The sequence below is a fragment of the Pseudoliparis swirei genome, chromosome 4 (assembly GCF_029220125.1).
Source record: "Pseudoliparis swirei isolate HS2019 ecotype Mariana Trench chromosome 4, NWPU_hadal_v1, whole genome shotgun sequence".
Lineage (NCBI taxonomy): Eukaryota > Metazoa > Chordata > Actinopteri > Perciformes > Liparidae > Pseudoliparis > Pseudoliparis swirei.
In genome coordinates, this window is record NC_079391.1 from 14,450,066 (window position 1) to 14,590,676 (window position 140,611).

The window sequence follows — 140,611 nt, forward strand, 5'->3', positions numbered from 1 at the left end:
CCCTTCAACGACATCGTCGGCAAATGTTCTTGAGGCATGTTGTTTTTGACATTTAAGAAGTCGACCCAATCTTTAAGTTCTCGCATTCTTTAAAATAGACATGGGAACTGCGCTTCTGACATGCAAATTTAGCTGTCAGATAACAAAAAAAACATGATTATTATCTGCACTGAGTCATCCTTGTTTGACTTGAGCAATACAAAAAGAAAGAGGAACTTGGTTGTTTGGTGGGATGGGGACCCAGCGCCTTTTATGGGTGTCCATGGGTACATTTGTGTGTTTATGTGTATGTTGTTTGTGAATAAAGATATTCGAAAACTCAAATGTTATTAAAATAGATTGAGACAACAAATTAGGGCTACTACTGTGCTGCTTTTGTGTGTGTGTTGCTGTGCATGTGTGTGTGTGTCTGTGTGCGTGTGTCCATGTGCCTTGTGATTCACCCTAATAATACCCACAGCCTTGTCTGATAGTTGAATCTTGTAGAGTCCAGAGAAAATGAGGAATCAGGAATAAGAAGTGAGAGGCTGGATGTCCCCTTGCAGGCATGTCAAGCGACCATGACTCGTCATTGTGAAACACAGTACGGCCACTGAAACCTCTGGTGACTATCAGCCAGGAAGCATGGGCCCACTCTGTGGACAGCCCATGCACAAAATTGAAATATTCAACGTAAATGTCTCGCATGTTCGTAAACTTCATAAGAATCGGACATCAAACAGAATGCATTTACCGGTAGTTAAAAGCCCAGTTGTGGATCCAACTTCTGCCTGATACAACCCTGTGGATGTTTGTTGGATTGCTTGTCAGGCTCACTGATGATGTTGTGCCTGTTGATGGCTCAGATCATGCGGTGCAAAATTGCATTGCGTATTCAAATGATAATTTATTCCGTCTTCTGGTAATTTAAGGCTCACACTGCAGTGAGGCCATGCAGAAGTGCCAATATACAATAATTCATCTGACTCGTGTGTTTCTAATTTTTTAATTAGATTACATTTGCATTTCTTTCTATACTGGATTTCAGCTGTTTTCATTATTAGCTGGGCAATTTCACATTAATATACGGCAAGCCGTATCACATTGACAAAAGAGAATGTTTACCAAGCTCACTTTAGTTCTTAACAGTTTATTTTTCAGTCATTTTAATGAACAAAACAAACCTATAACATCCACATTTAAATTGTTTTAAAGCTTATTTGTTTACATGATTTGTTATAATGATGAGTTGTAGTGTATTCTTCTAAAACCTTGTTGCAATGCATTTTGTTTGAGCAAACATTTCAGGAGCTTTAATAACATACTGTATATTTAAGTTGAAGTCTATTTGCATATTGTCCCCCTGCAGCTCCTGCAGATGAAAGGTGGTTTTCATTTTGTAGAAGCTGCTCTGGACACTAAATAGTACCGTGGTACTGAAGCGGCATTCAGTGACATCCAATGAAAAGGAACAAGTGGATCTAAATGCATGTTATTTATTTCTAGCTTTGTATAGCACAAGGGGGCCACATCTGCTGTGACACTTCTCATGATAAAATTATCAAAATAGAATCTGTTAGTCACACCCAAATGCATATCTCAGTTCACAATTCTGTAAATACGTGATGAAATATATTATGTACGATCACATTGTTTTTGTCAATAAAATTAATAAATTATAGCAAGCACCTTCTGTTGATATACGTGAGATAAAAGGGATACATGGGGCTGTTTGGCTGAAAGAAGTTCAAGTAGCCATGAATTCAAAGTGCGGCGAAACTTCTGTTGAAATATGTTTACTTGCAATCACTTAGAATTTTGAATATATTTTAGGCACCCGGCATTGCAAGTTGTTGCAAAAAGCATGATACAGTATACTCTTTCACAAAATTAAGACAGTATTGTAACACATTCTATGATGTCCATGTCTAAAATACATTATACACATACTTACAATGCATTGTATTATGCTTTTTTCCACTGTATAATTATAAGGACTCAAATATTCATAATTCTTTATAACAACAAGCACAACGCGTTATAAGACATTATATAATGACTTATACGGTAATTATATTAATACTTAATGATTTCTGGTCACTCACTGACATTTTAGATGTAATGATGTTGTTTACAATTGTACTTAGACAAACAATGACTACATTGTAGAGACTTTAAAAGCTCGTAATGCATTATAATCTGCATAATCCACGCATACCTTTATGTCACCTAAAGCGCTCAATGCATAATGCTGTCTAACAGTGGTTGTACAATATTACAATGTCTAGTAACATGAATGTCTGTGAAGTGTTATGCTACTTGCTAGCTTACACGTCACAATAAAATGTGTTAAAATGTGTGATGGTTATTGTTGTAAAGCATATTATTCACTGAAGATGTCAAGATGTGACTAAATGCACTGAACTCATCGGCATCAGGAGATCACAGCCTTAAAAACTCGGTTTGTCGGAAACGTTTGTCACCTTCTTCTTTTAATAAGGAAGAAGGAGAAGAAGAAGAAGAAGCTCATGGTACCAACCTAAATTGGTAGAATTAAGGAAGTTTTTAGTTCCCCTGCTAATTCACAGATATATAGAAAGCCTGGATTTTTCAACCACCTTTGGCAATTTGCTTCCAGTAGTTCAACAACTCCCCCGTGGACATCTTTACTGCTCATCGCTGGACGTTGTACAGGCGACGACGGTAAGACCTTGTTGATGGAGATTGTGGGCGTTTCCTTTTACAAGCACACGGTAACGAGATGGTGTTTTAGTGTTACTTTGTGTATTGTAGGTATACAGTGTCGAGCGTTTGTGCTGATAAATCCGGGAAACAGTTTCCTTGAAGTATTTACTTGAATTTATTTCCAAAAATGTTTTTGTTTGTTTGCTATTGTTAATTTTTTTTTAAAAGAATTCAGGCAAGTCTTAAATTAGTTCATTAATAATATCATGTCTCACTCAAATATATATATATATATATATATATATATATATATATATATTAATAAATATATAGATAGACATATAGTATACATATATATATATACATGAGTTCAGTGTATTTGGTCAGATATATATAAAGTATATATATATGTTTATATATATATATATATACATATATACATATAGATAGATAGATAGATGGATGGATAGATAGATAGATAGATAGATGGATGGATGGATAGATAGATAGAGCTTATGCAGATCTAAATTTGGTTCTCAAATCTTACATAAAGATTTATCTTACAGTTTAAATCTTTGAATTTGTTTCCATATGCATGCAAGCCAGGCTGAAACATCTTGTGTTTACTTGAAATGCACAGACAACACTTAATGTTTGTTTCTGTTATTTTTTGTTTGGTGATTGATGTTTTAAAAATGATATAAACTTCATAGTCTTGAATGGTTCAATGTTGATTATTTTTTGCTATGCACAATTAAATTAAGTAATCATCTATAGCTCTGCATCTAATATTAATATTGTAGTACCTCCTACATGTGTTTCTTTCAGACATAACCTTTATTTTATAACTGAATTACTCTACTAACTCAGAAGAAATGGTGAGCGAAGACGATTACAAAATGTTGATACTGCCAAAGGAGTTACAGAGTGTGGACATCAACCTGCAGTCATTCTGGTCAAACTGATGTTCTGCCGAGGAGGAGTGCAACACATCCTGTTGCGACGTAGCCTGTATCCTGTTTTCCACAGTCAGTGGTCATGCGCGTCATTCCCCTCTGCGGGGCTGTGCTGGCACAATCTCGTGACCCTGCGCTGTGAATCTTATGATACTGAATCTAAGGAGACTCCACATGTCTGAGAAAAAGTCTGAATGTCAGCAGAAAAATATGTATAACAGCACAATAAATGTATCCAGGACTGTTGAGAAATGACTCAGACGTTGGTCTGTCTTGCTCACAGTTAACAAGAAAGACCTCAGTAAAAGTCATTTTTAATTTTATAATCCCTTTGTTTTTGAAATGTAAGTAAGCTGCAACAGTACTTCCTTCAGAATATTAGTAGCCTCTTAAAATAAGTGCACACAAAGATAGTGATGAGAACATTGATAGTGATGAGAACATTGACACCTCCACACAGCAGGCCCACAGACTTGAGGGGCCACGGTATGTGACAGTGCAGTAAGAGGGGCCAATCTAACTGTTGATGGCTTCTCGTGAGTGCACTCAGAGGGAGAAACTGTGAAGCGCTCAGTTACAGCCTGAGATGCTACCGAAGCAGAAAGCCACACTCGGCCAGCGCTAATGCAGGACACATGTATGTAACTTCACAGTGTGTCACAATTAAAAACAAATATAACAACCCTGCCTCATGTAATTCTACTGCGTATCTCGTGAGATGTTGTTTTTGAGTGTGATCCATACAGTAACTGCTCGTGGACATAATAACATGGACACCTGCTCAGCGTGAGGGAATCCATTGTCTGAGACTTTTTATAGTTTTTCCAACCATAGCTAGGTTTTTTTTGTTTTGTATTGGTATTTGGTTAGCTTAGCTTAGCACACACATTGGAAATAGGGGAAACAGCTAACTTTGCTCTGTTCAAATGTGTCTTCAAAAACCTTTAAAGCTCACAAACAGGCTTTACATTATTTGATACAGGCCAAGACATCGCCCACAACATGCTGTTTACAATTTGATTATTTTACAAATGATGACCCATTTAGATGTTTGTAAGTTAGCTTTATAGGTTCTGATTGACATATTTTGGTAACTTTTAACTTTAACTTTAAACAGAGCCAAACAAAATGGAAGTGTACAGAGGCCTCACATGGAAATACCCAAATAAAGTACCTAAACCGTACAGTACTAGAATAAATATACAAAGTTAGACTCCACCACCGTCGGTGTAAAATCCTATGCACGTGACCAAAGGAAACATTTTGGAAAATAATTATCTGCATGTGATCTGTCTGGGATTACGTTTTTATATTATGTTGTAATCTATTTACAGAAAGTGAAAGAGAGCAGTTAAAGGCGTGTCAAAACATACTCTGAGCGTAACATGGATCACTTACTTTTAATTGTTAGAAATAAATTTTAAAAGTCAGTTTGTGACAGTACTTGTTGTCGAATTTTTTAAATTTGGATGTAATAAAGTAAAACGTGTTATCCTCCTTCTTCTGTTTCCTGTAGTTTCTAATGTTTTCCACAATAACGTCAAATATGTTACAAATATTCAGTCATCAATTATGTCAGATACATGCAACAGTGTTTTAAACTGACACTGACGATCTTTAACAATGTCTCTTTATCTTCTTCTTGTCACCATTCAGTGACACATTTAACACTTTAATTAAAACCAGTTGCTCTTCCTACAAAAGAGACAAGGCAACCGGCCGTATGGAGGTCTGGAGAATCCTGACCATGTGATACATAAATGGATGCATTTAAAGGCAACATTCAAGGAACTGAATCTGAAAGACAAGTTTCCAGTTCCTCTTTTAATAATATGTCATTGCGTACCACATCTCTCAGGCCACAAGGAAGACAAACACACTGCAACTAGTTTAGATCTGTGTTTAAAACCTGACCTGAAACAAAGAAGAGGACACAACCAGAAATACTATTTCAAAAATACCTTTTTTAGATTAAAATATGAATGTTTAGGCAATGTCTAGGAGATAACGTTAATACTAAACTACATCTGAACTTTACATCTCTTGAATTAAATACAGTTTAATTACAAGCCAACAAATGCATCAATGAATAAATCAATATTTTATTCTGACCATCTCTTTAGTCAATACCTCGATCATCTGTACACATGACATCTATTGTTTCTGTCCATCCTGGGAGAGGGATTCTACTCTGTTGCTCGCCTGATGGTTTGTTCCCTTTTTTACCTGTAAAAGTTTTTTTCTATTTATTTCTGGGAGTTTTTCCTGATCCGATGTGAGGTCCTGGGACAGGGATGTCGTATGTGTACAGATTGTTAAGCCATCTGAGGCAAATTTGTCATTTAAGATTTTGGGCTATACAGTTTTGAAGTACTTGTACGTAACTTGAGTTTTTCAGTTCTATGCAACTTTATATTTCTCCACCATGTTTAACTCCACTACATGTATAATGTATATACAATGCTTTAGTTTTAAATTTCAATCAATGTTAAAACATAACTTATTATTATAAACTTGAATTAGTATTTTCTGTAATTAAGGTGGATTTTACTCACTAAAACTTGAACATAACTTAGGTTGTGTTTAAACTAGATGCCATTTTCTTGCACGACATGAACAAAAAGTCACTAGAAAAAGAATTATCCTTTGGTCTTACTGAAAATAGCTGTGATGGAAATAGTGCGTGGCGTGCTTCAGCTCACTCTGTGTATTAATACTCTCGGAAAATGCTACTGTAGCTACATGTCATCAGTTTTGCTCAGCCAGCTGTGATTAAATGGGGCCTGTCGAGGTTGCCCACAGTCTGTGTGGTTTCAACAGCTCCTCAAACTGCGACTCTTCCATGAAGGTCTTCCATCAGTCAACCAGGAAAACACAACCGACAAGAAGACAGAAATATCTAAAGCAATTGTTTTACAGTTTTTTCAAACTGCATGTACTATTGAATGTGCATAAAAAGATTAATGTAGTCAATAGATCTGCACGCGGTTCAACTATTGTGAATATTATGACCAATGACAATCACTATCTTTTGTTGCTTTTGATATGTCCTTCCTGTGTGATTAATGCACCTGACTAAGTATGAAAGCAGTATTTGAAAGACCATTTGACCGTGTTTTTAATGTGTAGTGGAGATCGCCGTACTCATGGGGATAAATACACTGACCTCGGTAAGAAGATAAACATAAGCTCAGTATTTTAATTTCAGAGAATGTTCAATTTTCAGCGCATTGCCTTATCACAAGGCTGCAGTCTTCCTCTTAACCCTTGTGTTGCCTTCGGGTCATTTTGACCCGATTCAATATTTAAACAGGCAGCGCAAACAATATAAACACAGATTTGTGCTGCACTGTTTCTGTTCTCTTTAACTGTCATTCTCTGCATCTTGGGTATAAGCAGTATCTATAGATTTTACAGTTTTATTTTAATTTTGGCCTTGTGAACATTTTGACCAAATGGGGACAGACACCCCGAACAAAACATTGTTTTTCAATCACTGGTCAATTTTAAGATTTTGTGCTATATTTCTTTCTTTTTACACACAAGTGGAAAGAAAACATAAAAAAATATACAATTAGTTGTGTTTAATTATTTACACTTCTTACCAAAAGTAACTGTAATTTGTAAAGTAGTTTGCATATTTAAACAGTAAAGTTTCAGAAAATCGTTTCCATTTTATTACTTTTTTTATTTAAATGTTATGGCTGAGACAGTATTTTCTCATTTTTGGAAGTGCCTTCTGTAAATATGTCAACAAATGAAATTTATTTCAGATTTCTGTTCTGGAAATGTTTTCAGCTTTGTAATTATTTGATCAGATAATGCGCCATTGACATACTTTAACATACATTTTCAGAGTAATACAAAAAAGAATTGCCTTAGTGTGAGTAATATACTTGGAAAGTTCAATGGCGGTATTTATTATTACATTTCTTTATCCAATTCACCTGGAGGTTCTCACCTTAAACATGATATAATGCAGACCAATGTATCTCTGAACCCAACCAACAGACTTCTGCAGATTAGGAGCAGAGGGACTCAGTTCCCACCCCGAGTTGTTGCAGTATCTCCTCTGTCATAATGATAATCTCCATTTACCTCCATTGTGGTTACAACACAGATACTGTACCTTCATCTTATCTTCCAGCTGTGTGTGTAGGTGTGTGAGTGTGTGTGTGTGTGTGTGTGTGTGTGTGTCGACATTCTCCCTCAACAAACTCCTGTTTACATCACTATACAACATGTTTTGGTCCTTTCGCGACACGATAAACTTTCTGTCCGTCGGTTTCAGGTCTGCAGTCAGAACATATGACTGTTAGTGTGACACTTTCAACTAAAAATAATATCCATTGTCATAGAAAGCCTGTCTCTGTTGTGCATGTGAGCTGTACATTCTAGCATATCTTTCAAATTATTTTATTTTTTTTAATAAGATTTTCTAGAATCATCTTATTGCTTGATGGTGTTTTCATTGACACTGTTTGAAAGTAAGTTGAAAGCTATTGCACATCACAGACAGTGTTCAGCTTAAAGCTTAATAGTGATTAATTCTACTTCAATGTACAGTGAAGTATAAGGGTTAACATAATAAGTTTGAATAGTCTTGAATTTAGTAACACTTTTCTTGAAATTCCCCAATTCAACATTTTTGAGCCAGTAATGTAATTTTTCACAATTACAAGTACATATATGTTTTTATTAATGTACAGTACTGGTCAAAATATATGATAACTTCCTCCAACAAAGACATATTTATACTATTACATATACTATCATTATCTGCATCATCATATCAATAAACACGTGTCCTTATATCGGCGTATAACTATATAAGTGTACAATAACCCGCTATTAAAGTACGACTCCACTGCTGTTGACACCAATGTGTGCCGCAAATTAAATGAAAACAAATAAAGTCAAGCAAACTTAAAATGTTGAGAGACTCACTGTCAGGAGAAATTGACAGTGAGGAAAACACTTGATGATGATTGGCTGCTGAGGGAGGGGACAGCATGTGGACCCTGATAAATGAGAAGTTTCATGGTTTCTCCTGACAAATCATCAATGGCCAGGAACCTTCAACAGACACACACTAGTGCTCCCACCCACACACATTTTGCAGAAGTCAAATATTCCTTTTTCAATTTACAGTCAAACAGCGGGCCATTTGACAAAGCTGAAGGCCTTCCAGAGTAGCCCAGGTTATACGTTCAGAGAGAGGGAGAGACATTTTTAGGTTTTTCGTTGAGTGAGAGGAAATTTTGAAACATTGTGCAATGACACCGCAAAAGTTTTGAAAGGTTGTGAGAGCTTTTTATCCCGCAAAGCATTTCAGACTCGGTCCGTTGAAGAAGAGGTCTCCATGTTGCATCCATACAGAATGGAGAGCTACCTCATCCCGCCTGTAAGTATCTTTAAAACATTTTTTTTAAAGACATCATCTAAACTCTGAGGAGATTTTAAAGCTCTGAGAAGTTTTTTTAAATGCTGCATTAAATAGAAAGACAATTGATAGTGAGGAGGATGGACAACATGTGTTATTTTAAATTAATGACTTTATGTGAGTCTACTTCAATTTGAATACAGCACACAAACTGTGAGAGTCTTTTATGCCATGGGCGACATGAAAATGAAACTCAACACTTCTTCTGAGTTTCAGAACAGTGGTGGCAAGAAAAAAAGTCATAATGATAACACGGCTATTACAAATGCTTCATCTGACTTACAAATGAAAATTTAGATATAAAATGAATGTTTTATAAAAGACATATAGTGTGTATTATTATTGAATGTGTGTTATATGCGTCAACATCCAGTTAAATACTTTACTTTCATGAGTTCTTGTGTCTGAATATGTTTTGTTTTGCTCTCGCAGCACTCAGAAGAAATGTACGATCCTGAGATCTACAGACATCAAATTGCAGAATATTATAATCCATATGTCCTAGATCCAGATATCCAGGCAGGTGAGTTTTACTCCATGTGTTTTTTTGTCTCATACAAACACAGTTTGAATTGAAACTTTTTTAAATGAAAAATAAATGATGATGATGATGATGATGATGATGATGATGATGGTGAAGATGATGGTGGAGGGAAACATAAAACAACATGAATGTTCTTTACATCTTTTATCAAAATGCTGTAATTTTAGTCTGCTAATCTTCAAACTTCTCACCATAACTTTGTTGTGGTAACACTGGCTTTTTCTGGTGCACTGTACGTAAAGCGCCTGCTGTGTGCAGCTGGAGCGCACCACATCAGGGTGTATGGAACACAGGAAACAGATGCCATTTCTTTCGGCCGCTACAATTTACAGACATAGAACAAACTTTCGCCCCAGGGGGTTTTGTTGATCCAAGAGAGGCGCTTTACTTTCTCTTGTAATCAACAGTTTTGCATATTGCACCAAAACAATCTAATTTGGGGGGTGGGGGGACTTTTCCAGAACGTATTGGAAAATACGCCCCAACCGACAAAGAGAAAGTTGTCATTGTGATGTAAATATTTCATATTTTCACCTCAAATACTTATGAATAATAATACTATAGAAAAGAGTAATCTGACAGTGGATGTGTGATATGGCTTTATTGTCTTGCTTGATTCACTAGTATAGTGGTGGTAGTTGCAATAGTTTGCATGCAAATAAATACATTCTCTCCTCTATTTCAGTAGTTATACTTGAACTTCAAATCTTTAATTCCCTCATTGTTGAATCCATTCTGAAAAAGAGGAAAAATTAAAAAGAGTGCACATTCAACGACTGTGGCAAAAAACAGGAAAGGGCTTCATGCTGAATTATCTATTATTCCCCTCATTTCATTTGATTCATGCAAACTCAAGTTTAATGAGTGAGTAGCTCGCCATCAATATCTAAAACTTTGTGTTTTTAGAAAGATTGATTTTCTTAGACATGCAGTCTGAGTCATCTCAAACAGTTTAAACATGTATTTCTGCTTCAATTTAAATGCATGTTTAGGACTTTCATATTAAGCCGTGTCTTCCAGTTCATTGCTGTCTCGTTCATACAGTCCTTTGTTGAAACAAAATAAAATGCTGTGGCCATTATGCTGTTTCTCTCTCTCTCCTCAGATCACTGGGACTACCACCCTCACTCTCACGTACACCCTGTAGAGTTTGAGAACCTCCAGGAGGCTAACTTCACTGAGCTGCAGAGTGTGCAGACTCTGCACGCGCCCAGCCTGTTACGTCACGACGTCGTACGCTACGACGCCGACAACCTGCTAGATCCAAATCTCGGGGCACATCCTCACGTGTTACAGCAACCAGTAAGTCCATCAGCAGCAAAACCATACATTGAAGGGATGAACGGCACATCAACACATGGGCGCATGTTGCACACAATAAAAATACATTTTAATCTTATTTAAATGAAGAAAACTAAAAATGGCTGTTTTGTGATGTTCCGTGTAAAAGCTGTGATCTGATGGTTTGAAGGGATGAGAGTAATAATGGCAGAGGCTTTCCTTAATACTAATGCCAATAAAATATGATTCCAAGGAACAGACAACTGTTAATTGTTCGGAAAAGACTTTATGAGGCCCGATGACCTTCACACACACCTCTAAATCTTAAAATATCCTTCTAGCTCACTCCGTCTTTAAACTCAACATAATCCACAGTTGGGATTAAAATCAAAGACAACATGCAGGGAGCTGGAGGCCTTTTAGAGTCCGGTGACGAAAATCAGGAAGTGAATCTTTAAATTCCAAGAAAAACTTAAATTCTGGGGGTTTTCTTTTTTTTTTTTCAGTTTAAAAAGAAGGATTTCTTCAGTGTCTAAACGCTTAGTTAAACTCAGTCAGTATCACAACAACACACTCCAGTTGTGAACCAGTGGACCAGAACAGAGGTAGCAGCTTAAACCTCCAGTAGCACTGACTCGTCACTTCCACAGACCATTGGTTGGGTTCATCATGAACCTTGTTGTGCAGAAATAAAAGTTTTAAAATGTATTTATATGGCACGATTAAGCAAAACATATCGCACATACAACTGTTCTACTTGAGGTCACTGTGAGGGCCAAAGATGGCACAGATTGAAATATGTCCCACTGTTTGGTGAAGCTCAATAACTCAGTAAAAAATTAAAATAGAAAGTTTTTTCCATAAGACAAAAAAACCTGCTCATAGGTGAACCTGAATTTGATTGAATGGATAGGATTATACTGATAAATAATACATCATATATTTATAACAAGTGAAAGGTACTCACAATCAAATAGGATAATGAAAACACTGGAAGTATTTTTATTCCAGTTGCCAGTATTTCTTAAATTAAGCACATGGGGCACAGATATATAACATACAGACCCAAACACAACACATGTTTATTTCAGCTACACAATTTGTGTTGTTGCTGTTTGTATTCATTACAAAGAAGCCTCAAAGCATGTGTAGGCCACGTGATGGTCATGCAGAGAGATCCCAACTCAGTTAAAGTGTCCGACATGGTTGTTTTGGGATAATCTCAATAAAAATATATTTATTTTTGGCCAACACCCACTGGAAACATGTGTGACTCTGTGCCGAGGAAACGGACAAAGATATCACTTTGAAATGAATTGAAACATATCCATTCAGTCCCAGACTTACCTGTGCACCCATACTCACAAGTGTATATTTTAAACTTTTAAATATTTTAAAATAAAAATATTACTTGTTTATTCTTGAGTATGAGTGTGTGTTTTATTCAGTCAATCATTACAGGCAAAACATCTCTCAAATCATATTCACACTCATGTCTTGAAAACAACTTTTGTACAGTGACTTTGCTTTAGCGCTGTACATTGTTTGCATTATTTTATACTCTATAAAATCATTCCATTTCATAACCTGAGATCAAAATTAAGCCAGTTAGCATATGATCAATAAGTTAATTTAAGACTAATTCACTTTGACCCCTGTGTTGTAGGTGGCGTTCTTCCCTCGGGCAGTGTACCCACCACCACTTGTGTCCCAGCGCAGCTCCGATGACGAGGAGCACGGAGCACGGAGTCCCCCACTGGAGGTGTCTGATGAGGAGTGTCTGCGAGAGCGCGTCCCTTATGTCACAACAGGAGAACTGGGTTAGTGGATTGATTTACGATCTCTTTCATGTGAGCAGTTCGTGAGCACTCCGGCTCTCTGCTGAGCTGTTTACACAGATACTTTACGATGAACCATGTAAAGATTCTCAACCATCCAGGTCATGATATATCTAGAAGTGCTAAGTCACTTGACATGCTTCAGATCAGGGGTGTCAAACATACGGCCCGAGGGCCAGAACCGACATGCCATAGGGTTCAATCCAGCTCACTGGATGACTTTGCAAAGTGTGGAAATTGCTGATACGATATTATAGATCCCGCGTGCTTACGTAAGAAAGGCTACGTGACACAACAGAGTGTCATGGTTTGCACAAGTTGCTTTTTCTTTTAGGACAACGAAGAGCAGAGGAGATGAATGACTTGTGTTCAGATCTGGGGAAACACTCGTCTACTTTAGTGGTAGCCAAGAGATCCGTGAAACATCGGAGGCTGTTCATCATCTGTTTAGTAAATGGATTGATCATTAATGGTGAACATTTTCAGAATGTGCTTGTACTTCTCTACACCTAAAGAGAGGGATGTTGTAATGTATAGGTTAGTATGCGATGGTTTGGCCTATGAACTAAAATGAGACTCCTGCTTCAGATTCTTCAGTCTCAAGAATCTAAATCGGTGTTGCAGCCGGCCAGTGTTGTGTTCCTCACATTGTGATGGTGGAGGTCTGGCAGTCATGTCAGCTCTGTATTCTGCTAACAATTTCAGATGCACTTTTAGGATGAGCTACATGTTGCATAACGGCTTTTTACATTGCTGGTCATGCATCTTTAACGGAAGTTAGCTCCAAAAAGGACATGTGGTTGTTGGTTTGTTATAAACTTGAATGTTATTGGTCTCCAAGGCTGGATTTGTATCATGGATTGTATAAATAATCCTTCAGGTGTACTGCTGGACTTGGCCTTCTGGTGAGGAACCCCCTTGTCAGATGTTCTTTTGGTCCTTCTGCAGAAATGTGCACATGAACATAAAGCACTAACATCTCATCAGTTGCTGGTCTGGGACATGAGTCTGTGTCTGTACCAGCTCCAGTTTGTATATAAATATGCGCACGATAAACGTGAGTCATCCCTCTGTTTCACTGACAAACACCCGCATGTGTTCATCAACAAGAGCAGTAAAAAGTACTGGTTTGTATTGAGCATGTTTTACTTGTGTAGTGAGAGTAATCAGCTGTGCATCTTCATGAGCACAGCTGTTGTGTTCAATATTTCAGTTTGTCATGAACAGGAACATGAAGCAGGAGGAGTTCAGTGAGCATCCAGTGTGTGTCTGAAGATTGAGGGTGGAAAATGAGCTTCCTTTTAGTTTTTGGAGGCACTTGATGACTGCTCATTACAAATATGGGGGGGGGGGGGGGGGGGCAGTTTCCATTTGTCAGAAATCGGAGGGGATGTGTCCCTCTCAAATGACATGCTTGTTCTCCACTTCCTCTTTTGGCCAGTTTATGACCAGCTGAGCGCTGGTCATGTCTGGCAGTATCTGCACTGCCTGTAGCTGAAAGGGTTTTGGGAAATGAGGTTTGTTTTTATTCAAGTACCCTGGTGAGCACTTTGGCCACAGTGATATTATGTCATCAGCTCCAGGGTTAATTATTGTACCTTGGCCACATGAAGGCAGCCCTTTGTATTGGTGTCGATGCAGTGCTATGTTAGATCTAACCACGGCCTCACAGATTCCCTGTAGATAAATGAACATGGTTCTCAGAGTGTAGAGAGCGTCTGTCCACCACACACATGGAACAATTAGCATGGACAGTTTCCTTACTCAGAGCGGTCGTTGAGTGTTTGACTGTCAAGGAACTTTTCTGATAACTGGAATCAGACATTGTCATATAGCCTCTTTACAAACTGGAGACAGGATTGTATTTAAAGAGGACAGTTAGATAATAGTTGATTATTTCTTCCTGAAAAGAAATCTGTAAGTGCCAACATTAAAATAATAAATATACAAATACGATTATATGTTATGGGAAACATACAGTGGCATTCATTTTGTTCCAGGGTTTCATTTTGAAGTTCAGTACCCAAACATTGAGTTTTATGATTTCTTATGTTCTGGTTCTACACTACAACATGTTTTATCTTAATATCTAACCAATTTAAAAAAAACATAATATTTCATCAACGAGGTTTTTCACGCAGCACCATGACAATGCGGACAATACTAAAACAGTCAATCAAGGAGGATTACATTTGTCAGTATGCAGTTATTGTTGTCTTGTTAAGTTAGTTTGTATTAAAGATTAAGAAATAGACATATAGTCTGTGTGTGCTCCGCTTCCTCTTTGTTATGTTAGCCCAATGTCCCAGTTAACTTATGTTGACAACTCACCCATCTACGGTGTCACTATGCCACAGCAACAACATTGGGCTTCATGTTGTTTTTAAGAATCTCATGGTTGATTTTTTATTTTCTTCTTCAGTAAATATGAGTTAGTAACGGTGCAACACTAATGTTTCCAACAGGCAATAAAAAGAAGATCCGACTGTACCAGTTCCTGTTGGACCTTTTAAGGAACAGCGATATGAAAGACAGTATCTGGTGGGTGGACAGAGACAAAGGGTCATTCCAGTTTTCATCCAAACACAAGGAGGCTCTCGCACACCGCTGGGGAATCCAGAAGGGAAACCGCAAAAAAATGACCTATCAGAAGATGGCTCGTGCCTTACGCAACTATGGCAAAACTGGAGAGGTGAAAAAAATAAAGAAGAAGCTGACGTACCAGTTCAGTGATGAGGTGCTGGGGAAGACTCATCTGGAGAGAAAATACATGTAGGCAGGAGGAATCCTGAAATGTCAAAATGCACGCATTAAAAGTTAGATGCTTAGATGCTTAATCAAACTTGCCGTTTTGTAAATGTAATAGTGTGAATAGCACCGTTACTGCTGTGGACCAATAACTGATAGTGTACAGTCAAAAGGCAAAAAGTGGAAAGAGAGAGGAGGGCGTTACAGTTTCACTTCATGCATCCAGACCCACAAGTCACTTTGACGCTCGGTATGCATTTTTAAATGTGATGCTGACGTTTCTGTGATATTTTTCTTTGGTAACTTCTGTTTGTAAAATACGGGATACATCTTTTGTTTGACAACTAGTGAGAGTTACATATCCCAGTAGGCTTGAGCCTTCTTTCTAATGTGTTTGACTCTTTGTGTGTTGAACAGGCTTGATTTCTCTTGTGTGTATATTGTGTGTATTATTCCATGTATATATAATTGCAAATTAATATTTAAAACAAGAAGACACAAATAAGGCATTAATGGGATCGAACAACCTTAAGGTTAAGACCATTAGAACAATTATAAGACCTTGTTATACTTATATGACAACAGTTTTGTACATACAACTTTGTATGCTCTAATATGGAAGTGCTTGTAAAAAAATAAATTCTTCATGAACATGTGTCTGGTGGTTTTACTGTAAGTGATAAGGTAAAACACAAAGAAGAAGAAGATGAGCTCTCACGTTTCACTACAGCTACAGATCACTGGTGACTGTGAGGTTAATGGATTGCATCAGTATGCGATGCAGCTGTGCGTCCAGTTGTTTCCCCCTGCATTGAATGTTGTAGTCTTTCTTGAATGCCATGGAATAATATCTTGTTTATTGTGGTTATTAAAGTTTCAGTCAAAGCAGTTTTTAGCAAACTGTCTAAAGTTTCGTGTTCAGACTCTAAATACTACAGCGATGCTTATCAAAGCCACAACCCCACACCTCCCGTTGAACAGAAAAATAGGAACGTAACTATATTTATTCACCACATTTGCAAACCACTTTTGAAGATTATATTTAGTTCAATAAAGAATAATATAACAGCTCTATAAACATCAAAGAAAAAAATTAACAATATATAACACAAGACAAACACAGTGAAATACAAAGGAGTAATTTTCTAAAATGTAATGTGCAGCATGTACATATAAAAGTACTCCAGCACCTGGTGTCCCAAGGGCCAACAGCTCCCCTCAATGGTCAAGTTGTAATTGAAGTCATAGGTGAAGATGAAAAGAGATAGAATAGAATAGAAAACAATACAATGCAGTGCAAGATAACTCAACCAGTGGTGGATAATCAGTGTTATTGTGGCAGGATCAGATGAATTCTGAGTGTGTTTGGAAACTAAGTCAGAAAAGAAAAACACATTAACAGAAGTAAGGGTCTCCAGGATGAACCAACTTAAGCAACAGCTCTCAGTTGAAATACAGCACTGATCATTTCTGTGGTCAACTTAAAACACATCTCACGTGAATGACCAGCTGCCATCTGCAGGGTTCAGTTGCCACACAGTCCTTCAGATTAAGATTGGAAAGAGTCTGCAACACTGAAAGACCTCTTCTTCCCCATGCCTCATTTATGGTCATTTAAGTGTTTATATTATATTTACATATCTATGTTTATAGTAGATTTATATACTGTCGGTATACTGCATACTGTATTGTATTTCTTAACAAAATATAGCATTAAATTGTCAAACAATATAGTCAAGTATAAATATGTTATATTGTGTTATCGTGAAGTGCTGTATATAATATTACACAACAATACAGTAAAACACCATGTAAGATAGTACAGTACAGTACAGGGCAATAAAACATAGTGTAATGTATAGTATAACAAACACTAGTATGACATAGAACAGGAAAGCATATGAAATTAATTATCAGCAATACTTTTTCTAGCTGTGTCACATTTCTTGTATTTTGTGTTCTCGGCAGCTGAATATTCTTCAAATGGACAAAACAAAAAGTCCCACTTGTTCCTGAGATTGTCTGAAAAAGAGTATAAATGTTGTGTGTAAAGGTGCTCACCAAAGACTCAAATTCATGCAAATAAAACCTAAATTAATCTGGACTCTGCATCTGTGAGACTTAAAGGGATGCACACTCATCTCTGCCAACAGATCAAACAAACCTATAGATCACATATTCTCAAGCACCCTCTCATATTCACAGGGTGACTTGGTGCATCACAGATGTGGGTAAACTTTTTGTGGATACAAGGCTCTAAATTTAACCACTGACATACATCCCTCCCCCTCCCTCTCAAGCCCTATCACTCAGCCGAGGTGTTGGAGGAAAGGATGGTTGAAATATATCCCGAGGTCAGACGTGAGCGGGGGATGGGCTGGGAGCCAGGTTGCTGCTGCGATGGGATGGGGAGTACGGGGGGGGGGGGGGGGGTTGTTCCTTTGGGCATTGTGTTGGGCCTCGGAGAAAAAACATGGCAGAAGAGGTGGGATGGTTCATGAAAGTAGAATGGGGGTTTTTTTTTGTGAGCGGCACCACTATTAAAGGCACAGGGTCGAGATAGACGGCCGACTTTAGGAACAGGGAGTCACACTCGAGAGGAGAGAAGATCATTCAGGATGCCTGAGCCAGTCAAAAAAACAGGTAAATGTGCTCATTCAGCTACATTTGAAAGTGTTGTCATAATGTTTCCGTTAGAAATGGAAACCACTTACAGTACATTGTTAAGTATTAGGATAATCCTGTTGTCTAAGAACGTCTACAATACATATGAACTGTTTTAAAAAACTGTGAATTTATCAACATGCTGCAACTGAATGTCTAGTTGTATGTTTTACTTCCTCTGTGCAATATTCTCCTGAAACACACACTTCTTCTAAGAAGCTAACTATGTGATATGACATTATGGGTGAGAACATATTGTGCTGTGTTGGGCCTCTATTAAGCAACTGTAAACCACAAGCAAACTCAAGATCACTTGAGATCTGCACATTGTTTTCATGAGAAACGGAGATATACTGGTTGACTGTTCACGGAATAATGAGATTATTACATTTCACACAAACAATATCCTGTTTTTATCAAGGTTTTTAATTGTATTACACTATTTGTGCCATTTTGTCACAATTAAAAAGCTATTTGCTGCCACTTACAAGTATATATTATACATTGGTGTAAACACAGACAATACAACCTCTAAAAAAGAGGAATTAAAATTACATTTTTATTACAAGATAGAATAAAAGTAACTTATTTGACTCCCTCTGGAGTAACAGTAGCAGACAATAGATTAAGTAATGCATTTGTTTATATGTAACTTTAAAACACTGCGAAATGAGGCATGAGCCTATGTGTATTGTGACAACAATGAAATAAGGTGGTTGTTCAAATGTCCTGCAGATAGTCGTGAATGTAACACCTGTAGAGTAGATCCGGTCAAGAAACTGTCAACACCTCCAACACATAATACCACGGCTTAGTAAAGTAGCTTAGTACGAATAATAATGTAGCCAGTAGATAAAATCCTAACATACTATGCACCATTAAGTATCCATGCGTAGTTCAAAGTGTTTGCCAGTGGCATGATACTCTCAGTCCCGTTTGGGCGTGTCAGGATCTCAGGCATCAATCCAGGTGGAAACATTGTGTCACGTGAAATCGACACCGTCACATTTGTGTCGCATCATTGCGTTCACAAGAATGTCCAACAAGATTCCAACTTGAGTTTCCACAGTTTTTTCCACCACTTGTCGTTTGTTGAGTGACGACATATCAGATGACACTTTGTTCCTAGTTTCCAAAAGGCCAGCTTGTGTGTGCTAAGACTTTTAGTGTCGTGGATTTGTTGAAAATAACCGTTAGGATCGTCTTGCGCCTTTGACATTATTAACAAGCATTATCAACATGCAATCATATTCACACGGAAATAAACAGGATGCTTTTCAGTGTTTTGAACTCAGAGTTTTGAATTATTTGAATAAACATGGTTTGCTTTGTCAACTTTAAAGTACAACAACATGTATGTTGTACCATCTATAATTCATATTTCTAAAATAACAGTGTATTAAATGACAATGTGACAATGAAAAAGGGGTTACTTGTAATGATGAAGCTAGAGATGATTATCACCTGTATCATAGTTCATCTAGCAGCTAAAGAGGCAGGTGCTTCCCTCCGGAGCCCAAAGGAGGACCTCGAAGAGAGAGACTCCAGGTTCAAGATAATGTTGCTCTTTAATTGCTGACTGTACTGTAATTAAAAAACAAGCAACTAATTAAGCAATCCCACTAATACATTATTTTACACAGATAAAACTTGTGACAAATAATACATACAGTACATGAATAAATAATACAATCAAATAAATGGAAATAAAAACATGATTTCACAAAATAAACTCTTGAAAACGGTAAATCTTTCTTTTCTTTTGCAGGTATTAGTGCCAACCAATCTAAAAGTCATCCCTAAATTGGTCATAATATGTTTAACCTCGCTAGTTATTAACATAACACTTTTGATTGTAAATGAATAAAGAGCTTAGATAGAGCTCTGTACAACAGTATCTTGTATTTAGACAAACAGACTTAAATCATCAGACTTCAGATATTATGCTCACCTAATGGCTACAATCAACTCTTATTTTAACTAAACAAAATGTTTTTTCTCGAAACAAAGTGTTTAAAGTATACCCCACTAAATATGTCTGAACCGTAAGTTACCATTTCATATTACCATTTTTATATTGATGCAATTAGGAGATTCCTTTTTCTTTAAATGGTAAGAATGTGTGAAAGGTACCGCGGCCAGCGTGAGTGACTGACGGCGTGACAAGAGGTCGCTGGCTGCAGACAGACGCCGTTCATTCTGGCACTAAAATAGAGTCCAGTTAATCCCGCGACTTTGATACCTGCGCCGCTGTTGCCAGCCTAATTTATTAGTCCAGTACATATGTATCCTATATATAAACGCATAAGGTCACCATGTAACACATGTTTTTTGTTCTGTATATCTGAATTAAACCGACATACTTTCATGATTCCAAACACCTGGCGTCACTGTTAGACACATGTCCATTCTCAGGGATGGCAGTCACTATTTTTATGTCCTTTTTAAAGATGACAATTGTTGAAAAATGACGTTGCTAAGCATGTTTGAAAACGTTTCAAAAGATAGAAAAGAGCTCCCTACACCCAGGAAAGGCAACAGCTGGTGTTTTACACAATGAGTGTGTAACTTACTATTAATAGATTGACCCTAGACACCATTTCCCCTCATTAAGGATCACGACCCATGCCTGTTACTGATAAGTACAGGTCTTTTTAAAATTGTGTACATTTACTGACGCCTTATACAAAGGTATTCTACAATTTTAAGGTGATTGTACTTAACTTTGTTTTATGCAAATTCTACTACATTGTATGGGAAGAAATTGTATTTTTTTTTCTGACAGCTGTAGTTACTTTGCAGATTAATATTTGACCTACTAAACTCATGAGTACAACATCAGTTGATATGGTATTGATTAAACTACCATCAAATATAAAGATTACTTAAAATGAGTTCCACACTGGTCACAAAAATGCTGCTCAAGTATCAGCAGTACAAATATATTTTAAACACAATAAAAAAATACTTTATTGTTGCAACTTAAAGTACTTCTAGCTGATGACACTCTTAAACTTACTAATGTAAAATTATAAATGAAAGACTTTTACTTTGAACATTTTTTAAAAAACTTTTAAATATGAATATACAATAACAATGTGAATGGGCTCCTGAGGTCACATTACAAACACAAGGACACTCGACAAGGACAACACTTCTGAGTTGGCATTCGAGGAACCACCTTTACATTTTCAGCAACCTGATTTATTGGTATGCTGAATAACCTTGGAGGTTTTCCGCCCTTTTAATAACTGTTCTTTTGCACTTTTTGCTCGTCCTCCTTCCTTCTCTCTCTTACCTGTTCACTCTCTGGTTTATAGCAATTTGTTGTATGTGTTGTTCTTTTTTCAGTGATGACGTTTGTTCATCGATGGAAATAACAAAACCTTTTATTTTATTGACAATTTATTCAAGGTGCAAAGAGTATCATCACTCCTATCAAATAATGTTCAATGTTTCAATGTTTCTCATCAATTATTGTATGTGTGTTTTATCCTTACATTATTCGATTACACCCGTATAGCAGATATATTAAAACAAAGTCACACTTAAAAAGGCACACCATTCATTTTGAACCCACATTCCCTCGTCAGTTTCAGCTTTTGCCAAGAAACCAAAGACTCAGGAGGCGCAGGAGGGGTCCTCTGTGCTCTTTGAAGCAGAGACCGAGAAGCCTGATGCTAAAGTGAAATGGCAGTGCAACTCAAACGACATTGCCAGTAGCGAAAAATATTCGATCACAGCTGACGGAAAGAAGCACTCTCTCGCTCTAAAAGCTATTACCAAGGAAGATGCCAACGTCTATGCAGTGATCGCCGGGGGGTCAAAGGTCAAGTTTGACCTGAAGGTCATATCAAAGCCAGGTGGGAGTCTTTGATGCTGCAGCTGTGTGTTTGAGGTCCTCGCTCGCTCACCTGCAGGTTGTGTCGTCACAGAGCACAAAGAAAACTACAGCACTCAATGCACAAAAGCACTGAGGCCGTAAATACTTGACGCACTGCATGCACTTAATGTTTCGGCATACAAACTCACATTGTAATCACATTTTAATCACAATCATTTTGCCCAGCACTGTATCCCATCTACGTGGCACTGTGTAGTGACTGTGTGCTAAGTGTGTCAAACATCAACGTGTGTGCCATTAGTCTGTCATTGCGACCCGCTGAGGTCGTTTGTTTGGATTTGATAAGGTGGAAACAAATCTTGAAGAAAGGCAGCAGACTAATGGGCCAGACGTCCCACTGCTGTCCGTGGCCCACATCATAGCCGCCCTGACTCTGTCTGCACGGAGACCTTGACCCTCACACCAGCACATTATTTCCTCATGAGTAACCACTACTTGACTGGTGCTCAGGATAGGCACAAGAGGCGGCTGATAACACATGGAAAATCGTTCAGCCATTCAAAGATGATAAGACAGCAGAAATATTTCGCCGATAGATGTTCACCAGAGAGTTTTTTTCACACGTCATAAAAGAGTTTACAAGTATCAACTAGATTCAAGTGTAGACTGATCAGTGGCCTTGGTACAACAAATATTGTCATATTAAGTGATTCTCAAAGTGAAAATAAAGAGAAGTTCTGCTGGTTCCACACGTTTTCTAGGATTATAAATTAAGTTTGACATTCTAGTGTTTTTGGAGCTGACTACTTGTTGATAGGGTTGCAATGTGTTTGGTTGTACCTCTTACATGTGACCTCTGCTCTCTGTGGTAACACAGACGCTCCCGTTGAGGCCCCTGCTGATGCTCCTGCTCCGCCTGCAGCAGCACCCCCTGAGGACCAGACCGCCACCCCAGCACATGATGCTCCTCCAGCTGACGGTGGTGACTTAACCCTTTTCCCTCTTTCAGTCACTGATGGATACCATACTGCTCATCATAATATCATAATCACTGACTTAAGCGTTTCCTGGAATTGTTAAACATGACAAACAATTTCAGTCTAAATACATTAAAGGCCATGTTTACTTTGGCATTGTGCTTAGCTGCCATCAAGTGTATGTCTCGTATTCTATGTTTGGACACATGTCCATACAGTACCAGACATTTGCTTGGTTTTTTTTAATAGAGTCTCATGAGCATGTGTAAGCCTGAGAACCCTTGTGTGTTGAAGGAAAGTATTTAAACCCTGTACTTATTAATACTTTTATTCAAGTGTCATACACACAATGTTTTTACCCTGAATAATATAGAAAAATAATGCAAATTAAAAGGAAAGTAATTTCATGCAACACATTTGTGCATTTTAATTTTACATTGTTTGATTTTAATCCCATAACTCATGTTGTGGTATTCTGCTCTGACCTTGTTATTGGTCTTTATTTAGAGGGACAGCCTCCGGACACCAGACAGGACCTGACTGGACTTTTCACAGAGAAACCCCAGAGTGGGGAGGTCACTGTAGGTGAGTGGCTTCAAATACAGGATACAATATGTTTGTAAGTATGTGTCAAATGTTGTTGAATAAACTGTCTTAACAAGGTTTAACATGAGTTTGTACACCTTCATTATTACATTGTTTGTGGAATGTGAAAAGAAGGAAACTTGATGGAAAGAAAGTTAATGTGCTATCAATGTTAATTCTGATTTTTATTCAAAACTACCATTTGTCTCAAATTGTTGATTTCCTAAACACATACAGTGTGTACATCTTAGATTCAAGTGAGAGCATTTAGAGGAATTTTTGTGCATAGAGATAACATGACATGCTGCATTGGACATATGAATCAGAAGGATTCTACGCCACATGGTAAACGTATCTTTTGTGCAGGTGGAAACATCACGTTTGTGGCCAAAGTGAATTCTGACTCGTTGCTGAAGAAGCCCACCATTAAATGGTTCAAAGGGAAGTGGATGGACCTCGCCAGCAAGTGTGGAAAACACCTGCAGCTTAAGGAGACGTATGACCGCAGCAGTAAGGTACTGTAGACCAATACTGCAGACACTAAAACAGGAACATAGATATCGTATCTTGAGACACATAGTAGATGTCCTATGATATGCCATTGAAGAAATATCTATTATGATACGTATTTCAACAATGTGTAAAGTTTTTCTTTCAGGCAACAAAGCTGTTTTGCAAGTATTGCCCTCGTCACCCTCGGTGTTGCAATGCTCTTGCCTCAGTCACTCATCCTCACGATGAACAGCACGCACGTTACCTCAGATCTTATGGGGCAACTGTAAGACGTGGTAACCCTCCACATTTTGTTTTAGAATTTTAGAACAAGACGCCACAACAAACTTTTGCAAGGAAAGTCAGCAGGGAAAATAAGTGGCTTACGCTATAAAAATTCTAAATCTGAAACTCATTGATGTTATTACACATGAAGCATACGTACAGCAAGCTTTTGAACCAAAGATGGTCGGGTAATCCTTCTCACGTGTCTCCTCATGCATGTCGTTGCAGTTCTACACCTTTGAGATGCAAGTCATCGAGGCCAAGCCCAACTTTGCTGGAGCTTACAGATGTGAGGTTGCAACCAGGGACAAGTTTGACAGCTGTAATTTTGACTTGACTGTACATGGTGAGCGGGCCTGCTGTTACTCATCAGTATTGTCTCTCATAGCAATGCAGTCACTAACATAGTTATCTTGTGTTTCAGACGCTTGTGCTACTGAAGATTTTGACATCAGAACAGCTTTTAGACGCACGTAAGTTTGATATGTTTGGTCACATTGAAATTGATTATATGTGGATTGATTCGTTTACTTTTTTGGCCGCTGGACAACATTCATTAATAGGGTCAACCAGATTATTTCTTGACCATACAGGTCTTAATAAAACCATTGTATTGGTACTAAAAAATGATCAGTTCAATATAAAAGTTCAATGTATTTATTTTTTATAAAAAATAAAAAAGGTCATATTGAGTCATATTTAATGTTTTAAGATCCAACTTGTTTTCTTAGGATAAAAGGCATTCATATCACAAACTCTGATGAATCTATCACAATATATGAAGATTATAAAATGTGACCTTATTCTGCTCCAGTGCTCAATTAATATCTGGTGATCTGAAATTGATTTAATATGAACTATATTTTTCAAATGAATGAGTGATCATGTGATAAAAAACAACCCAAATGAATGTCCTGTAAAACAGAGCAGCAACATTTTCTATTATACCTAATACTGTACGAGACTAATAGAATTGCCAAACTTCAGTTCAGTGACCCTCGGTGAAATATTACCATGTTTTGTGTGAGTAACTGTGGAAATGCTAACCAATTAGGAACGAAGCCGGTAAGAAGAGAAGTGGACCACAATCAAGGTAGTAAAGGGGATTTCTTGCAACAATGTTGGCTCGTATTCAAACCCTGAGGATTCTGATTGTCAAAGCCAGAGAAAGCAGGACCAGGATGAGAGGCTCTCTCTCTCTTCTGTGGCCTGTTTCTTCTCTGAATCAAGTCAAACAGAACCAGTGTTGTGGATGGTGCAGCCTCCAATCGGCTGCATTTTGAGAGATGGACCACAGAGTACAGACCGGAGAGAGCTGAGAGGACTGAAACGAAAAAAATATTTGATGTAGTCGCCAACTATAGTAGCTGTCATTGTGTTAGCCTTGGACTGAGTCAGATCTTGATACCGTACGTTGGGATTTGGTTATTAGACCAGCGAGTTGCACTGGTTGCAGCCATCAGCTCTCTCTGATCTACTCCTGGGCCTCGATCAAAACAGCTGCAAAAACAGCGACCCGGAAGAGTGAGCTTTGACGGTGGTGTGATCGTCCTGAAAGGGCAGGATGTGCTAAGACACACAGGCTGTTCAGTAAATGAGCTCTTCCACAGGGTTGCCACATAGAGGAAGTGCAGCTCTGGTGTGTTGTAACTTCACCACATGAACCAGAGACTCGGCTTCTAATCCTGCCGTCGGATCAGAGACAAGAGACAGGCACACAGACGATGCACTCGTCTTTATCTTTCATCCCGCTGATTAGAGTCGAGCAGATCCTATGGAGGCCGTTGTTTTCTTTAACCTGGAGTGTTTGTAATGTTCTTGCTTGGATGGCTGCTGCTGCTCATGGCTTAAGGGAATGATCGGACATTTTGGGAAATGTGAATTTGCTTGCCAATATTTTCTCTGTGAGAGTTCGATCAGAAAATTGAGACCAATGTCAAACGTGTTTGTTAAGTTTGAAGCTTGAGCCAGGAGGTGATTCATTTAAGGCATCAGAGGCTGGGGTGAACAACTAGCCTGGCTCGGTAACGGTAACCCATGGTAACGGTTGCAAAGGTGCAAAGCACATAACCACATCATCCCCCTTTCTATCTCTTCCCCCTTGTTTCTGGTCTGCCTCTTCAATGTAAAGTAAATAAAATGAGCTTAGTGGCCAACGGAAATCACATTTAGTCACCCTTAAGTCAAAATAATATATTTCTTACATTTATTGTATTATTATTATTGAAAGCAAGAAGAATAATCATAAATGCTTCTTTTCCACTTAGCGACTGGAAGGGCCTGTTGGTGACATTTAAATAGACAGGCTGTTCGTAGATATACGAAAGGAAATGCACTATAATTCATATGTGACCCATTTAATCAATTCTTAAGTAATCCTCATGTGTAATCCTTAAATCACAACGGGTGCCACAAAGTCTATGTAGTGGGGGGTCAGAGTGGATGGGTTGGTCTAGAAACACCAGACTTTCACCAAAGAGAGCGCTGTTTGTGTGTTATGCAAAAACCCAAATTCAACGCTGACTTATTTGTAGTGTAATTTTCATACTTTATAAACGTCACTTCAGTTCCTATTTCAGCCCAAACCACCTAAACCTACCCAAGTATTTTGTTTTGCGTAAATACAGCAGGGGCTTGCACAGGCACACTGCTTGCTCGTGATTTTGAACATTTGTAATAAGATTTGCATAAAAATATCAAAATAACATTCGTACAACATCATACTATCGCTGCTATTTAGCCTGAAGTGACGTTAGCGATGGGAGTGTAAAGCTGCCACAGAGGAAGGCCAAGCTGGCTGTTTCACCCTCTTCCAGTCTGTATGTGAGTTTCTCTCTCAGCTCTGGTTCGATAGTTAACAAACAAGCATAAGAGTGTCAGAAATAAATGTGTATTTCCCAAAGTGCCTAATGCAGTTCCTTTAAACATGGCAACAGGTTGTCTCTGCTGCAAAACATCTGCCTGGTTTTATCCTTCAATGCACTGATTTTTCTTTTCAGACCACTGAATGACCAATCCAAATTGTCTTTTTTAATCCAAGCTTATTTTCTGTATGTGAATATTTACATTGTACAGTATTGTTCTGTATCTCTTTTACATATTGGAGCATGAGTAACAGGAAACTATTCATATTGTATAAAAGTCTAGAAATGTGGTTTTGTTGTATTCTGTGCTGTTGATATTTTGCTGCCGGTGGCTGATATGTTTGCAGTAGTCATGATGGAAATCAAGACTCGGGAGAGCTGGACTTCAGTACCTTATTAAAAAAGAGGTAAACAATAACAAAATGGTGACAGCATTTTGCCGACTTTCAGAAAAAGGTACCAATATTTATTCATCTTTTTATGATCTGTTTCTGTCTCATTCTTTCTGGATCGTTCTGCATCTTCAGAGAGTAAGATACTTCTGTATTGATACTAAAAGTTTGAATAATAACCTGATAAATTACCTGCATGCAGAAATGCCTGAGGACAATGATATAAGTTAGGGAGAATTGAAATGTAATTTAATTTGAAGTTGCAAAAGCTTCTTGAAATACTTTAAATGATCTGCAGTGAAAATAATAACCAAACATACACATGCATCAATATAAATCCACCATCAGATTATCTAGTCCCTCCTCTCACTCTTATTATCGCACTCATCCCATTCTAGATTAATCCTGATCGCTAATATTGCGCTCTTCATCTTTTCCTTTCTTACTCATACTTCAATAACTCAACACTTTGTACAGATCCGACAGCGTTTCCACACTTGTTTCTCTTTCCTGTATATGTTGTGATGTGTTTTTCTGACATAATGAGAACTCGTTTTCTCACAATTTGAGTCTTCACTCAGAAACACAAGTCACCTTCCCAACATGTCAAAAATCTCAAAACACTCATTGTCCTTTGTGCACAAAAACATTGGACATCGTATCAAACCCCAAGCACACAAGTAGTTAGTCCTCATTTATCCGTGCATGCTTCCCTGCAGTTTAACAACTCATATGATATGACATTATTGAATGCATGTTTCTAATATGCTGATAGTGTTACTTTTGATGTGCTGTGTTTTAACGTGTCTGGTTTGTTTTGCCATCTTGGGTTCGTCCTTTGAATGAGCAGCAGTTTCTTAAAACCTTCATATCGGTAAGAAACTCCTGAGTATCGTTGTTTTGCATACATCTGTCAGGATTCAGTTATTTAAAGTTATGTATTTATTTACTAATGTATAGCCTGAATGTTGATTAAATAGTACACATCATTTTTTTAACCATATTTGTAATCTTTGATCATGAGGTGCAACAAAGTCCTCACAATAGTTATAAACAGCATTTTACTTACTTGGCCAATCAGGACAAAAGCCAGCAAGCTAAATATCAGCAATAGATACACAACAACAACAACAACAACAACAACAACAACAACATATATACAGAAAGAAACACACACAGCTTGAACATGAGGAAGGACAGAAGCTGCAGGCACATGGATACTCACAAAGGCTGTCCGGTGATTGGTTGAGCTAAAAAAGTTGCTGAGGGCATCTAGTGGACAGGTGAGGTAAAGACACACAGACTAAGGAGAGGTCATGAGGAGAGGGAGGAAGGGCAGGACAGCACAGGTTATATTCCTGCTTTCATTAGTTATTCTTTCTTTCTGAACATATTTTAAACTAAATGGAGATTTACTTGTGATTCACATTTAAACACCTTATCGTTTTGCAAATGTATCACAAGTATTAGCAGTGCTACTCTCATGAAGGAGGAAGATAGGCAGCTTTCATCTGGGCCACTCAGAAATCATTAATAGAAAATTGCTCTAATTTATTATCAGGAGGGTTTTAAATATCTTAAACCTGAATCCAAGCATATTACAATTGCATGGATTTGATATTAGTTTTTTATTTTGTGTGCAGTAATGTATTTGGCAATACAATAATGTATCATTTGTATCTAGAAAACATGTTATCTTTATTTTATATTGTATGAGGAAGTAAACAATTTCTGAAGTTGACTAATCGTCAGTTATTTGTAAGTTTCTCATCAATAGTTTATAGTGAATTAATCATGAATAAGGTATGATATCGTGAGTCTGTTGCTGAGGTATTGCCATCATGTCAGTATTACTTTGCCTCTGTTGCCTATTTCAGTCATTATATTAAGATTAAACTGTGGTTGGTGTACGTGTATTAGAGCCGTGCAGGTGAACGCAGAGCCGGACAAGGATGTCTGGGATGTTCTCAGCCAAGCTCCTCCTTCAGAATATGAGAAGATTGCTTTTCAGCACGGCCTTACCGACCTGAGAGGGATGCTCAAGAGATTGAAGAAGATGAAGAAGGAAGAGAAGAAAAGTGAAGGTTTGTGCAGAGGTCTTATATACTGTACTTATCACACTGCAAAGTTAGGACCTAATTGTAACTTTAGAATTGTATGTTTATCTTCTCTGAAACTTAGCATTCCTCAAAAAGTTGGATCCAGCTTACCAAGTAGCTAAGGGAAATAAAATAAAACTGGCCATTGAGGTCACCAATGCAGATGCTCAGGTGAAATGGCTGAAGAACGGACAAGAAATTCAACCATCTGCAAGGTTAATATTTAGAGAGACTAGTCACCTTAAATCAAAATCACATAATGAAACATTCAGTAGAAAACCTTTTTTTAAATTGAATAATCTCTTTCTCTCTTTTGCTTCTGCTTTCCTCAATACTTGGATGAACTCCTCCTTCATGATATCCATAGCAAGTAAGTGTCAAAGGGCAAAAGGAAATGTTACAATGTTCTTTTGGATTAAAAACAACAACAACTGCACATGAGCTCTTTCTGCCAACATGTTTGCCATTACATCGAGTTCTTGTTTCAAGTTACAGCTTTAAAGTAATGTTTAAATGTCTTCCTGGTCTTTATAAAGGTACATCTTTGAGAGTGTGGGCAACATGCGCTACCTCACCATCAACCACTGCTCCTTGGCAGATGACGCTGCATATTGCTGCGTGGTGGGAGAGGAGAAAAGCACCACTGAGCTCTTTGTTAAAGGTATTCAAGGTTTAGGGGAACTTTACAACACAATGAATCCATAACATGTTTGGGATTTGCAGTTGAACCTCTCATTCTTCTCTGTTTCCTGCAGAGCCTCCCATTGAGATTGTGAAGAATCTGGAGGATCAGATGGTCATGAAGGGTGGGAGGGTGGAGTTAGAGTGTGAAGTCTCAGAGGAAGGAGCCAATGTTAAATGGTCAGATATTCTACGTCACACACACAAATCAGCTGTCATTTTTGAGTCACATGTGCACGCCGTTGGATCATAAATTCTATAAAGGTCAACCTGTTGCTGCTGACAGACAGATATGGACTCCGTGAGTCGTGGTTTGATTGATAAATGGATGTTGCCACGTTAACTGTCACCATATCAAAATAAGTAGAATGTCTTATTGTATGGGCAAGAGATGAGATGTGGTTGAAAACAAAAACAATATTAAAAGTGTCAGTTCATAAAGATAAGTTTTGTTATCTTTAACGATACTTCTGATACTTTCAGACACGACGAATAATTACGATGTTTTGTTGCCGCGAATTCCCATGCAGGGAGAAAGACGGTGTGGAATTGACAAGAGACGAGTCTTTCAAATATCGCTTCAAGAAAGACGGCTGCAAACACGTCCTGATCATTAACGAGGCCACGAAAGAAGACTGCGGTCACTACAGTGTCAAAACCAACGGAGGCATGTCTATGGCTGAACTCCTGGTGCAGGGTGAGTGTCAGTCATGTGAGCTGCGTACAGTGGGAGCCACTTTAGTCAGTGATGAGCGCTCCGAGTGGACATTCTCATACCCTACCTTCAGGCACGCCACTCCTGGCATGCCGTCTATCTTTGGGGTGTCAGTGGCTCTCGCCATTTGCACACAATATTCTGCCAAGGTTGCTACCAGGAAGTCCACATGCAAGCTAAAGTTAGATGACATAAATCACTTGTCCTGGTTTCTCTCTCCGGTCTTTGTTTTTTGGTGGGGGGGAGGGGGGGGATTTAATGTCCCACTTCAACAGCAAAAATACTCAAAATATATGTTGAACTTTGTAATGCAACACTTTTAAAGTTTCTCAGTTGCAGCAACGTCATCTTTCATTTGCTTAACAAAATCTTCAGTATCACGGTGGGAAATATGTATCGTGTTTATTGTATATCACAATTAAGTATATTTTATTGCTAGATGATAGATTTTCCTCTAGTAGCAAGTTATCACCGCCTGGCGATGCTGATGAAAGATCTTCACGTGGCCCCTCAGATGTCTGATTCTCAGCACCATTTTGATGGTTTAAAAAACAAAAACATGATTACTTTTAGTGTGTCTAAGACATTGTGTGTTTTGCAGGTAAAGGTTTAAGGTGGATAAATCTGCTTAATTTCCAATCAACAGATGATCTAAAAATGATGGATGGGGACGGTTCAAACTCATCCGTACACGGACGGAGGCAAAATATAAACCCCGACTAGTTCCTCCTTTTTTATAATCACCCGGTAACCAATCTTAGTATCATTAACACACAGTACAGAAGGTACATTCATACCACCCCCCCCCTCCCAAAACCATCATGTGACAGCCATCAACATTTCACTACAATTTGACCTTTTCTTGTAGAAGCTATAATGTATATCTCACTTGCATATGTATTCATGTGTGATATATATGTGTGTGTGTGTGTATGTGTGTGTAGGTGTGTTTGTGTGTAGATGTGTGTGCGTGTGTGGGTGTGTGTGTAGGTGTGTGTGTGCGCGCTCAATACCTCAGTCCTCGGCAGAACTCCCATTAAATAACGACCTTATTTACAAGGAGCGTGGTGTGCGTTATCTCGCCCAGATAACAATTTCTTCTTGATACCCTCAGGATACCATCACTTCCATGTACATTATTTCTTGTGGTAAATAGCCTGAAGCTCCTTCATCTGGTCTTCATATCCCCACACTTCATTGTGTGCCCGAAATCCAATTAACTATTCTCCTTGTGCCTGTTGCTAAGATACAACACACAAAGGCTGCACACATAACGAACAGGCCACGCTTGAACACATTATTATCCTACTATACTATCCTCACGTAGAATAGCTGCATCTATTTGTTTTCTCATCATCATCTTATTGTATCTTATGTCATTGTCTCGTACAGTAGCACCTCCTCTAGACTCTGAAGGCCTCGACAGTTTTCATCATCTGAACTGAGTTTTTGTGTTCTCCGATTGGGCAGAAAAAGACCTGGAGGTCTACCAGAGCATTGCCGACCTCACAGTGAAGGCGAAGGACCAGGCGGTGTTCAAGTGTGAGGTGTCGGACGAGACTGTGAGAGGAACCTGGTACAAGAACGGTGCAGAAGTCAAGCAGGACGCCAGAATCAACATCACACATATTGGCAGGTGAGGACGCTTTTGCACATGCGTTAAATATGCTGCACGTATCACATGCATGAACTGAAATTAATCCTTTTTTTACCATTGAAGGAACCACAAACTGACCATAGATGAAGTCAAACCAGAGGATGAGGGAGATTACACTTTTGTGCCAGATGGCCATGCTTTCAACCTCTCGGCTAAACTCAATTTCATTGGTAATATTGATGCTTTTATTTCCGTTACACTTGAACTATTAACATTATTCATAGTTTCACAAGCTCAATTTTACTCCAACCCATTCTAACACCCTTTTTTCCTTTGTGTCCTAGAGGTGAAGATTGATTACGTGCCACGCCAAGGTACCACAAACGTATTGTCTAGTTGAAAACCAGATGAAATATATGGGTTTGTTTATTTTAATCGTTACCCTCTCCCTCTACAAGATCCTCCGAAGATCCACCTGGACTGTACGGGTCGCACCGCTGAGTCAACCATCGTGGTGGTGGCTGGCAACAAGCTGCGTTTGGATGTCCCCATCACTGGAGACCCTGCTCCCACAGTGATCTGGACCAAAGGAGAGAAGGTACAAAAGACTTGTGTTATTAATCATCACTCTGACATCTCATGTCTGTCCAGAGCACCGTAGGTACGATCTAAAATCTGAGGATTGCTGTGTAAGCAAAGCCTCATTTTACAATTGATATTAAACTTGGAAGCGTTACTAATGCTGCAATATGAATATCAGATGAAATGTCGGCATTTAAACAACATGCAGTGGAGTTTACTCTCTTTTTACTATTCTGAGTCGCACAGGTTAGCTCTAGATTAGCGATGCACTATTCTCACCGATACCTGAGGCTCTGGGCATCGACGGATACTGAGTACCGGTTTAATTCCAGTGATTGATTCATAAGCTTTATGCCTCACTGGGTGGAAGAAATGCACCTTTTATGTGACAGGCAACAACATGTTTCACTGAAACACTACATTCCTAGCTTAAAACCAAATGGAAGAAATAAAGTGTGTATCCACTGAATTATTATTTGTCATTAAAATAATAAATCGTACACTAGAGAGTAAAACATATTCAGAATGTAGAGGAATTGCAAATCAATTGTAACATTGTTAATGCATTGTTAAGGAGATTTAAATGAAAACTCCAGTATATAATGTTTATCGTAGATAACAAAGAATTGAATGAAACGTATTGGCCCCATTTTCACCGATACCCGATCCAGGTATTGAATCAGTCTCACTGAGTCTCTCATTCCTCACTGCTAATACATGTGTCTGGACTACTGAGCTGTTTTAACCAGGCTGAAGTAGAGCAACGCTAATACAAGCTTAGTTTAATGATGACACCCTGCTTGCTGTTTCATTGAGTTGAGGAGAAAGAGAGGCGAACATGCCCTCTCTGTTCTCTTCGACTTGTGCTTTGCTCAAATGTAGACTAGTTCTCTAAAACCCGATGGAGAAGAGAAAGAAGGGCCGCCATCCTCTTGGACCATGAAGGATGGGGAAGTAAGCATGCATGCCCGGCCAGGATACGACTGTTTGGAGTAGATTGAAGCCCAAGTTTGTCGATAGCGTCTTTAACCCATGTGTGGCTCGATAATACGCTTACAACCTTTGTCCTTGCCTCTAAAGAAAACAATAGCTCACCTGTCGTGTACTGGATGTACAAATACAGCCTGAAGGGAAGTTGCAGTCTAGACATTTTACTCGATGTAAATAGCATGTAAATAAATGACCACTCCCAATTCAAGATGACAAGATATTGATTGTGCTGCTACGTGAGCACGTTGCATTGTTATTGATTTACTGCTTTACAACCCTGGATACTGAAACGGCTGCAGCAGTAACAATCAGTCAGATGTAGACAAATACATGAAAAACAGCTTCTCCAGTTGCTATTGATGTGTGTTTCACTTTTATGTCTCACTTTGCATTAAGAGCATGGTAAAAATAAAGACTGCATGTGGTCAGCATCAGTCCACGTCAATCAGGTAAGAGCACGTCCAGAATCTTCCTAAAGACAGACACAGGTCGGCTGAAACTGGGCAGTAAGTATGGGTTTGTATGGCAACTTGATAAAGTAACTTTGTGAAATAATCCCCAGATTATATACTGAATTACATATATATAATTAAATAAAGTGAAATTGAAAAAGTCCACTTCTAACATTCCTTACTGACTCAATGAAAGCCCGGAAGAGGACATTGAGTCAACAATATTTAGTTTAAATTACAAGAAATCAGTATATAGAGACAACTTCCCTTTTGAGCAACTCATTGATTTCTTTTCAGAAGCTGGTCCTGCATGGTGACGTCTGGAATTGTGTGTTCCTGTCATGTTGTTGGCTTTTAAAAGCATGGCTTAGCCAAATACTTCAATGAACTTTGAGATGGAAAGTGTTTACATTTTGACATGCTGTTTGTGTACATGCATCGTGCGATGCTGCATCTTTTGTTCTCAATCGGTTTAGAGTGAGACTCTATCCAGTTCTGCTCTGGTTCTCATTGTGTCCTGAAGGTTGTCACAGAGGGAGACAGCAGGGTCCATGTTGAAACCACCAAGGGCCACTGTATTTTCACCATCGAGGGGGCTGAGCGGCAGGACGAGGGGATGTATTCTGTTGTGGTTCGAAACCCCGCTGGGGAGGACACTGCAGATATCAACGTGAAAGTTGTTGGTAAGACTGAGCTCCCACATGCATTTAAAAAAAAAAACATTTCATTATCATCACAGTGTCGACAAATAAACTCTAAATGACTTTGAACAATCTGTTGTCACCTGTCTGTGTAAATATACTGAACATAAGTCATGTTTCCCACAGATGTTCCAGATCCTCCCCAGGCTCCCAGAATCCTCAGCGTGGGAGAGGACTCCTGTGTGGTCCAGTGGGACCCCCCTCTGTTTGATGGTGGACAGCCAGTTATTGGTAAGAACATATCAAAATGCTTCATTTGTGAAAATGATTTGGAAGTATTCTCCTCCGTTATGGTTCTGACTCGCCGAGTTGATGACAACATTTAATTCTCAGGCTACGTGATGGAGAGAAAGAAGAAGAAGAGCTACAGGTGGATGAGACTGAACTTTGACACTTATTCCGAAACAACCTATGAAGCCAAGCGGATGATTGAAGGAATGGAGTACGAGATGCGAGTCTATGCTGTCAACGCCATCGGCATGTCTCGTCACAGTCCAGCCTCACAGCCTTTTGTGCCTGTCGGTGAGTCTTTACCGACATGTTTATACCAGCTGCTATCCCAATTAGTGCATTAAATGAATACTTTCTCCACTGTTTATCAAACAAAAATAACTTTTAATTGTTGAACCTTAATTATACTGGAGGTCATACATTTATAGATCAAATTACAACAAAACAAATGTACATTTTGGTAGACCTGCCACACCACAGTAACATGAGGGTGATGAAAAGTGATGGTAGAGGGAGATGAAGGTGTCAGTCGTTTGATGAGTGAGGGGTTGTTTCATGCATGATTTGCTCAGACTCAGGCATGATAGGTGGTCAAGACAGGACGAGGTCGTGTGTGTAAAGCAAGGACCCCACAGGTCCTTTCTGAGTAATGTCATGACGGTGTGTATGTCTGTTACATCACCACACGGACAAGATGAGGAGGACATATTACATCCGAGTCTTACAGTGTCGCTTGTTTTAAGGGCTGGCGTGGCTCAGTTGGGCCGGGTTGAAGATTTGATCCTTGGCTCCTGCAAAGTGTCCTTGAGCTAGATACTGATCCTCTATCAGTTCTAATGGTTAAAAGACCAACAATGTATGCACCATTGCACTTAAACAGCATAACATTGTTGGACTCTCAAATAACAGTTTTTAAAAAGGAAATCGATGCAGCATAACTAAAAATATTGTTGTTTTTTAATTCAATGCATCATTCTTTGTTATCGAAACCTACATTATCCAAGATGACACTTCTAGAGTTGAGACAGAGATGCAGGTTTGTTTCAGTAGTGGCAGCTCATGCAGAGATGAAGAGCAGAGCGACAGAGGGAGATAACTGTGTGCATAACGCAGCGCAAGCAGCTAAAAGAACATTTCCTCTCCACCACGGCATCCACTGCATTACATCCATGTAAAGGCTGAACCTCCCGGAATAAGTATAGTTTTACCCATATCACATGACCATTTGCAAATAATTATTCTGAAAGGTGATCAAATTCTTAATGAAATCAAAGCACAGCCGCAGTCTTGAAGAAGCAGATTACCTGAGTTCTGAGGAAATGGCGTTCTTGTTTATGCTTCTCTCATGTATTTAGCTTGTGTGAATCCAAAACACGATGCTGTGCAGCAGGCAACAGTAACCTACAACAACGTGGACATTTGTCATGTTGATACTAAACATACAAACACAAGGTAAACAAAGTAGGCTGCAAAAGTCCGACTGGCGGTTTTACTTCCTTGGATATCAATTGTCAAATAAATCATAGACGAGTGTAATGATCCAGAGGTCTGAAAAGAGTCTAATAAGATTTACTTCCTGACTATTCTGACAGTATCTTGTCATGCGGAGGCTCAGCTTTCAATCGTCTCCCAGTCTTCCACTGATTCTTTAACTACCAAATGCTTATTTAATTTAATTTAAGTTTAACATTATCCAAATTCAAACAGTTACGTGTCATATCCTTTCGCAACATCTCAAACATTAATCTAGCTGACCTCACAACAGGCATTGACAGTTTCCCCATCATCACCCCCCCACACACCTCGGACCATCTGGTTAATCTTTACAATGATAGTCTCCATACTCTGCTGAACTCACTTGCTCCCCTCAAAACCCGGACTGTCTCGTTCCCCCACTCAGCCCCCTGGTTCTCCCCTCACCTCCGCCAGTTGAAAGCCAAAGGACGTCAGTTAGAGAGGCTTTCCACCAAAACCGGACTCACTATTCATAAACAGATGCACCATGCCCACATCCTCCTATACAAGATGCCCTCTCCTCAGCCAAATCACAATACCTTACAAACAAAATCACTGCTGGTGCTGGGAACACCAGGACCCTTTTCTCTGTGGTCAATTCATTCCGCCCCCCTGATTCCCTTCCCCCTCACTTCTACTCCACTAAACACTGTAACTCCCTAATGTCATTTTTTAACACTAAAATAGCTGCCATCCATCAGCAACTGACCCCTCATACGTCCTGTTGTCCTTCGAATTTTATTCCCCCCCCCCTCTCTGTACCTCTATCCTGCTTCCAACTCCCCTCTGCCATCGTTATATCAAAACTCATTCAGACTTCCAAGCCATCAACCTGCCAACTCGACCCCCTCCCGTCCTCCCTGGTCATAACCTCCCTCCCCTCTCTGCTCCCCCTGATAACAGCCATCATCCACTCCTCCCTCACCTCTGGTTCTGTCCAATCACCTCTCAAATCTGCTGCTGTTACTCCAATACTCAAGAAACCTGGTTTAGACCCCAACATTTTCAATAACCTCCATCCCATTTCCAACCTACCATTTCTCTCTAAAATCCTAGAAAAAACAGTGGCATCTCAGATTCAGACTCACCTCTCCAACAATAACCTCTATGAACAGTTCCAGTCCGGTTTTCGCCCCCGTCACAGCACAGAAACAGCCCTCATCAAAATCTCAAATGACCTCCTCATGGCAGCGGACTCTGGTCTATTATCAATCCTCATCCTCCTCGATCTGAGCGCCGCCTTCGACACCATCTCCCACTCCATCCTCCTTGATCGACTAGCCTCCATTGGAATTTCAGACACACCCCTTTCATGGTTTCACTCATATCTCTCTGGCCGTACTCAGTTCATTCAGATAAAATCATTCACATCACATCCCTCCCCCCTCTCCTCCGGTGTTCCCCAGGGCTCTGTCCTTGGTCCTATCCTGTTTATCATCTACCTCCTCCCACTTGGACTCATTTTCCGCAAACATAACATTCAATTCCACTGTTACGCGGACGACACCCAACTCTATGTTTCCTCCAAACCCTCTTCCACTTTCCTGCCCCCCTCCCTCTGTGCCTGTTTACAGGAAATCAAAGACTGGTTCACCTCAAACTTCCTCAAATTGAACAGCAATAAAACCGAGGTTGTCCTCATTGGCTCCAAGTCCACTCTCACCAAGCATCCCAGTTTCACACTTACAATAGACAACTCCTCGGTCTCCCCCTCCCCTCAGGCTAAGAGTCTGGGTGTCGTCCTCGACAGCACACTGTCATTCCACACTCACATCAACACCACCATCCGGTCTGCCTACTTCCACCTCCGAAATATCAACCGCCTCCGCCCTTCACTCACACCCAACAGCGCCGCAATCCTGGTCCACTCTCTTGTTACCTCCCGCTTGGATTATTGCAATTCCCTCCTCTTTGGTCTCCCCCAGAAACTCCTCCATAAGCTCCAACTGGTCCAGAACGCTGCTGCCCGCATCATCACCAAAACCCCCTCGATCTGTCACATCACCCCTGTTCTACAACAACTCCACTGGCTTCCCATCAAACACTGCATTGACTTTAAGATCCTCCTCCATGCATTCAAGGCCATCCACAACCTCGCCCCTCCATACCTGTCTCACCTCCTCCAAATCAACATCCCCACCCGGTCTCTCAGGTCTGCCTCCTCCATCAACCTGACTGTCCCCCCAGCTCGTCTGTCCACCATGGGGTCAAGAGCCTTCAGCCGCTCTGCCCCTTGCCTCTGGAACGCCCTCCCCCCTGACATCAGAAACATTGACTCTCTCAATTTATTCAAAACTCACCTCAAAACTCACCTTTTCAGGCAGGCCTATGCCTGACCTGTTCCCCTCTTGGTTGCTCTGCTGCAGACTGTTCTGTTTCTTTTAACTGTTTTGCTTTTTAACTGTTCAGCTTTTTAATTGTGTCCATTTTTTAAATATGTTGTACGGCGACCTTGAGTGCCTTGAAAGGCACCTTATAAATTGAATGTATTATTATTATTATTATTATCTAGTTCTCCACTTGTTGATTTAAGAGGGAACACCATTGTATCCAGATGGCCACTTGTGTGTAAGACAAACGATTAGGAAACTATCCATGGCATTCCTCTCTATAAATAATGGCCAGGCAGTGAGTGTCTCTCCCTGGACCAGCTGCTTAACACTGAGGGGTCCACGCTACTGTGGAGGCTGCTGCTCCAGAGAAAGCATTGTTGTCACTACAGCGAAGAGAATGGGAACACAGATTGGAGCAGGGCATCTGGCAGAGGAGGCGGACACGCACCACCATCAGCTTGAAGCGGCTGCAGGACGACTAAACACTGAGAAAGGATGAACAAAACTAAACTCCCAAAGACAGCTGAGAAGAAGCCAGTGAAACAAGAGAAACCTGTAGAAGAAGAAATACATGCTCCAGTGGAGGCACCAGAAGAGGTGGAAGACAACACACCTGAGACAGAGAAACCTCCACCTGATGTGGTAGCACAGGAACCAGAAGGCAGCAGCGAACCACCACCACCACCACCACCACCAGTCTCCCCTGCAGAGGCAGCCCCCAGTAGGGAAGATGCAGCTCCGGCTGAGAATGAGACAGCACCAGCAGAGGGTGTAACCCCAACAGAAAGTAGTCCTCCGGCAGAGGTGACCCCCGTGGAGCTCGTTCCTGCTGCTGAACCAGAGCCAGAGCCGCAACCTGTTGGTAGTGGGCATTATTTATTTTATGCAGGTGTCATGCACTGTTTTTAGGACTAGAAATTAAACTTAATTGTGTTTAAATGTGTATGACAGCAGGGGGAGAATGTGTTGAATATTCCAGCAGCTCTATGTTTTTTTTATTGGAGTACATGTGTTAAAGTGTGAAACACAGTTTAAGACATCATGCTGTTGATGATTTGCTTTAAAAACACATCTGAATGAGATACTCCGCACACCTTTTGACCAGACAACCCTGAGCTACTTTTCAAACAATGGCTGCTGCTGTGACTTTCTATACACAAGGAAGCCCTTGACATCTGAGGCTGCCATCATTCTAGTGCTGAATACTCAGCCTCTGCCCTTTGACATGGAGTCCTGGCCCGAGTGACGACGAGACCACAAATAACATTCATCACCTTTCAGTCAAATCAAGTTGTCAACAAGATGTTGCAACAACATCGAAATACATGGTGGACTAAATATGACCTCTGAACGATAAAAAACAAGTCCAGTTATTTGGAGGATTTTTTACTCATTACTCAATATAAGTTGCTGATATTGCATATTTAGTATGTCTTGAAAGTGTGTGAGTCTACCTGTCGGTGGAGGTCACTGCACCAGATGACTTGAAGAATCAGTAGTCATAAATTCGGGGTTTCAGGCTTGTAATTAAATTTTTTCTGGTTTAGTTTCACTTCAGTCTCACACAAAAATTAAATGGGGATTTATTATTCGATGATCATTATTTATCTCTATGAGGAGTCAATTATTCATCCTTATTGCCATTCCGTAAATCCTCCTGACCTCTACAGTTCAACAAAAGACAAAAGTATTCTTGTAGATGAGAGACTAGACCCTACAACTCACTGTACAAACAATATTGCTCCGTCTTTTTTTTCTTGAAAACAAAAGAGCGATTTAATGTCAGCATCTAAAACATGTTGTGGCTCTTTTGTGGCGAAAGCAATGCGTGGGATGTATCTGATGAACCAAAGTCTTTTAATGCAAATTGCAATTATCATTTCATCCCTGCGGGACATAAAGTGCAGCAGGCACTCAGACTTCAGCCCTGCTGTGAACTCCAGGTCAGCCAGACGGCTCATCTTTCCCGCACTGACGTACAAAAGCTTCCAGGCTTATAGATTTTGGTAACTGACAACATAACCACAAGTATCTAATATTGAAATGGATATTGTTTTAGCTGTTATATGAATTCGGATCATTGCCGGGAGCAGGCAGTCTGTTGTTAGATTACAATTGCACTCATGGTAAATTTTACTAAATTAAATACATCCATCTATTTTCTTTTGTTTATCTGTGGACAGGTTCCAATGGTAGTGAATTAAATGTTTAGATGTTTTAGTCTGAGCATAACATATACTTTAACTATGCCAAAGATTTCCATCATGATATATGACAAACAGCTACAGTACATTTATTGCAAATGTAAGAATACAGGGAAAGAAACATTTGACAACTCATTCCTCTTTAAGTAACTCAAAGATCAAACATATCAATGAACGTAACGTGCTCCCTTGGTATCATTCTGCTGCCCAAAGGTAAGTCAAAGTTTTATTTAAATTGGGGATCCACCAAAAATGTACGTTCATGCTTCATTCCCCCTTGAAACCACTTTCTGATTCTGATTCATCCACTTGTTCAGTAATTAATGCTGTATTTATTTCTTTAATGCGCTAACTGACTAACAGAGCCCTTGTTCTGCCCTCTTCCTCACTCTCAGCCCCCACAAGTCAGCCCATCGGACTCTGCCTCGACGACGTCAGTGACACTTCCATCTCGCTGAAGTGGCGGCCGCCTGAGAGGATTGGCTCAGCTGAACTCGAGGGTTACGGGGTGGAGTACTGCAAGGAGGGCAGTAAGTGCTGAACTTAACCGCCGGCATGCTTTTGATGAGGAGCGTTTTTAATAGCATATATCAACAGAGTTTATATCATCAATCAGTTAATCACAGTGAAATGCGATGAAATTGCAACATTCTCAGTTGTATAGATCATTCCTCTCTCTCAGTTTGTGTCATAGTATAAATTACATTTATATCTGTTACTTGCTGTCATGAACTGTTGTTTCCCTTCTTGGGTGTTTCCTGGTTGCAGCGGATGAATGGATACCAGCCCCTCAGGGTCTGACTGACCGGACATCAATGGTCATCAAAAATCTCACCACCGGAGACAAGCTGCAGTTCCGTGTGCGGGCCTACAACATGGCAGGACCCAGTGCTCCCACCACCCTGGCTCAACCTGTCACCATCAGAGAGATAATGCGTGAGTATTTATAGATATGATTACTTTTGTGGACTCTCTGCTTCTTTAGTTTCAACCAATACATCTAATATACCAAAATATGTCCTTTGGTTTCACCCTTAATTCTCGAGTTTCCCTTCATTCCTCTTGTTGTGCTTTTTCTTTCATAGAACGCCCTAAAATTTGGATCCCTAGAAATCTCCGCCAGACTCTCATCAAGACAGTTGGAGAAAGTGTCAACCTTGTGATCAAATTCCAGGTGCAATATGTTTACCTTCTTAAATCAGCATTCAAACACCAGGGGTTGTTACTCATGTCTTTATAGAATGAAACATAAACGAGGCACAAAGACTGAATTACTATTCAGGTACACATCTAAATTAACCAGTAATTTGATTAACATGATAAGTCATCATGATAAAACATTTGTGATCATAGCTAAGTGTTTCATTAATATATGAACTGAAATGATGCTGATTAATGTGTGACGTGTGTATTTAAATTGGCTTTGCATGTAAATGTTCAAAAGAAGACGGTAAGATTGTCTTCGCCATGTGACGTGTTTTACGCTGTTGAAGAGAGATGCAGCGTGAGTACCTGTTGGGGTTGTAGATTCGGATAACATGTTTCATTTTTATTTTATTTTGCTTAATCAACTGGCTGACAGGTTTCTACACAATCAAAAGGCACCTTCAGTGTTGTTAGATCCTTCCCAGAAGTGGGAAATGTACAGTTTGTTCTGAAGGTGACAGAAAAGGCCATGTTTTTACCACGCATGCTAACATGCTAACATAGTCAGGCTTCCTTTCATATCGATATATATCTGTCAATGATTAATTGGAGTGTGGCCAAGTGAAATTCTGACCTGTTGGTGGCACAATATGGAAGGTAAGTCATTATGTTTGTACCAGTTTTCATGGCCAATATGTCCCAAAGTGTCGAGGTCTCACTGAGGACCAATAGAGCCAACACCAACACTACAGCTGTGTTTCTTAGAAAAATCACATCTGAAATCTTCTGTAATTTTTGACCTGACACATATTATCTTAAAGTGAAACCTTTCCATTGTCTTTTTTATGGTGCAGGGTAAGCCCAGGCCGAAGATCACATGGCTCAAAGACGGGGAGCCTCTGAGCCAGACATTCGCTAGTGTGAGGAACAGCGATGTGGATACCATTTTCTTCATTCGCAACACAGAGAGAAAACACTCGGGGAAGTATGATCTCCAATTGCAGATTGAGAATATCGAAGACAAAGCAACTATCACACTGCAGGTTGTTGGTAAGCAGGACTGAACACACAGCTGGTTGAGGGTATGATAACTAGAGTATTACCATTAGGAATACATACAATGTCTGTTGTGGGCAGTTACTCACAATCCATATCTCTCCTCTGTAGATCTCCCAGGGCCCCCTGAAACACTGAAGATCATGGAAATCTGGGGCTTTAATGTGGCGCTTGAGTGGAAGGCCCCAAAGGACGACGGTAACTGTGAAATAACTGGTTACACCATTCAGAAAGCGGAGAAAAAGACCATGGTGAGACTCTACCCCTTTAGGTACTAGCAGCAGCGCTTACATGTATATAACATTTAATGAAACTGAATACAAGCTTCTGATGTTGATGGTAGGCAGTAATTCTGCTCATTAAAAGACAGAATAAACCCTCAAGAATATATGTGCATATGGTTTTAGAAATCTTCACGAGTGGAAAAGGTTGGAAAGAAAACTTGAACCCAATTCATCTTTTTTTGTTTTTCTATTTTTTTAAAGAAACAACAATCAACTGTTGTTGCTGTCAAGTTGCGCTCGAAATAATCAGCAGCTTCAGTCAAAATAGGTAGCAATACATACATTTTTTTCAAAATGCAAATGTTTAACAATGTGATCCATTTGGGTATTACACATATTGACAATAATTGACCCAATTATTGAAAGTAATTTGGATCTGGCCTCACTCAGGTCACTAGCAAACAAGTGGAAAAACATAACAACTGAAGCTCTTCTCAGAGGACACCAATGGTTGTCTTTCTTGCTCACTAAAACAGGTACATTGAAGGCCTTTAGTTTCACCTGCCACATTTGGCCTTTCTATTGACATGCATGAGTGTGCATGTACGTGTGAGGATGAATGCTGCATGGACACAGAGGGATATTTTAGCCTCCCCTCATGACTCATAAACTGTAATCAGCAAATGCTGAGCCTCTGTGGGCTAGGAGTGATGCATTATGGGCCTGTTGGCAAGACCTCCAACTAGCACCGTCCTCCACCTCGAGCTGCCAGGAACGATGTCGGCCAGGAATGTCCTAATCTTATCCTAGTAGCCTTGACCTGCTCCGGATTGTCTGTATGTGATGCAGGGCCCTTGTTCTCCTGCATGGCTGGGCTGATGGTTCATGTTTCACTGTAGTCATTATTAGATCAATTGAATTACACTTGGTTGTAGGTGCTGCTTATCATGTTATTAGTAACAATGAACTGTGGACATATTGGATGTAATTTAAATTTATATCAATTTAAATCTGCCCATATCCTCTTTCATTCGTGTAGCTACACACATACATCTAAACTGTACCCAGTTACACAACTCTTTAAGTTTCATGTAGATTATGAAGGTATTTTATTCTTGAAAATTATTGTCTGATATTATTTACTATATTTCAATTGGCAAATATTATCAGTCACAGAAAACAAACTACATTTATTGAAGTCCTTGTGACTAAAATGTATGCAACATAAGGAAATCTGATGTTTTTTTAACAATATATAATTGAGAAATATTTGTTTGCATATACAACACCACACTCAGTTTACCATAAATCTCATTCCATTTGTATGTGTCATTGTACTGCAAACTTTATTTGCTTGAAGATTTGGATTTAAAGTGACTGCCGTAAAAGTGATATTTTAGTTTTACAGTTTTCACATTTTAGTTACATCATCAGGTGTATATTTAGGGGTGTTAATCCAGCCCTAAAGCTACATAGATGCCTAAAGGTGCTGTAAAATGTTGTTGTATAGATGACTAATGCACAGAGAGACGGTGTTGTAAAGGGCTGCGAACGCCCGTGTTTCGAACATGCAGTGTTTCCTTGGGTTGAGATCTGGTGACTGTAGAGGCAAAAGCATATGAATAAACAGAAACACTCTGAATAGGAAAATACTGATTTTTGAACCATGTTTTTGTGATTTATGTGCAGGAGTGGTTTACAGTCTATGACCACTACAGACGAACCAACTGCATCGCATCTGACCTCATCATGGGGAATGACTATGTCTTTCGAGTCTTCGCCATCAACCAGGTGGGCCCCAGCCAAGAGCCCTGCACCTCAGCAGACAGCGCTTACATCCAGAAAATAGGTGGGCTGTGCACATAAATAGCTGGTAGCCTACAAGGTGGTTATGGTTCTGTTTTTATGTCATAAAGAGAACAATACCCAATTACCCAATTGTCTGTCTGTCTCTCTTCCCAGGTATGGAGTACAAGCCGCCCACCTATAAGGACCATGACTTCTCACAGGCTCCCAAGTTCACACATCCGTTGGTGAACCGCTCTATCGTAGCCGGATACACCACAACCCTCAGCTGCTCAGTCAGCGGCATACCAAAGGTCAGTGGGGCCATCACATGTTATGTAAAAGATGCTTGAGGTCTATTATTGTATTGAAAAAGGAAGACAATTTAAATTGAATTCTGGCAAAACAATTCCTATCGATGGTCCACTTTCTAGCTCTTTCCAAAGCGTTCAACCCGAACACTGAAGCTGTTAGAAGCACTTTTTGGAAAGCTAAATACAAATATTTAAGCATGAAACACTTGAAACTGTTGTTCCACTCACCAGTTTTTACCAAAATAACTGAGTAACTTACATCTGGAATAAAAGCAAGAGAAAACTACTCCTGAACTGACAGAGAATGACCTGTCTCCTTGATTGTTTCATTCCCTTCACCTGCCCTCAGCCACTCTCCTCTCGTTAGTGTCTCATGCCGTACACCTGTTTCCCCCTCATATATTATGCCAGTCTTTCCCTTGTCTTCTGCTGGTTTGTTTTCTGTAGTTCTGTCTTCCTTGTTCTCCGTGTGCCTTGTCGCTGTACCTAACCTGTCTTTGTAACTATTGCCGACCTGAGTTTTTGTTTGGAACCTTTTGCCTCAGTAAAGAGTTTTTATTATTCACCTTGACTCCTGTCCTTTTCCTCTGTGCATGAGCTCTTGCCCCTCGCTACCCGTGACACCTATATTGCTCTGACACTAATACTTGTGCAGTATCGCAGATTGTAAAAAGTAGCACTTGACAGTTTAACACTTTGTCCTACCTTGTAAGCCCAAAGTGACCTGGTACAAAAACAAGATGGACATCTCAAGTGAAGCCAAGTATCGGATGCTCAGTAAACAAGGGGTTCTGACACTGGAGATCCGTAAGCCGTGTACTTTTGATGGAGGAATGTATATGTGCAAAGCAGTCAACAACAACGGGGAAGACATCGTGGAGTGTAAACTGGAGGTCCGCCGTAAGTATCCTGCTGGGAGCGACAAAGACAGCAACGCATCGATCAACTTTATGGACTGACTTCACACTCGCATCTCATCCCTTTCTTTTTCTTACAAAACCCCCCCCCCCCAAAAACATGTTTAGTGTTAATCTGATAGCTCAGAAAAATTATCAACATGATATATTATAGCCTAAGTAGATTCTAGAAATTTCCCCAAAATAACTGAAGAATATACAGCAAATCCAAACAAATAAAAAAACTAAAAATATTCCCTTTTACAGCCATAAATTAGCGGGAGAAAGATGAAATTAAAAGTCAACATTCTAGTCCGTCAATTAGGCACAATATTCGGGTAACTACATAACTTTCGTTGAGAAGTAATAATAATACGAGAAAATAAAGTAGCTTGTTTCAAGTCAGATGTGCATGTTGAAGCATTTCCTAGTTATGTTGACTCTTTAATTAGATAGTTTGGGTTGTTGACCGGAATCTTTGTATCACTTTATGTGCTTCCCACTGAAACCCTTGGAAAAGTGTCTGTGAGCTGTTATTTATTATTTCATTAAAAAAAAGTTAAGTAAACCACTGTTCTTTCCGTTACAACTACAAGTTTTTTTGTCTTTCAGTTCATTGTTAGTTTTTTGGGGCCCACAACATTATTGTTTTGGGTCTCTGCCATAACTCTAAACTCAAAATCTCTATAAACCTGCGGTACACTAACTCCTCAGCACCAAACCACTGTCTGTCAGCAAGTTGTTATGAATAATAATCAATAAACGATGATGTCATTATGGTTTTACACCTTGTTTATGTTACACCCAATAGGGTATGAAATATCATATGATTTAATAAGTTTCACTAAATGATAACGTCATCATGAGTTACACCTTGTTTATGTTACGAAATATCACATAATTTAATAAGTTTGAATGTCATAATATTTAAAATATTTTCACAAACAAAATACACAAATAATGAGGCCAAAATAATAATAATTAAAAAAAATGTCTAACTTGTATTTGCTTTTGAAAATGTTGGTATCAATTTCCCTTTGTGCCACTTATCGAGGCTTCTGTATCTTGACTTCTGTTTTGTTTCTTTCTTGCAGCTCAAATCACAAAAGAAGAAATTGATTAAAGATGTTTGGCTGACTCAAGAGATTATAAACGTGTCTCCACGTTGTTTGATTTGTGTCACGACAAACCCTTCACCTGCATTACAAACTGTGATATCTCATATATCCTTTATATTTGGCACACGTTCCTCCTGCATCTCAATCATCCAGCATACCACCATACCTGCAGTTGTTTTAGTATCATGTGTAACTCCATTACTAAATTGTACCACTCACTTCTAAGTACAAGTGTAATAGTCAAGGACCGTGGAAATATTGATGAAATTAATTTATAATTTCCCATCTTGTGTTTATTTTATATCAGCTGGTCTAAAGAAATTTACAGCGGTGTTTGGATTTGTTTGTGTGCTTGGAAAGGTCAATATAAATGCATTAAAAACACAAACGTGAGTGATTTAATTCCGTTATACTATCAAGTGTTGAGATGACATCATCTGGGGTATAGTAAGTAATGGTGAAAGTGGAGACCAGTTCTGGAATCTGCCATCATGATAGCTACATCAGCCAAGGTGTAGTATAGCAAAAAGTCAGTCATATGCAATAAAACAGTCGAGGTATTGTTTGCTATATACAATTAAAAGTAAAGTCATGACAAAAGTCATTGTATTATATGCCATAAAAAGTGTGCAAAAGAAATCATTGAAAACTAGTAGGGCCTGCACATTTTTATAGCATATAGAAATAGTAAAAGTAATCAAAAAGGTGATTAAAAATCATAGTACAGCATGACAAAAAGTCATTTCATAATATAATATTTTGTATAAAATCAGAGATGAATATGCCATAAGAAAAGTCATAAATATCCATACTATTGTGTAATGTGAAGAACAGCCACAAGGGTTTGTCATAACATTTCATATCACGAACGCTGTCTACAAGACCGTAAAATAGTCATAATATAGTATACCGTTAAAAGACATAATCTGATAGTCTACTATACCAATCACAAGTCATAGTGTTGTATATTGCAAAAAGGCTATAGTATAGTATGTCCTAAACAAACTTATAGTTAAGTATGCCATAAAAAGTAATAGTATAGTATTCTATAAACGTCAGTGTAGTATATATATGCCCTGTAAAGTCATGGTACAGTATGTCATGAAATGCTATTGTATACTACATCATAAACATGTCATGTTAGGAAGTTAGGTCATTATGTAAGTGTATTAAATAATGGTGTACACGTGAAAACCAATTCCATGAAGAGCATGCCACGGATGCACGGAAACTCAGAAGCCTGGATGAGAGTTGTCGAGGCCTTGGTTTTATTATCACAAAGCCTCGCTAAAGCCGGCGGTGTGAGCAATGTGCCTAACGAGCACGCCACAAACACGTGTGTGAAGGGCTGGCATAGCAACGATCGTCGTTTTACTGCTGAGGACGTGTAAATGAAGACGAACACATGTCGGCGTTGGACGAGCGGGCGCTGCTGTGACATCACTGGACAGTTATTCCTTTGATGCCCTTCAATGTAAATGTTCCCTGTGATCTCTCAACGTGCAGCTGCAAAAGATCCAGTGAGCCTTCGCACACATCACCGGGCCACTATTAACATGCGCGGCGAATGCCTTACAGGGCCTCTACTTTCGCCAGGTGTTTTGACATTACAAGTGAAAAGTCCACACGCTTCAAAGCTAAACAAGACATCTTAAATGGCATGTCTGTTTCTTTGCACAATCCCTGAGGTTATTTTTCACTTATCCCCAGGTTACAGCTCTCTTCATGAGTGACGGGAGCCAGACGTGGTGGACAACATGGCTGGAGGTGAAAGGAAACTCCACTGAATGGCACAGACAGTCTTATACATACAAAGAGGCTTGGAAAGGTCACGTTTAGAAAAAATAGCAAACATTTCCCCTACAATGACATCTTTGTGGCCAAGTTCAGCTGAAAACAGTTGAGCAAGTCTCCTGCCAGCAGCTCTAAGTGGGGCTTTGAGCTCAATGGCGTAGAAGTGCAGGAACACTCGACAAGTTATACAACTATTTAGTCATGCAGTCAAAATGTTTCTGGAGAAAACGTGTCCACATCATCATATACTTAAGTAGCAAAACCAAAAGTATGCATTCATGGCAACAGTTTATTATTGCAGCGGATAAATACAGCTAGACTTATTTGTTGATTATCTTCTGTAAATACAATTTACAGAAGAATTTAAATCCTATAATATTCTCTGTAAACTGAATGTCATGGGTATCCATCCAATAATCGTCAAGAATTCCAGTCCAGACCAAAGGAATGGACCGTCTGTGGACATTTTTCTGAGCAGAGATGAGACTCTTTGTTATCTTTGATTGGACAGCTGGCTTCAGACACGTCCAGCGGTGGTGGAGGAATGACCTGCCTCCTCATGAGGCTATTATGCAGCTCTGCTGGGAGAAAAATATACACAATGAGTCATCTGCAGGAGAGCTGTCCTTTCTGTGACATATTGCAATTAACATTTTCGAAATGATCTCCAGTCCCAAAACCAAACTGTGCAGGTACAAAGTACAATAATGTCAGATATGATAAAATACTTGAAGATAATGGTTGCTTTAATGTCAATACGAACACAAAAGGTAGAAATGAGTCATTTTTTTCAAATTTTATTCATTCAAAATTGTATAGAATCATTATTCTACTTGAACAGAATAAAAATAACTGTGGAAGATCTCAGATGAAAAGCAACAATGAGATTTTATTTTGAACTGAAATTAGGGGAGATTATTTTTATGATCTGTATTATTCTGAAAGTTTGTATCTATAAAAGATAAAACAAAAAATATCAGTTTATATTTTTGGTTAAAAATAAATCACAGTATACAGTACATAGATCCTCCCACAATTTGCACGTATCTAAAAATTATGATGTACAACTCAAAGCTAAGAATGCAAACAAAGAGAAGAACAGAAAACAGACATTTCTTTTACAAAGCACTGCTGGTAGCCACGACAGTCGAGGAGGTAGCTTCCTTCGTTAGCATCCCATTCTTGATTACTTGTTTTTGTTTCCAATAATTTACATAAAAATACAAAAAACAATAACCAGCCTCACAAAACAAATTGTAGTTTCACTAGATGGGAAATCTCAAACAAACAAACGGACATTTTGGGTGGTGTAAAAATGTAAACACCCGGTCAAGAAAAATACCTACATGGGAATTCAAATTCGAAAGATCAAAATGAAATGGTGCATTAGAAGTACACAAGAATGCTTTGTTGGTGGAAGAAAACGTTTCCCTACATTGCCTAAATTCCTGAGTAGTCACATGACATGACCTGTGGATACACGCTCAGAGGGTGTATCCACCTCGACTGTGTCGTCTCGCTCCAGCACACCAGACGTCAGTGAATCCCTCGTCACACGCGGTTTCACTCGGGTCAACTCTCAAGGTCAAAAGAGGTCCATGTTAATATACTTTACTACATCATAATGTTGTTCTGATTACCTGTACAATAATACAGCGTGATATGTACATACAGAAAAAAAGTCTATAATATTAACTGGATTGGAAAGACTTATTTTCATACTTTTAGACCAATATGCCACTTTTTCTCTGGTCTAAATTACTGCACTGTCGAGCTGTAAAGTACCTAAAAAGGGGGAAAAAAAAGATCCACACTGCAGATACTCGTCTCTAAATATCTGTGGTTGGATATAATTACACACATTTAAATTATAAGTCCATTTTATATTTATTTTGGCACTGCTGAAAAACCCGTCCTTGTTGACTCAGCTGGCTGCCAGTCTTGTGCTGCTTTCACACGACGTTGGAAGTGGAAGAGTGGGATTATATTCACGTGTTTAACTTGGCACTCGCAAGCCAAATTAAATTTAAGGACACGTTTTTAAGCAACAAGAAATGCATGTGAGCTTTCCCTCTTTTATCTGGACATGAAACATAGCGGTAGAGCTCGCCGCAGCTTAGCTTCGCATAAAGTTTGATTGCTAGCCTTAATCTGTCCAAAGGTTACACGCTAGCACATTTAAAGGCCTCTCGTTCATTATTTGTATCGTGTTGGTTTAATCCTTCCGTTTTTGAACGGATGAAAAGAGATGTTTCCCTCTGCGTCCGTTTTTTATGCTAAGCTAACGAGCAGCTGGCTGTCGATGCATATTTCTCATACAGATATGCGATGATTGGTATTAATCTTCTCACCTTACTGTCAGCGAAAGAGCAAATGTATTTCCCATCATATTACGATACAAAATAATCTGACCAACTGATAAAAGCAGGTCTTATTTAATTATTGAAACCCTACCGTTGTAAAATGTTTGTTGGGTTTTTCGAAGCTCTGCAGTTACGAAAAATGTAAAAGATTGATAATCAAACAGCACGATGGGGAACACGGACAACTACCTCACACTTCACGTGTGTAATAGTTTTTGGTTAAGAACTTAACAAAGAGAAGTGCTGTCGTTTTGGTGAAGACGAGGGTTATATTGTATATTCATCATTCAAAGGCCACCTGAAATCATCTCAACCCTCCCGCTGCTCAACAATAAATAACATTGTTCACCGCCACCAAGCATAGCTGTTGCCATCAGTGATATCTGCTACTTTTATCACATTCTTAGTCTTAGTAAATTAAAGCAAAGACATATTTATTATAGACTGGTGTTTACTTATACCCTTCTCACGCTGATGGATTACGATCACAGGCTGGGAGGGTCGAGGTTATTGCTGACGTTACATTAAACCCCGCTGGTAGGTAAAGATGACCTGAAAGTTATATTCAAACAGAAAATTCTAGGATGATTATTAAATTTGCTACATTTATGTAAAAAATTCTAATAATCAAAGTATAAAATCAACAGTTGCTGTGAAGAAACCCTAACAATTGACAAGATGTTTAATAATTATAATGTAAAAAGCTTATAAACACAGGTAAAATAAAGAAATCACAATATCTTTCGACACGTACATTGAGGCTCGCAACGTGAGATCCAATCGAAAGCAGGATGCAGGCACTGGTGGCGAGATCTTTCTTTGCAAGACCCGTTGTTGACCAGTTTGTAACCCGATGTCCTCCATTCAGTGGAAACGTAACACGCGAGTAGAAACGGTCTCATGAAGTTCAAAAAGCACACCAGGTTACCTTTAAATGATTGGTTGCATCAGTTTACACTGTAATTACAAACATAAGTGCTTGCTGACAAGCCCTTTAGCAGGGTAGTTGGCACATGTTCTTGTTTGATATAAAAGTGTTTATATTTTCTTGTAGAATCTAAATTCACATGACAGAGATCTGTGCACACCTCAGTCCTTGACTCGAGGTATGTTGTACGAGTAGTGTACCAGAGGAAGGCCTCTGGTCTGACAGAAGCAGGCTCTGCCGCAGGCCTGAACCTGGTCTGAACTATCAGACACAAAAGAGTCGCCCTCGTCTGCGTACTCCGACTGAGCAGAGGGTGTGCTGCCGTCTGCCCAGAACCCCTCAGCACGCTGGCAGACGGCTGCTCCTGCCAGGAGGGCGGGACAGCTGTGAGACTTCATCAAGTGTCTACAGACTGTGGAGGACGAGGGAGACGAGCAGGTCCTGGCATGCAGCGCAGCCTCACACTGCTCGCACACAACCGTCTCCCCGCAAAGCTGGGAGTACATCCCACAGTCAAAGCCCAGGTGGGTGGAGGAGCCACTGTCTGTGAGCTCTGACCCTCCACCACCAGCATCTCCGTGACTTTCAGCACCGGCCTTCAGCTCTCTCGTCGAGCCTCCGCGGCCCCGCAGTCTCAGCCAGTCCTCCCTGAAGGCCGGGCTGAAGAACACGTACAGCACTGGGTTCAGGCATGCAGGCAGCGGGAAGAAAATGAGGGTGACAGACTTGGCGATCTCTGGGCCTCCGACTGTGGAGCCGGTTAAGAGAGGGGCGAAGGAGAACGCTGCCACGGGGCAGAAGAAGATGCAGTTGGTGAAGATGAGCCAGGCCACATGTCGCAGGGCACCCGTCTGCTCCGGGTCGGCCAGCTCCACCCTGCCCAGGTGGCAGTACAGCTGGGTGTACACAGCTGCAGTGAACAAGTAAGCCAGCGCATTGAGCAGCACCAGAACAACTGTAACACTCAGAGCTGGACTCTCTCCACCGGCAAAGGGCAGGCAGAGAGGAGAGGCCGATTGGTCACTTAAACTCAGGAGGGGCAGGCAGGCTCCAGCAGCAGCCAGCAGCCCCAGTAGTCCTGCAGCAAGGCCGAAGCGGCGATCTCCTCTCCAGCACCCGCGACGGCTGCCGAGGTTCCTCCTGGACGACATCATTACCTTCCCGAGTATCGTACGCACGGCCACGCTGCGCTCGACAGCCGCCAGTGAGAGTAACAACACCGCCCACTCGGACGAGAAGACGGCCAGCGCTCCTGTGACCTGACAGCCGGGGCCCATCTCCCACCACACGCCGAACTCGGCAAACGAGCCCCAGGTGGCAACGTCGAGCGCGGTCAGCACGCCGACATACAGGCCCGTGAGCAGGTTGGCCAGGGCCAGTAGTCCCATCAGCAGCCGGGCAGGGGAAAGAGACGGAGTTAGGGAGTGGTGGGAATGGGCTGCGGCTCTGGAGGAGAAGGTGGCCACCAGCACCAGGCTGTTAAAGACCAACGACACCAGACAGATGAACCAGACGGTCAGGCGGATCATCCAGTTGCCCAGCAGGTGCTCACAAGGCTTGAAGGCTCCTGAAGACAGAAACAATGTGGTTGCTCAAGAGTTAATAATACTTCATTTCGCAATTTTTTTTATTTCAAAGATCTTCAAAACACACAACAAAAGATATTAAAAGCTGTTTATGGCTTACCCGGTGAAGGAGAGCAATGCATAATCATAGGAATTCTTTCCACAGCCTCCCCTCCTTAAAAAAAGAAAATGTAATGTAAGAAATGTTAAAAAGTTTATCTTAAATAAGTAAGTTGCTGTGCCAAAAGTTGTAGTCAGGTGTATAAAGCAGGAAGTATGTTAATAAAATTATTTTTGTACTTACTATATAACAATGTTCTGTTATGTTACCAAGGTGAACTGAAATATGATAACACATAAAGACTAAAAATATAATAGAGTTAGCACTTTGTTGATTTTTCAAACTTGTGTGAAAAGTAAAAAAGGAAATGTAGAACAGTCTTGAATGTTGTAGAGTTTAGGTTATTTCATGCAATAAAACACATTGTAACTGACACAGAAATACTGAAGGACATAATCTGTGAACAGTAAAACAAGGTCCTGGCTGGAGCAGGTCAAAATTAAAAGATACAAAACAAGGATTTGGCAAGAAAGAAAGCTCATGTACCCGGAGTCTCGTGTAAAACACTCTTTGATATGCATCATTGCTTCGATGTAAATAAAACAAAGATGGTTGAGACAACATGTGAAGCGTTTTGAGGAAAAGACGGACTGCAGCGTTCCCACCTGTAGATTTCTTGATGTCGTTTTCCTCAGAGGAACCCATCAATGAGTCACAGCCAACGAAAGCACAGCATTGGTAGGCATAAGGGACGGAGATGGACCTAAACATAAACAATGAGCATTCAGAGGCTGTGAGCATCCTGCTGAGTTCCAGTGTCGAAAATACAGATTGTCCAGTATCAAAGTCAAAGTCAGTTTTATTTGTCAATTTTCCATATGTGCAAGCATACAGAAGATCGAAATTGCGTTTCTCTTCTGTCCAACATAAAGTGAATTGTGCAACATATAGACAACATAGAGTGCAAAAATAGTAAAAAACATGTAAACATATAGACAACATAAATTGTGCTAGCAGCATTCAGACATGTGAGTCTGAAAGAGGACGGAGTGGGAGGATGGGGAGAGAGTTCAGCTTCCTGACCGCCTGGTGGATGAAGCTGTTGGACAGCCTGGCGGTGTGAGCCCGGAGGCTCCGGTACCTCCTCCCAGAGGGCAGGAGGCTGAAGAGACCGTGTGAGGGGTGGCAGGGGTCACTCACAATCGAGGTCGCTTTGCGGGTGAGGCGGGTGTTGTATATGTCCTGCAGGGATGGGAGGGGGGGGAGTGAGGCACCCATGATCCTTCCAGCTGCCTTCACTATGCGCTGCAGGGCGTTCCTGCTGTGGTCTGTGCAGCTTCCGCCCCACACAGTGATGCAATTGGTCAGGATACTCTCGATGGTGCCGCGGTAGAAGGTGCACATGATGGATGGGGGGCTCCCTGCTTTCCTCAGTTTCCGGAGGAAGTAGAGGCGCCTCTGTGCTTTCTTTGCCAGCGATGTAGTGTTTGCTGTCCACGAGAGGTCCTCACTGATTTCCACCCCCAGGAATTTGGCGCTGCTGACCTGCTCAATGTCCGCACCGTTGATGGTCAGTGGTGGGTGATGGGTGTGGCCTTTCCGGAAGTCAACAACGATCTCTTTGGTCTTGCTGTTGTTGAGCAGGAGGTTGTTGACTCCGCACCACGTGGTCAGAAGGTTGACCTCCCTCCTGTAGAGGGTCTCGTCATCCTTGGTGATGAGACCTATCAATGTTGTGTCGTCTGCAAACTTGACCATGTGATTGGTGCTGTAGCTGGTTTTGCAGTCGTGAGTCAGCAAGGTGAAGAGCAGAGGACTGAGCACACAGCCCTGAGGGGCCCCTGTGCTGAGTGTGATGCTGCTCGAGGTGTTGTTGCCAACACGAACTGCTTGTGGCCTCTCACTCAGGAAGTCCAGCAGCCAGTTACACAGCGAGGTGTTGAGCCCCAGCTGGTCAAGTTTGCAGATTAGTTGTTGTGGGATGATTGTGTTGAATGCTGAGCTAAAGTCTATGAACAGCATTCTTACATAGGAGTCTTTTTTGTCCAGGTGGGTGAGGGCTGGGTGGAGAGCAGAGCAGATTGCATCCTCCGTGGACCGTTTGGCCCGGTATGCAAACTGGAAAGGGTCCAGAGTGGGGGGGAGAATGGATTTGATATGCGACATGACTAGTCGTTCAAAGCACTTCATGATTATGGGGGTCAGTGCCACTGGACGATAGTCGTTGAAGCAGGACGGAGTGGATATTAATACCTCATCGCGAACAATTGCTAATATATTTAGACAGACCTCCAGAGTTGGAGAAATATAAATAATCTGTAAATGTATAAAATAATGTCTTTATTTTTGTATTGTGATATTTATATATCAATAATTTGAGATAACTTGAGGGAAAAGAGCCAAACAAAACTGTGTATGGGCTACTTACTGTGGTGATGTGATCGTTATTTGATTGGATTCATTAGATTTCAGTGATTTATTCCAAACCTTGTTCAATTCAGTAATTTACAAATCACATAATCACAGAAGCTCTTGCCTACCGGAGCTTGGGAAGATTTTTTGCAGTCAAGACATTTTTCATCTGCGGGTTCCCCGAGAGTTTCAACTGACTGAGTGCGCTCAGTCCAGTTGTTGGAATCACAGCCAGAGAGTTCATACTCAGATCTCTGCAAAAGAAAAGACAAGAGCAATTTAGAGTACAATTGAGCGATGGTACGTGGAGAGTTCTGTACTCATCACGATCAGAGGGGTTAAATAATACATCACGATCAAGCTCATCAGTCATACTCACAGGTTGGTGAGCGCAGTGAGGGAGAGGAAAGCATCTCTGTGGATAACTCGGATCTCATTTCTGCTCAGGTCTCTGTGCAAGACAATAATGCAGTGAACTCACAATCCACGCAGAAATATGTGTTTTTACAGCATCAATGTGTGTGACCGAGTGAGTGAACTTACAGCAAACGGAGAGCAGAGAGACCGTGGAGCGTGTCCCTCTCAATTTGTTGAACATGGTTATGTTGAAAGCTTCTGTAGATTGAAAACATTCATTTAGGGTTATTATCAACTAGCACAATTACCCTGAATAATTAAATTGTTTGCGAGTACATTATAATTTTGTAATCTCAAATTATAATCCGTTTAAGATTTTAAGAGATTTAGATCAGTAAACTGAAGGCTGCATGTTCAGCACTCACATCTCCTGCAGTCGGCTGCAGCCCTGGAGGGACGGCAGCTCCCTGATCTGGTTGTAGGACAGGTCTCTGATGGAGGAAAACAAACCGCCTCGACAATTAGATGAATGGGACCATTTCCAATGGAAGAATGAAGAAAAAAAGTTGGATTGTTAGCCATGCTCCACTTTGAAAGATACAATCGGTCTACATCTCGATACCTTAAGAGTACCCCATTTACAAAAAAAATTAAAATGGTGACCAAAAGCCTGTCTGGAGCAGTGTTCAAACTATAGTTTAACCATCCAACTATAGCGGGACCATTTCTACTGTCCCGCTAAATTCCTAATGATCTTAAATCTTCGGCGAAGATATATTTTGAGCACGACTGCCGGACAGGTAAGGAAACGTCTCTTACAGCGTCCGAAGCAACTTGAGGTTCTCACACAGATCAGCGGGGATGAACGATATCTGGGTTCCCGACAGGGTCCTGGAAATGAAAAGTCTAATGAGTCACTCCTGAGACGGAACAAAAGCACAAAGCGTGAAACGATGCTGCATACAAATTCACTCACAGACTCTCAAGATTATTAGTCCACGTCAGGATGGGGAAGTCCTGCATCATGCTGGCCCCACGCAGCATCCTGAAAACACACATGGTGGCGAAGAGTAAAATCACAGTCAAAGCATGAGTCGTGGAGTGGATTTTAAAACACTCATAAGTTGTATATAAGTCACCAAGTTCAGACAACACTTTGTGCCAAACAGCGGGACTTACAGAGAGTGCAGGTCGGACAGATTCTGGAAAGCCGAGGTGCCCACGAAGGACAGCGGGTTGTCATACAGATGTCTGGGAGGGCAGCGAGAGCAGAGGGGGAAGAGTTCAAACCAAAATCATTTACTATGCAAGAATGGCACCATCTTCTGGACATTCATCTCCTGAAGCCTCACACGGTCAGCTGCTACTGTATGTGTGCTGACAGGAAGGCATACTGAACACGGTCCATGGTGTGAGAAAGGGACACTGAGTTTGACCTTACATGGTTCGCAGCAGGGGGTTGTTATGGAAGGCCCCTTCAGGTATGGAGGTAATATCGTTGCTGTGAAATCCACTGCAGGAAGAATAATAAGGACACAGCGAGGACACTTTGCTCAATATAAAACCATTACATCATGACATAAGTTAAGTTGACCTGTGCTTAAAATAAATACCAACAGTAATGCTGCAAAAGGCAAACTGCACAGTTCAACTAAAGAAAGCACAAACAAAAAGGAGTGGAATAACCATCACTGTCTGCCTCAGGAACTAAGGTCAGTCAATTGAATCATTAACTATATAATGTGCTCATCAAAACCAGGAAATAAGACTCGAGTGGGTTTGCCTTCAACAATAAAAGCACAGATGTTGAAACAGAAGAGTTCAGATGTTCTTTTTAATTAGTAAAGAAGTAATAATATTACAGTCATTGTTGGCCCGATCTGAATGTGAACAGGACAATATCTGTGATTTTAAGTCACTTAAACAGAGGGCAGGTTATAACTGTTTTGCTTAATTTCATGTGTGCTCTAGTTTCCCCTTATCTAGTTCAGAGCTACTTTCTCAGATGTGTGTATTTTTAATCACATAAAAACTAAAACGGATCAAAAGTTCATTCTTTTTATCTGATGAGTTAACTGGTGCCTGACTTTAGTGTCGGTACATAAAAAAGGAAAAACAGAACGATATACTCACAGTTCCTTGAGTTTGGGCAGGGCCTCTATTGCTTTGGGAAAAACCATCATGTTGTTGAAGTTCAGATCTCTGGGATGAGACGGAGAGATTCAAGAGGTCAGCACTATTTTCTTGCATTTTGACGCAACATGTAATAAAAATCAATAGAACATTAAAACAAAAGATTATATAACTAGCCATTGATAACAGGGGTGCCACCTTATCTGGTTCTCTCTGTGACTGCTGTCAGCACAAAGTCAAGTATGTATTATAAATAACTAGGATAAGTAGCATTGTTATCTAATAAAATAAATGACTTGCCAGCAGAGCTGAATTATTACATTTTTAAGCAGCAATAACCAATGAACAACTAACCAGTAAAAAAGAAAATCTTAAAGAAGATGCATATTTCCAATGACTCAAAGTTTTATGGAAATGTGTTGATTTTGTATAGATTATAAAATGTCATAAATTGTGAAAAGGTTCAGAGAGTCCATCTACACACTGCTTGTTTTGGCCAACACCAGAAGATAAATCCATTTGCAAAGATATGTAATGATAGAAAGACAGAAAATCCTCAAATTTGAGAATGCGGCAAGGTCAATTGTTTGGTATTTTTGGTAATAAATGCCAGAAATAATAACCCAGTATTAAAAATGAAAATGTTCCTGTATAGACCTGAGTGTTGTACAGTAGCCGTTTGTCATGAGGTAAAGCCGTCACACAAATATTACTCATGATTGTGTGGCAGGAGGAAGTGAACAGTGGGAGGGCATATGTGATAAGCATCATGTACTTTGCTCTATTTATCTTAGAGCAATTAAAGGAGGAAGTGGACACAATGATGTCTGAAGGACCGGAGCAGAGGTGGGTGGGGGAGCTGTTAGCACACATAAACACAAGCGTAAACACACTCAGACTGACACACACATTAACTACTGTGTGACTGCACTCACAGCGTCTCCAGGTTCACGAGTCCAGAAAAACAGGTGTCCCCTATCTCCTTAATTCTGTTGTTATGAAGATGTCTATAAAAGCAAAAGCAGTTTTACACACACAACTATGGCAGATTTGAAATAATCCATCACATTCATTATGGGTTGTATATAAATCTTGTTTTGCAGCTTTTGTTAGAGGTTCCACAATTAATCTCTGAATTATTGAGTGTGATTTGTGAATCAGATGTCTCTACTGCATGTGTGTGTATGCAGAAGGCTATCCTTGCCTCATAGGTTCACGGTATTTTCTTCCTGTTTACCCGGACATGTTTATGCTAACCCTGCAGCAGTAGCGGCTGTCCGTGCATGCGTGCGTCAAACAGTTTGGAACAATCCCCGAGATTCAAAATGTGCCACATATTTGTATCAGTTCCTCTAATGGAAGTTTTTAGCTTTCCTCCATGCATAAACCATCAAGATAATCTTGATTTTACATTAATGCTGAGTCAAGCAACTTTTTCTAAGTGTTGTTCGCATTCAAACCCCAATGGCATATTTCACTGCAAAAGTGTATGCAAAAACACAGCAGGGTACGAGCAGCTGCCCGTTTTGTTGACTTATTAACTGTAAGCCGTGGAAATAAATACTACAGTATGTTTGTGTTTCTGATTTGCAGTCGCTCAGAGGATACTTTCAGAGCAAGAGCAGGAAACGAGGAGAGGTACTTTGCATTGATTTGTGGCGACAGAATAATGCATATGATGCATGAAAAACTAAATAGGAATTACAGCCTCATTAATTTAGAGCAGAGAAGTAGCAACACAGTCATGCTTCACTAACACAGTCAGACAGAGAGATGAGAACACCTAATGACTTTCAGTTATTCAGCTACTCCCTCAGGTTATTTCAGTCAACACAAGAAGGTTCTCAGCTCGTGAACTTGGTTAATTACGGGTTTTTTTTTTTTTAAAGTAGTCCAGCAGGTTGTTCCTGTCGAGTTCTTTAGTGTTCAGGTCTATGAAGACTGTGAGCAAAGCCCTTCTGGCTGTCCGGGGGACGCTTATTTTAAGGACTGAAACCGTTTATTACTAAATTACGTCCCAGCAAAAACTCATCAAAATGCCATGATATGTAATTGTCAATCTTTTAATCAAGTCACTGCTGGTTTCATGAAATGGCTACTTTACAAACGTCATCCTTCTGAGTATTTTTGTAGCTTGGTTTAGTGATGACTTAAAATACAATTGACTGGATTGGGTGTTTTTTTTCTCATGCCTGCACATTGTGGCAAAGGCCGACTGGTCAGCAACATTAGTGAAACATATACGGTACCGCTTAAAAGTTTGGGGTCACCCAGACAATTTTGTGTTTTCCATGAAAACTCACTTTTATTCATCAAATAAATTGCAAAATTAATAGAAAATAGTCAAGACATTGTTATAAATGTGGTAAATGACTATTTTAAGTGGAAACGTCAGGTTTTTATCTACATATAATATAAATATCTACATAGGTGTATAGAGTCCCATTTCCAGCACTCCAGTGTTCTAATGGTACATTGTATTTGCTAATCGCCTTAGAAGACTAATGGAGGATTATAAAGACCCTGAAAACCCTTGCAACATTATGTTAGAACAGCTGAAAACAGTTATTCTGAGAGAAGCTATAAAACTGGCCTTCATTTGAGCTAGAGGTTTGAAGAATAACATTTATATTTCAAATAAAAATCATTATTTCTAACCTTGTCAATGTCTTGACTATATTTTCTATTCATTTGATATATAAAAGTGTGAGTTTTCATGGAGAACATAAAATTGTCTGGGTGACCAACCCCAAACTTTTGAACGGTAGTGCATCTCGTAAATATTTGTATTTTAACCCAACTGAGTATATCTTTATTTCAACCACAATTAGAACAGAGGTTAAAATAACTTACAGGACAACCAGACTGGTGAGGTTGGCGAAGGCATTGTCTGGTATGTACGAGATGCGGTTGAGTGCCAATGTCAGAGCCTGAAGGTTCGCCTGGTGTCTCAGAGAACCGACCGGGACTTCGGTTAGGTTGTTGTCATCCAACCAGAGGTGGCGCAGCTGCTGAAGGCCTTCAAAACTGTCGTCTGGAACTGTCGTGATGTGGTTTGCATCCAGCCGTCTGCAGAACAGAGGAAAAGGTATCTATTCATTGAATGCCTACGATATTGACATTACCTCAGGCATATGACGCTGCTAGGAATGCCTTACAAACAGCAATCAAACAACAAAGGCCATTTTATATTCATCATACAATTATTTATTTATTTTATTCAAATTGTTACTTTCATTTTATTGTCACTTTTCTAGCATGTACAAGAAAGTTAGTCAAATCCATCTCTTAAGGTCAGAGTCTCCTGGGTTTGAACTTTGGTTTCTACCAAAAGTACCTAAAGTGGTTCCTCAACGCAGAGAAGCAGAAGCTCAGAAGGCACATTTGGTACATTGACTTCACATTTTGTAAGAAAATGTGAATATAATAAGAGCATTATACTCAGGTTTCATGATGTGATGTACTATAGTGCTGTGCAAACAGATTAAATTCTGATCCGGAGCCAATAGCTTGGTGGTATAAAAGGACATTCATAAGCAAGCAGTATTATGAATGCACAAGTGTTCTTTTCACCATCACCACCCTGTTTTCCCCTGCTGTCCTCCCTCTCCGAGTGTCTCGCCCTCCCTCAAAATTCCTCAAGTGTTCGGGCTGGAAGGAAAACCGTCTCGATTGACATTCAGCACTCTAAAACTTTATACAAACTGAGCACTGGCTCTGTCAAAGCATATTACTTCAGCTACAGACCTTAAAACCCTCACAGAGAAAAGACATCTGTTAAAAAGAAAGAAGAGCGAGTGAAAAAAAGAAGAGGGGAAGCAAGGGACAAGGGGAGGTTTATCGAGGGGTGATAATAGAAGAAAGCTAGACTTTCAGCAAATTTCTCAAGCCGGATTAATTCCTCCATTGCTTCCTGGAGGTGGCAAATATAGAAACATGTACACATCATGGTCTCAATGAAACGGACATTCAGAGGTCACAGAAAACCGATACAAAAACTGAAGACTAGTGGAGCAGGAAATTGTGAGAGGGAAGAGAGTTAACACATGGAATAACATAAGTTCCCAGAAAACTCAACAATCCAAGACAAGAAGAGAAAAGTTAGCAAGAGATTTGCTGAATAAGACCGACCTACATTTGCACAGGGCTATGGCGGCGCTTAGTAAACAACAAGCACTGCAGCAAGAGTAAATAAAGTATGTGATACAAGTGGACCCGCCCCTGGATGACATCAACAAAGTCCTGAGTAAATAATTGAGATTTCAACAGTTATTCTCGACTTGGAGGACGAGTAAAGTCTTTACTTTCATACTATGGCTATCTTACAGTGGGGGAACATACTGTATGTTTAAACTACCTTGCTGAACGACTTATCTGCCAGATTTAGGTCAGTTGAAGCAATCCGATGCTCAACTTGACCAGGACTCCACTGGGAACTTTTCAATTCAGTTTATTTTGTATAGCCCATTTTCACAAATTACAAATTTGCCTCAAAGGGCTTTACAATCTGTACACAAGATCAGGAAAAACTCCCAAAAAACCCTTTGGGGACTGTGGTGTAAGATGATGGGGCTCTTAGTGGATAGTAAAGTTTGACAAACTGTAATTGTAACACAATGCAATTTGTTTTTTCTGGAGCAACCAAAATACCAGACTTTAAAGTGTGATTTTCCAGCGTGCTAAATAACAATCCATCGGATAGTTGTTAAACTATTTCACTTAAAATGACAAATGTGAACTGTAAGATGGTGGAACTGCTTTCTATGACAAATAGACTGATGACTGAAGCATATCTTCTAGTCTGAAATTGTGGACACAATAACTTTAATCATGAATTGCAACTTCTTGAGAAAACACAGGCATTCATAAAACTCACAAGCAGAGCTGGTGTGACATCATGGCCCCGAGTTGTGTGTGTGAGTCTCCCTAATATAGTAAATGCAGGACGGAAAGGTCCACTCGAAACTCAAGGTTCTCTGAGCAGACAATGTCGTGTGCGTGCGTGGGTCATATGACTTACAGAGACTGGAGAGAAAGAAGAGTCTTCAGGGCTGCTCCGGGCACAGTCTTCAGCTGATTATTCTGGAGCATTCTGCAGGTAAAAGGGCAAAATTATGACTCGCAACACTCTCCTGCACTATATATTTAAAACAATGTGTATCCACAGATACTGCTGATGCTAACTATGTACGGGAGCTTTGCGAAGGCCTCCTGTGTGCGGTTTTATTGTTGATTATGTGGCGCCACACTGAGCGACACCGTCTTCGTGGGGTTTTCCTGACTCCTGATACTGTTGCCAGGCTGATCACTTAACTTTAAACACACACTGAGTTATGAAGGAAGCCATCTTCATCATGTCCTTTTAAGAACCTTTAAAACTGTATACGTTTACATGGTTCAAGCATTTTGTAAAAATGGAGTTTGTTTGAGCTGCATAGTCTAAATACTTGTTTGTTTTCACCTGTGTTTTTGTCAAGTAACGATGTGAATGAATCACTTGATATGATAAGCATATAAAATACCTCCGTGTGTTTGTGTTTTCAGTAGTGCTGTGAAAAATAACACGTTAACTCAGTTAATTAAATTACAGGATTAATTAGTTGTTGTTTTTTTACGCATTTAACGCATGCGCAGAATGAGATTCCAATCCGTCTGTTGTTGGTCGTCTCGAACCAGCAGCACGTCATTCTGTCTCTACGTGTCGCGTTAACACGACTCCGATCTCCGTCTCGCGCGCCGCAGAGCTCGGATGCCGGCGTGTGCGCGCACATCGGGATGAAAAAAAGTCACTTGCACCCCCCCCCCCCGTCAACAACTCTTCTCGGAGCTCTTGCCTGTCTTGAGAGCCCTGTAAATGTATATATGTGATTAATCATGATTAATCCACAGAAACCTGTGATTAACCTGATTAAGAATTGTAATCGTTTCACAGCCCTAGTTTTCAGTCATGTCACCAAGACCTCACCTGGAGATCAACAGGACTTTGAACATGTGGCCTGTTGCACTGTGTGTTGTTCAATGTGTTCGAGTCTGTCCCAATATTAATTCTGCTGAACACATTTTTACACAGGAATTGTATGTAATTCTGCGTTAGGCATTTCACAGCTACAGACAGTGTTGGGGAAGCGACGGAAAAGGGCACTTAGTCTATCCCAGGGTGGATATTAATTGTATGACTATGTTTAGGGAGGAAATAACAGACATCACCACAAACTGCAATATTTACTCTCTCCCCCAATGTGTGAAATAATTCACACCGTCACAGCCATGAGTGTGTGTGTGTGTGTGTGTGTGTGTGTGTGTGTGTTGAGGGCAGCGGTGGTGGTGACAGGGAGGGTGCATGCTTACAGGACTTTGAGCTGATGCAGTCCAGACAGGGCTTCAGGGTGGATGAATGACAGGTCATTCCCTGCAAGTCGTCTGTCATGAGAGAAAGAGTCACACGTATATATTTGAGAGTTTTCTCAAAATGTTTGAAAAATCTACAAGATACATTTCTGAATAAAGCCATGCATAGTGTTTCAAGAACCCTTCCACATCCTGAGCCTCAGTAGATTAGGTTCCAGCTCGCAGGCTGAACATGGGGCCTGGGGTGTCAAAGACATGTGCCTGTGCCATTGCCTGTTGTCACTTAGTCCGTCACTCACAAGAGATTAGAGCCGTTCCTGGATATCCCCTCTTTAGATCCCTTTCTCAGCCTCCAAACCATAAAGATTCAGCGCATGAAAAACAGATTCACCCCTCTGAGGCCGACACAAGCAGTCCAGCTTTGTAACCGCTTCTTCAGTCCCTACATGAATTACTCTGGACCGAGGGGACACCTCCGTTTCCTGTTGGGAACAGGAAGTCTATGGGAAGCAAGGGTGTAAATAAGTATGGGACTGGCTGACTGGCTGACACGTAGCCTAAGTATACTGGCCTTAGAGATTAGCAACAAATGCACTGCAACGTGAGTTAGACCAGACCGAATTCCCAGCAACAAGAGCTGCTGTTGGTGTGAGCCTGAGAATCAAGGCAAGAAGACCACGTACGCTTCATCAAATGAATTAGAGAGCTACTTCAAGGCATTTATGAAGCAGAGCTGTGGGTTGACAAGTGTGAATAGCTGCGAGTCCCTGATGAGACATAACCAGTGAATTACCTGTTCCATGAGCATACTTTATGAGTGGTCGGCAAATAGCTCTACAATCTGTTGAGCCCCCAACCAAAGTTTTGCATTTCATAATTCTGACTAGGGATGGGTATCGTTTGGGTTTTTTCCAATACCGGTGCTAAACCGGTACTTTTAAAACGATACCGGTGCCTAAACCGATAAAAAAAATTTTAGACGCACAATGAGGACATTAAAAACCTCTTTGGCCATATTCCCTGTAGAAGCCGTTATCATGGAGCACCGACACACAACGGATATCAGACTAAACAAACACAATATATGTTCTCCATTATATGATATATATAGTCATGTGCAGACCTTATAGGGTTAATCCTGTCACTGTTTTGATGGGTAAAGAGAACAACCAATCAGAGGTACTGAAGATGACATGTGACAAATGCCTCCGCTGTCAAAAGTTAAATATGAGAGGCTATCGTAACCTGCTGACAGGGCGGAGTCACCAGAGAAGTTCACAACAATAGTTCTTTTCAATTTCAATCGGCTCAGGCACCGGAAGGAAGCACCGGAATGTGCGTTGCGTTTCGGTCCGGGTAGCACCGGTTGTATTGGAACCGGTGCCCACATTGTCACCGGTTTCCGGTACCCAACCCTAATTCTTACAAACGTTTTCACAAACTAAGATAGCCTAGATACACCTGTGGGCCATATCTGTCCATTTCAAGGTCATTTGTGCTGAATATATCGGTGTGAATGGGATTTCTTCCCGATATTGGCCAATTAAATCGCCAATCCGTTTGTTCTGCTACGAACCATCGTTAATATATCTGCCTTTAAAAGTCAACTGTCGGCAGACGTCCAACATGCGGCACGTGACTTAACGTCCACTTTGGCTTCTGGTCCACAGATGGTATGGAAAACGGCAGCAAATAAAGTCATCAGATCTGTGTGAAGCAATCTAGAGACTGTAATCGCCATGAAATGCAATCCCTTCACCAGAAAATCAGCACCACCAGATGTTTCTCACTGAAACATCCACAGCGTTTAATTCCAAGACCGTAATCTGCACGTAAAGTCATGTGTATAAGACAAGTCGTCACACGCAGACAGATGCCTACCAATTTTAAACGACACACATCTTGCCTGTCATTCGTGATGATTTCAAATATACTATGGCCAATGTGCCTAATATATCAATATGACTTCATGCCATAAGAACTCGCAACACAGAACATGCAATCATCGTCACAAGCCGCGAACTACCACATGCAAATCATTCAGATATCCATCAGGTTTCACAACTTAAAGAACTTCTCCTCCTCTTGCTTCTTTCAACCAATGCAGTACATGTCCCCCTAGGCTTTGACAAGGAAAGAAGAATGTGTAAACTCTAGATGTGAAAAGGCTAAATCTTCTCCTTGTGCAACACCACCACTCCTACAGGTCTACCTTGGTCAACAGCAAATTCAGAAAGAGCCCTACACTGAACCCTGGCAGGAAAGGGCAACAAACACAATTTACGACCAACACATATATTAAAAAGGCATACAGGATTTACAGTTTGCCGATACGATAGAAATTTGTTTTCTTTTCAGGAAACTACTGGGGCAAATAAGCGCAGCTCCCCCACGACAGGCTCCCACATGTCGTACACACCTTCTTGTACCATTGTTGGGACAGGTAGTCGTGACAATTAATTTCCTATGTTTGTTGGCAAAGTAGATATTCTTCTTGCAATTTCCAATAACCATGTAACAGAGTTGTTAAGTTGGAGGAGCTATTTCAAGCGTCTCTGGTTTCAGGAGGAGAAGTCGCATCCATTTTCCCACGAGTCAATGTGACTCACAGTTGGCGCCCTTCTCCAGCTTGGATCAGCATTACACTTCCCTGGTTGAATCGACAGCACAAAATATGAAGCCATGTGTAAGATAAAGTATCTTATAGTTAAAAAAAAAAAAAAAGAAGGTACAAGTCTGTGTACATTAAACATTCTGGGTAGTTAACCACCACTCCTCAAAGGTGCATTTCAAATGGAAACATCGAATCAACAAGGTACCCCCGTGGAGTAAGCCGACCACAGAGCTTCTGCTGTATTCTGGGTTAATTTGGGATCAAATCAGCAGGTGTGATGTTTTTCCCCCCAATTGCAGCAGCAAGCCGCTTTAAATTTCTAAGACAATATTGCTTTGTTTCTTTGCTGGTAGGTTCAGGAGTCTGGTGGAGTTTTGACGACCACTTGAAGCACATTTGGGTTCCTTTGAGAGAGTTAATGCGAGTGAGCCGTGTTGTAGCCGAGCTAGGGGCCCCACTACAGGACACTCTACGGTGTTACTGTGGGGGATTGTTAGAACATGGCTGTGGCCCTGCTGTTTATCATGTTAACATTATGGTTTGTAGTTTGTACCGACCCTAAATATCTTGTTATGATCCGATACATCACAGTATTGGGGCCCCTTGTGCTGCGTCTACTGCCATTGCAGAGGAATAAACCTCTTTCATGCACGACAGATCAATGTATGAAATAGACCTCAGAGTCTTGCTCTTTACGTCGCGTTAGGGAAAGCCGGCAAGAACTAAACTTTAAAACCCGAGCAGACACATACAAGCTCATTTGGAGAAAATAAAAAACAGCTATGACACATTATGTGGACTGACAAAAACATCAGAGTACAGTTCCTCTTCAAATGATCATACTAAGACTGATCAGAACTAACATATCAGATAAATAGGATGTCATGCCCTGCCAGACATAAACAGTTATTTTTTCAAATTATTGTAAGATTTTTGTATATAAATTAATCAAATAACAATACACTTCAACAAAATGCAGCATATCTAGACCAAGATGGCATTGCCGAAATGTACTGAGGACAGAGAGAGCTTATCAGTCACAGGTTATTTCAAGACTATAAACAAACTGCAAAGTAGACAGAGAATATCTGTCATCACGTCTGCGGAGCTTTGTGATGCCTTTGGCACGGAAGAACGAGAGCGAGGAGCTTGCGTGACTACGAAGGTGCATATACTCCTCCCTGGCCTCCGCTCCTGTCCTGTATGAGGACGTCCCACTCTCTTTTCCCTTCCTGATCTCTGTCTATGTCAACTCTTTCTCTCCTCGTCTTTGGCCTCAGGGCCCATGCTCCGGTTCACTGACATTGCTGCAGCCCTGGAGCGAGAACGTCATCTACTGAAGTTCACCGAAACAAGCCTGCAGATTTGTTCCCAGAAAAAAGGTTATACAAACACACATAAACAGAGGCTATATGTCAATCAATGACACCCCGATGACAGTCCATCCATTATGATGACCTCAGATGAGACAGAAGTAGTAGTTAGACTGGGTGTTTTGGGGGGGAGGTTTGCTTCGTTGCCATGGAAACAATTGTTTTGTCCTCTTCCTTCCTTCCTGCCTTGCATTCCTCCGCACAATGTGATGAAAAGTAAATTGCCTTTCGACAAAGCAGATTGGAGTGGTGTTTGGAAAAGAAGAGGGTGCAGGCTGAAAGATGCAGCAGAGCTGAAGAAACACAAAAGGTGGAGTTGGAACCGCGAGAGTTTGTTCACTCACTGGTCATTTTGCTTTCTCAGGGCTGCATGATACCTGATATCAGGTAGACAGATTGTTATCTCGGACTCCCAGCAACAGCGAGCCAGACAACAGAGTGTTTAAAGAGTAAAGAAAAAAAACAAGCACCCACTAAGATTAGGAGTACGCCGCTCAACAAAAGCCCCAGAGCACAGATGTGCTGTTGCCACCCTGATAATCCCTTAAAAGCAAAAAATCCACACAGGATGTCATGTGACCGTAGCTTCAATACATGTCGTCTCACCTCACATTTTTAATTGAGCTGTACTGCACCTTTTGTAACCGCCCTCGCTCAATTCATGAATGGTTGAGTGATTCGTAACCTCACGTGTTGCTGCGCTTATCTTCTCCAGCTGAGAAGAACGGCATGTGGTGCACCTACACCGTGTGTGTTTAGCAGCACACACTCAAATACCCAGGTGCATATCATAAGCCCTCGTGTCAACATTGTACAGAGTAAATACGTCATTAGCAGGAAGAAAGAGAAGAAAAAAACCGGGGCATGTACTCACAGTTCTTCGAGATAGGGGAAGGTCTTGAATACAAATGCTGGAAGCTCAGTGATGTTGTTCATGCTCAGGTCCCTGTGGAAACAAGCAATCACTTAGAAAGACAGCTCAATCTCTGAATTCACACATACATTTCAATCAGTTTGATGAAAACGTTAGACCGTTTACAGTTTAAACTTTTGTCATTTCATTTATTTGTATCGCTTTGCTTTTGCAACTGCGAAGCTCATTTAAAACTGAGTTTTAAATGAGCGATGTATAAAGTCTTACTTATTGACAGTCATATGTGAATGAGGCTTTCCTCTATCCATTTAACTATTACATATATGATGCAACAAGGTTTTTGGCTGCATAACATAATACATACAACCAGCAGGGTAGTTGTGTCACCCATCCTTTATGGCAGTTTTAAGTCTCAACTGTGCTTGCATGAGTTCCTTGAAGAATCCCTCCTCTCTCGCCCCGGGGAGCTTCATTTTTTCAAACTAACTTTCAAGTAAAGATAGGCATGTAGCAGCATGAAAGATATGCACACAGGACTTGATTTGCTTCCCCACAAAGCTAATATGAGACTTTTATTTTTATACTATTTTTTTTTTTTAAAGACCGTAGGTATTTGCTACTGAAAATATATGTTTAAGTACGGGACTGTCACATTAAAAGAGAGGACAAACAGTTTGTTTCAAGTCAACTGGAGGAGACCAGTGAGAGCAAAGACAACTTTGGATCCCTAATCTGATTAGGAATCCATTAAACAGCCCCCCCACCCCCTTTGCCCCCACGCCTCCATATGTGAAGACATGGGACATATAAAGACTGAAAAAACATATGAGATTCACAAATTAAGCAACCCCTGCCCCCCTTTCACTCTCCAACTGGCCATCTTGAATTTCACTGCCAGATCTCTCTAGGACCTTGTGTGTGGGCCCCTGAATCCTACAAGGATCATATTGCCCTTCCGCTGCAATCCCACACACTCACATACACACCTTAAAAGGCGGGCCCTGACAGAACCCTCATCATCCCCGCGACCTGTCCCATCTCCACTTACCTGGTTATCCAATTACCACACAGAATTTGCAGCTACAACAAAACTTCCATCAACATCCACCCACTCCTTATCGTTCTTTTCAACCCGGACTACATCTCTGGTGGTGCTTTGCAACCACTGCTGCAGACCTGCCACCACTGGTGGGAAGATGGATACATCTCTAACCACATGTTAAACCGTTTAACTAAATCTTCCGCAGACTGTTGACTGGTTTGGTCTGAACCACATGCAGGGCTGGGGAAAACAGGAGGCCTGCATGACTCTATCACACTTCCTCCCTCCCTCTGTGTCTGGCTGCTTTACTCATCAAGGCCCTGGCATGTCCCTGCTAAGATAGATTGAAGGGGACACTAAAAATGCAGCTGTGATAAATGGTTTCGAGCCGAAATGCTTCTACAAACAGGTATCAGTTCATTTCTATCCCATGTGCCTTTTGGCTTCATTTTAGGAGAGAGGAAGCACAGAAAGAATCTCAGAGGTAGCAGATATGCTTTGAGAAAAGGAAAACAAGGCTGCTAATGTGAAGGATGAACATATTGTAAAGTCAAAATAAATTTCTCTGCCAGTCAGTTAACACAGAAAAACTACATATCAAACGTTTCAGAACACTATGTGTGATGGGCTTAATTTAAATGCACAAAGACATTTTTAAAACACTACATAGTCATCATGTACTAAAATTATGTGTTTTAATTAGACTATCAATGTATAATAAAAGTGAATGAGATGAACAGTACACACACTGGGTTTAGTACTTTGGTCTTTGTGACCAGCTAACGTATGTCTGCTTTTAAGCATAAAGAGGTTTTCGTCACGAGTCTACGAGTGTAATGCATCTAATCTGTTGTGTTTAACGGCAGTAACTGTGTATGTTGATCTCTGTTGTTACTGTCGACACTCCCTCCAACACAACGCAGGATTTAAAATATGTGCAGAAAATAAACTAAAAGTTTTCCCGAATCATTTTTAAGATGATTGTGCAACTTGAAAGGTCTGACATGTGGCCAAACCTACTCATTGGACAAAATTAATATGAATGAATATGAAGCATGTCCGACCATACATATAAATATAACTGTCCACAAATTAAGCACATATCTGAAGCCAGTTACGCCTGCTGTTTCTAAGTACAGAAACACTAAATGATAGAGATGCACCGATCAGGTTTTTGGTGCCGATCACCGATCACTGAAATCAGTATCTGCCGATCCGATAATACCGATCACGGTGTCGATTGAAGCATTCTATTTCTTGTGTAGCATTATTGCCTAGGACTATGAGGAAATACATATATAAAGCAACTCAAACATTAAAGAAATTACCGATTTCTTTAAACATTTAGGACTTTTACTTTGAAAAATTTCCTAATTGATACATTAAAATTGTTTGATTGCTATTGTAGGGGATTTCAGATATGTATGGCACACATCTGCATTATTCATTTCCTGGAACTCTTGGGGAAATCTATTTACAGGACTTTTTTTAACATACAAAACTCTGACTTATTTTTATAAACTCTTTCTTGGTACAGTAAAAATGTTTTAATGTTAGCATAATTTAAGCTAAATCTCAGAAACGATCTATAAAGATACAAAATCAGTTAATTGTTTGCTTTTATATGTTAGTGTTTGATTTGTCGACATCTTATTTTGATAAACGGATGTGGTTTCACGTGGTTCTTTCCGCTAACTTTGCAAAACCGGATGTTGCCACTTAAATCATTCCGCTAACTTTATCAAAACCCTCGCTCGCTCCCGATCGAATGTGTTTACCGTGAGCATCAGTCTATAGGGGCAGACATGTGAGAGTCGGCTGAGTTGACCCAGAGATTCAACTCGGGGGACGGGGACGCCGCTCGGTGCGTGAGGATCCCCTCGTGGACCTCTCACTCTGCGGCCCTCGCCGGGCGCATCGTCTCCGTTGCGATGCGCCGTGATTGAAACGTCTGATAGTTCTCGCACATGTTACGTCATCTGATCGGCCGTTTTGATAACGCCGATCAAAACCGATAATTGGAATATCGGCCGATCAGATCGGTGCATCCCTACTAAATGACCACACAAACTCTTCAAAATAGCCTATTTCTTAATCAATATTTGCAGCTAATAATTACTTGGTAAGTCGTGTGCTGCTCATTTGACTAAATGTGCTTGCTGGGGTTGTGTAAAAATATTTCAATGAGCACAATAAGCTTCATAATTGAAAACGAGAATTACCGCCTTGCCGTTGTATGCCTCGCCAACCAGCCAATTTGCAGTTTACATCCATATCTGTCCAAATTGTAACCACTTCAGCATTTTAATCTTGCGAGACATTTGTGTGAATTTGTCATAATTAGCAGATACATTTGTATGTTATGGCCAAACGTTTGTTTTGTGAGCACAACATTCTAATCAGTTCATGAAGTGAAAATATGTACCATAGTTGAAGAAATTTCCGCAAGGCATTCCTGAGATCTTGTTTTAATGAGAATGGGATGGACAGACGTGAGGTCACAATGACCTTGATGTTTGACCACCAATCTAAAATCAGTGGCATCCTTGCATTCAGGGGGAGGTCAGTGCTACATTTAAAGAAACTACCTTTGGGGTGACTGAGCCATGGTTGACCTCCGGACTGACCACCAGACAATGTCATGCCTCCGGCCCACACCATCTCGACACCTGACCAAACCAAACAACCAGGAAAGGAGTTCTATGAGGTCTTAGCCAGGAAGGAAGAAACTGCAGTGACACAACTTCAGAGTTCATTGACTCCTGCTGGAGGTTTCACCAGAAGGACAACAATCCGTGCAGCACTTTACAAATCAAGCCTGTGTGACAGAGTGGAAGAAAACCAAACACACTCATGAAAAAGGCTCTTGAACAAAGACCCTGTGGTCTGAATCAACTACAATCCAACATGTTGGCCATAATGCAAACTTGAATGCATCAGTAAAACCAGATGCAGCTCCTGTATGGTTCTTCCATCCAACACTAAATCATAACATCATACTGTACAAATGTTCAGGAAATTACAACAGATTTGTAATTAGTTGTTATCAACTGGCAAAGGTTTGTTTTCAAAGCATGTTTTCTCCCAAAGAAGCTGCAGCTAAAATGTGTACTAAAACCTTCTGTTTTTTTTTACTTCGTAGAAAACCCCAAATCCTTATTCTCAAATTCTCTTCCCATTTACATTTTTTTTGAAACAAGTGAAACTTGATTTCCAGCTTTCCTCCTTTCTCCAAGCAATTTCAAAATTGTTTGAAAGTAAATTCTTGCAAAAAACAAGATCTTACCAAGTTCTCTTTAATTTAAGTTTTCTAAAATGTTATAGAAATCATGTGACTTCTGGCATTAGACTTTTTTCACAAGACAAGGAGCTGCATCACCCTCACAAATAACACATCTCATTAGACCAGTGGTGCAATGCATCAGAATTTCCTCAAAACATACAATCAACGATGCCGTGTGTAACCAATAATTAAACTGTTGTTGCAGCACACTCCCAGGCCTTTCCATGATCCACCGTAAGAACAGGAACAACGCCATAACGAGCATTACTATGCAAAGTTATGTCAAAATCTACTCCGCATTATCAAATATAGTGTGTGTGATAGATCAAGTTATTACAACACATAGTAAATTAGTACAATTAGAAATTAGCTTATCTATATTATATCACATTAATAAAGTTTAACGCAGTTATTTTAAGAATGAATGGTGGGATTTAAAATCAGCAGCTCTACCTTCTGCTCAATTTCAGACAATACTGCATTAAGTGTTTTCATATTCGACCTGAATAATTGTCAGCTACCTCGGATTACCTGGAGGATGGTTGTTACAAATGTTGCATCACAAAGATTATTTTCTGTTTCAACTGCTTTCAACCATCTGGCCAAAACGCTCAGATCCTCACCCACTTAAGCGTCTTTGGAGACCCACAAGAAAGGCCTGTCTTTACTTTGAAGAAATCAGTCAAAAACAAACTACCATGTCCAAAGATTTTGGTCACTAATACTACTAAACATGAAACATATTTACAATACAGACCATTTAAGTTGAAAACCGATAATACATGTCTAATCAACTCATCTTTGGTTAATATTTGTAGTTTTGAATACTGGCATGGGATTCAGAAAACCAGCAGCAATTAGCAGTTAGAAACTGTGATGGGGGGATGGGGATAGGTCGACAAGGGGAGGACAGTGTTGGGGGGAGAGCGCTAATATTCCATCATCCACGGGTCATCCTGTTTGGGAATGGGAACCACTGACTGGCTCCTTTCACCTCTGCTGACCAAGAAGAAAAGCATCATTCAGTTAAAAATGGATTGAGGGCACCAATGGTGAAGCCGGCAAGAGTGCAAGACCCCTGACGCCACACCTCCTTTTTCCTCTAAGACTCAACCTTGTTCAGGGTATGAAAGGACCCAACAACTGGGAAGCAAGCTGTCATAACCCGGTCTTACTTTCTAAAAATGCACAAGAGTTCATGCAAACACTGTATCGAAATAGTGTGCAGAGACTCGGTGGCAGGTAGCTACATACCTTCAAAAGGAGTGTTTGCTTTGTTACTGGCTGAGGGGCCTCCATTTTCTCATCTGCTTTTCTGTGACAGACCCGTTTCCATTACAGATGCCAAAACTCAAGCCCCTGTGGGCTGTAGGTGAGTCCACTCCAACCTCGTCATAGGATTTATTGTACAATTTGTGGTTTTCTATTGCCATGAGATTTAACTAAAGCAAAAAGGGACAAATAAACAGTAGAGAGGCAACAATAGAAATAGCCTAAAATACGTATCCTTGTATTGAGGCCTTCTTGACCTCTGACCAGTGCGCCCTTCTGGTTGTTGGCACTAACTAGGCTATGTTTCGTTTTTCCTCAGTGTCTCTTACCTCGAGATGCACCGATCAGGTTTTTGGTGCCGATCACCGATCACTGAAATCAGTATCTGCCGATCACCGATAATACCGATCACCGATCACGGTGTCGATTGAAGCATTCTATTTATTGTGTAGCATTATTACCTAGGACTATGAGGAAATACATATATAAAGCAACTCAAACATTAAAGAAATTACCGATTTTTAAACCTATGTTGTTTTGGTCATTTTGACTGAATCAATCCCCACCCTCTAGGATTAATTTGACCCCATTCAATGTTTAATGTCGGTGTTCTTTCAGTAGTCAACAAACAAACATAAAGTGCCTCACACTTAAACTTGGAAAACAATATTAATTCTAATAATTTTCTGGAGGTTTTAATTGCTGGCATCAAATTGAACCCAAAGGGTAAAATATGTTAGTAAATATAAAGGTAACAGGAGGGTGAAACATTGAATCGGGTCAAAATGACCCAAAGGCGGGGGGAGGGTGTAATATTGATTCGGGTCAAAATGAACCGAAGGCAACACAAGGGTTAAACATTTAGGAATTTTACTTTGAAAAATTTCCTAATTGATACATTAAAATTGTTTGATTGCTATTGTAGGGGATTTCAGATATGTATGGAACACATCTGCATTATTCATTTCCTGGAACTCTTGGGGAAATCCATTTACAGGACTTTTTTTAACATACAAAAGTCTGACTTATTTTTATAAACTCTTCCTCGGTACAGTAAAAATGTTTTAATGTTAGCATAATTTAAGCTAAATCTCAGAAACGATCTATAAAGATACAAAATCAGTTAATTGTCTACTTTTATATGCTAGTAGCGTATGATTTGTCGACATCTTATTTTGACAAACGGATGTTGTTTCACGTGGTTCTTTCTGCTAACTTTGTAAAACCGGATGTTGTCACTTAAATCCTTCCGCTAACTTTATCAAAACCCTCTTTGCTCCCGATCGAATGCGTTTACCGTGAGCATCAGTCTCTAGGGGCAGACATGTGAGAGTCGGCTGAGTCGACCCAGTGATTCAACTCGGGGGACGGGGACGCCGCTCGGTGGTGAGGATCCCCTCGTGGACCTCTCACTCTGCGGCCCTCGCCGGGCGCATCGTCTCCGTTGCGGTGCGCCGGGATTGAAACGTCTGATAGTTTTTCTCGCAGATGTTACGTCATCTGATCGGCCGTTTTGAGAACGCCGATCAAAACCGATAATGGGAATATCGGCGCCGATCAGATCGGTGCATCCCTACTCTTACCCATCAAACTGATTGTGAAGATATGAGGACTGCAAACAAACTTATACAAGTTCAGTTCAAATATTGTCATGCCAAAACACTCCTATGGGTTTTTTCCGAGACACATCAGCAGACCATTGTGGGTCCATTAGCCCCGAGAGAAGGAGCCCTTGCAGCTGCAATATGTCTCACTAATCCATGGTGATCCCTAACCCCAGTGCTCCACATACAAAAGGCGGAGGGAGTGGGAGAGGACAACTTAAGTTCAAGAGACCAGGAGAACAAATGAGAGCAGGACAGAGTGGGGGAAGCGAATGGATGAGGCAGTGTGGTGCTGAGCATTTGTCACAGAGCATTTAGATACCCGTGTAAAAAGATAGCACAATCTTGAAAACAACTAATTGTTTTCCAATTTGGCATACAATAAGCCTACAGAGCCTATCAGTAAGGGCTATGATATCATTTTGTTGTGGTTGAGATGTCAGACTGCCAATAATAAGGACAAAGTATGGTGAGAGTCTCAGCTGTAAGCAGTGTGCAATTGCTTGAGAGCATGGAATATGAATCCACTACCTCGTTTACTAAAACCAACACTTTTTAACCAATAGTGATTTCAAATTGCACAATATATTAGTGCTGGGGTAGCGAGGTTTGGCCCACTATTCTTAAAAAAAAGTGGCAAAATAGTACAGAGGACAAACAAGAACTAACCTTAAAACTTCAAGGCAAGGTGACTGTGAAATACAGGTCCATTTCAAATGGATGAGTGCCTATGTAATCGTGAAGTCATAACTTCTATTTGTTTTTGAGGGAGCATAGTAATAACAACATGCAACAATGGATTGCTGTTTTGAATGACGTTGCCAAGGTGGTTACTTTGGCTTATGATTAACCCAGAGGTTGTGAAACCAACTGAGGAGTTTGGTCATGGGGCAATCAACTGTATCTGCACCACCCTGTAAAGATCCCACATACCTGGAGCAGATGTGCTTCACTTTTTATAAAAAACAAATGTGTGCCCTTCCATGAAACCGTAGTAAACTCTTCAGACGTATGGCGAGAATATATTAATGGCCCTCACAATTATTTAGTAATAAACCCAATGCTGGCTATGAGCCACACATTACTCAACCCCCTGATTTTAAACTCAGCACTTTATTTTTGTGGTTCAGTCACATAACATTTACTCACCAAACCATAGTGCTCACTAAAATACCGTGAGGATGCAACCTGCTGCTGCACAACAGATACAAAATATCCCTTTGAGGAAACATATGGAGGGCAGCCAGCACAAATAGGGCTAATTCAAACAATGTTGATCCTAAAAGTGTGTGGGGGGGGGGACTGCCTAGAGCTGGAACAAGTTGTTGATTAATAGAAAATGAATCAACCATTATAGTTATCGATTCATCATGTAGTCTTTAATCAAGCAAAAATGTTCAACATACACTAGTTCCAGCGGCTCGACTGTTAATGGAATTGTACATTTCATATATTTTCTTATTTGTGACAGGCTCCATCAATCAGATAGTGTGGTGGAGTAGTTACTATTCTGACAGTTGTGGCAATTGTTTTCTCGATTGAATGTTCACTAAAAATCATCAAAAACTAGTGTGGCATGTCCATTGTAGGAGTCAAAGATGATCCACAACCTCAAAATATTCAGTTTAGCATATCATCATATCTGATGCTGGAATCAGAAGACGTTACTCACTTTTGCTTAAAAAATGACTTGGAATGATGAATTGATTATCAAAGGAGCTGCAGATACATTTTATGGAGATGTATTAAACTATAAAATCATTGATTGAATAACTGAACATGTATATAATCATTAGTTGCAGTCTTACATTAGACATGTCTACCATAACAGTAGAAACACTAAGCTGTTTTAATGTTGTTCCAGAGAAGGATTCTCTGTGTGGCTGCAACAGAAAGTTGGTGGTTGTAACTATGCTTAATGTAACTGAACTAAGAGTTTCTAGTCATGATGAGCCACACGCCTCAGACTCTTCTCAGCAGCTTGATCAACCATGTTGGACCATCCGTAGAGTTTCCCGCATGGTGTTGCATGCTCATTCCTCACTTGCGATGTAAACACAGGCCTTTACCGCGAGGCACGTTGCAGCGCACAGACGTGTGCGGAGGTCGCACAGCGGGTCGGTACTCACAGGTAGTAGGTGAAGGCACTGAGCCCGGTCGGGACGGTGGTCAGCCCTCTCCCGGAGCAGTCTGCGCCCCCATCTTCATCGCAGCTGCATGAGGGCGAACAAACGGCCGTCGCCTGCCCTTGACCGGCGGCTCCGGGGCGAAGGCAACACCACAAACACATCCAAAACAAATCCACACGCATCGTCTCCTCGTCGGTTCAGGTGGACGCGGTGAAAAAGGGAGGCCTTTCTTTGTGGTTGAATTTATTCCGGACGTCGACTTTTCATGTGGTCGGTCGGTTGAGGCATGAAGAGATGAAGCAACAACAACAACATGTAACGTCCGAGCACTTCATACATTCACGAGCCCGAACCCCAAATTATCCACGTTACCGGGGTCCAGCTAGCGGTAACGAGCAGACGGTGTCTCCGGAGAGGAGCGGTTTACCTCAAGCGAAACATGTCTCAGCCCCCCGTGCGTGTGTCGTATGAGTCCATGGAAATAAAGTAGCAGCGCTGGCGACAGGAGCGGTAGCCTACCTTGCGTTTTCGTTGTCCCATTAAAAAAACACGCACACACACACCAACACGAGCGGTGCCTGCTAATGCGTCGCTAACAGGCTGGTCCAGCGGCGGTGAAACCTGCAGTTAAAACATGCCGGACGAACCGCGGGTTGTTTGCTTCCACAAGAGCACCGACAGTTTTCAGCTAGTGCTCACGTTCCCCTCCTCTGCTCCTGACATCAACAGCATGCTCGTAGCTCCGCAGGCACCCTACCGGACAACCTGCAGCACTGGGCCCGGCCTGTGCAACACTCAGACCTGCACAGCCGCGTCACGGGGACAACCGCTGCTCCCTCACGAGCGGCTCGGGGGGAGAAGGCAGGTAACAACTGTGCACACGAAGTATGGCGGTCCCGATTGGGTCTTGGCGAAGTGCACTTATGTACAAAAACACACACGTACTTACCAGGTTTTTGAAAGCAGTGGTGGTGAGTAACTTAGTATGAAGCTGGATGAAGAAGTAAAGTTCAGATACTTTACTTAAGTATCAATACCACACTGTGGAGATACCTGTGGTGAAAGAAGTATTTAGTTATGTATCTAAGCCTTAGTAGCACTAATGTATTGTACTGATTTAAATGACTCATTTAGACCACTGACTACGTGCATTCAGTCATGTACTGTACTTAAGTACTTCAATTTCTATGTAACTCCTTAAATAGTTTAGTTCAGTTTATTTGTATAGCCCATTCTCACAAATTACAAATTTGTCTCAGAGTGCTTTACAATCTGTACATATAGACATCCCTGTCCCAAAACCTCACATCGGATCAGGAAAAACTCCCAAACAACCCTTCACAGGCAACAAAGGGAAGAAACCTTCAGGAGAACAACAAAGGAGGATCCCTCTCCAAGATGGACAGGTGTAATAGATGTCATGTGTACAGAAGGAATCATTTTACACAAATTAAAACACAGTAACAACAATATGGCACAGTGTATGAATAGTTGGTAGTAGGCATATTCCACGCTCGAGACCTCTATGATCAGGCAGATGGAGGTAGAGAGGAGCAGTGGGCGGAGTCTCAACAGGGCAATGGCATAGTTGGTAGTAGGCATATTCCAAAATCGAGACCTCTATGATCCATCAGGCAGATGGAGGTAGAGAGGAGGAGTGCATATTTGTAAATTAAATTAGAAATTGATTACATCACAGTGTATGTGGGGCTTTTGGGCTGTCTGTGTTCTGTGGCCTTCAAGCAACTTGCTGCTTCTCCTGCTGGTAACCAAGCCTCGCTCCTACAGGTGTGCATACTGTTGACGCAGCATGCAATAGCTTCCATCAGTGTAGGATATTACCAGAATATTTAGGCAAAAACACAATCTGAGGAGTAACAGGCAATACAATACAATACACAAAGTGGAATAAAATGAGTTATTTTGAATGAAACAAAAGCATAAAGTTCAACATACTGTAAAGTAAATTACAAGTGATTTTACTTACAGAACTGTACACCTCTAATGCTACAATTGAAAACCAGTTGTGTAGCTCATGGATCTGATGAGGTGGATAATTGACTTGGTGGAATGCGCGAGGTTGATTCCCATGCAGGGACTAACACTTCCTGCCTCAAAGGGGATTGCATATTGTTGTTTTTAGGGTTACCTATTACCTCCTTTGTTTAAAGCACAATACATAGGAAAGTATAACAATTAAGAGGTGGATGAATCAACAGCTACCATGAAAGGCCTTTTAGCAAGACATTAAACCAGGATGTTTCCCATTGACAGTTACAATCTCTTTAACAGTCCTGCCCACGGTTGAATTGAAGAAGAAATTAACATAAAAGCAAACACAACAGACCTGAAACAAACAGCTCATTTGAGGTTATAAATAAGCAGTGTTGTTCAGTAAAAGGACATGGAGGCTACATCCAGTGGTCAAATAGTTCTTAATGCTGTGTTTAAAATCTTCCATGCGTGTAAAATAATCTAGTTTCTCTCCATCCACACCAAGATGAGGGTGTTACAACTAAATTAATAAATAGGCAAGAGGTCTTTTGACAGACATGACCTTCTTGCAAATGATTAGTAGATCCTGACATGATGCTTGCATTTGCTAAAAAGATTGTCTCTTGTTTGGCTCCTGATCCTATGCATCAATATGTTCTCTTGTTGTGCCAGAGGAAATAATAGCAGTGACTTTAAATGGCATGCACATTACATTACATGCACACTTGCAGATACATTTGAAAACATTGTGATCATGCTGATGACAAATAGGACACAAAACCACAAAGCCAGTCGGGAAGGCCCTTGTATTTATCCACCACCTAGACCTCTACATCCAGTGCATGTCATGACAATCAAAATCATTTCTCCTCTTATACCTCTTTTCTATCAATAATCTTGCTTCTGCTTTTTTTCCCACATGATTATTTTCATCATGAATAAAAAAGCTCTTCTTAACACACCACTTACACATTCACTTTTATGGCACCTGACACCCCAAGCACCTCCACCCTTGACATCATGGGATAATCAATGATGCATGGGGGAAAGGGCAGTTGACCAGACAGGGCACAAGGTGCACAGGGTGTGGTGACTATGATTGGTATTCTTGCAGCCAGAGGCATTGGCACACCTGCAGCATGTAAGGAAACTGGGATTGGTTTACAAGCGATACATTATCAGTGGGATGGTTTACAGTATGCCATCAATCATGGCCATTCAAATCCACCCACTGTGGCAGGATGTGGAAGGAAGTCACTCAGAGCTGCTTCTCCCAAGAATGTACTAATGTCTTGTTCAGAAGGTGAGTTAGACTCACATTTCTGAAAAATATTACAAGTTAATTAAATGACTCATTGGCTCATGTTGAAAGGAGGGGAATAATGCTTTTACACTTTGAAAGCCAACATTTATTCCAGTAAAACCCATTTAACTGTAACCGCACACAACTCCTAAAAGCTTTACACACTGGTGTGCTGTAATAGTGACTTTTGAATGTATTGCAAGCTAGCAATGACACATTTGGAGCAGGAATGCATGGTTTTTCACTGGTAATTAAATTTCTCTTCCTTGATGTTAATCAAGGCGGAAGGCATCCTGAACCTCTGTACTGGACCCCTAGTGTCAAACAATCTCAAGACATTGCAGTGAGTGGTGAGAATAACCAGCAATAATTGACCTTTGACCGAACTGAATGAAGTCAGGTTTCTACACTAACGCCTGTCCTTCTTTTGGAAACATATATTATTTCTTAAAGCAATACTTAAATGACCAAGCTATTTTCTTTGAGCATCAGACGTAATACAAAATATCGCAAATAAATGAAAAGATATTATTTAATATCTGACGCTTCTGATTCCTGTGAGCTAGTTGAGTGAGACAAGAGGTGAAAATTCAAAGCACAATAACATATTTACGAGAGTGAAGTCTTGAATCTAGGTAGTACTACCTGCAGTACATTGTGCTATATAGAATACAATTAACCCACACGGAGGTCATCATGTAGATAACTTCCATCTTACTTCAATGAGTCAGTTTCCTGAAATATATTCAAAAAGATCTGCAGTTCTTTCTTGTGTTATTATATTACTATGACTAAAGTAATCTATGTGTCTATTGACTGGGATCAAAATGTGCACTGAAGGACAGTGTTTCTTTAAGTAATCTCAGTGAATACCAGTATTTTTCCCTTCTATTTTGTATGTATGTTCGTGAAAGAGACAAACGTGTGTCAAGGTGTAATAAATTGCAGACATAAAATAATAAAATCCAAAAACAATATGAGATCCAAAACAGATTTTTGTCAAGATTGATAGTATTCCCTAATTTCGATAAATTCTTCTACTTCCACTCACCAAGACCCAGACATATATCTGAAAGCATAATTCTTGAAAACAGGCTATGCTTTATTATTTCCATTGTTTAAACACTGTTAGTATAGGTATATGTCCGTGATAATAAAGCGGATTGTAAAAGTTTGTCTTGATCTTTTAAGCCGGTATGCCAACAAGCGCTTCTCAAGGTCCACTGCTATTTAATATGTCCACCTTCATGTTTCAGCCAAAGCACAGAGTACAATGCTGAAAGTGTACATTTATTTCTTTAAAATAGTTTCTTTCTCAACACAGTTGTGAGTGAAGCCAGGTTCTTATGAAGAGAAACACTACCCCACAGTGGTTAGATTTTCTCAGTGCTCCAAACTATTTTCCATTCACAATCAATGGCGTGAATGAACGTTGCCTAAGGAGTATAACATTATATTGACGCAGAAACCAAACTGTATTTTAATATATTCCACATGACAGAAGAACTGGAAAACCTGACTTTCATTATTGTACCATGTGTAAAAAATGTCATGTCTGTAGTCAGAAAGGCTCGAGACTGAAACAGAAGAAAAATATCAAGAGGAAAAGAAAGAATTCACTGAACAGCAGACATCCAAAATAAATATTAAATACAATAACAAGTTAATGGAATAACTGCAATAACTGAATAAAGTGATATAAAGTACTGTACTTAAGTACAAATGTGAGGTATTGTACCTTTACAGAAATTGCTATAGATTAGTCTCCCAGGCCGGCAGTATATTAACCCAACCTCGACCACGCAGCAACATTTTGACATTCAATCTATATAAAATCAATATTTTGTTTTATATTAGTGATACATCAAATCACGATGTAAAAAGAGAGGTGAATAAGAGGAATGTAGCCTCCACTCCCATCACTAACATGTAATAGTTTCCACATGACTAACAGAGTCTTTCATACAGCTCTGGTTCCCTGTAATGCAGAACACCACCGTGGCTTTCACACATGCCGATCCTCCTCTCCTTAGGTCGAGTTGGACTTCTTTGTCCTGTTATCATACAAGAAACGTAGCTCCACTGCATGCTGTGAAAAATGTACGTGATTGTCACTTTTTGTCTCTCTGCCAGGCTGTTCCTTTTAGCTCTGCTGCTCAATAAGAAAGGCAAGGCCTGAGGGACAATTTGATGCTGAGGTCAGATTAGTTATTAGCAAGTAAGGGATAGTGTGACCGGAACGCCAGATGACGCTCTCAGTCTGTCCTTGGAGGAGTGTCAGTGGTCACAATGATCACCTTCTTCTACAAGGACTTCGGATGTCTGATGTTCGTCATTTCTTGACTATAATAAAGCTTCTTTTGTCTCATGACCATCGCTGACACAAAGAAGAACTATCTCTATCTCTATAAGAGACCACAGAAACCGAGCAGGCTGTGAAGTGAACGAATGAAAATGAAGTTTTCATTGACGTTTCAAGGTAATGAAGCACTTGTCATTTTCTTCAGACAGTATTATATAAATAACCTTGGGACAAATCTGCGTTTTCAAGCCTTTCAAAGGGGCTTTGATTATGTACACAGTTGTAGCCATTCAGTGTGCGGTTGTTGCTCATGTCATGAGTGTAATTTACACCAATTTTATTTTTCCCAACCAAGAGCTTCTACATTTACTATGAACCCGCTATCATGGAAGTAAATAGAAACTGGATCGGGTTGTACCGACTCAGACAGAGGATGCGTGAGGTTTTGGTGACCTAGAAATGTTAACTATTAAGGCCAACAGCTAACATTCTCATATTAAAGATTACTCATGGACATAATTTCTCAGCAGCAAGAGAGGACAAATTGCTCTAAAGAAGCGTCTAAGTCTTAAGGCTTAAAGCTACCACTCTCATTAAAAGTTACTCATGGATAAAATGCCTTACCAGGAAAAGAGGGCAAATTGTTCCAGGTTTTTAAATTAAAGAATGGTTGTTATAAGTTAAGCACTCTCAAGCATGTGTGCATATGTTTCAGTTGTCTTTTTTTAATTTTATTTTAAAGGCTCCGAACATTTTGGCACAAATTTTCTGTAAGTTACGACGTTTTATTTCCAAATTCCCCGTTTATAATCGGGCAAAATGCTTGTCTCGTAATTGCATTCTTGCAAGGCTGGCCTATGTGGTCCTGTCATTCATGCTTTCTGTCTGTAGAAATGCTCATTGTGATACTGTCCCCTCAAGCTATATTTTAACATCTGAGCCTGCATCAGAACAGTGCACACTGTTGTTTCTCACCAGTTGGTGACACATGTCTGATAGGAAGAATCCTCTCAGATGAACAAGATGTGCCTTCATCAGAGTGACTTCTGTCAATGTTCAGAACTGACAGCGCAATGACAAGATGGAGTCTACTGTCCCTATTGTGTCCATAAATGTATTCTAGTTTTCATCACTTTGTTAAAAATAATTGAATTTCATGAATTATCCGGACAAACCCTGGTGCTCCAAAGGTTTGACAATCTGCAACCATATTGGATGGAACCATGCAATGCAAATCAAATCAGTCTATAGATAATGAAGGGGATAAAATGCTTTACAAAACAATAATTAGAGTCTTTAATGGCAGTCTAATAATATGGCTGCAACTAATGATACATGATTCTCAGCTATTCAATTGCATTAATAGTGTGGTCAATAAAGTCAGAAAAGTCCAAACATGAACTTACCATCCGAGAGGACAACAAAACCCAGCAACTGTTAACATTTCAGCAGTTCATTTGTGGCACTTTTTCTTAAAAGAGGAATTAATCGGTTAACAAAGTAGACCTTTCATGGCACCTTGCTATTATTTGAAATGTATTTGTTTTTACAGTTAAGTATCTGTGCTTTGAAATAAATAAGCTTTGACACATTCACTGGTAATACAATCTGTAAATATTCATAGTGTATTATAAATGATTAATGCAATGTGGGCCTTTTTAGCCACAAAGAGCAGCTCAGTGTGAAACTGCCCAAACAGACCCAAAACATAATAATTGAAAACCACAGTCAAGAGAAGCATAGTAACACATATTAGCCCGCGTGGCTCCAGGCTCCAGTCTTTTGAAAGCATGCTGTCAGATTAATTTTCAACCTCTCAATCTGAGAGTCCTGCTGATGGCGAGGTTTGGCTTAGCCTGGCTGGTCATTGTGCAGGGGCTACATTTGCAATTAATGGAGCACCAGAAAACCATGCTACTTTCCTTTTGTGCACCCACCACGTCTCCTGGTTAAAGGCAATGAAAAAAAACGGTGGTGCAATTTGAAGAGTGGAGTGTGTAGGGGGGGGGTGAAAACCAGTTAAAAGGTTGCAGGTTTGATACATGTTTCGGCTGAAATCATTATAAAAGCAAATGCCATATTAGTAAGTTGTTTTCTATTGATGGATGGAATTATTTGACACAAAAGCGGAGTAATAAACTGGTCAAATATACTTTCTAAAGCTGAAATAGTGGATAGTTTCCTGTTTATTCTGGGGTAGATGATGGGGGGGGAATGGTCTCAGATTGTATCAATTAAAATGTGATTATGTAAGATTTTTGGATGATCTGCAATTTTGTTATTTTTGCAATTACATGCTAGATTACATTTGTATGAGTATAGTATGAATGAAAGACTGTGTGTGTAAAATATTTTGTGGCATATTTGGTGACCAATTGTAATGTGATCCTGCTGCATAAACAAGGTGGATCAGACCAGCCCGGGAGAACACAGATGGACAAGGAGCAAATGAAATCCCAGAGGAAGTGTGAGCAGATAGTAAATTAAAGTCCACTTTATGTTGCAAATATTGCTTAATAGAGACCAAAATCTACTCTACTTCGTCTAGTTTGTAGTGGTTTAGACCTGTTATTCCCCATCTTTTCATCTTGTGAACCCTTCATATGAATCAATATCTACTCGCTTTACTCTATATGAGTTGTGAGCAGTTGCAACGGATAACTTTCTTTTTTTAGATTAAAAAAAAAGAAGCAAAGTTTAGAGAAAAGTTGAAGGAAAAGAAAAAGTCTGAAAAGAAAATGTGTATTACAGTTTTGTTCCCGTTTCCTACATTGGTAATTAAATCATGAACCCCTTGGATTCATTTTGGGACCCCTTGTCAGGGCTGCTTGGAGCCCCTGACGCAAAGTACGATGCAAAAAGCAAACGTTACATCTTGAATGATACATCTGATCAAATACATTCGACAAGATTAGGAGGCCAAAGTCATATTTCAGTCTGGACCATAGGAGCAACCAACTGACCGTCAGGTTTTTAGAGCACAATTGTTTTGCCTGTGACCTGTATGTAAATGTAGTTTAATTGTAAACACGATGAGAGTTCACCCTTGTGACAATCTGTTGCCGTATTAGCACATTGCTGGGTTATGACACATCATAGCTGTGAAATTCTTTCCTCTCACAACCTCATCCGACCTCCTGCGGGTGCATTTAATGCACTTAATATACCAAATCATTGTGCTACTCTGCAATGACCTGATATGCATTGCATAACACAACTCCTTCTTGTTTCTCAAATCAACCTATTTCCTTTTTAGTCCTTGCAGAGTTAACCCACTCCCTAGTGAGAAAAGAAACGATTTTCTATTAGTTCTCAAGATTCAAACAGTGAGTGTGACTCACCGTTGGCTTATACAACTCAAACCTTCATAGTCCTCCTCTCCTCTCCTCTCTCCTTCTGTCACTCCTCTCATTCGATCTTTCGCTCCCCATTTTCTTCACCATCGTGCAAAAGACTCAAGGGTAGACTGAATGGCTTCTGCTATTTTGGTCTCCATGTCAACAAGATATGAGTCACCACACCCCCCAAACACGTGGACACAATCCCTAAACATGTTACTATTAATATAGCAATCAACCAAAGCATGCGCTCTTCGTACATCACTGTGCGTCAGTCATGCTCACGTTGAACAGCTGGCTAATGATGTGAAGATGAATAAGAGTACATGAACGTTTGAACAAAGCATCGCACTGTAAGCATTTTCTTGCAAAGGAGCTGTTTAAATCTGACTGACTCCTCTGAGCCTATTTATATGCTTCTGTTAATAAAGCGCTTTCCGCATCAAAATATAGGAACACTGTGTGTGTGTGTGTGTGTGTGTGTGTATGTGTGTGTGTCTGTGGGTGTGTGCGTGTGTGTAAGATAATTCTTGGCAGAAGTAATGTACAGATTACGCACACATTACAGGATGTGCTTGAAAAATATTCATGTTTAATAAGCTGCGTTCCATGTTTCTAAGATGACGTTGAATTTCTACTGACAAGCAAAAGGCATCACCGTCCAGCCAAACTTAATTTAATTTAAATAAGAGCATGACAATATGTTTGAAGTGGCTAATTTGATATTATTCATCTGCTAAAAAGCAGCCTGTCACTGTATAATAATATTTCTGTAGACTGAAATCGAGCTCTAAATCTCTGTTCATTTGCAAATTGTTCGAACTACGCAGAATGTGTCAGTTTGGAATGGCTGCTTCATGCAATGTAACCTTTATGATAAACACATTATGTTAATGATGGCTCAGCAGTTAACCACGTCGCCTCGTAGAAAGAAGGTTGTATTAAAATATTCCAGCAGACTGATCATCTGTTGAGGTCTTATACGTGTCATGATGCTTTGTGACATCACACACTGCCCATTTTTCCAGGTTGTGGGTCACTTCTTCAATGTATTATGGTATAGGCCCCAGAACCTGTCCCCCTGATGAGAATGAGCGTTTAGATAATAGCTGGATGGATGTCCCAATATAAAGAACGTCCCTCCGTTTGTCTGCACGTGGGTGTGTCCTTCGCATATTTCGAGAATCGTTTATCCAACATTTGAACACAATATCAATACACTTTGAATAAAAAACAGAAAAGTGCTGTATTCAACAGTGGGGGCGGAGCCTGAGTTTAGCATGTCATCTGACTCTACAGTGGACGGACAGCGGCTCGTTAACTGCAGTTGACTTTTAGTGCTGGATCCGGAATGTCGCCTGGATGCTGGACAATGTTGGAACCAAGCTGTTCTTCACCTCTCAGGAGTCAATGAGCACCACCAGATAGCCTATACAGGTGAAAATGTTCCTGCCGGCAAAATGTCGACACTAATTTAGATCCATACTATAACCACGCTGCTTACTGAAATTGAGCAAGTGACTACTATGCATATTTGGAAATGAAGTGTATTTCATCATTGTTCCTGGCCACGAGAAACAGCGACTTGAGTAGGTTTTTCAGGGCGGGATTTAGTGATTTGAGGCAAACATCGCCTTGCTTCACTTTTTCTCGAACTAGGAATGTTGGTATTGCCATCAGTGGTAGAAAAAGTACTCAACACTTGTATACCTTGCTGTTCCACTGGAAGCCTACGCTGCTGGAAGCCCAGGGCACACTTGTGCCATCAATCATCAGTTTGGTTCAGGTCAAGTTTTTGTGCACCTAGGTAGACTTTTTTGTGTTAGCACCAACCACACAGCTCTCCCTGTCCATCTCGACATGGTAGAGTTGAAAATGAATAAGTGCAATACGTTCAGAAGGTGACAGGACTGAAGACAAGTCAAATGTGTGGAAGGGGCTGTCCCGAATGGTGATGTCAATTTTATTTTACATTCAGGTGCATGTTCTTCATCCTTTTAATGAGACCAGATAGAAAAATACAAATAGTATATATTATTATAATATATGTATGTGTTCGATACATTCATTGACAGATGTTAAGATAACAATGAATATAGTTGTATGTATTTATTGATGACCTATTAAGTTCAATACCTTTATCATGAAGTAATTGTATTTACTTTTCTCAGTTTAGTATCATCAGGTCTTTTCTACAACATTGTCAAGTTCCAGTGGTATGTAAATAAATATCATTATTGTAAGCCATTATGTTATTACAATGGACAGCTTAAATATAAAAGTTATAAACAAGACCTCCTGTCCATTGAGAGAAACCATCCCCGTCTATAGGAGCCAAAGTGTACAGCCCTAAGTATAGCTGATAGTATTTCCTGCCTACCACTCTTGTGGAAAACTAATTAATAATTTCTCAGCCGATGTCCTCCATGAGAGACATCAGAGGGTTGAATCACGTCACTGGATCTCTCTTGCGCACATATTTCTGCCAGCACAGTTAAGCAAAGCTTTCCCAAAGACATCTCTGCGTTTGTGTGTTTGATGAGATGCAGTTAATAAAGAAATCATGAAGCAAAGAAATGCAAAGAGGCTGACCGGGAATAATTGTGAACCAGCCTTTTAAAATAAGGAATGATGAGACAAACGTTTTGTTGTTTTTGCATCACAGTGACATTTATTAAACACAGAAGCTTAATCAACTGCACATTTCAAATAAGAGACATCTTTACATGCCAGACTCATTTTGTAACTGCAACCACAAGAAGGACTGCTCCTCTCCACAGGATTGCTGTAAGTTGCCTTTCACAATTGATGATCTGCGTCATGCAACACAAACTCATACACCCACAGCACATACACACACATTCCCACAGTGCCTCACAGTACTGCTCACAAGGTTACATGAAGCTAGTTTTCACATTTGTTTGTAATTTCTCTGCACCATCTTTGGATCTTATAGTCAACAAAATCTTTCACGCATGAACAAGCAAACAAAAACAATGCATAGTATTTACAAACACATCATTAGGTATTTTTGGGCTTCAACCCTAAAAATGGCACAAGAGACATTTAACTCAGTTTCCCAGGATCCTTCAATGTTTACTCTCAGTGGGAAAATGTGCGTGGCTTCGTGGTGTGAGCCCTCACAAGATGGCACACGAGTTACGAGCATTAACAAAGGCATTTTTCCTTGATCCGCTGTTGTTCTGCATTATTCTTCAAAACGCCATAGGGCATAAAAAGAAAATGTACTGTGAAGAACCAAGAAGACAACAAATGTTACCAGCACAACACCAGGAACAATCTGTACATCATCAAGGAGAAATTGTAATTAACTCATTCATCATATTCATGGCCTACTTCATTGCCTTTGTACAAGCCCTGTAAAGTGAATACCTGGTGAGAAAAATTCAAAGGTTCACGACTAAGAGCCGAAGCAACTTGTGAAGCTTAGTGCACAGACCGTTATCGGCTTCACTGCGAGAGTATAAACTTGGCTCAACAAAGGAATCCTTTTCTCCCAATGGATTCGGAAAATGTAACTCGGCCTACTAATCATGGCATTAGCACTGTTGATGTCATGCTATTCACCAGGTTTTATTTATAGTAATATCATTTTGGTCAGGATATTTGGGTATTTGATGTTTCCATTATGCTCCACAAATCAATTTTATTGACAATACCTCTCTTCTAACCCGACGCATTCTCTTAGATATAGTCCTATCCCTTATGTGAATTGGTTTTCAATGCAGACATACACATTTCAAGACAGTTTCAAAACATCACATACTCTTTGTACTTAACACAGGTCCCAATGGCCATCTTTGTTTCAACATTTAAGTAGTATTGTGATCCATTGTCATATGAATATGGATTATTTACCATTTAAATTCTGAATCAATCAAGCCTGTACACTGCTTGTGAGTGATACACCATGCATGTTCTTTTTATGTAGATTAATGAGAGAATAAAACATGTATGCTGTAATTATAACTGTGTTAAAACAGTGAAGCTTACATAGATTGCCTCACTAAAGAATTATCCCCATATGAGCCATTGAGGTAGAGAAGAAGTGTGTGTGTCACTGTTGCAGAAACAAACCTGGCTTATTGTTTGGTTGTATATACTATTTAAGACTATCCATTGAGCATATTGAAATACAAAAGCTTAAATTCCCACTTGGCTCATAATACAAGGAACCAAATAGTGAAGAGTGGAAAGATACAATTCACAGCACCCAGACATCAGATGTAACAAGTTCCTGTGTCCCTGGAACAGGCATTGCCAATGGGCAGCTGGTGAGTTAGATCTGGCCTGTTAATATTTGTTCTTATCAAAGCTTTACAGGGTTAGTTTAGGTCCTGGGAAAATAGAAAGTCACTGAAAACAGAAGCTCCAGTAAAATATTTGTCTAAACTAAATCATAAATTCCCTACAATTAAATGGGAACTATAATAAGCTGCTAATGGCTTCATTTTATTTTAGTAAACAAAAACGCCATGTGGCCAATTCAAAAGATTGCTCTACTATAGCCTTTTTAAATCAAATTGATTCAATTGAACCAGAAATAACTATGTAAAAGAATAGTTAGACATTTTTGGAAAACCACTTAGCTTTTATTTCAGAGAATTGGAAAACTCTAATTTGTGAAAAAGTTATGTAAGTGAAGTAAATGTGTTGCAGTCTAGAACAGACTGTTGAATCACCATGAGTGCTTTAGTGCACAAGCTGCTAGACAACTTCCATAAAGCACAAGCTTGATCACTTCATGGACCCACAACTCTCTGATGAGTTGTGTCACAAAGTGTATCTGGGAAGGTAGTATTCTGATTGAGTGTAATTATTCTTTTGGGGTGTGGTGTTTTTATTCTATGATTTTTTCTCTGCTTTGCCTGGCAGGCAAATAAGACACTCCCCAAACACATTTGAGGCGAATCACACAATTAAAAGAGAGGCAACAGATTGGAACGAGATTGATAGATACGCGGCTGGGCTAGATAAAAGCAGGGCCTGGTGTGGTGCGAGGGCAGGAATAGCGGAAAAGAACTTGGACGTCAAACCAAAAGCCTAGCAATCACGGGAACTGACTACCCAATAGTTTGCCATTTTTCCTCTGAGTTCCTGACAACATCTTGCTCACCTCGAACAAGTGTTTCAGAAATGTAATGATCGTGGACTGAAACTGCAACCAAAGAAGCAGTTTCAAACTGAGGAGCATTACTTTGGACAGCTAGTGAGCCAGCAGGGAGTGTCTCCTGACCCTGAGAAGGTCAAAACTGTGATGGATTGCCACCATCCACTACTGTACACCAGGTAAGTTCCTTCCTTGGTTTTGTGGGCTACTACACATCCTTTATTCCTGCATTTGCATGCGTTGCTGCCCCCTTGCATGCGTTGACAGATGGAAAAGTTGGGGTTCAAAAACTCAGCATATAGAGCGGGATTCCAGATGCCAACAAGCCTTCAAAGTCTTGAAGAGCAAGTGGGGAGTGTTCCTATTCTATCTGAAACAGGTTTTAATTTGCCTTTCAGATTGTACACTGATGCTATTTTTGAGGGTTTGGGGGCATTCTTTTCCCAGGGGCAGGACAACAGCTAACGGTTCATAGTTTATGCAAACCAATCCCGAAGTCTTATAATGAGTGAAATGGCAAGAACTACAGCTCTTTTAAATTGAAACTGCACACCCTTATCTGTGTGGCTCTAAGGGTTACTGGGTTTACCAATATTAACTCACAAGGTGCATATGAACATGGCACATCTTGGGGCAGCTGAGCAGAGGTGCGTAGTACAATTGACACACTTTAACTTTGTGCTTAGATATTGCCCAGGGAAAGCAAATGTCAATACGTACGCCATGTCAAGGAGACCACCAGAGGCTGCCACCACCATGGCCACCAAGGCAGAAAATGCGAAGTTTAAGGAGCAGCAAATGGATAAAACAATGAGGGTAAACAGACTTCAGAACACACCTGGGGACACAGAGTGAAGTTGTTGTGGACCTTTGTCCTGGGTCTTCCCCGGGGTCTCCTCCCAGTTGGACGTGCCTGGAAGACCTCTAAAGGGAGGTGTCCAGGAGGTATCCGAATTAGATGCCAATCACCTCAGCTGACTCGTGAAGGAGTAGTGGCTCGATTCCAAGCTCCCTCCTGATGTCCGAGCTCCTTACCCTATGTCTAAGGCTGAGCCCGGCCACCCTACGGAGGAAACACATTTCGGCTGCTTGTATCCGCGACTTCGTTCTTTCGGTCATGACCCAGAGTTCATGGCCATGGGTGAGGGTTGGAACATAGACCGACCAGTAAATTGAGAGCTTTGCCTTTCTGCTCAGCTACCTCTTTACCAAGATGGTCTGGTGCAGTGCCTGTTTCACTGCTGCAGCCGCACCGATCGGCCTGTCGATCGCCCACTCCATCTTACCCTCTCTCGTGAACAAGATACCCCGAGATACTTGAACTCCTTCGCTTGGGGTAGGCACTCTGTCCCCACATGGACGTAGCAATCCACCAGTTTCCGGCAGAACACCATGTCCTCAGATTTGGAGGTGCTGACTCTCATCCCCGTCGCTTTACACTAGGCTGCGAAACGTCCCAGTGAATGCTGGAGGTCACGGTCCGAGGATGCTAACAAGACCACACCATCTGCAAACAGCAGAGAGGCGATCCCGAGACCAACCCTGACCTGCTCCAACCCCAGGCTGCGCCTAGATATCCTGTCCATGAAAATCACAAACAGGACCGGTGATAAAGGGCAGCCCTGGCGGAGGCCAACACCCACTGAGAACTTGTCTGACTTAATGCCGAGAATGCGAACACAGCTCTTACTGCAGGCGTACAGAGACCGGATAGCCCATTGCAACGAGTTTGGAACCCCATACTCCCGCAATACCCCCCACAAAACCCCCCAAGGGACCAAGTCGAAAGCCTCTATTAAGGACAAGGACACTTGAGTAAATTGTAGTGCCCCCAGGGTGGAGAAAATTGGTTTGGAAACAGTACCATGAAGCTGTTGCCCAATTGGCTGGGACGAAGATTGTATCTGTATTGCAGTGCAGGTTTTACTGGCCGGGGCATGTGGACAACGTCCATCAATGGTCAACCAACTGTGGCCACTGCCTGCACCAGAAATCACATCGGGAGGTAAGGGCACCCTTGATTCCCATTTCCACCTCTTACCCACTTGAATTGGTAGATGTGGATTATCTTTCATTGGGGCAGCCTGTAGATGTGTACCCCTATATCTTGGTTGCAGTGGAGGTGTTTTCCAGGTTTGCGTGGGCCATGCCAATAAGGAACCAGATGGCTGATACGACAGCCAAAGTATTGTGGACATGCATCATCCAGCCATTTGGCTATTTGAAAAAGGATTCATTCAGACCGGGCAGCAGCTTTTGAATCAGCGGTCCTCACAGAGATATGCCAAAGTTATGTAGCCAGGATGAGGCATACAACCCCATACTATAACACCCTTTGGTTTTCCTATGTGTGTGTGTCTTCCCAGAGTCTTCCTTTCAACTGCCCTCAGCCTCTCCCCTGCCTCCAGTGTGTATTGCCTGATTGTTCATGCCCTACACATGTGGTTTCCCCTCATACTCCCCTGCTTTCCCTGGTCTAATGCCATAGTGTCTTTGTAATACCCCCTTTTCAGTCCCTGTGTTTCTCCTTGTTTTGTACTCTGCCCAATAAAGATAATTGTTACTTTACCTCACCTTGACTCTTGTCTGTTCCTCTGAGTCTTTGCCCAACCACACCCCGGTCGTGACACATACCACCCCCAAGGGAATGGCTCAGCAGAGGGGTTCAATCATACTTTGCTGATCCTGTTGAGCTTTTTAACAGAAGAGGAGCCAACACAAATGTCATAAAGGTTACCATAATTGGTGCATGCATATAATATGGTACGCAGATAGGCTACAAGCAGGAACTGGTGTGGTGCGAGTATAGGAATAGCGACAAGCACTCGGATGTGCCACATGACAAACCAAGTGGCTGACGGGGACAACGCAGTAGGGAACTTAGAGAGAAAACACCAAACTATCAGGTGGTAAAGAGTGCTGGGAAAAAAACACCTGAAAGGCTTGGCAGGCCATCAAAGTGACGGTCCTCCCAACCAGGAAGAGTGTGCTGTTATTTGGATGACAGACATTGCGAAATATTGGTAAATATGTAGGTAAAATAACTAAAAGTTTTGTATCAAGGACAGACATAAAAGTTGTTTTCTTGAAACAAAGATAATAATCCTAGTAACAGGTAAAAATGTTGTGTTGTTATTGGGTTTGTGATTTGGAGCTAAACTAAATATATACTGTGTGCACATCCTTGTGGAGGACTTAAAATTACTTAAGTATAAATAAATAAATAAATATAGGAATAAATAAATAAATGTTTAAACAAATAAATACAGGAATAAATAAATGCTTAAATAAATGTATAAATAAATACAAGAATAAATGTATAAATAAATACAGGAATGAATAAATATAAGTTATAACTCAACAGGACATCATTAAATAAATGTATTTCTTTATTTATTTATATCTCTATGTGTCCACACGTATTTCTTCATTTATTTATGCGTGACATTTACGTATCCTTATATTCAAATGAGCTGGGGCGGTCCAAACCTCTGTCTAAAGCATGTTTGGTCACAGGAGTGTAATGCACCTGGTGTGTTATGCTCTACTACTTCTGCCTGGCACATTATGCTGAAGTTGGCTCGCTCAGCTAACCGTTAGCAGAAGTTAGCCTAGACAGCAATTCCATGTACACTGAGTACATACTCGTGTTCTTTTGGAGTCTGGTCTTGGGAGTCTGGTCTTGGGAGTCCAGACACTCGAGGAAGCAGTACGGTCTTTCTGGTCTTGTGACGTCACCACATCAACTGTTCTTGCTCATGAATTTACTCCAATTATTCACTGTAAAATACTTTACAGTGGAGTAGAATGTGTTGCGGTGTTCACTGTTGTTTGGTGTATACTCCACCCACAGTAGCCTGGTAATTGTTCCTGTTCGTCTACAGGTCCAAGTGCTAGGAATCGATTGCTTATGTCTTGCTCCCCGACTTGACCAATCCTGTTTAACAATGAGGTTCGGACCGCCCCAGCTCATTTGCATACAAGGACACATAAATGTCACACATAAATAAATGAAGAAATACATGTGGTTGCATAAATAGAGATATAAATAAATGAAGAAATACAGAAATGTAGAAATATTTATTTAATGATGTCCTGTTGAGTTATAACTTATATTTATTCATTCCTGTATTTATTTATTTATACATTTATTCTTGTATTTATTTATACATTTATTTAAGCATTTATTTATTTATTCCTGTATTTATATATTTATACATTTATTTAAGCATTTATTTATTTTTGTTTTTATTCATGCATTTATTTATTTATTTATACTTAAGTCATTTTAAGTCCTCGATACATCCTGCAACTATTCTACCACCTCTATACATGCATCATCAAAAATCTGATTTTCAGACTGCAACCTATCAGTATTATAAACAGATTTATTTCAGGAGAGAAAACACAAATATGGCTCATTATCTGTTGGGATGGCTAGTGCTGTTTTTTACTTGCAGTAACCTTCATTTCATTTCTTAATCATTATATTGTTCCAGTGCGTATATGGCAATTCTGTTACAATTCAAAATTGTTCTCTGTAGACATTTGGAGGGGATCTATGATACGATATGATGCAACAGATCAGGGGTTGCTGTAATGCTTTATATGCAATACAAGTATTGATAAAATGGTTTCTTTAACAAAATTGTGAGTCTGTATCCAAAAATGTTTTGATTGTTGTTATTACTGCCCCAAAGTAAAATATATGCAAAATATTTTTTTTTTATTTTTCTTTAACAATATATTTCAGTAACTTAGTCAAGTAAAAAATAGATTTTTATTTGCATTCCAATGTATGCATCTTTCATCCATCTCTGCTTTTCATAAGTATGATTGTATGCTTGTATTGCTGTCAGACATTTTAGAGTTTGAAAGGAGCCACTTAAAGTGATTCTGGTTTCTGACTAGGAAGTCTCTGGGGCATTAAACTTGTAAAAACGTCACACACATATTCATCTGGCCTGAGAATAATCATGAGTCCCTAGAAAGACTTGAATGTAGTGGCGTACGTTCGGGCTAGCTCGTTTAGCCTGTAGTCATAATTACCTCCAGAAAATTAATGGATATAAAATGACTGGTAAATATGCTTCTTGAAGCAGACCAGTGGAAGGGTCACTACTGTTTGATGTTTAATTGTTTATTCATTTAATTATAAGGAAAACATCCACCATTATTTTAATGAGCTTAAATAGCTGAAGTCCACTCAGAGTCAATTTTTCTCAGAGTATCTTGCATTAATAGATGTCCAGCACAAACAAGATGATAACACAGCAGAACCCCATGTGGCCGTTTTGAATGGGCACTGCACTATGTGTGTCAGTTATTTTAGCTACTTTGTGGTATGATGCAATTTATTGATGGTTTGAGGGTAACATTGTGGTGATGAACCAGAAATCCAAAGCCAAACCCAGCTGTTGGACCTCCGATGCCATCTGGTCCTCTGAAGGACACATCTTTGTGGGTTTAACATATCAAGCTTTTTTTAAAGCGATGCGCCTGTTTAAGTACACTGCTAAAAGTATATATCTATATATACACTGTATATCTTAACAGAATCTGCCAAGAAGTGAGTTGTTTTTCTAGAATCCCGACCCATTTTGCACACTGTTATGTTTCAAGGTATTTACACTACCTTCTAGTATAGTCATGTGTAACAGGTTTGTGGCTGTCACCAGTAGGTTTCTCCCCCAAGCACCAAAGGATGAGCATACAGGATGGATATTTGGTAATATCTCTTATTATTAAAGACTGCAGACAGTCTCGGCTCTCCACTCTCCCGCTCCTCAGTCCCTACTGCTCCTTATGGACAGACGCACACATACACACACAGAGATCGGCCTCAGCTAGTGCTGATTAACAATCAGCCACCAACTGAGGCAAATTAGACACCGGTCCCTGAACCACACTCCCGCTCCACCCACTCTGCAGCCGAGCCTAACCCCCCCCCCCCCCCCCCCCCGCCACGCCAAGGAAATCTACACTGGAAAATTAGTGGAATTAGCTTCCAATATAAAAAGTATTGACCAGAACCTCTGACCGAATGTCATGATGATATTTCATACCCAGATCTTGGATACATATTTAATTAGAATTGACACATTTTCACACCATTCTCACATCTTTATGTGAGTGACATTTCATCAATGCAATGTGCCAGATTCCTTATGGTTCATCTCAACATCTGCAATGTTCAAGTGCCTGGGAACAATCTGGCACCTGATGAATGGAAACGAGTAAGAGGCACCTTTGAGTTCTTGCTCATAATAACTGCAAGACATCTGGACTCCTGACCACCACCGCCAATAAGTTTGAACCATGAAATGTGTCGGCAGAGTAGGAAACGGGCTCTCACCTCTACTGTGAAGAAGAGATGTGTTTCCCTCATAACGGCTCTGCACTTATTTGAACTTATTTCAGGCTCCTCTTAGTCAGAAAGACTTGTTCAAGAAAACCTACATTATTTTCCATTGATTTTGATATCATTTTATATTATAAAAGATAGATCAGTATTTTTCATGTTTTTTAATAAACAGCATGTGACAAATCCTTCTGATGGTGCTTTTAAAAATGGTTTGCATTCGTACAAAAGAGGAAATGTGCGTAAGCCAATCAATCAATGATTCTTTATGGTGAATCACAACCGAGAGGGAGACCAAGAAAATGTATGTTCTATACACAAATAAGGGTGCTTGTAAAAGAGATGGCCCCTGAACACTCATTAACATATTATTTTATTAATATAGTTAAAACAGTGCTTGCGCATCCATAATGTAGCATTACGGCAGTCAGACCAATTGCTTCTAAAATGACCGCAACAAACACAGGCCTCGTATCCCCTCCCCCACCCTGGGATATCATTACAAATTGGAAGTTTGAAAAGTGAACACAATTTATTTACTTATTTTAGATGTGTTCTGGTGGCCTGAATTATGATTAAGATGCATAATGAGGATATCAAGTTTAATGATTGTGTATGGACTGCAGTGGCGGTGCGTCCATAGAGGGCGCTAGGGCGCCACCCCTCATAAAAATTTGAGATGGAAAAAAAATTTACACAAAATAATAATATATCCTGTCAAAAAACATTATATACCAAATCATTTAAATAAGAAATAAAGTGTGTTGACGTGCTAAATGTTGTGTGGACCCCGTCAGCCCTCCCCAACAACCAACCAAATAATTAAAAAAATAAAAAAATATATCGCATCATCATCATCACTGAGCTCCCCCCCCCCTCCGCCCGGCCCAACGCAGTGTGGCGAAAACATTTCACGGTCGTTTCGGCAAGGACGGCTTCTCATTGGCGGATGAAACGTGAATCTTGGGGCGCAAAAATGTGCGCCCTGGCCAATCACATCGTTTCTTACTTCACGTGGTTGGACTATTTGGCCAATCAGAGACCGGTATCATTCCCTCAGCCAGAGAGCTCCACGGAGCTACGCGAGCAGGTTGCTAACCGGAGCTGGTTAGCTGGAGGCTCAGTGAGTAATGCGCTGTTTAGTTTCTCCTGTCTGTTGTTCCAGTGTCCTGGGACTGAAACTCTCTGGACTACAACGGGGTGAGGGATCTACAGAGCTTCAGACAAGTGAAAGAAGCACGAATCTTGCTACAGTTATCGAGCTAACAGCATGAAGCTAACTCGCTAACAGCATGAAGCTAACCCTGTTTGCAGAGCAGAGCAGCAGAAGGAGACCGAACTGGCATCGAAAACACAACGAAGAAGTTCGGAAAAACAGACACATTCCCTCAAGAATAATAGAAGCAGGCTCGTCACAGATATGATTGACTTTAACCAGAGAGTTATTGAGAAGTTTGCCAACTTTAAAGAGAGGAGCGCTACTTTTCTTTACAGTAGTGGGGCTACTCTGTCAAATGTACAATGTGCTGCATCTCTTTCTGACTCTATTCTGCTCTGAACCTCTTTCATGAGGGTGAAACTCTTTTATTCTGTAAACCTCTGAAATCCAACCCAATGTTTCTTAAATAATTCTGCTCTGAACCTCTCATGCCCAAAGTTACAGTGTGTTGATAGTTGTTATTGGACAGTGTTGAGCACGGTGTGTTCTTGAAATAAAGCTTTGTTTTTTACAATATTATACTCAAAACCTCTTTTCTTCTCATTGAGTGCTATTTAAACGGCGTCGCCCAACTGCGCCCCCCCCCCCCAAAAAAATTTCACCAGCCTCCACTGATGGACATGTCATTGGTTTTATTTCCAGCCAATTTATACAATCCACATGTGGTGAAGATATGCTCGGTGAGAGACAGTCACCTCGATGTCTCCAGTAAGCTCTGATACTGGCATCATATAGCAGTTTTCACTTTGTCTGTATGCAGTAAACTGTATATGTCCCTATCAAATTAACCACAGATGAATGAATTCAAGTTATGTTCTCTACAATTTACACACAAAAACAAACTAATATGAAAATCGTACTTGGTGGTAGATGCATATACTATTAGAGGATATGTCTGTTATTTTTGTTTTTCTTATCTTCTGTGAAAAAGTCCCATTACTTTTATATCTTATTGAGCTATAATCCTTAATAACAAAAAAAATGCAGATGAACAAATGAGAGATATAAAAAAAAGTCAGATACCTATCAGATGTGAATTAAATACAGAAATAGACAATATCTTTCAGCTGCTGAAATTCTAACATATGTTGGTTTCTTTGGTTCAATAGCCGGAACAGGAATAGCTTGAGTGTTATGAATGAAAATACCACACTGTCTAAACTGTGGTGTGTCACCCAAACAATCACTAGATTATTCTGGCAGTGAAAATACAGTCAACTATTAAATGGGTCCATAATTAACATTTACCGTCATGTTTAAAAATAAAGGTCAAGGACTAAACACACTCATGGAAAGCTCTCCTGTCATGGTGGTATTTGGGGGACGATGGAAGGAATGCCACAAGTCTGGCTCATCAATCAGGCTGTCTTACAAGGGTATGCATCCTCGATCAAACATTTTCAAAAACATTTAGGTTCATGTTATCGTAACCAAGTAGAGCTCCTTTGATAACATGAGAGCAGGTCCCACACAGACTCTTGAATGAGGAAAGGCATCCTCGCACTGGAATGAGATCTATGTCTGGAATAAATCTGCTCATTTCAAAAGGTTAGCAGTCATGTTTGACTAGACAGAAGAAAAATCCTGTTTCCAAATTCAGTGTGTTATTCACAATGGTATGTATCCCTCATTCCCTGTCTCCCTTTCTGCTTGGGTTTTCTCTCTCTCTGTCCCTGCCTTCATCCTCCCCTCTGTGTTACATCGGTGTTATTCTCACCTCCAGCTTCCAAAACTGCAGCCTGGCTGACTCATCACTGGCCTTGCCATTAGGCTCCTGCCAACAGTCACTGATTAAATCATAAAAGAAGGGAATAATTAGGGTTATTGAACACACTGGGCTTTGTGCATGTGCCAGTGATAAATAACAAGAATACGTTAGACGAGGCGATGAAGTCTGCACAGGCAGTCAACGTTATATTTAAAGCATATTTTAAAAGTTAAATTCTCTTATGTCTGGCTAGTATATAACATGAATTATGGATGTATACAGAGTGGACAGCAGAGTACAAATTCAGAGAATGTGGACATGAGTTACAGCAGTGTTATTTTAACAGTGACCATGGAGATGATCAGTCCGACACTTAAAGCTGCAATAAACAATTTGTGGCCACTAGAGGGCAGAATAAGTCCAAAACAAGCTGATAGACACACGGCTCTTAAATATACATCTTCCCATTGGAGGTTTCTGGCAATAAGTCTTTCAAATGAAAAACAAAGTATGTGTTCTGATGTTGACACCCCTATTGGGCTGGCCGTCATTCGTCTGCATCTTTCAACTTGTTACAAATCACTGTTGAAAACTAATGTTATTATTTTTATTATGTCCAGAAATAAGCTGTAATTAATAATTGTATAACAACATATCAAATGGCAACATGTAATGCTCATAGTGATGAACCAAAAAAAGTATTATCTACCAAAAGCAGCAGGTCCCCTTGGCTACATAGAGCTTTAGCTTATCGTTTAGCTTTTTGGCCGTAACTTTATTATTTCGGTTCCCGCTCAATGCTATCATGTTTTTGTTTTTAATGGCAGCAGGCAGCTATTTACAGAGAAAAAGCCCCAACAACCCACTGTATACCACCTCCTCAGCACTATGAGCAGAGACACAATTAACGACTAGCTGTTGAACATAGAGGAGCTTATAGCAGCTACCTAAGGGGTTGGTGGAGACCAAAAATGGAGAGAAAAGAGAATATTGGACACCACTCCAAATCATTGCTCATTCTGCAGGATGTGTGATTAAGCAACTGTTTCCTAACAAGTTTGTCCAATCAGCTTAAAAGAGTAATGATAGAATGTCATTATAATCAGAATCAGGATCTTTGAATAGGTTTTCACATTAAAAGTATTTGTGTTGGTCGGTTAGTGCTTAACACCAAGCATTGTGAAATAAAAGTCAAGAAAGGAGTCGAAAATGTTCAACGATAAAAATGTGAAAAGAGTGCAGTATCTACGTTTTACAATTCCAGGGTATTCAAAGCTTTGAATCGGGCAACGCCTCAATCTTTTATGTTGATGCATGTTGGTTATGATCCCACTAACATAAAAACTGTCCCAAAATAGCACTCTTCCATATATGTTTCAAGGTCTTTTTGGAACATCGATTCGAACACCTGGTACGGTATTTAGCCATATGATCTATAGCATATTGTTCTGTGTTGCAGCGTAAAATGTACCTTCTTAGTAAATGTCCTGTTGTCTTTACCTCTTCCTGAAATCAGAATACCTTTCATATAAATAGATATTCAGAAACAGTTTACAATCAATTTGTTGGCCCTCTCTGCCTTTAGCATCGGCTTCTCCATTTCATTACAACGTGTGTGCAGTAAAGTCATCCTGTCGTCCAACGATGGAGAGTGAGTGCTGCTCCCTGTAACAAGGCAGGGGAGATGAGTCATCAGCAGAAGAGAGGCTTGGAAATGAGGAATGTGGAGACTGTGGCCTCTGGCTGAGATGAAAACCGTTGCTTCTAAAAAACAGACACACTCCTGCACAACTAAGTTGACCTAAAAAGATCGTTGCATCACTTGTTGTATCAGTGAGCCTCTACTCCGATACTATAAATCGATGTTATAATTATTAACTCATTGTATTGTATGTGATGACTAAATATAACACTAGTACTTACAAATAAGGTGCAGACCCATTTAATATTACATTTTTTTGATTTTCTGAAATTAATTGAATGATGAAATTCAGAATGTGACCCTCACCAGTCTGGATTCAAGGCCGGCCACTCGACAGAGACGGCCCTCCTTGCTGTCTCTGAGCAGCTTCACACTGCTAGAGCAGCCTCTCTCTCCTCTGTCCTTATCCTTCTCGACCTTTCTGCAGCATTTGACACCGTGAACCACCAGATCCTGATCTCTTCTCTTCAGGACCTGGGGATCTCAGGCACTGCACTCGCTCTTTTCTCTTCCTACCTTAAAGACCGCACCTACCGGGTAACTTGGAGAGGATCTGTGTCTGATCCTTGTCCTCTCACTACTGGGGTTCCTCAAGGCTCCGTCCTGGGTCCCCTCCTCTTCTCTCTGTACACAAATTCTCTCGGCTCTGTCATTCGTTCGCATGGCTTCTCCTACCATAGCTATGCTGATGACACCCAACTGATCTTCTCGTTTCCACCGTCCGAAACACAGGTGGCGGCACGAATCTCTGCCTGTCTGACTGACATCTCTCAGTGGATGTCTGCTCACCACCTGAAGATCAACCCTGACAAGACTGAGCTACTATTCCTTCCAGGGAAAGGCTCCCCACCCACGACCTGACTATCACCTTCAACAGCTCTGTGTTGGCCCCTACCCTGACTGCCAGGAACCTCGGGGTGACACTCGACAGTCAACTCTCCTGACGGCCAACACTGCGACGCTGCGTTCCTGTAGGTACATGCTGCACAACATCAGGAGAATACGTCCTCTTCTTACTCAGAAGGCGGCGCAGGTTCTGATCCAGGCTCTGGTCATTTCACGCCTCGACTACTGCAACTCCCTCCTGGCTGGTCTACCTGCTAAAGCCATCCGACCCCTGCAGCTCATCCAGAATGCAGCAGCTCGACTGGTCTTCAGCCTCCCGAAATTCACCCACACCACTCCGCTCCTCCGCTCTCTCCACTGGTTACCGGTGGCTGCCCGCATCCGCTTCAAAACACTGGTCCTGGCGTGCCGTGCACTCGACGGATCGGGCCCGTCTACATCCGGGATATGGTCACACCGTACACCCCGGCACGTTCGCTCCGCTCGGCAACAGCCAATCGACTTGTGACTACTGCACCTCGAGCTAATCACTCGAAATCCAGACTGTTTGCTGTCCTGGCTCCTCAGTGGTGGAACGGGCTCCCCACTGACATCAGGACAGCAGAAAGTCTCTACATCTTCCGTCGGAGACTGAAAACACACCTTTTCCGACTATATCTGGATTAAAACACAGATTAGCACTTCAGTGGCACTTAGATAGCACTTACTTATGGTACTTTTGTAGTTCGACTATGTTGAGGAAATGTTACTTCCTGTATTCTTGTTGTTCTTAGTTTGTACTCTAGGTTGAAATGCACTTATTGTAAGTCGCTTTGGATAAAAGCGTCTGCTAAATGACATGTAATGTAATGTAATGTAATGGACATTCCTTGCCCTAAATACAGCAAAATCAACCGCAAACAAAGAAATTATTCAAGTCATAAGTCTAAACCGTTCCTCCCACCTCATTTCTTTACTTAGGAACACATTTTTCATTTATGTATTTATTTTGACTTAAATAGTTGAATTTACCATCTACAAATTATTAGCATGCATCTTCATTTTGAAAACCCACTTTTAAACCCCAAAAAACAGAATGCACTTCAGGCAATATTCAATATTCCCGTGGAAAAATGAATACTGAGGACACAGCTTCTCATTACATTTCATTTTAGGTGACGCTTTTATCCAAAGTGACTTCCAATCACACACCATAGACACAGCTACTGGGAGCCATTCACTGTCTTGCTCAAGGACACATCGACTAGGTCTGTGACGGGATTGAACCGCCGATCCTCTGATTGAACGGATTGACGGACCTGCTAACCACTGACCCACAGTCACCCCATTCTCTAGATGGGCAGCGCTGTTTGCAACTTTCTGAGCACATGGCTGAACAGTGAAGAGGTGGATTATGCAGCAGGGTTGGTTTGAGAGATTTATGTGTATGTTTTGAGATATCTTCTTTAGTTTGAAACCGATTGTAAATGTCAGTTGGACTGTGTGGTGAAAAGAGGTAATGCACTCTAGTCAAGGCAATCGTATGATTGCTCAAGGGACATCGAGGGACACTAAACTGATGCACGTTTTACAAGTAATAGCTGGATTTACATAACAAGTGTTACAAAGTGTTTCCCCACCTCTACCAGAATGACAATATGTGTAGCCAGACCGTTCTTTAACGCCACCAGTGCTGTGAGATAGGTGTGGCTATCCGAGAATACCAAACTATACATCTATTTTGACACATTTTCTCGAAAAGGGGAGAGTTGAAGGTATTGGGGCATCTGATCAGGATGCCTCCTGGACGCCTCCCTTTAGAGCAGGGGTCCCCAAACTTTTTCCTGAGAGGGCCACATAACGTTTCCCTTGTCTGCTGGAGGGCCAGCCCGCATTTAACGGAGCAGAGCAGCGCGTGCGCTCTGATCGCTCTTTTAATGAAGTATCGAAACAAAAAATATGCTAAATCACATCGTTTTTAACGTACAGGTACTTTGTTAGCATCGCTACACCGTGCAGCGTGACAGCAGCAAATGTAGCGGACTAACATTCAAGCTAACCTAACTTCCCAAACGCTGTGGACATCTGAACGCTGATTGGCCGAGACTCGACACGTCTCATCAAAGATGTTTTATTGCGAAGAGCACCACTTCACATTTTCTCTGCGTCTCACTGCAATCTCAACGGCAGCGGGCCAGGTGAGAAAAATAATAAATCGGAACGTGTCTCTGGTATTGTTCAGGGGGCCGGACCAAATGTGGAGGCGGGCCGGATACGGCCCGCGGGCCGTAGTTTGGGGACCACTGCTTTAGAGGTTCTCCGGGCACAATTAACTGTTGCGAGGCCCCGGGGTAGACTCAGACAACGTATCCCCATAAAACGGTTCCTATGATCTCCATCTAAAAGTTACTGCTCGTTACATACACACAGCCTTTTCAACTTCCATCTCACAAACTGTCGTGGACTGGCTAAGGGATCTGTTTGTTGGACCCTTCCACCTGCCCAACGACACAAAGATCAGACTAGAAAGAACTTCATTTGGCCAAGAAGAGCGGAACAACGTTGCTGCTAAGCCTGCTGCCCTCACGACTCGGCCCCGGAGAAGAGGAAAAGATAATGGATGAATGTCCATTTGTGGTGTTTTACTCACATATAGAACAGTCTGTCCATTTAAGAGTTTGATATAGTGCAAGCTACTGTTATACTGTGTGTGACTCGGGATACTCTTAAACGTCTAGAAAATAGTCGTAAAAGAAAAAGGAGCTCATTATTGAAATTCAAATGCACTGAAAATGCCTTGAGAGAGATGTCTCACAGGATAAACCAACTTGCTCTTGTAACCTATTGGAATAATCCATACAGAGTTTGTCAGTTTATTCAACAAGAGATACAGTTGTTGACCAAAAAGAGTATCGAAAGGATCTTGTCTGTTTCTGTCAGGAAGTGAGTAGTTTAGGAATTGAGGCCGCGAAGGAACTGTTGGAAATGTTAACCTCAGCTGGTTTTTGGTTCAAGGCAGTCACTGACAAATTTACAGAAACTCAAACAATGTATGATACATTCCCAAACAGAGACACCAGTTCTCATACCATAATCTCAATGAAGTGACGTCAGTGTCTAAACAGTCCTGTGTTCTGTCACGCAGGAGATGTCGGCCAACCCCTGAACGAGTCTGGTGAATCTAAATAAAAGTGAACAGGTTGTTTTTGTACATCATGCTGGAAGAATGCATAGCATGTGCAGTATTTCGTCATATGGACACGGCCCAAGTAAAATGTACGTCACTTCTGAGAAAAGGTTGAAATGATAAATGATGGGGAGCCGGGGGTTTGCCCTCCAACCTCCCAACATGATGCTTCACGATTACGGTAATGTAATAACGGTTTACGATGAGGATAGAGGGCTGGTGAGTCATAGGTCAGCAGTGGGTGTAAGGTGAGAACATCGGAAAGCCTGAGGCGTTTAGGGAGATAATGAGGCCTCGTGCCTCGCCCAAGTGCCCAACATTAAGAGTTATTACTTCCTCTCCTGCTGTAGCTACAAGCACCTTGTTTCATTCACAGCCTGGGTACAACTGTGCTACACACAAAGGGACACATACATTCAGCACACATATGTACAAACAGCCAGCTACACCTGCCTCGTTGACTCATGTCTCAGATGTATACCTCAAATACCAGTTATCCGGTTCAAAGCAAAGCATGCTTATGTATTTAGCAAATATACCCTTTGAGACATTATTCATGAGCTAAAAGCTGAACAGGATAATGAAAAAAGTCCTTCCGTATCTACATTAGCTGCACGCCTTTCTCTCATATATTAATGGAACATAGACCACCACTCAGTTCAGCCAGACACCAGCAGATGTACAGCTACATGCGACATTAGTCTGCTAAAACTTGCATCCTTTGCATTTTTAGCAATGAGGTGGTCTGTTAAAAAGATGTCAATGCAGCGCTTCCGGAGAGTCCGTTACTGCTGCTTCACATATTCTAGCATTTCATTAACCCCATCTATATTATTTATATTCCTGTATTTAAAATCCACATATTTCATATGGTTCAAACTTAGTTGAGATTGGATTGCATGAAAACAAATGCATCTACAAAAGACTGGTGGTAATGATTCTGAGGGGGAAAATTTCAGAAGTTGCTCCGGCAGGATGTTTTGAAGTTGTAGGACGAGTATAGCGTAAGGAGGCGTTGTGTGCATATCAAAAATTTTCATTTAGCAGCTTGCTTGAGAAAAAAGCTTACTGAAACCACGTTGCTTTACTGAAGTCAGTTAAATACTTCACTGACAATCCTGATGTGCGATATTTATGCAAGACTCATTCAGAATTATGTTTCTCATACCTAAAATATGTAAACTGCCATTTGCCAGCCGAATGTTTCCTGCTCCCACAGCAGTTCCTGACAAGTTTCAATATTTAAATTGTTCTATGGCATCAAACTGTGGTAGACTTAACAAAACAGGGATGAATATGGAGCAGAACTCTTGCTTTGTTCTTTAAAATAGAACGGTTCCTCGTCCTCAAAATATCTGAAGTGCTGTCACTTGGACTCCCTCCATGGAATTTGAAGCATTTGCAGACTTTGTCTTGTAACTGTCAACACACTAAGTGTTGAGGGTCAGTAGTTCCACAGTTTTGGAAAACCTGTTCTTTCATCGCTATATCGTTTTGTTCCATTTCTGAAGGGCTGCAATTTAGGATCATTTTCATTATTGTCAAATCCACTAATTATTTTCTGGATTAATTGATTAATTGTTAGGTCTATACAATCACTGGGAAATTGTCCTTGTTTTGACTGATCAACAGTACAAAACTCAAAATACAGTTTACAATAATATAACACTGAAAACTTCTAGTTGCTACTTTTTCTTCTCACTTTAAAGTCTTAGTATATGCACACATACGTGTCCAACTGAAGGTGATTTTGAAAAGAAACTCACTGCTGTTAAATTACTCAAAGGATTAATTGATTACACAATGTTCAGTTGATTAAATATTTCCGCTTTCTAAAAATAATAAAAATAGACAATTGGCTGTTAGAGCTATGCAATTCTTTATATAATCCATGCACTGCACTGTAGAAAAGATGGCATATCCCTGAAGGTTTTTATTGAAATGGTGGTTTTTGTAGTGTAAGCACAGTTCTCTTATAGCAGACGGTTTCACAAAAATGAAGATGGATTTGTTTCAAGTCTAAAATGTTGCTTTCCGACCCCAAGACGTACAATCAGTGACACCTGCTGATCCACTTGTACATGGTAACAATTGTAAGTGATGTGGGTGTGTGCGCAGGATTAACTCAGTCCAAGCCGTTCTGGGTTTTACTCATATCTTTAGTTATCACTCCACTTCCAACTGTACCGCCAAATTCCCTTCTCCACTTTTTCTCTTTTCCTACCCTCACACCTGCAGGTGCCTGAACAGCGCTGGTCATAACTCCTACATGTAATTAAATTTATATCATAGAATTTACTCTTACACAATCACTAACACCTGCTGACAAGTGTTTCCATGGTAACAATTGTGACATTTATTTGACCAGTGTTTCCATGGTAACAATCAGTGACACTCACGAGTCAGCAGATGTACGATAGATATAGAGTCCTGCCACTTTAAGAAGCCACAATTAGTACCTGCACAGGTGTTGCCAGACTTCAAAGTAAAATAAAAGGCAATCGGTCACTCTGGGACCCATCTGTAAGTCTGCTTTCAATACTCGTCTCGTTTCACAATCACACCAAATGTGGAAAAAAGCGGGCAGCAAATCAAGTATAAGGACCAACGACTGAGAACACCTCGTGCTTCCGGAAGGTCTGAGGGGATGGAAGACAATCCTCAGAGACCATTTGAGTCATTAAAGATGTGCTGTTAGACATGAAATGTTGGATACACTTCATGTGGCCTTTACAAACATTTTCACACCACTGTGTCTGTCTTATGATCCCAAGTTAATATGGAGAATAACGTGACTACTCATAAAAGCTGGTATTTTAACAATTGCAGTGTTTAAAATGTGGCCAGCAGGAACAGATAAAGGCCCGTCTCTAATAAATTCCACAGCACTAACTTCAACAGTACGACCACAGAGTCATGTTATTATGGGTTTCTTTTTCTTCTTTTTTTACAGAAAAGAATGTTTTTGTACTCAGATAAAATTGTGGTTGTTTCTTTTTGGCCATACTCTAGGTTGTTGTTACATTACAGTCAGCAAAGTAATTTTCCAATTATATGTTCTATATTCAATATATTATATTAGCATGAATATTCTAAAATACATATTATGTTGTATTCCTTTTAATTTACACTTTAAAAATAAAACAGCATTGTTCCATCTTTAAATCAATTAAAATAATGTATATTGAAGTGATGCCTGAGCTCCTAATATCTTTTGTGGGGTTGGACCTCCTTTTGCAATTTTTCTTATACTTTTAATTTGTGAATTAAAAAAAGTGGTCTTTAAAATCAAAACAATGTGAATGTTAAAGCAAGGAAGTTAAAGTAAAGAACCTTGCAAAAATATATATATTTTTTAATACATTTAAAATAAATTAAAAAATAGGATATTTCCTTTTATATAATAGTTTTTTTGCCTGCACCATTCAAACTCGAGTTCAATCGCCTGACACATATTGTTGTCAGAATTTTTTTTTAAATATTATTAATTAACAACATTTGTAATCATCCTATTGACTACATTTTATGGCAAATTAAAATAATTCAAAAATGTTTACTTGTTGATTTCTATGTGATAATATTTGAAACCTTCATTGATACTCATTGTTCAAATCAGCCTGGTCGCTTTACCCAGAATACTTCCAGTTTAATTCAACATTGTATAGGTTTGTATTATATGTTATATATTATTTGCCTTAATATTTCTTTAATTACCACAGTCATTCAGCCAATCGATGAAGATATTTGTTTTCGGCTGAGTGGTAATAAAGAGTCAGTCTGTTAATGTGCCCTCCTACCATTCTAGACTATGACTCATATCTAAGCCTCACTGCAGAGCATTATATGTGATGTGAATACTTATCAAAGCAACAATCTCAAACTTGTTTCTAGCATTCAGCCTTGTAGCAACATATCCATCCTTTATGAATAAACCAGTGGGACATAATGCTTGTTTTAAATATAGAACACCATGGCTGTGGAAAGGATGCAGATAAGCTGTTTGAGAAATAATAAATAAGTAAATATTTGATTTGACTTTTGGATTGTCTCACTTCCATTAGTTTAAACAGTAATGGTTGCATTATAGGATTGTTAATATAATAACATTTATCCTCCGTGTTACTTGTTTACTAAGAAACATTTTTACACCTATTTGTTTAAGCCTGAAAGTTGCTGTTATTGAGTGCATTTGCAAAAGGGAGGGGGGAACACAAGCTGACCAACTGAAATAACTGTTTGACGTCATGACTTTATTTTTAGAATCTAATATATGGGTGTGGAAGTGCCTTTTCATGTTAGAATCAAAATACAAACACATAACATCCACACACTGACGCACCTGTGTGCACATGGACAGACAATCATGTGAGTGAAGTCAGATGAGAGCTTTTCTCCTAATACAAGATAATGTATATTCTCACATGCCGACAAACTACATTTGTTGGCACATGAACCAGTATGCAGCGAATGAAGTGCAGACATTATGTTTTTGCATAAGCCATCCATAATAAACACTGAGTTCTGAAGAAATTCTGAGCTGCATCAGACATTGAAGGATTGCAGATAGTTTGTTGTCTCTAACCGTCAATATCCTCACAGCAGGTGAAAGTATCCGGTTGACTCCTGGTTTGTCACTCACATCGAGGTCTCAGAGCTCACAGAGCTGTGCAATTCAACATGTCTGAAGAAAAAAAACTAAAATAAAATAATGTGTTATGGCCTCAGGAGACACACAGTTGGGCCCAAATGCAGATAAACAAGATGAGAAGGCAGCATCAGGAGTTGAACAATTTATTGTTAAAAAAACTGTATTGTTTATGATTGCAAACACGTAAAAAAAGAAAAAAGAAAAAAAAGAACCTAACAAAGGTCAAATGAAAATGATGGTCCGGCAGGCACAGGTTAATACAAAGACAAGTAATAGGGAACCAAACAGAGAACGAAAGAAGGGCTGGAATGCTGGAGACTGAGTGAAAAGACACACTGGCAAGGAAGTAGGCAGTTCTATTTCACTCCCCTGATCGCCAGAGGCAGTGCTTAACACTGGATATCTTCTGGATGCGCACATGCAGGTCAAGTCTTCATATCTACAAAGTCACCTGTGACCTTGGATGATCCCAGCCGGGAATAAGTAGCATCCTACGAAATCTTCTCGTGAGTTCACGAGATTCCGAATGACCCAAAACTCTCATGGTCATCCAGGATTCATAGAACAGTAGTTACATCCGTAACCTTCGGTACATGTTGTGAGTGATTGATCGGAAATAGGTGAGGCGACTGCAGGTCTAACGAGGGACAGGTGGGACTAATCAAGCCGGGGCAAACGATTAAAACTGGAGGGAAAAACATAAATGCAGGAAGTGACATGATCTGAAATGTGAAGTGAGTAACAAAATAAAACAGGAAGGTTTTGCTGAGTGAAGCCAATGCTGAAGTGTCTTAAAACTTAAATTCTCTCTGCAGACCAACAGGGGGCGACCCCTCTGGTTGCAAAATTAAGTCAGATTGTATGGAAGTGTATGAGAAAATGGCCCTACTTCTCACTTGATGTATATAATCCTCAGGAAACATAAGTTTATGGTCTGATTCGCTATCTCTAAGTCTTCTCAATACAACATGACAATTAGTAAATAGACCATAAAGCAGAGCATACATTTAGGCTTACTGTGAGATGTATACGGTGTCACTATGTCACTCCTCCCCATTCTAAACATGGTCTCTTCCTTCATTACGACCATTCAACGTGGCAACGGTCGCAATCCAAGATGGTGACGGCAAAATTGCCAAACTCAAGGTTTCATAATGGCAGTTCACAAACCAATGGGTGACCTCACGATGACCATATTCACTTCTTATGTGTGAAACACAAAAATCATATATTTTGTAAAAGGTGCAGCTTGAAAGAAAACTCTTGTGCACTTTTCAAGACAATGGTTCTACATTTTATTACAGAGAATAAATATATGTCAAAGTATGGCAAGACACAGTAAATAGACAAAAGATACTTGAACTACATACTGTCACAGATTGTCATGGGTGAAGCTCTGGTGCAAAGAAACAGGCTGGACTCAAGGTTTAAGTGGAACAAAAAACACATTTTACTGAGAAAAAGGAAATAGACACACTGGTCATAGGAAAATCGGCACAAGAGACAAAATACAGATAGAAACAAGGAGAATAAAGAAGACAGCAATTGGACAGGAGACTAGGGAAAGACAGGCACACTATATAGGGGGAAACAGGTGTACGGCAAGACACAAACGCGAAAAGAGTGGCCGAGGGCAGGGGATGAAACAATCAAGGAGACAGAGGACTGTCTGAGGGCAGGTGAAGGCAATGAAACAATCAAGGTTACAGGAGTGTCTGAGGGCAGGTAAAGGGAATGAAACAATCAAATAGACATACGAGTGGCTGAGGGCAGGTGAAGGGAATGAAACAATCAAGGAGCCAGAGAAGTGGCAGAGGGCAGGTGAAGGGAATGAAACAATGAGATAGAGGAGTGGCTGAGGGCAGGTGACGGGAATGAAACAATCAAGGAGCCAGAGGAGTGGCAGACTGCAGGTGAAGGTAATGAAACAATCAATGAGATAGAGCTGAGGGCAGGTGAAGGGAATGAAACAATCAAGGAGACAGAGGAGTGGCTGAGGACGGCGTTACACATACAAGCATTGAAAACTGTCAAGTCAAGAAAGCAACTAATATTTACTCCGATTTGTAGTTTTATTTACTTGTGTGATCAGATTTAAATTCTAATTATTTTTTTCACAATTATCAATATTGTGCACAATTCTTTTTTAATTGCACAAAAATAGTTTGTAAAACATTTATATACCTTTAAAGCTAACTAGTATCAACAAGTGAAATAACACTCATTGCCACAGACAGAACATTTTGGCAAACTGGAGGTTGTATTAATATTAATATGAAAATATTTATCATTATTCAATTTCATACTTATTTATTGTTTTGTAAGTGACCGTACAGAGCTGAGCTGAAATCTACAGAGCTTTAGCAAAGGCATCACATACAAGTGATGATACTTCAGTGGTGTTCTTCATACAAGTTTCCTGGTGCACTTTCGGAGTTCACATTAAAATGTGTTATTATACACTCTTGGGACTCTCTGGGAATGTATGCTTGGTTTTAATCTTTTCCATTGCTCAATTAAGCTGTGCAAGTATATATTGATAAATTACAGTATTGCCTCCTAAAGGGACCAATTCAGTTGTTTGCTGTTTTTATATCACTTCTTGCAGATGTTGTAATTATTGTATTTTGTCAGACGCACAGAAAAGTTTTTTTCTGTTTTAGAAATAACGTTAAAAAATAATTTTCTGATGTAAAATGCCGTATTTTGATTGAAAAGTGTAGTATTTATCTGGGTGGCTTTTTTACATCTGTTCATAGTATTTATATTTTTACTTTTCTGTGATAAGGAATTATATATGTAAAACAGAACAGATGAGCACATATTAAGAGACAGAACTTCTGATGATTAACTTGAACTTTATAGTAATTAAACTGAAAAAAAGTTTGTGTGGCTGCAACTTTAAACTGTGACAATAAAATCACAGTCTCTGGAAATTTCAACAGATCATCTAATACTGGGGGCACACCATTATGTTTCTGCATGGGCTCCTTGTGTTTCGGATTTAATTGTGTTAGATGAAATAAATGTGATCTTCTTTTATTATATAAAATCTTCTGGTTAGGTTTACCCGAAACACATTTTTTTAACTTAATAATGTTATTCCCATGTGAGCTAATATACTTAATTGATGAAATGTGAATTATTTTTGTATTAACAATTTACAGGAACTATTATTCTACGACATTCTGGTGATCAGTATGGAAGTCTGGGATTGAAAATATTCTAAATAAATTAAGTTTAAATGTAATTTCCCAACTGTGTTTTGAATTAATTGAATTGTATTTTACGCAATTTATATAAAATTATTGTGTGGAGTTTGATCTTATCTGAATACAGGTTTAAATCTGTTTTAACCCTTGTGTTGCCTTAGGGTCATTTTGACCCGAATCAATATTACACCCTCCCCCCGCCTTTGGGTCATTTTGACCCGATTCAATGTTTCACCCTCCTGTTACCTTTATATTTACTAACATATTTTACCCTTTGGGTTCAATTTGACGCCAGCAATTAAAACCTCCAGAAAATTATTAGAATTAATATTGTTTTCCAAGTTTAAGTGTGAGGCACTTTGTGTTTGTTTGTTGACTACCGAAAGAACACCGACAATAAACATTGAATGGGGTCAAATTAATCCTAAGGCGGGGGGAGGGTGTAATATTGATTCGGGTCAAAATGACCCTAAGGCAACACAAGGGTTAAGTAACAAAATAACTCATATTTAGAGAGTTGAGATCTGTAATGACATTATCGCCATTTCCATTTGTGATTGCTTTTCAGGATGAAAAAGTAGTCGTTAAACTGCAAAGCTAACACATCTCTTCTTTGAATTTAATGGATCTCTCCTCACTCTTTTATATTGTGAAAAGCAACATACAAATGTGGTTAATATGCATTATGCTGTTCATTTAAGATGTCCTAAATAAACCTTCATGCCCATCTTAACCCTTGTGTTGCCTTAGGGTCATTTTGACCCGAATCAATATTACACCCTCCCCCCGCCTTAGGATTAATTTGACCCCATTCAATGTTTAATGTCGGTGTTCTTTCGGTAGTCAACAAACAAACATAAAGTGCCTCACACTTAAACTTGGAAAACAATATTAATTCTAATAATTTTCTGGCGATTTTAATTGCTGGCGTCAAATTGAACCCAAAGGGTAAAATATGTTAGTAAATATAAAGGTAACAGGAGGGTGAAACATTGAATCGGGTCAAAATAACCCAAAGGCGGGGGGAGGGTGTAATATTGATTCGGGTCAAAATGACCCTAAGGCAACACAAGGGTTAAAAGCAAGTCAAATTTATCAAGTGAATTATGTGAAAAATGTTCTTCTTTCGACTTTCACCTTTAAGGGTCACGACAGCTGATCATCTGTTTCCACATTGTTGACTGATCCATTGTAAATCAGATTGTTTTGATCTGCATATAGATTTGGCATAGCTTTTAATGCTGGATGCTCATCCTGACGCAACCCCCTTTTCGCAGTGACCAGGGTGCACATGTTTTTGTTTTTCATTTTTAGTTTGTAGCTGCAGGTTGGGACGATCAATTAGGCTCCAAGTAAAAACTATAGTGTTTCTGTCATCTCAGTCAACACAATATGATTACAGGTTACAGTGGGATCATTTAGTTTTAAGTTATTTATAAAATGTTCTTCTCACAAATGTTAAAAGCTCTACCGACACAAATTCAAAGAATGGTTTAAAAGAACTTGGTCAAGGTTCGATAGGATTAATTGCTCGGTGGCTCATTGGTTAATGGAGACATAAACCATTGGTATATAAGTGACAATTTATAAATAATTAAAAACAGCTTTTCTTTTCTATTCGTTCACAATGGGCCAGCCGAAATGTGCAATATAAACGTATACAGTAGACGTCCTTATTTAGAAAGTTATATAATTAAATAAATAATACGATATAGTATATATGTATACTGATATACAGTACAATATACTGGGACAACCAGCTGTGCATATAGTTACATTTTAAATAAATACAATAATATGACAGCATAAAAGAACACATAGCCTTCTGCTGTAAAGAAGTATAATTTGTCAAGGCCCTACTGTTCATTAAAACTAAATAACACAAAAATCCTTCCATTGACCTTTGAGGGTCAAGAAATCTTAAAACAAAGCTTCATTTAAAACAAGAAAACAATTACAACATGAATGACTGAATTATTAATGAATGTGGATCTATGTTTGCTTCTACATCTATTTGAACTTTCCACAGAAAATAGCGGACAGCTTTTCAGTCAGTAGGGGGAGAAAACACTTCATCCCACTCTCAGTATCAGAGCTCTTGCCTCTCTCTGCCTCCGGAGTTTCCCTCCCCCACTGTAGGCAACACCATGAGTCAGAATGGCACATTGACGTGAGTGGCATGGTCAGCCTCACATTGAGTCAAAGATACAGCCTGGACTTTATTTCACTTACCACATTTGGTGAATATATGTTCTTTAGTATATAAATATAAAGTCATAGATTGAACAATCTTTCATAACCCACCATAACTCATAACCAGATTTATTGTTAGCGAACACAACGTGGACACAGCCTCAGGCGACCATCAGAGTTTTGAGGCACAACGTTGATCGATTTGAAAGACAGTGGTGAGTGATTTAGTTTTGATTCTTCGAGTCAGTCCAACCCAGCAACCAGCTTACACATTCCTCAATCAGTTGTCCGTCTGTCTCTTTGAGTCTGTCAGGAATTAGGAAGTTGTAACATTACATGGATTCATACATGATTACCATCGACGTTGTAATGTAAAATACATGCTTTTCAAAAGTGGACTCATGGTATATTATTTGTCAGATAAACTCAGCGGTACCAAGACGAGGCTGATTTGAGAGATGAAAGTGAGTTTAACAGATCTGCCAAACGTTATTTAAAATTAAATTAGAATACAGGCCATCACATAACAACACCGTCTCGTAACGACATTATACTGCTAGTGGGAAAGTATGAACGAAACATTCACTGACAAAATATTTAATTGGTTTTGCGAATTAAACAATCTCCTCATAGCAGCTAAAATAGGATTGTTTTCATGTTTATGTTTCGACGGTCAAAACTCTTAAGATTAAGGTGACATTTTATGTTTTTCATTTTGTAAAATGTTAAATATTATATAGGTGGAGAATTCAAATAAGGCTTGTTGGCTTTTTGTCTCTTCCTGCACTGTGATATTCATTTATCTCTGTTCAGATTTGTATTCATGTTTTATTGTTTGAATTGTACCAAATTAAATAAAATAAATAAATATAAAAAAATAAAAATATAAAATAATAATAAAATAATAATAATAATAATTTTAAAAAAATTACAAAAATTATTTAAATAAATAAAATAAATAATTGTAAAAAAAATTGTTATCAAAGGTGATGCACGAGTTTACTTTACTAACATGAAACTACAACCATAACCTGAAGTGGTTTAACTGCCGACACCCGGACACTCACAGGATGTGAACCGTTATCCCGTGGTCAAGGTCCTGGCAAGGTCCATCACTCACTGCTCCATCAGGACCAGGAACTCATGCCACAAATGCTGTTTCTTTCCAGCTGCAGTCGCTCATCAACAAATTCAATTCAATTCAATTCAGTTTATTTGTATAGCCCAATTTCACAAATTACAAATTTGTCTCGGAGTGCTTTACAATCTGTACACATAGACATCCCTGCCCCAAAACCTCGCATCGGACCAGGAAAAACTCCCAAATAACCCTTCAGGGGGGGAAAAAGGGAAGAAACCTTCAGGAGAGCAACAGAGGAGGATCCCTCTCCAGGATGGACAGGTGCAATAGATGTAATGTGTACAGAAGGACAGATTTAGAGTTTAAATACATTCAATGAATGTGACAGAGTGTATGAATAGTTCATAGTAGGCATATTCCACGATGGAGACCTCCACGATCCATCAGGCAGATAGCGGTGGGGAGGAGGAGTGGGCGGAGTCTCAACAGGACAGTGGCGTAGTCAGGAGCAGGAATTCCACGGCCCAGACCTCGATGATCCATCAGGCAGATAGGATCTATGCCGTCTCATAGGGTCCGATGACCCCATGAGACGTGAAGTCAAAAGGACTCCGGGGAGAAAGCAGAGTTAGTAACGTGTGATTGAGAGATGAAAATTCATCCTTAAGGAGAGAAAAAAGAGGAGATAGGTACTCAGTGCATCCTAAAACGTCCCCCGGCAGCTATAAGCCTATGGCAGCATATCAAGGGGCTGGACCAGGTGAACCTGATTCAGCCCTAACTATAAGCTCTGTCAAAGAGGAAAGTCTTCAGTCTACTCTTAAAGGAGGTGACTGTGTCCGCCTCCCGGACTGAAGGTGGAAGCTGGTTCCATAAAAGAGGAGCTTGATAACTAAAGGCTCTGGCTCCCATTCTACTTTTTAAGACTCTAGGAACTACAAGTAGTCCCGCATTTAGTGAGCGTAGCTCTCTAGTGGGGCAATATGGTACTACAAGCTCCTTAAGATATGATGGTGCATCACCAATCAAGGCTTTGTACGTTAAGAGAAGAATTTTAAAAGTGATTCTTGATTTTACTGGGAGCCAGTGCAGAGCAGTTAGTGCAGGAGTGATGTGATCTCTTTTCTTAGTTTTAGTGAGAACACGAGCTGCAGCATTCTGGATCAACTGGAGGGACCTAAGAGATTTATTAGAGCAGCCTGATAATAAGGAGTTGCAGTCATCCAGTCTCGAATTAACGAACGCGTGAACCAATTTTTCTGCATCTTTTTGAGACAAGATGTGCCTGATTTTTGAAATATTACGTAGATGAAAGAATGCAGTCCTTGAGATTTGTTTTACGTGGGAGTTAAAGGACAAGTCCCGATCAAAGATAACGCCAAGATTCTTTACAGTGGTGTTGGATGCTAGGGCAATGCCGTCTACAGAAACCACATCACCAGATAATTGATCTCTGAGGTGCTCAGGGCCGATTAAAATTACTTCGGTTTTGTCTGAGTTTAACATCAAGAAGTTGCAGGTCATCCATGTTTTTATGTCTTTAAGACATGCTTGAATTTTACCGAACAAAGCATCCTTACACATCTTTTCTTTTCTTATTAAAAAACACTTGCCACTTTTATTTTATAATATATACTTGTTTTAAAGTACTGTTATCAGTTTGTTGTTTACCATATTTATCTTCAAATGACGTCTTGATTGTGTTTTTAGCTTTTTGAATATTTGTATTGTTTTATTCTCTCTCTATGCTTTTTATATTATATATATATATATATATATATATATGCATCTTTAACCTCGTCAAATTACTTTTATGCGTAACGTACTTGGCCAATAAACAATTCTGATTGCAGGAAACAAGATGGATGGGTGAACAAGCTAAATGTGCTACAAAACGCAAAGTTGTAAAAAGTGAAAACACCCGTCAGCATAAAAGAGGAAGGACACACATTTCTCATAACAACATCCCATTTAACCACCTGATGAACACAACATTGTGGTTAAGTACTTTTTACTCTGCTCTCTTTTTCTTTACGAACGTGCTGAAGATTTTGTGAAAAAATATTTCTGATATTGTTGTCCTTAAAACTCTGCAGACATCTGTTTGAATGTTGTTTGTCTTGTTTTGACTCACCTTGGAGGTGACAGTGATAACGTCCTCTTTTGAATAAAACATACTGCTAGATTCTACCCATCATGCTCCTAACCCCCAGAAATGCATCCAAAAGTGTCTTGGGAGGTGCAAAGGGCAAAGGTCGGGATGAAAGACAGAGACAGAGCACAGGTCAGAGGCAGGCCAGCATGCAGGCCAAAGACGGTCAGTAAGGGAGAACAGATGACATGCTTGGCATGTTAATGAAGTCAATATTTGTATTTGTTTGATAGTTCATTTTTTATAGTTGTTCTAAAAGTCTAGTAAAACTCACCGATTCAGTGTCTGTATTAATATTTTTTACATATTGGCAGTTTTTTCTTTTTAGTTCCCAGAATTGCATTTATTCAACCAGCCGAGAACACAGATGTCAAACGGTTGAATTCTTAATCCAAAATTAAGAATTCAACTGTTTTGAATTCTTTAAAAATTAAAAATTCAGGTATATAATATAGCTATAATCCTGTTAACAACTCTCCCGTGGAAACCTTTTTCCTGGGATAAACGAGCCTCTCAAACCGCATGCCTGGTCCACTTCCTGAAGAGGAATCGGTCAATCCCAGTGCGAAGAGATGGACGCTTCAGCAGCGCAGGAACGCCTAACCCCGTCTTTGGCAAGTCAAAGACGGGGTTAGGCATTAGACAAATTCTTGTGACGTCATTCAGACGGACAAGGACGAGGTGGCGAGATACTTTACATGATTTAAGCCCTTATTAAACACAAGTGAACTCAACTATTTGACATCTGTGTTCTCGGCTTAGTTAAAGAAATACTTTGACATTTTGGGAAATACAATTATTCAACTTCTTGCTGAGAGTTACTGCCAGCATCCGCTTAGTTCGAACATACATATTGCTCCTCTATCTAACTGTAAGTTTTGGTAATACAGTCCGAACAGATGTCTGTCTTTTCTCAAATATGGAACTATGGTTGAAAAAAAATGTATCCCAATGAAACTGCTCAAAACAAGGTCTGTGGATATCCAGAGTAACCTGGTCATGATTTCCGGGGAGAGACATAGCTGGTAAGTCTTTCCACGTTTTTCTTTTTTCTTTTGGTGCTTTGAGCATCACAGGTCGAGTGCTTTATTATATTTGAGAGAATGCAGACATATGGTTAATATCTCCGACACCTGGCAACTCACACCAAAATAATCAAAATTGATAAATAGCACTAAAGGCCAAAGGAAAAATGTGTATTTAGTAAATTGGGGGTGAACTGGCCCTTTAAATGTATTTTTGTAGAAAGTCATTGCATCCAGCCAATAAATAGTCTGGCAAATAACCCTGTGGTGTTCCCAATTACTTGGGGACAGCAGAACAACATTGGCAACATACACATTTATTCAGAATCATGTCTGGCAACCTGACATCTTTAACAGCAGTATTCACTCCTCTTTTCCTCGGTGTTAGGCTCCACCTACTCCTTAAAAACACACCTGGCTCTTTAGCTGCTAAATGTTCCTACGCCGCTCATCGACCAGTTGCTAACTTACCTGTGTAGTGCTGAGCAATGTTGAAGAGAAGATTCAGGTAAAAGTTATCTTTGAGTCTTTTCCTCAAATGACTCCTTTTAATGTTATACAGACATTTGATCAATTGTTATTTAAAAATATTGATGAGTGTAGTTTTAGAATGAGAATGAGATGTCATGTTTAGCAAGTATTGTTTAAATTCTACAATAAAATGAGAAAACTGTAACCATAAAGCATTGGGTAAAATAACAAATTACAAGGACTGCCACAAGGAGAAACATTTTCCTCAGGAAGAGCTGATATTTAAACGTTACCCTAATATATGTTATGTGTGTATCGCATTATTTTGGGTCATCTTTCCCTCAGAGGATCGGCAGTTTGATCCCCAGATACACAAGCCCATGTCGATGTGTCCTTGGGCAAGACACTTAACCCCAAGTTGCTCCCGTAGATGTGTCTACGGTGTATGAATGTTGTGTGAATGTTGTTTAGTCCTGAGTGGCACCTTGCATGGTTAACCCTTCCCATCAGTGTATGAATGAGTGTGAATGGCTGAATAATGACATGTAGTGTTAAAGCCCTTTGAGTGGTCAGAAGACTAGAAAAGCACCATATATATATAAAGTACAATTCATTTACCATTTACTATTTAAGTTGTGTGATTATGCTCAGCATTTTTTATTCTTCTTTTTTCTCTTCTTTTCGCCTTGCAATATGAGTTCATCAAGAGTGATTCATGAAAGTTGTTATGGACAACCTGCTGTCTTCAGTGGTTATGTTTCATGTTCCACAGTTATATAAAGCTGAACAGTTAAGTTGATGTCTGCAGTAAACCAGGGTTCATGTCAGTGAACCACGTACACTAAAATCTGAACATTAATTATTAATACAATTTGAATATTCTTAGATAGCGTGCATAACATGAAATACAAATGAGGAAGAGGCCATGTCAAAGCATGAAAAATGGGATAAATGCAAAGGCTGGATGCATCTTACAACCAATCAGAAAGCAAGGGCCAATTAGTCGGAGAAAAAAAGTGATTCACGATTTCTGTGCCTGCTTTTGCCATATATTGGGAAGCGCATCCTAAATAACATGAAAGCTATAAATAGAACATGTATAAATGGCTTCGCACGCAGACACACACAGACACACACAACACAGACATGTTGTGCATTTTAATTGTCTCACCGTGTGAAGTAACTCAAAGTGAATATGTGATTTGTCAATTGATTCTTTTTCTCTAAGGCTATGAATAAAACGCTTAAATTATTGATGCTCTGACGTCAGATGTCTGCTTGAATGTTGTATGTGGTGCAGACCTCTTTCTCCGGGCAAACTACTTCCCCCATCTCTGTCTCAACCCAACAGCAACGCAAATCCCAGCACCGCCGCCGCCGCCGCCCCTAGCAGACTCCCCGGCTGAGCATGCTCTTCCTGGCAATGATGGAATTTGAACACATTGCAGGCAGCTTGCAGACAAGCGTCACGTCAACCAATTGGAAGGAAGTTAATACACACATTAAGCCTGCCTCTCCATATCTGCCAGCCCTCTCCTCCATCTACCGCATTCCTCCCCTTCAGAGGCGTGTCTGTGCCACGCCATAATAGCACTGCCACCCTGTCATGGAGAGCGACTGGGGGGCTTAAGCCCCCTTAAAATATTCTTCAGCCTCCCCAAATAATTTGGCATTATTGGCTTTAAAGTAGTTTTTTTGTGATGGCATTGAATTAAACTATTGTTTCTCCCATGGACATGTTACAACTCTAACATGCTACATATGTGCGTGTGTTCTGGTTTGTATGTTTTCTCTCCCTTCAAATTACAATCCAAAAACCGATCATCATATTTAACGATATAATCCCTGGGCACTAGGACCTTCGGGAGGCTGCTGTGCTGGCTTTGTCACTCTGCCAAGCAACGTCTCTCAAAGAAAGCCAGGAGTTGAGCTCAACGTAAATGACGCACAGAGTGAACTTGTAATGTGGCTATCAGTAGTTGTTAACTATTTATACCTGCTTACATTTAGCTTTGATTGAGGCAAATGAAAGGAAACTTAGAAACTTTCTCCAGTGAGCGAGAGTGTAAACGAGAGAATTCGAAATTCTAGAAATAACTATCGACATCTCTCGATTCTTTGCATTAATATATATTATAATTAGATTTTTTTCCATTGAATGGTATATTTGACACTGAAGTAGTCTTTATCTCAGTGATAGTGTCCAAATTAGCATACAAAATCACTATGACCTTGAAATTTGGTCTCTAACAATGGATATCCGGGGGCCCCAAGAAAAAGTGTGCACGCAAAGACATAACCAAATCTGCTGCTCCCCTTGGTATCTATAGGTAATTGCAGATCAGAAGAGCTGTGTGTAGAAAAATGTAATTCTGGGTTTATTTGTCAGTTATGTTGACAAATCAGATTCTGACAGTTGTTGATTTATTACAGAGTTTGAAATCTCCATTTCGGTGTGTTCACCTCTGGCAAAGCAAAAGTCGAGTTTTTCTAGTTTCTTCATATGAGTTGTAGTATTGATATTCTTTTCAGTTCTGCTCTCTACTAATAGAAGCCAGTAAAGGGATACATTTATTTAATAAAACAAACCTCACGTCCACTCTGGAAGGGGACAGAACATGTTTTAATTGTATATTATTTTGAACTTTTATGTAAAACAAAACTACATAAAAGGGCTTTGGGCTGGACATAACAATAATTATATTATAAATCAATCTCCTGATTAGTCAGTCAATTAATTGTTTCGTCATTCGGTCTTTAAACGTCAGACATTGTTGGGAAATGACCATGACAAGCCCGCAGAGCCCAAGAGGATGCTTTCAGATCTCTTGTTTTGTCTGATCAACAGTTCAACACCATTTAATTTAGCAGAATATATAAACAAGTACTGTAAAGTGATATCCACAAATTTAAAAAAGCCACAGTATGTTTTACAAAGCTTATTTGAAGCGATTATCAAAAATATTTTCCAATAAACTTTTTGGACTATCACATAATTGTCTTTAGTTTTGTGTATGTTGTCTTTTGAAATAATAAAATGACATCAAAAAAATGTGAAATACAAAAAGATTACCATTTGAAGATATCATGTACACTCAGATATGACACATGAGACAATTAAGACAAACGTATTGCTCTTTGAATCAACATATTTTACTTAGTCTAATTATTTTGTCAACTTTGTCAATGTGTTAGCCTTAGATACGGTAGTGACTGTGATGATAAATGTCAGGAATTCTTGTTTGCTGGATCTATTTATCATCATTTCCAATCATTGCTGGCTGCTAGAAGAGGCAGGTTGAGTGCTGAAGGTTTACGGGGTACTTTGTTTCTAAGCGGTCCCTCAAAAATATTTAAAGTGTTGTTCTGCAAGTGATAGATGAATCATCACAGCTCAGCTGTGCCAGCCCCGATCTATCACTCACAGTATATTTTGCATTAATGAGCTCCATATCAGCATAAACATACTCTGCTGAGATACTGAAGCATTTGCTCACTTAACCTGCACATGGTTAGGTCTGGAAGACATGAGAGGATGTTGGTCTGTTGCGCTGCTCTTTGTCTAACTACCAGTGGACAGCCAAGCTGTGACTCACTGCTTGCACCAGCAAACTGTGCTATTGTTTACAAAACTACAATTTCAACAATGTTGAGGTATCTGAAAAAGTTATTTTCATCTCATGACAAACTTGGGATTTATTGTATCTTGTTTGTTTGCTTATAGTTTAGGATGCTTATTTGATTATAATATTGACAGAAAGATTTCACCATCATTAGATATCAAACATGTCATGCTTGATGAGCACCCACCCAGTGTGCAGAGACAAAGACAGACAGGCATAGCGAGGACTGGCGTATGCCATGGATGTGAAGTCATCCTCTTGAGGAGGTGGAGGGACTGAGGGAGGCAGAGGCACATTGAAGCAGATGCAGAGAAATGTGAGAGGGTGTCAGTGAGACTGGTGATGACGCGCTCATGGCTGCGGAGAGCTGGCGAGGCCGCGGCCCTGGCTCTGACTCACCTCATCCCCACGGGGCCTCCTGCTTGACGTCACTCAGCGTGCGCTGTGGCATTTCTCTGCTTCAACTTCTTTGTGAGCAGCAGCCACACTTGAGCCTCTCACGTGTGAGAGACTCTGAAAAATGTGCATCCATACATCTATTCATCTATCCATCTATCCATCTATCTATTATATATCTATATGTTATCTAACTATCCATCCATCTATCTATCTATCTATCGAGCCATCTATCCATCTATTTTATATATATATATATATCTGTTATCTATCTATCCATCTATCAATCAATGTATCTCTATATCTATTTATCCATCTATCTATCCATTCGTCTATCTATCCATCTATCTAACTATTTATCTGTCTAAGTATCCATCCATCTGTCTATCTATCTATCTGTCTGTCTGTCTAACTATCTATATATCTATCTGTTTAACTATCCATATATCTATCTATCATTCATCTATCTCTTTTGAACTATCCGTCTATCCATCTATCGATCTGAAGACACAACCAGAGCTGTGTCTGTTGTTCTTTGTCTGACTACTAGTGACGAGCAAAAGTGTGACTCATTGCACTTAAACCAAACCGAGTACACTCTGTACATTGTGAATTCTAAGCTATAATTCTCTCAATCTTAAGGTATCTGACTAATTCATAATGACAATATAGACTGTATTCCTTCTGCAAAGTTAGGTGGGCTGTGTAATAAAATCAATTATATTTTAAAGATGCAGATAACCCCTTTGCAGTGCCCAGTACATTTCTATCCATAATGGTGTGAATAATGGAGCGTTTGTTTCACCTTCTGGTATGAAAGTGAAGCAGCAGCGTCACAGATGTTCTTTGTATGCATTTATTACATGTAAAAAAAAAAGGTGAAAAACACAAATATATGTCCACGATGGATGGCTGCAGGAAGAAGTACACCTAGCTCTCACCTCTTGGATGAAGTCTTATTGGCAGGTAAATTACTAAGGTGCAGTTGAGAGCAGCAGGTGAAGTGTTGCATTGCTCCAGCTAGTTGTCAAAGTGGTCCGAAGGCCATAAAGCATAACTCCTGCAAAGAAATTAACAACTGGCAAAAGGTGGAGGGCTACCATTTTATTTCTACACTGTTTTTTAGATGAAATGTTTTTTTGGAATATATTTGTTTATTTTATGTTAAACATGGTCATGTCTGGGATACAGGGAATAAAGTGGCACATAATGTATTGCTGTTGCAATAACAAGTGCAAAATGACATCTATCTGTATCTTTGTGTGATGTTGATGTGTCTGAACATGAGTTACTGCCACAACAAGGAAAAGTGTTCCAAAGATCCAGATATTTAATCTGCGCACTGACGTGGTTTACTGAACACGTCACTTGGGTTCAGTAAGTCTCAGGATCGACATTACGTTGATACTACTTGTAATTAGTGCTAATTAGTGATAGTAATTAGTGAAATAATGGGCACAGTCATCTGCGTATTAATATTCACTGAGCTACCCGCACCTCAGTAGGTAACCGACATCACACGAGTCTATGCAACACGTTAAAAGGCTGCTCGGGTCACGGCGGTCCTGTGCAGGTTCAGTACACCCCACCCCACCCCCAGCCTAAGATTTTTATATTCGCTGTTTATTAATACCACATCTCTGTTGCCCAAAATGTGGTACGATATACAGCCCTTATGTTTATGGACAGTCCCCTTCAACTATTTCAAACAGCTGGCTTGGCAACTATCTTTATCAATGCTTTTAGTGTGACTTCAGAAAACACAGCAGAAACATACCATTTTCTTTGAGCCATGTAGATGTTGTGATGACTGACTAAAGGAGGTTGACTTGACTTAAGCTTTTGATGAATGTTTATGAATGAGCACTGCAAATTCAAGTTGTAATTAGGTCCTGAACCGTACAATCCATATTCAATGAAAAGACCAACAAAACATGTAACACAATACTTTGAGTTAATGTTTGAATTTATTGAGAGGAGCATTATTATTAAGATTTTTTTTAAATTAAAATTATTATTATTATTAGCATTGTATTACCTTATTATTAAGTTGAAGTCAAGCCTCTGGCTTAATCACGTAAATAATATTTTGCAGTAGTCCAAAAACTGACCGTGTCTTAAAAATGTTTAAGCAGGTCTAATAATGGTCCAAAGGGTTTCTGTGTTAGCCATGAATGTCACAAGCTTTGGTTGTATTCACCAAACTTCTTCGAGGTTGAATATTTAACATGCTTGTGTATCAACCGATTCTCTGAGTTTTGAGGAATGACTGCACCACTATCGGGTCCAACCTTAGGGTGTGGCCACAAAAAGCCACAGTGGTTTGCAATGGTTTTGGAAGGAAGAGACAGATGATATTGTCCTGCTGAAAACACGTCTGTGCATCGTACTCAAGGACTTGGACCAACAATGTGTTTTGTTTAATTCAAGAAACAAACAAAGGACTTTGCCCCAGGAGGCTTTCTAATAACTCTAATGTAAATCCTCCTGCGGCTCAGGTGGACGGTGGAGCACGGGACGTCTTGAGTAGTAAGCAAATACAGGACTGTCCATAGACTGTATATTAGAAGTGAACCTAGTTAATGTGTCATCACCGATCGGTTTGGACAGCGTAAGAGTGACATAGAGACAACATATACGGCTCTGGTAGTGGTACCGACCTGTCACGCCCTAAAGCATATCGTCTATCCTACTCGAAATGGGATCATAATTTACTGAATGAACATCCTACTGTATTGAAGAAGACTTGAAGCTAGCAATTATGACTGTAAATTTATCGTCACAGTATTTACTGAGTCAAATGAGAAGTAGGGTTCTTTTCTGAGAGACTTTTAAACAATTGGACTTCTTTTTGTTGCCAAAGAAGTAAACCTCTGCTGTCCATTAGAAGAAATGCAGGTTTGAAACACATTCGCATTGGCTTCAGTTTTCACCTTCAACTGAAGTCTTTGACTTAAACAGAAGTCTTCTTCCCAAACTTAGCAAAGAGGTGTTTTTGTTTGAATTCCCTACATTAGCCAGGTGTTTTACTGCCTCCGTCTGTTCTGACAAAGCGTCAGTACGCAACAAGTTGGTCACGGCAAAATCCACAAGTTAACAAGGTACTGATACGATGGCTATAAAGAAGACTCAGAAGGTACCCATTAAAGACTGGAGTGAAGGTGTCCTGTGTTATATAGAAATTTACACTTGCACAAACTCTATCATTTTAACCCCAGGGTGACTGCTCGGCGAGTGACCTCCGCTTCACTGTCATTTGAGAGAGTGGTGCTTCTGTAAGAGCCAAATGGACGACTGCTGGGAATATTGCAGGCTTGTACACAGACAGGCAATTTTCCCTACGATGAGATAATGGCAGTAAGTGGGGGGTTGGACAGATGTAGTCATATACTGTACACCTACTTGGAGGGTAGTGATTTTATTCTGCTGCCACCATCCAATATATCGGCTCATTGCTGTTGATCACAGCGGCGCCTGGTTTCAAGGTTTTGCCATCTCACCTCCTACAACCTAATGTGAAGGCAGTTGTTTTTTTGTTTTCTTGCAGTGTTATTTTACTACCGTATAGGAAAAATGCCCTCTGTTTTCCCTTCTCATAACAGCGATGAAATGAAAGCCATTTCGGTAGTACGGCTTGCACTAAAGTTCAGAGAGCACGAAGTAAACTACAAATCTACAAATTAAATTCCATTTTCAGCAGGTGAATCTGATGATGACATTAAAGATGCAGGTCTTTATCCCAGCTTTTGGTGACCGTTGATCATTTTACTACACATTGAAGAAGATTGGTCCAATAAGATGAATGATATTTAATTTCTTAGTATATGTTTAAATAAACGCATTTGATCACCACCACAATTCTTATTTTTCTCCTTTAAAGATGAAGACATTGTAACTAGTGCTATGCATCTTGATATATTATCTAGATAACAAAATTCCAATGTGGAAATAAGCTTGCAGAGCTGGTGGTTTTTATCAACAAACATGGCACATAAAGATCAAGTTAGGCGACGTGGGTGCCTCTGAAAGGGTTGCCATGACCTGCGAGGTGAGGGTCATGTCACAGTTGGCAATAGTTACCGAAGATAAGATTACATACTCAGGTAACACACAAGTGCGATCAACTTAAACGACAGTAATACATTAAATACAAAGAAGAAATACATGTACAATAATACAAATGCTTTTTCTGAGAAAGAAAATTAGTGTATTTAAATATGAGTAAAGAAATCATAAAAACAATTAAGCAGTAATATATAAAGCTTAACTCATACTGAGAAAAATTTTAATTTTGAAAAAAAAGTTGGTGAAAGGGAGACGTACTTAGTCAATAAATGACGAATGACTACCTTGAATCTTAAACGGAAACCTCTGCTCCACTGGACCACATATGAACATAAATACCTTCCAGATGATCTGATTGAAACATTTTCTGTTTTGTGCATTGACACTTTGCATTAACAAGTATCGTCCTTACTTAGATAAGATATCCAGGCACTAGTCCCATATTAAACTTCCTGAACCAACTATATGGAATTTTTCATTTACACTTGACCGTCCTTGATCACCCCCGCTTGGCTGTGGCAGGGTTTGCAATCAGAAAGGTGCACACATACCATTGGCTGTTGTTGGAAGAAAGAAAGGTGGTGTTGTCTCCTTCAGCTGGAGACTCTGGAGTAAGTGAGCTGGTCATCAGGTCACCCTGTACACCACCTGCCACATCAAGAGGTGCTCTGATGATGGGTCAGACATAACGAAGATGCTGCGATCAGCTGAAGCTTCAGGATACACTAAACAGCTTTGATGAATTTGGGTAAACTCTGAGGAGGGAAGGACTTGTAATTCATGTTTTCAATGTCACACTTCAATCCCTTGAACTAAACTCCAAATTGAAATTCAGCAAAATGCTGTAGAGGCCCCTGGCTGTGCACTATCGCACTATTATCTTGGATCTTCTTCGTAAGAGACCTGCAAGCCCTGCGTCAATCACAAAAATTATTCAAATGGCTTTGACCTCAGTGTTTTTCAGTGACAAGTCTTTTTATACCAGGTGGAGCAGCCGAGATGGGCGGGGAGTGAGAGTAGGAGGGAGGGGAGTAAAGATGTGGATAGAATGAGCTTTCTGAGGCCGCCTCAGTCACTGAAATTCATACATTCTTCAGTCTGGCAGAGGGGGAGCCACAGGCTGACGCATGGCTCTTTCCTCACACAGACAGTTAATGGTCACAGTGCCACAAAAAGATACACTCAGAAGTAGATGAATATCCAGAGGGAGTGCACAGTCATTCATTTTTAGGGGAGAAAACAGTTACAAGTTTGCCTGGTAAAAATCACTTATTATTCTGATTATCTCTTTGGAATGATGGAGCTGAAAGTGTTAAACTTCCTCAGCAGCATATCACAATATCTGAAGAGTATTTCTGCAAAGTTTTACTTTGAAAAAGTGAAGCAGAACCAAATTAGAATCTTGTTAGTAAAGACAGTTTAGGCGAGGTCTCCAAAATGGGCATTTGGGAACATTGGGCACCATCTGTGTCATTTGAGTTTTCTCATGTACCAGACTATATATTTCACTTGTATATTCCTAATAGGGTTCAATACATGGAAATATAGCATCAGTGTAGATTTGGCGAGAAAATGCCTTTTCTCATCTAAACTTCAAAAGGTAGCATAAAGTGATGAAGCGATGTGTGTGGCTGTGTTCTTTTCTTGGATCTCGTGATGATTTTAAAAACTAAAGTTGCTACTGGATGGTGAGCTGACTTCGGGCAAATTATATATATGATACTTGAGTTCTTATTTTTACTATCGTGTGAGTTGTGTTTGGAGAATCTTTATGTTTAATTTGATAGTAAACATTATTCTATTATTTTGTCATTATCTTCCTGCTTTCCGCTAAACCCTATCGGACCCTAATAAGGGGGCTGTGGGGTGTAAAGTTTGCAAATGATGATCATTTTTACGATCAGTTAATATGCAGAATTGTTTTTTATTCAAACAATGAAATCTTAAAAAAGTTGAAAAGAATTCCCACAACTCAGAGTTCAAGGGGATGTCTTCACCTTGCTTTACAATGAACTACACTTCACATACAGCTGAAGATATATATACATGTTCAATTAAGACATTTTTTTATGTAAAACATCTTACATGCAAATTATTAATGAGGGCAGGGTGTTAACCCTTGTGTTGCCTTCGGGTCAATTTGACCCGATTCAATGTTTCACCCTCCTGTCGCCTTCAGGTCAATATGACCCGATTCAATGTTTAACCCTCCTGTTACCTTTATATTTACTAACATATTTTATCCTTGAGGTCAATATGACCCCAGCTATTAAAATCTCCAGAAAATTATTAGAATTAATATTGTTTTCCAAGTTTAAGTGTGAGGTACTTTATGTTTGTTTGTTGACTCCCGAAAGAACACCGACATTAAACATTGAATCGGGTCAAATTGACCCGAAGGTGACAGGAGGGTTAAATATTGAATCGGGTCAAAATGACCCGAAGGCAACACCCCCCAGAAAGAAAATCAGAATCAGAAACAGGTTTATTGCCAAAGAATGTTTTCACAAACAAACGAGGAACTTTTTTTGGCGGAAGGTGCAAGAATCGCGCACCAAGACACCGAGGCGCCAGGGTTAAGACCTGTTTAATTACTTCTGATGATTGAATACATTTACATTCTCAACAAGGTGGATTTAATTTTCCTGACCAGATCTTTACAGTTATAAGAACCATGCAGAAGATCTACTCAAACAAAAACAACATAAATTGGCACCAGGACCGAGGGAAATGTAAACCTTTTTCAGAATATTTATCATTCAACCCAGAATAGTTAAAGAAGAAGTTGTTTTACAATTGTGTTTATTCTGGTCTCAAGTTAATTTTTTCTTCTGATGAATGTATTAAGAAATAATGACGAATCCCATCTCAAATCACCAGAATGAAACATTAGATCAACAAGAATTTGGTTTGGAAATATCCAGTAAAGAATCTTAATCATAAACTAATGACTTAAGCCATCAATTTGGTGGAGTGAAAAGTGCAATATTTCCCTCTTTGATGAAGTAAAATAAAAGTATAAAGCTGCATGAAATAGAAATACTCAAGTGAAGTACATGTAGCTCGTATTTGTCTAGAATCACAGTACTTGACTGAATATGCCGACTTCGAACACTAGATACCTTTTTATTCATATATTGACACTAAAGTGTCATTCCATTCATGAAAATCACAAACTTTGTTTATTTTCAAGGTATCTGGCCCTGTGCCTCTTATGTTAGAGATCGGATCATAGGTGAAGACGATAATGAATTGATACAAAGAAATAAAATATAACTAGCAAAAATATTAGGGGTTGGACACTTGAATTTCTTATTAATAATTGTTCAATGTCGGTAGAGGCATTTATTGAGCCTGTGAATGATTGCGCCTTGAATCAAACACCCTGTGGTGAGCAGGTGGCCAGATGGATTCATTTGTTGTACCTCTGAGCTCCTAAAGCATTCTGGGAATCTAACTTGTCTCCATTGCAAATCTGTAAAATAAAATAAAAGGTTTTCTGAGGCACCATTGTTGCGTTTTCTTTTGTTAAATTGAAACAAGAAGTCAGGAGTGTGTCTGGTTAGTTCATCTCCGTCTCCACGTTTGTTTTGAAGACGCTCGTGTGTCAGACTGCTGTCAGAGACGGGATTCAACAACAGGAGCGATTAGCCGCGTACCTGCTCGTCTATTTTTGGATTGATCCAAGTCTAAAATAATAGCATAACATTGTCCCACAGTACATTTACTGTTAATCGAGGTTACTGTTTCCATGGCGATTGAGAATTCGCTGTCATAGATAACAATAATTTATAATCACTGATTTTCCTGACTTATCATCCTCTCCTTCATCGAGAAGCCAACATCCGTTGTTTTAGAGTTATAGACAAAAACATTTAAAAATAAATAAAAACAACTATATAACTAACTAACTATAATGTGTCTGTTGGTATATGTACATGCCATTGTCCACCCTGACACTGGTTACACTGGATATTCAATTGGCCAATGACTGAGTCAGTTTCTTGGATCAAATATGAGTCCTTATCTGAGACAATGTTACAATAACACACTGAATATCTGAGCCAGAAGTTAAACATTGATCCATGACGTCAAAAATACCCAGTGAATAAAAACTGTAAAACGATGAAAGAAATGCTCACAAGGAAAAGTTCTGCATTAAACTAAATGTCTTTGATAACAAAATTTGAATGACGCTACCTGAAGGCCCAATCAGTGGTGTGCCTACTATAACTGTAGCCGAGGTGAGGCGCTGCTTCAATAAGATCAACCCTCGCAAGGCACCTGGCCCGGATGGCATATCAGGTAGGGCCCTCAGGGGTTGCGCTGACCAGCTAGCGGGGGTCTTCAGCGACATCTTCAACCTCTCCCTCAGCCTGTCTGTACTCCCCACATGCTTCAAACGGACCACCATCGTCCCTGTGCCCAAGAACACCAAGGTCACCTGCTTGAATGACTACCGCCCGGTAGCACTGACCTCTGTGATCATGAAGTGCTTTGAGCGGCGAGTCAAATCATTCATCTGCTCCTTGCTGCCTCCCACCCTGGACCCGATGCAGTTTGCATACCGGTCCAACCGGTCTACAGACGATGCCATAGCCCTGACCACGCACACCGCCCTCACCCACCTGGACAAAGGGAATACATATGTGAGAATGCTGTTCATTGACTACAGTTCAGCATTCAATACCATCATCCCCTCCAGACTCGTCTCGAAGCTCGTGGACCTGGGACTAAGCACCTCCCTATGCAAATGGGTCTTCGACTTCCTGACGGGGAGGAGGCCACAGGTGGTGAGAATCGGTGACCGCACCTCATCTACAATAATCACCAACACAGGCACCCCCCAGGGCTGTGTGCTCAGCCCCCTCCTGTTCTCCTTGTTCACACATGACTGTGTAGCTACGCACAGCTCCAACCTCATTGTCAAGTTTGCTGATGACACAACCATTGTGGGCCTCATCACTGGCAATGATGAGTCAGCCTCCAGAGAGGAGGTTGCTACCCTGACGACATGGTGTCAGGATAATAGCCTCTCTCTCAACATCAGCAAGACAAAGGAGATGATTGTGGACTTCAGGAGACGGCAGGTGGAGGAGCACGCACCCCTGCATATCAACGGTTCTGCAGTGGAAATGGTCAGCTGCTTCAGGTTCCTCGGGGTCAACATCAGCAACGACCTCACCTGGTCTGCTCACACAGACAAGGTGGTCAAAGCGGCCCGGAAGCGCCTCTTCTTCCTGAGGAGACTGAAGAAGTTTGGCATGGATTCAGTCATCCTCACCAATTTCTACAGATGCACAATAGAAAGCATCCTGACTGGGTGCATCACAGTGTGGTCTGGGAGCTGCACAGCCAAGGACCGCAAGGCCCTACGCAGTGTGGTCAGGACTGCGGAGCTCATCATCGGTAGGGAGCTCCCAGCCCTGCAGGACACATACCACACGATGCCTCAGGAAGACTGGCAGGATCCTAAAGGACTGCCATCATCCAGCCTTCAGCCTGTTCACCCCGCTGCCTTCTGGAAGGCGGTACCGTAGCATCCGGTCTCGCACACAGAGACTGGAGAACGGTTTCTTCCCGAGAGCCATCAGGCTGCTCAATGGACACTGACACACGATCGACACTTTTGCACTCGTCACTTTACATACACTGTCACTTTCAGATCACTGCTTACACTTACACTTTTTATTGCACTGCCTGCTTTCACTACCTGCAACTCCCATTTGTCTGTAGTTTAGTTTATTATATGTTACTATATGTGTATTATATGTTATATGTATATATGTTATGTTCAGAGTACTTGTACAGAGTGTATGTCATGTTATGTTATGTTATATTATGTTATGCTATGGTAGTTGTTGTGTGGTGCCTTGTCCTAAGAATTTCAGTGCCCAGTCTGACCCTGTGTCATTCTGTGTATCTGACAATAAAAGACTTGTAACTTGAAACTTGTTTTGCTTTTAAAAGTGAAGTATCAGTAAATGGCTGTTTTATAAGATCAATAAAGTTGTTGTGTGCACACAAAGCTAACCGTGTGAAGCGGAGCCAACTGGAACGTGGGTGCTAACCAGCGGAAATGAGCTAGTTAGTGGGGCCTCTGCTGAGGAAAACATATCTCCCCTGTATCTTTAATGCACGGCGTACTTCCTGATTCTATGCTCACTGTGTTGTTAGTGCCAGTACTCAAAAGTAAAACCGGTAAAATATCCAGCATTGACAATTATCGACCAATTGCTCTGGCCAGTATACTTTATAAAGTATTAGAACGAATCCTCTTAGATAGGCTTCAAGATTACATCTTAACCACTGATAATCAAGTTGGTTTTAAAAGTAAACATAGCACAGACTTATGTATATATGCACTGAAGGAAGTTGTTAGTAAGTACAGGGGACATAACGCCACAATATTTATGTGTTTCCTGGTGATGTGTTTTCGAAAGCTTTTGATCGAATTAATCATTCCAAATTGTTTGTCAAATTACAAGAGCGAGGGGTGCCACCATATTTGATTAGGATTTTGCACTTTTGGTATGCACGTCAAACCATGCGAGTTAGATGGGGTCAGAGTGTATCTGCACCCTTCCTAGTGACAAATGGTGTCCGACAAGGTGGAATACTGTCCTCTGCACTGTTTAATCTCTATATGGATGACCTCTCTAAGGAGTTAAAAAAGTGTAAGACAGGATGTATGGTGGGAGAAAGTCTCATTAACCATCTGATCTACGCTGATGACTTGGTGGTCCTGTCTCCTTATAGTGCTGGTTTACAGCAATTGCTCAGTGTGCTCAAGGTATGGGGTGCACTATGATATTGAGTTCAACTCCAAAAAGAGTGTTATCATGATAGCTAAAACCAGGGAGGAGCAGAAGCTACATTTTCCTTCATTCTTTTTGGGAGACCAGGAGCTAAATGTGGTTCAGAAATACAGGTATTTGGGTCACATCATCAGGAACGACCTCAGTGATGATGACGATGTGCAGCGGCAGTGTTGCAAACTGTATGCACAAGCCAACATGCTGGCACGTACATTTCACATGTGTACAGAAGACGTTAAAACTGCTCTGTTTCGAGCCTACTGTGCTCCTCTGTCTCCAGCCCACCTGTGGTGCAGTTATAGTAAAGGGAAAATGAAAAAGATTCAGGTGGCTTTTAATGATGCTTTCAGAATCCTGCTCAAGCTTCCGAGATAAACAAGCGCAAGTCAGGTGTTTGTGAGCCGGAATGTTCCCACTTTTCATGCCGTTTTGAGGAATTTTATGTATAAATTTATATGTCGACTAAATGTCTCAGAGAATGTAGTTATAAAAGTCTTGGCACCCAGCACTGAGTGATACCAGGTATTTGTCTTGTTTCTGGAAGCAATGGAACTGGTGTTTGTATGTTTTTTAATCCCGAGTGATTTTTTGGCTGCAATGGCTGGACCGGTGTCCTCGTATTGTATTGTATTATATATATTGTTGTTGTATTTGTGTTTGTAGTTTTATGGACCCATGAGTCTGAAATAAAGAAATATATATATATTTATAAAGAAAATAGTTTTTTACTGCTATAATAATGTTTAGAATATCACATTAAGAACCTTTACACTTGTCTCTCCACTGATTTGAGGTTCGATGTGAGGTTTTGGGACAGGGATGTCTATTTGTACAGATTGTAAAGCACTCTGAGACAAATTTGTAATTTGTGAAAATGGGCTATTCAAATGAACTGAATTTAGCACGTCATCATTCATGATGTACAGTATTTAAAAAAGGATGAAAATCGATGCCACAGAATCAGATATCGTTTTTTCGAAATCTTCTTCAACGCCACCTTTGGAGATTTGGGTGCCGCCTCGAGCGCAGGTCTCACTTCTTTTTAACTCCACACTCCCAGATTCTTCAATCTTAAACTGAAGCACTCATTCAAAACACATATTTAAGATGTTACTGTTATGAGGCAATAACTTAACGCAAGTATTCTGAAATATTTCTATGAAATCTGAATTTCAAACACCTTTGCTGCAGGTATTGTATGTGTGGCGAGTTGTAGAAGCAGAATTAGTGTTCAGAAGATTGTATAACGCGTAGCACCACACCTAACGTGACAGCATTACGTCCTTCACTAACGACCACATTGAGGATTAACCTTTCAGAACTTTAAAAAGTGGTTATCTTTCCCATGTTTCTTTGGGTTTTTTTTGTATATGGACACGTCAGTGTGAAATAAGTTGTTTTCACTAAGATTTTAGTGGAATTCAAAAAGTATGCAAAAGATGATGTCACGATGTATTCCACATCCACTGATGTCAAAAGGGAGAGACA

General features: G+C 40.1%; 3 protein-coding genes across 5 annotated transcripts; 2 read left to right on the forward strand and 1 right to left on the reverse strand.

Moving 5' to 3' along the window:
* The first annotated feature begins 8,702 nt into the window (after positions 1 to 8,702).
* On the forward strand, positions 8,703 to 16,129 carry spi1b (Spi-1 proto-oncogene b). Its single transcript, XM_056412599.1, has 5 exons — positions 8,703 to 9,024; positions 9,496 to 9,586; positions 10,713 to 10,909; positions 12,555 to 12,708; positions 15,192 to 16,129. The coding sequence occupies exons 1-5, from the start codon at positions 8,983 to 8,985 to the stop codon at positions 15,500 to 15,502; spliced, it is 795 nt and encodes a 264-aa protein (XP_056268574.1). The 5' UTR covers positions 8,703 to 8,982; the 3' UTR covers positions 15,503 to 16,129.
* A 1,883-nt stretch (positions 16,130 to 18,012) lies between these two features.
* mybpc3 (myosin binding protein C3) lies at positions 18,013 to 48,604 on the forward strand. Its single transcript, XM_056412566.1, has 32 exons — positions 18,013 to 18,117; positions 21,732 to 22,001; positions 22,860 to 22,961; positions 23,467 to 23,544; positions 23,911 to 24,059; positions 24,550 to 24,667; positions 24,746 to 24,794; positions 27,533 to 27,592; positions 28,425 to 28,451; positions 29,498 to 29,661; positions 29,759 to 29,891; positions 30,044 to 30,046; positions 30,213 to 30,337; positions 30,432 to 30,537; positions 30,888 to 31,054; positions 32,543 to 32,708; positions 32,793 to 32,899; positions 33,014 to 33,043; positions 33,128 to 33,267; positions 34,134 to 34,205; positions 35,217 to 35,376; positions 35,521 to 35,625; positions 35,728 to 35,916; positions 42,073 to 42,207; positions 42,446 to 42,613; positions 42,763 to 42,851; positions 43,678 to 43,873; positions 43,991 to 44,130; positions 45,793 to 45,952; positions 46,066 to 46,202; positions 46,916 to 47,102; positions 48,193 to 48,604. The coding sequence occupies exons 1-32, from the start codon at positions 18,093 to 18,095 to the stop codon at positions 48,219 to 48,221; spliced, it is 3,786 nt and encodes a 1,261-aa protein (XP_056268541.1). The 5' UTR covers positions 18,013 to 18,092; the 3' UTR covers positions 48,222 to 48,604.
* Positions 48,605 to 50,791: 2,187 nt separating this feature from the next.
* On the reverse strand, positions 50,792 to 81,345 carry lgr4 (leucine-rich repeat containing G protein-coupled receptor 4). 3 transcript variants are annotated; one of them, XM_056412299.1, is made up of 19 exons: positions 81,318 to 81,345; positions 80,369 to 81,240; positions 71,039 to 71,110; positions 66,178 to 66,249; positions 64,850 to 64,921; positions 62,683 to 62,898; positions 60,765 to 60,836; positions 59,830 to 59,898; positions 59,138 to 59,209; positions 58,876 to 58,947; positions 58,673 to 58,741; positions 58,516 to 58,587; positions 58,122 to 58,187; positions 57,883 to 57,954; positions 57,719 to 57,790; positions 57,468 to 57,593; positions 55,593 to 55,690; positions 54,988 to 55,041; positions 50,792 to 54,868 (listed from the first exon to the last, which is right to left on the reverse strand). In XM_056412299.1, the coding sequence occupies exons 2-19, from the start codon at positions 80,548 to 80,550 to the stop codon at positions 53,463 to 53,465; spliced, it is 2,934 nt and encodes a 977-aa protein (XP_056268274.1). In that variant the 5' UTR covers positions 80,551 to 81,240; positions 81,318 to 81,345; the 3' UTR covers positions 50,792 to 53,462. The 3 variants fall into 3 exon arrangements, with proteins under 3 accessions (XP_056268274.1, XP_056268275.1, XP_056268276.1); XM_056412300.1 differs by having other exon boundaries at positions 80,369 to 80,627; positions 81,318 to 81,335; XM_056412301.1 differs by lacking the exons at positions 60,765 to 60,836; positions 81,318 to 81,345 and having other exon boundaries at positions 80,369 to 81,306.
* Positions 81,346 to 140,611: the final 59,266 nt, after the last annotated feature.

What these genes read in the sequence shown, in the direction of transcription:
- spi1b (XM_056412599.1), top strand. Translation starts at nt 8,983, where the DNA reads ATGTTGCATCCATACAGAATGGAGAGCTACCTCATCCCGCCT. An exon ending in CTCACGTGTTACAGCAACCA is followed by an intron (nt 10,910 to 12,554) that starts GTAAGTCCATCA and finishes CCTGTGTTGTAG; the next exon opens with GTGGCGTTCTTCCCTCGGGC. An exon ending in TGTCACAACAGGAGAACTGG is followed by an intron (nt 12,709 to 15,191) that starts GTTAGTGGATTG and finishes TGTTTCCAACAG; the next exon opens with GCAATAAAAAGAAGATCCGA.
- mybpc3 (XM_056412566.1), top strand. Translation starts at nt 18,093, where the DNA reads ATGCCTGAGCCAGTCAAAAAAACAG. An exon ending in AACATCACACATATTGGCAG is followed by an intron (nt 32,709 to 32,792) that starts GTGAGGACGCTT and finishes TTACCATTGAAG; the next exon opens with GAACCACAAACTGACCATAG. An exon ending in TGGTGGACAGCCAGTTATTG is followed by an intron (nt 35,626 to 35,727) that starts GTAAGAACATAT and finishes TTTAATTCTCAG; the next exon opens with GCTACGTGATGGAGAGAAAG.
- lgr4 (XM_056412299.1), bottom strand. Translation starts at nt 80,550, where the DNA reads ATGCGTGTGGATTTGTTTTGGATGTGTTTGTGGTGTTGCCTTCGCCCC. An exon ending in CTTCTTTCTCTCCAGTCTCT is followed by an intron (nt 62,899 to 64,849) that starts GTAAGTCATATG and finishes TCTGTTCTGCAG; the next exon opens with ACGGCTGGATGCAAACCACA. An exon ending in CTCTCTGCTCTCCGTTTGCT is followed by an intron (nt 57,791 to 57,882) that starts GTAAGTTCACTC and finishes TGTCTTGCACAG; the next exon opens with AGACCTGAGCAGAAATGAGA.